Raw genomic sequence first — 130,000 nt, 5'->3', positions numbered from 1 at the left:
AGGTAGGGAGGACAAGAAAAAAGGCAGGCAGATATCCTGGCACGTTATCAGAAGGAGCGTTGCTAAGTGACGGCATTAAAGGAAGTGAAGTGGCGCTCTCACGGTGTGAGAGAAAGAAGCCTGGGAGAAGATTCCACTCCAGAAGCCTCCAGTGACTGCCAGCTGAGCCGGTGACACACACACACACACACACACACACACACGCATACACATTCACCCACACATATACACACCAAGTAGTGCCTCTTACAGTACACACACACACACACACACACACACACACTCACACACGCACACGCACACGCACACAGACACACACACACACAAACTATTATGTTCACAGACCAAGACCGTACAGTGGTGTGCTAACTCACACACAGAAGGATCCATAGAGATTACACAAAGCCCATTTACTAGTGTCTACAGAGCCAGCATCCACAGCCAGATACTATGCAAAGAAAGCTACCATAGAGTGTACAATAATACTCTATCATCAGTCTGCAAAGACATAGGCTGATATACTGTCACATTCTGTCACCATACTGTACATGCTCACAGACCAGCCTTTTGATTTATACCAGGAAAACACACTGGTCTCTTTTAAATATACATTTAATTACAAAACAACACATTGAATTTACAACACAATAACATAGAAAATACACACAATGATGAATCGAAACAAGCCTCTGTGAGCTGGTCTCTAACCAAGGACTTGAAACGAATTAGTGGGACCAAGTGCTCCAACCTCAGTCTACCATGAAGGAGGTAGGAGGAGCTCAGTAGCTAAAAGCAGCTTTTCCTAACCTACAGACGTCCAGTAATCCAGGCCTATGTGTTTACCTACATACAGTATTGAGAGAAGCACATAGCTTTGGAAGTAGTCACCCCGACACATTCTTCAAACTATTTTCCTTCAACCTTTGTAGTGAATCTTACAATTCTAATCTCTCCACAACAAACTCAGTGCTTACTCTCTGACAGTCCATCTAATCCATTTAGTAGGGTAATTAAACAAGTTGTTCCTTTTGTTGTGTGTTTTAACTCACACTCTTCGGTGTGATTGGTTCCACGATTAAGTGTGTGTCTACGAGCTAGGGGCGCTAACTAAGTGATGCTGAACAGTTGCTTCCTCAAGTTTACAGTCCTCTGTGATGTCCCGTTCCGTTCAAGTGTTTTAACTAGTTCTTTGCACCAATACACGAATACCCAAAAGTGAATGTTCCCATTCTCAGATATAAGAATTGACATATCAATATTTATTCAACATCTTATCTCATTTTAAATAAAGATGTTGTACCCAGTACCCATAACAAAGGAAGTAGAGGAAGTATGTGAAAACGTTCCTGTCAGTCAGGCGTCTGAGTCAGACCATAAACCTATTCAGTGTTTCCTCCACAATCTCTCCACCTCCCCTCCTCTCTCCTCTTCAAGGAGAAGCATGGGAATGAATGACTCATGTCACATCTCACCGCCTTTCTGTCCTGTCTGCCCTGTCTGCTTTAGAAATAAATTACCATCTATTTGTGTTGTAACCGGGCGGGGGGGGCAAGTGTACAGGCCTATATCACACAATTCACCAGACGAGAGCAGAGGATAATCGCTGTTATCGTTTTTACAGTCCAGGGGAGACTAGTGGAGGTAGAAATCAGAGGACAGACTCTTTGTAATGCATGGAATGGAATGAGAAATGGTATAAAACATGTGTGTTTAACACCATTCCCTATTTCATTATCCATGCATTACAATAACCCCCTGGGACTGTTACTGGTTTGGATGTGTGGTTTAGGCCTATACTATATTCATTTATCAATGCTGGTATTTCTATGTTCATTTCCACACTGAAGGGGGTTGAAGTTAGTGTGGTGTAGATGACCATGGATTTCTGATTGAATTGTCCATTTGTATGTCTGGCTGACATAGCTTGTGGTCAACCCTGCTCGACAGTACATCTGGTCATCTGTCCATTCAGCCACAGAGCTGGTTGGTCGGTCATCTGCCCAATCACAGCAGCATGGTCAGGAGGGGTGAGTCAGTTTAACAGCAGCCATGTTTGCCCCCTACCTGAGCCCTGTGACTGGATGAATGAGGAACATCTAATGCTGGGATCAGACTACATGAATTCAGCCAGATTTTGACACGATTTTGTTGTCGCAGACACATTTCCAGTGTCAGCCCCGAATATGAACGTCAGGACCGACGAACGGGCGTCTTTACTCCTTGTAGTGTGACATCATCAAGATCAGCAATCTGGCGTCACGATTCGACAAAAGTCTAGCATGTCAGAATTGTTTGTATTTCCTTGCCTAGTTTCACAACTCCTACGATGTGTTCCTTGACGTTGACCAATAGCATGCAGAGTGCTCTCTGGTGCACATAGTGTGAACATGGCGAAGAGAAAGAGGGATGCTGCTGTCAGGTGCAACAGGCGGAACAACGAAACTGAGGAAAGGTTGTTGAGCAGTGGCAACTTTACCTCTGCCTTTTTGACGTTTCCTCGAGGGAGCTAGCTCCATTTATCGAACGTTCTCGACTTAACACATTCGTTTTGTCAAGTTCTCTTTGAAGGACAGACAGCCCGTTCTGCCTTCTTTGTGACACCCAGGATTGAGTCCACAACCTATGACCTTAGATGAACCAAACTGAGGTCCAATGCTCTACACCCCCCCCCCCCCCCCCCCCCCCACTCCCTGACGTGTGCTCTTCTGGCTGGCAGGCACGTCCACCCAGTCAACCTCAGTCAACCACAGAGAACAGCGCTCTTATCGGACATCACAGGAAATCACGCTGTCTCTGTGCCATACTGCAGTTCCAGGGTTGCCAGGGTAACGGCGCGCTTCCGTCGCTCATGGCGAATGTCATGGCTATGGATATTTAGGAGCCAATTCTTTTATTTATTTATTTTTTTACAGAAATGGGACATGCCCTTTCCCTGTCCTATTTCTCCACACTTGAACGGTCATTCATTTAAGGTAATTCTTCTCTTCTTCTTCTATCGGGGGGGTCCATTATCGTAACTGCATCGTATCTGTAATTGTGGAGTATAGTTCAGTGTGGGTGTAAGTACTGTCTGGGTGCCTGCGATTGAGAAGAAAAATACATTTGCCACAACATTTGGCTTGATATAAAAGTCTCGTACATCAAATGAGCCGATTTTTTGTGGAACAGTGCATTACATTCTTTAGCCCTCTTAGGTTGGCCAGGCCTCAGAGGTAAACATCACTGAGTGGGTGCTGGTTTAATAAGAAGAGCTGCTGCTTACATGGAAATCTGTTACATGTGGCCAGACTCTAGGCCCAATGCCTTCCGCTCAACTCTTCACTCTCACCTGAGTTTCCTGGCTGGCCCCCAATTCCCCCCAACTCTCTCTCTCTCTCTCTCTCTCCCTCTCTCTCTCTCTCTCTCTCTCTCTCTCTCTCTCTCTCTCTTTCCCTCGCTCTCTCTCTCTCTCTCTCACACACACACACACACACACTCACACACACCACACACACACACACAAACTCTGAGCTCCTACTCTGTGTGAATCAGCATTACTCTTCCATTCTCAGCATGTGTGCCACGGGCCATGAGATGACATACGCCAGGTCACCTAAGACAGGCTAAATATAAACACACGTATCTCTCTCCCCCAGAGCAAAGGAAGCTCATTGCCATTGTTTTCGCTGATGAGACATTAAAGATACACTCCGGGATATGATGTCATAGCAAAAACGAGCGTCCGACACTGCCAGATACTTTAAAAACCGGAGACTACAGAGTACAGCGTGTTGCTACGGAGCCCAGGCATCAAAAGTTGTGCAGTTGTCAGCATCTCTGGTAGAATTCATATATCTTTGGTTCTCAACCAGGCAGCTGTTTACTTTAGGCTAGTTTTTGGAGTGATTAAATCAAAAAAGAAGAAACTCTAAAAATGTTGCATATTTATGTTTCCAATTTTCAGTGTGGCCAAAGAAGGCAGCAAAACCCAAAACAACACTTCACCTTCAGAACTCTGGAAAAGGTCTCACGTTAATAACACGGAGAGTACTTTTATGACACTTTAAATATGCTATTGAGGAGCAAGCAAGAGACCAACATAGAGAGTATGTCAGGGGAGGCTGGTGGAGGTAGAAACCATTCCTTATTCCGTTCCATGCATTACAAAATGTCTGTCCTCTACTTTCTACCTCCACCAGCCTCCCCTTTATACAGTATACATACAACGCATCTTAGCCAAGTAAAAGACTGAGGAGCATGTAGCCTAACTAAGATGGAGGTACACAGCCTGCCAATTATATTAATTAACCTCACCATATCAGGGCCTCCAAGACAGATGTGTGTAAAAGCCCCTGAGTACACCAACCCCCTCCATTTGCATATATACAAACACACACACACACACATCCTCCTCGTCCTTCGACGTAGCATAGCTAGGCAGCAGGAAGGCTAAAAATATCCCCCAGCGATTGGCTCAAAACAGTTTGGCCCATCTGTTTCCTCAGCCTTTGGAAGGTAGAGAAAGTAAGAGTGTGTGAGTGTGTGTGTGTGTGTGTGTGTGTGTGTGTGTGTGTGTGTGTGTGTGTGTGTGTGTGTGTGTGTGTGTGTGTGTGTGTGTGTGTGTGTGTGTGTGTGTGTCTGTGTAGGAGGTCTCATAAGAACTGCTTTGGCATGAAATTGCATCGAGATGAGACCCACTGTGCAGATGCACCTGCTAACCTGCAGTGTTTATACATGACAAGTTGCCTTGTAAAAGAGGGGAGCTTGACTGTGTTATAGCCAAACCTATAGTTTTCCCCGACCCTCTTAGCCTCTTCCAATCTGTCCATGTGACGGTGAAACAATGTAAGCCTCTTAGGCCTAATCCAGCCCTGGAGGGACGGGAGTGTCACAGGCCCACCCTGGGTCTTCACACCCTGCCAACATGGCTGCCCCTGCTACCCTGCCCAGGGGGACCGGGGGGGGGGGGAAGGCAGTGGGGGGCCCTTCTCCTTTCAACACTTGAATGTATTGTGCAGCTAGGGGATGGACACACGCGCACACACACTACAAACACACACATACATACACACACACACACACATACACAGGGACGTACTCACACACACACACATTGTGGGTGGTCTCACTGCTGTTGATATGGACGTTTATTGGATGGTTGGTTGGTTGGTTGGTTGGTTGTCTGGTTGGTTAGTTGGATGGCTGATGGTTGGTTGGTTGGTTGTCTGGTTGGTTAGTAGGATGGCTGGTTGGTTGGTTAGTTGGATGGCTAGTTGGTTAGTTGGATGGTTGGTTGGTTGGTTGGTGGTTTGGTGGGTTGGTTGGTTTGTTGGTGGGTAGGTTGGTTAGTTGGTTGGTTAGATGGATGGACGGTTGATTGGTCGGTTGGTTGGTTGGTGGTTTGGTGGGTTGGTTGGTTTGTTGGTGGGTAGGTTGGTTAGTTGGTTGGTTAGATGGATGGACGGTTGATTGGTCGGTTGGTTTGTTGGTGAGTTAGTGGGTTAGTCGGATGGTTTGTTGGTTGGTGGGTGGGTGGGTTGGTTGGTTGGATGGTTGCTGTCTATACTGTATATTTGTGCTGTGTTGGCCCACATGCTACCAGCGGTCAGTTCTCCCAGTGAGAAATGAAACCCACCCCTGGCTATTGTCCATGAGTGAGTCTGACTAGAGAGTGTGTGCTTATTGTCACTATCACATCTTGGCAGAAGGGGAAGATTAGAAGAGTAAAAATAGCACTTCTGGTCCGTCAAGGCACGCTGGGTGAGAAAATGGAGGAGGGTCAGAGTGCTTACCATGAGCCCTTCTGATTGAAACACACACACATACACACACACACATGCACACACACACACACACACACACACACACACACACACACACACACACACACACACACACACACACACACTGTAGGGGCATGTTTTGTAGAGAAGTTCTCTGTGTTGTAATAACACAATTCAAAGATACACAATAACCCCAAATACAGCTGATAGATTTACACCAAGAAAGAAACCCCAGAGCAAAAACGTCTAAAACAGCAACAGCATAATGTCACGCTAGCAGATTCTTAAACATCCATAACCTTAGAACCATGCGGGAGGCTGTCAATAACGATTACCAGTATCCATGCGCCAGGAGGCCATTCACACACTGTTCCAGAATATATAACAGTAGCCTTCTCCCTACATGTAGCATAGCTTCTCCCTACATGTAGCATAGTTTCTCTCTACATGAATGAATGAATGAATGAATGAATGGTCTTTATTGTCATTAATATAGTACAGGTACCATACAACGAAATTTGGGAGGGGGGGCTCCCCTGGTGCTAGGAAAAAAATACTAAAAACAAGAAGGGAAAGAGCTGGTTTACATAAATAAAGGCTATATACACTATCCACTATACTATACTATACAAATAAAACACTGTGCTGTACTCTATGCTATGCTATAAATATCCTAACCTTTCCTATCTCTGAACCTTATGTGCACGAGGGTTGTCATATTGCACACACTGTAGTATTATTGCACATTCATTTAAAGTGTCGCAGTTTGCAGCATAGCTTAGCATAGCATGTAGCATAGCTTGTCACTATGTAGGCTTGATCTGCTTAGACTGAAATGTGCTCTCTATCTCTGTTCCAGGTTACCTATGTTCTCCGGACCAGAACATTCATATGATCGACTTCACGCGGTTCAAGATCCGGGACATGGAGACCGGGACGGTGCTGTTCGAGATCACCAAACCCCCAGCACTAGGTCAGCACTGGGCCTCCACTGTACATCAGGGGAGGCTGTTTGAGGTAGACATTGGGAGGTTTTCTACCTCCACCAGCCTCCACCACTGTACATGCACCATAATGTATGAAATAAATAAATGGGAATATAAAAGCCATTCATCAAAATGTACTGTATAACATGTAGTTGCGTATATAAAGTGCACCCTTGCCTGTCCATACGACCTGTATTTGTTGACATGAGCTGACATTTGTATAATGAGTTTTATCTTATTTGTAAGGGTCTTACAGTATGAATGACATTGTTAAGCTGTCACTCATTTAGCTATTTTTTAAATCAAATGTTATCTATTATAAGCATGCATTACAATGAGCCGGTCTTCCGATTTATACCTCCACCAGCCTCGCCTGATGTGATCAATATTGCCACTGCTCGAAACTTTCTTGACCAAACAGCAAAACCATATGTTTTGTGATACTCTCTTTAAAGGGCATTATGATGATTTATGATCAAAAGCTAAGTATCGCTAGTTTGAGGACTTTTTGAGGCATATTTGGAGGTAATCACAGGGTTTTTGAAAATTACAAGGAGCTTCAGGGGGAAGTAGAAACAAAGACCATGATTAACGTCCTGTTGAGTCGAGTTGAAAATCTGTGACATTTTCCTTCAGTGTAATAAGAGGTCAAACAGACCTTTTCTAAAAAGCGGTAAAAAAGCGAAACCTTCTATACCTTTTGTGTTTTTGTGCTTTTGTCTTTTTCTCTGCCCTTTTTTATCCTCCTCATTACCGGGATTATTTTTTATGTGATCCAGTTATTCAATGTTATTCAGTGTCGCCATTCAGACAAATACAAAGAGCTCTTCAAAAGAACAGGCTTGTAACGCGGTCTCTTTTGTGACCCACAGCTGGCAACAAGAAGGACTTTGACACCAATGCTGGCCGCTTTGTCCGTTACCAGTTCACCCCCGCCTTCCTGCAGCTGCGTCAGGTCGGAGCCACGTAAGTTAGAGCCAAAATGGCTGCCATGGTAGTGTGTGTGTGTGTGTGTGTGTGTGTGTGTGTGTGTGTGTGTGTGTGTGTGTGTGTGTGTGTGTGTGTGTGTGTGTGTGTGTGTGTGTGTGTGTGGCTGATGGTGTGCCTTGCTACAATTTAGACTTTGGCCACTTGAATGATTGAATGTTGAATGATCTCCATCCGAATCTCAGACATACATAACACACACACACACACACACACACACACACACACACACACACACACACACAAACACACATCCTTCAGCACTGAGTAAGTGTGTGGGGGCGATGGTGGCCATTCAGGATCCTGCTGTTCTAAAACAGATGGGGAGGGGGTGTGGGGCTATTCTCGGAAAGTAAGGGGTGTGTATGTGCGTGTGTGTGTGTGTGTGTGTGTGTGTGTGTGTGTGAGTGTATGTCTGTGCGTGTGTGTTTGTGCTCACGCAAGGTAACCTACAAGCTAAATGACTATGTACAATACAATCCTTATTACCATACCATATCTCTCTGCCCCTCTCCTTCTATCCCTCTATCCCTCTCCTTCTATCTCTTTATTGCTCTATCCCTCTCCTTCTATCCCTCTCTCCCTCCCCTTCTATCTGTCAATCTCTCTATGCCTCTCCTTCTATCTCTGTATTCCTCTCCTTCTATCTCTCTATTCCTCCCCTTCTATATCTCTATCCTTTCTTCTATCTGTCTATCGCTCCATCCCTCTCCTTCTATCTCTCTATCCCTCTCCTTCTATCTCTCTATCCCTCTCCTTCTATCTCTCTATCCCTCTCCTTCCATATCTCTATCCCTCTATCCCTCTCCTTCTATCTCTCTATCCCTCTCCTTCTATCTCTCTATCCCTCTCCTTCTATCTCTCTATCCCTCTCCTTCTATCTCTCTATCCCTCTCCTTCCATATCTCTATCTCTCTATCCCTCTCCTTCTATCTCTCTATCCCTCTCCTTCTATCTCTCTATCCCTCCTTCTATCTCTCTATCCCTCTCCTTCTATCTCTCTATCCCTCTTCTTCTATCTCTATCCCTCTCCTTCCATATCTCTATCCCTCTATCCCTCTCCTTCCATATCTCTATCTCTCTATCCCTCCTTCTATCTCTCTATCCCTCTGTCCCTCCTTCTATCCCTCTATCCCTCTCCTTCTATCTCTCTATCCCTCCTTCTATCTCTCTATCCCTCTGTCCCTCCTTCTATCCCTCCCTCCCTCTCCTTCTATCTCTCTATCCCTCCTTCTATCTCTCTATCCCTCTGTCCCTCCTTCTATCCCTCCATCCCTCTCCTTCGACATCTCTTTCGGCAGAGTGGAGTTCACAGTGGGAGACACGCCCATCAACAACTTCCGGATGATCGAGAGACACTACTTCCGAGAGCAGCTCCTCAAGAGCTTTGACTTTGAGTTTGGCTTCTGCATGCCCAGCAGCAAGAACACCTGTGAGCACATCTACGAGTTCCCTCCCCTGTCAGAGGACATCAGTGAGTGGATCAACACACGGCTTCTACACACACACACACACACACACACACACACACACACACACACACACACACACACACACACACACACCACACCACACACACACACACACACACACACACACACACACACACACACAGTTACAGCTACTTTTTACTAGGAGATGAGAGGTCACAGGGTGCTCTAACGTGTGTGTGTGTGTGTGTGTGTGTGTGCGTGTGTGTGTGTGTGTGTCCTCTCCTCCCTTAGTGCGGGAGATGATCCTGCGTCCTTACGAGACCCAGTCCGACAGCTTCTACTTTGTGGACAACAAGTTGGTGATGCACAACAAGGCAGACTACTCCTACAGTGGGGGACCATAGGAGTACAGGACACCCCCCGCCCCCCCCAGCCTGAATCTCCAACCACCGTGGGACCGGGGTTAGAAGGACTGACAGACAGCTCACGAGCACAAGGCAGACGCTGGACGGTTCTCACACACTCTCTCCTGCCCCCAGCCACACCCTACTGACATTTTACAGCCAATCACAACTTTCCTCCATGCTCCTCAACCACCAAAATAAATCCATCAACCCCCGCCCCCCTTGCAATCCCCCATCTGTGAGTGTATGGGTGTATGTGGATGCGTGTGTGTGTGTGTGTGTGTGTGTGTGTGTGTGTGTGTGTGTGTACGTGTGTGTCCATCTGTCTGTCTGTCTGTCTGTTAGAGAATGATGTAAACAGTCTCACACGCATAAACACCCACGGACGATGCCAATCCTAACGTAGTAGACACACTGTCAACATGGCCTAATCTAGATTAGATGATATATCTAGAATGTAGTCACCGCACAATCAGTAGGTTACAGTACTGTAAGTAGGAGTCAGTACTAGTGACTAAGAATGAACTGGGCACCAACGTGTCTGTAGTCTTTGTGGAACGAAGGGTTTGGTCTGCTGAAGAGAGAGAGAGTGAGAGAGAGACAAATAAAAGTGACAGAGAGGGGCCTGCTTATCCTCACTCCATCTCATCGACATTTTGATGTTCAAACATGGGAGACAGACAGACAGACAGACCCACCAGCCACTACAGGACCATGTGAGAAATCAAAGAAGTGCACCCGTCGAGCAAAACCAACATATTTCTACTAGGGTTCTACCTACTTTCTTTTTTCTCTTTTTTTTTTTTTTTTTTTTTTTTACTAAAATTCACAAGTTCCTCATTTATTGAATTTCTAATAGGCGTTAGATCTGAATGACATGGCCCTTATAGGTGAGAACCTGGGTGTAGGGGGATGTCGGTTGATCACCAATCCAGTAGAAACCCAGTTGAATGACATTAGGGTACATAGAATGGGTGTAGGTACTCTTTCAATGTAAATGTGTTGTGTTTATATCCACATAATCATAGTTCAATGTTGAAAGTATTTTTTTAAACAGCCACTTTGAAGAGTCAAAAGTAGGCGATAGTCCATAGAAACTCAAAACCAGATACTTGTTTTTATATCCAGAACATACTACTGTTATGTCTCCAGAGATCTACAGCTTTATTTATAATAAATGTAGTAATTGTAAAATAAAATGAAATAAAAAAGATGTAAAGTTTGGACAGTTGAAATGCCACTCCAGAAATAAATATGTGTGATCTTTTTGTCTTGAAGTGTGACTTGTGTTTTTTGTCAATTTACATGAAGAACCAATGAACAATGACACAAACTACAGTCTTGGGGCTTATAAACAATAAACCAAATATTGTTTTAGAAACGACTGAATTAAGTCCATGATCGACCAGAATGAGGCAGAACGGAATTGCATTGACACTGACAATTGTCTACATTACAATATCAATTCACAAAACGCAGATAAATAAAACAGAAACAAAACATGTGCACCATCCACTATATTGGCCATGTATACTATGTTCAACCAAAATGTGTCTGGCAATGTGATTTCCTGCTTGTTTATATAGAAGTTGAAGGATTTGCTTGTGTCTTGATATTGAGTTGTGGCATGAATGGTGATAATCTAGTATGGTTACTCTGCCATTAGTAGGCTACAGCGCATGTCCATCGTTTTGTAACCAAAATGGCAGGACCTTGTTTTTAAAGGTTATTTTTGGATAGGGCATAGTGTACATGGTAGGCCATAGACCACCAGACCACCGCAGGGCGTACGTTTATTGGAAATCTGCCACGTCTGGCCACCACAGGTAAATTTAGTTAGAAATTCCAAACAACAACATCCTCCCTAATGATAATATAACACCCCAGAAACGTACTTGCAGTGTCAGATATTAGCTGTTGTGTTTCTGTATGCACGCACCATTAGAAGAGGCAGCCACCAGAGACAGAAAAGGTCCACTCCCCTAGAACGTGACGTCCCTGGTGGTAACAACATGTTTATGCAAGCCCAAGTTTAGGTAGAACACTCCATTTAAAAAAGAAAATGTCTTTACAGCATTGGTAAACAACATATTTATTTCAAGGGATGCCATTCCCTGTTCTCCACCCATTAACATAGTCATTACACCCATTAGGAAGCTTTTAGAAAGCTACTGGACCTACTGGACCTTTAACAGTAACAATACATCGTTCATTGTTTCATATCTGAAATTAAGACTTAAATCACATCATTATGTTTTAACTGAAGACCAGATGGTCTGAATAATCTCTTGTCACTGGAGTTACTGTATGCAGAATGTTACAGTGGGCTTATCGCTGCAGAGGTCTTATTTAAGAGAGTCTTAGAAGTCCAGTATCTTGAAGATCTAAATGTATTGTACCATACATCGACCAACATATAGCTCTATAGCAGGTATCAAAGCTGTGTGCTAGAAAGGTTATGGGTGGTGGTCCTCATTTTGAATTTCCTGTTTGTTTCCTTTTTCCCATTTCCTTTTGTGGCTTTTGACAGGCCACCATTTCTCACGTAAAATATAGTTTTTGATGATTAATTTATTATTGTGTTAAACCAAAATGATTCTTTGTTATACACAGGGACCCACTATTTATTTCATTTCAATCTGCAACAATGTCACAAAAGCTCTCTGCTGCCACCTAGTGTGGACCCCTAGGATACTACACTCTAAACCACTGTACAGTCCTACAGGGAATATGTAGTTCCACCACTCATCATGCATGCATCTAGTCTTACTGTAACCCAGCCATAGCTGCAAATATGAATCAATACAACAACGTAAAAAAAAAAACTTAACCCCTATTCACATATATATAATCTGATAATTTGATCAGTTGAGCCAATGTTCCCCAGATCTATGACTAAGGCTAAACATGATGCTTCACAGTGAGCTGTGCACTAATGCTCTGTATCACCAGCTAAAGCCATCACATGGAACCTGAGTCCTTATTTTGGGACTGGTACAACCTCCAGTCTCGCTTCTCATGTCCATGGAGCTCCAAGGGGAGGGTCGGGGTTGAGTAAGCCCACGAGAGAGCACCATTACTGGGTTCAGAGCAGAGGTATGGGGGTGCTCCCCATGGAGGTGAGGTATCCAGCTAAGCTGTCTAAACCTGAATAGGCTGTGGGATACAGTCTGTTGATATGGTGCTCTAAAGCTCCTCCTCCTCCCATCTCCTCCTCCTCTTCCTCCTCTCTTTTACCCAGTCTGGTGCTGTAGATGAGGGGGGAGGGCAGGGGAGAGGAGCAGGGGGGGGAGGTAGTGATGACCAGCAGCGAATCAGGGGCCAGGCTGTCCTCTCTCAGCTGCTCCCACAAGTTACCTGAGAGGAAAGAGAGAGAGAGCAGAGAGAGAAAGGGAGAGAGAGAGAGAGAGAGAGAGAGGGAGAGAAAGAGAGAGCAGAGAGAGAGACAGCAGAGAGAGAAAGGGAGAGAGAGAGAGAGAGAGGGAGAGAAAGAGAGAGAGACAGCAGAGAGAGAAGTAGAGAGAGCAGAGAGAGAAAGGGAGAGAGAGAGAGAGGGAGAGAAAGAGAGAGAGACAGCAGAGAGAGAAGGAGAGAGAGCAGAGAGTCAACAGAGTTGCCTCATACAGCTGCTGATGTCTTCTTGTGAAGGGCAGAAGAAAAAAAAACATGTTTGAGAAGTGCTATGACATATCCATGTCTCTCTGTACGTCTCTCTCTCTCTCCTACCCCCCACCTCTCTCTCCTACCCCCCCACCTCTCTCTCCTACCTACCCCCCCTCCTCTCTTTCCCTCTCCCCCTACCCGTGGCTCACCATGGATCTGCAGGTCAGTCAGACTGGGGTTGAGCGTGTCGATGTCGTTATTGCCGTCTCCCTCCAGCAGTAGTTCCTGCATGCTCCTAGGGAAAACACCATACTCTGCCTGCAGGGCGGCGCTATAGGTTGGCAGTGTCTGCCCCACCAGGGGAGAGTCCAGGCTCCCCATGCAGGGAGAGACACCAGAGGAGGGCTGCTGCAGTCCACAAGGGGAGTAGAAGGGGAACGGGTGGGGAGTGGTGTTGGGGGGCAGGTAGTGGGGCTGCTGACTCACTGTCAGGGAGGGAGGAGTTACGTGGGGGTAGAGGGGACGTCGGACGGGGGGGCAGGAGTCTTGGGGTTGGGATGGGGTGACGGAGGATGGGGTGATGGGGTCAAAATGAGGGGTGGCTCTGGCTAACGGGGGTTGGCTATGGTAGGCAGGGAGGGGCTTGAACTTCTCTGTCCGTTCTCCCAGTAAACGATCCAAGTCCTCTGTGGAAATGAACACAGTTGAAGTCTGTCAGACAAATGATCAAATAGAATGTCTACATTATATTAGAATGCTGCCTAGCTCAAAGCTAATTTGCCCCATAATGGCACTAGTTTAGGACATGAGAGTTAACCCTAACCCTAGTTTATACCAACCTTTTCTACCCTATAATAATAGCATGTTTTGGGGGACTTTGGGGATGGGGACTACATCTAAAAAGTATCAATGCCATGTGAGGAGGACAGTTAGCAGTGACATGTAAACAGACCATCAGTCTGTCTGTTACTGTATATGTAGCCCAGGGGTGGCTGGTGGAGGTAGAAATCGTAAATTGTAATGCATGGAATGGTATCAAACACATGCGTTTTCTCATGGATTCCTCATTCCATTCATTACAATGAGATTGTCCTCTGGTTTCTACCTCCACCAACCTCCCCTGGGCTGCATGCCACAGACTGATGGTCTGTTTACATGTGACAGCAGCTGGTAAAAGCGGGAACAAGTCGGCAACCAATCAAAATGTTAAGACTTTTATTCTGAAAAGTGTAAATACATTTCAACTAGGCAGTAGTGGTGATTACTCACAGAATCCATTGCATTGCAATATTTTGCCTTGACTAGCAAGGGTGTCATTGATTTTCAACAACAATTTATTTACATTGTTCAGAATAAAAGTCTGAACATAATGGTCAGTTGCCCACTTGTCCCGACTTTCACCAGGTGCCGTCACATATCACAGCTGACTACTACAGCTTCATATATACTCACACCATTACCTAAATACCTTATTTTATATCTACAATACATTCAAGCATTGAAAATAATTTCAAAGTAACAAACCACACCAGATTAAATATGCACAACTGTAAACATTGGCCATCATCCTTCTACACAACTCTTAGTGGATTCCATTTCATCTCATTCCATTCTGGGCATTACAATGAGCCCCATCCTTCCGATTCCTACCTCCACCAGCTTCCGCTGATGTAAACCACTCGGTCTTCAGTGTTGACCACCCACCTGGTCTGGCCATGCTCTTGCGGACCGTGAGGGGGTCTTTGCGGCGCCACTTGTGCAGCTCCTCCTGCATCTTGTCCACCTTGGCGGGGTTGAGGGCCCACAGACAGCCCTTACGGGAGGAGTTGCCACTCTTGTTCTCCACCTTCTGGAAAGACTTGTTCAGAGATAGGTTGTGACGGACAGAATTCTTCCATCCGTCTGGAGCCGTCTGAGAGAGGGGGAAAAAAGAGAGAGAGGGAGGGGGGAGAGAGAGAGAGAGAGGAGGGAAGAGTTTTGCATCAGGGTGACACTGATCATCGATCAATTCAGGAGAGGCTGGTGGTAGAGGTAGGAGGACTGGCTCATTGTAATTACAGGACAACTTGTTTGATACCAGTCCTCATTCCGTTCCACGCATTACAATGAGCCCCGTCCTCCGATTTCTACCTCCACCAGCTCAGGTAAAATTCATACACAACTCGTGACGTTAGAATTATAAGGTTCTATCTCAATTTTTGGTCAAAATTTAGTTTTTTACATAATCTGATCCATTAGGTGTTTATTAATGCCTGTGTGGTGTTATTTTTTTAAATGTTAAACATTTTTAGTTAGTAATTAATAAAATACAAAGATTCCATCTCATAAAACATAATGGAATGTAAAAACTTTGACGCTCAATATCTCTAAACGGAGATGGAACCTTATAATTCTAAGCTCACCAACTCTGAGTGGATTCCGTTACTGTTTAGCATTAATCACCACCGGAGCTGTGCCAGTGTGGTTGGAGCCATGAGAGGAGCCAGGGTTCATGTGTTAGACAGAGGGCAATCAAGAGAAATAAAAAGAGAAAGAGAGGCAAATCATTTCTGGTAACTATGTATATTCCATGTCCAGCAATGGCAACTGGAGGTCAACATTTGTTGAGCGACCAGAAGTACCTTATGAGCCCGTCCTCCAATTTCTACCTCCATCAGCCTCCCCTGGTAGACAGAATTGAGTAGGGAAAGGGGTTTGGCCAAAGAGAGGAGAGGCCATAGAAATAGAATCATTTTCATGATAGAGCATTCTATTTCTATGGGAGAGGCTACTATGACGTCCAGTACCTTGAAATAGGGGAAGTGTTCCGTCATGAAGCTGTAGATCTCACTGACAGGCAGACGTCCTGCCTTGCTGTTCCTCAGAGCCATGAAGATGAGAATGCTAGATAGGGATGAGAAACACCTGCCATCATCAGTTGTCCAACCATTACTGTAGGTCAGAGGTCACCAACTGGACTGTACCCTGTGCCTGGAGAGGTTGGTACAGTAGTATTTACCTGTAGGAGTAGATAGGTTTGGGGAAGAGGGTCTGCAAACCACTCTCCTGATGTCCTGCACCCGTGATGCACTGGAGAGAGTATTGAGAGCTGTTGGATTGTCCACTTGCAGAGTACACCTCTGGTGAGAACTGCAGGGAACAAACACACACTTCTAATGAATCCACACACAACAGGAAGTAAACTTATAGTCATAAATGCACTATGTTGTAACTGACTGTGCTAGTATCCTGTAGCATGAGAAAGTGAGACACAAACCCTCAGATATTCAATTGAACATTCAAGTACGTGTGTCATCTCCAGGGGGTGTGGACAGGAAATGGCTAACTGTTGGAGCCAGAAAGTTGTACCTCAAACTTGGGCTCCTTTCCATTAAAAGTGGTCCCATCCCTTTCCCTTGATATTTTACACATGAGCCCTACCTGAGCGAAGGGGATGGAGTGGGGGTTAGCCCGAACAACTGTTAGTAAGCTGTTTCAGACCTGGCTAATGCAATGAATTATGGGATACCCCCTTTGTGATGATGGGATGCGTTTTGCTGCATATGGAATTGTATTTATCACTACTTTTGGCTACTTTTGGCTGATGTGATATGTTTGTTTTTGCTAGATCAGTCAACTAGCCAACTTGGTAGCATTCCTCTGCAAATCCAAGACCCTATAAAACAAAGATATTAATTATATAAAATGACATACTACTACTACTACTACTACTATAAACTATTATCCGTGTATTAAGATGGACTCAATTCCACTTACTGAGTGATTTGTTGATGACATTTTTGCATTTTAGATCATTTTAAGACCAAAGGGTCTGAATACTTATGTATATTAAATATTTCTGTATTTACATTTTTTAAATGTAACATTTTAATTTTACTGACATTTCTGAAACTGTGTTTTCACTTTGTCAGTCTGGGGTATTATGTGTGGATTGATGGCAAATTATTTTTTATTTAATCCATGAAATATAATAATGGAGTCAACAACAAAATATGGAAAAAGTGAAGGGGTCTGAATACTTTCCGAAGGCACTGTATGTTCCTACAACCAGGCCACTAAAATCAGTTTTTATCATATTACAACATTTGGCTGTACATTCTGAATAGTCATCACTGCCTATGTAGCTGCCAAACCCTTGCAAGCATCTTGTGGCTTAGCCTGCCTTAGGCAGTTAGTATGTTGTCTCATTAACTTGGTTACCTTCTACCTTGTAAATCAACTACTTTGGCAATGTGCTTGAACATAATAAAAATGCACAGTCACAAATGGTTGGGACTTGCTGATGACGTCTTAATCTAGACTCCTCCCCCTCGGGTTCCAGTCTCGCCCCCATACTCACATGCTGTACAGGAATGTGGGGGCTGTAGGAGGCGTGGCTTTGGGACAGGAAGCTGAGAGGCTCCTCTGTTGCAGCCGGTGGCTCTGGGTAAGTGTGCTGTGAGCCCTGGAACCAATGAACACAAACTAGCATGACACAAGTGAAGACAGTGAAGTGACAAGATTAGCATTATTACTCAGGGATGTAATGTGTGTGTGTGGTTGTGTGTGTGTGTGTGTGTGTGTGTGTGTGTGTGTGTGTGTGTGTGTGTGAGTGTGAGTGTGTGTGTGTGTGTGTGTGTGTGTGTGTGTGTGTGTGTGTGTGTGTGTGTGTGTCTGTGTGTGTGTGTGTGTGTAATAATAATAATAATAATAATAATAATAATAATAATAATAATAATAATAATAATAATAATAATAATAATAATAGTTTTATTGCCATGCAATCAACTTGTCAATCAATTGTTGGAATTTGGTATTCTATGCTCTAGGCAAGGGGTCGGCCGTCTAGGCAAGGGTTCGGCCATAGTTCAGCGCCTTTCTCAAGGACACCTCCACACGTGGCAAACTGGGGTTCGAACCACCGAACTGCTGACCTTGCGATCATTAGGCACCGGCGTTATCTCCTGAACCACTGCCGCCCTGTGTGTGTGTGTATGTGTATGTGTGTGTGTGTGTGTGTGTGTGTGTGTGCCTGTGTGTCATTGTATGATGAGTCGAGCAGCCTAGAAACTCCTATTGTAGGGATCCCATGATGGTGTCGCTACTCCCAGTGTGTGTCGGGTGTGTGTGTGTGTGTGTGTGTGTGTGTGTGTGTGTGTGTGTGTGTGGTGTGTATGTACCATCAATCTAGCAGCCTGGAAGCTGGTGTTGTAGGGGTCCCATGACGTGTGGTCCTCTCGGAGGCAGACATAGGAGCGGGAGCCATGTGGTCGGCAGTCTGTAGCTCCCCTGTCACTGTACTGACGGCTGTCTGTAGCTCCCCTGTCACTGTACTGACGGCTGTAGGGGTGGAAACGATCAGCGTCCCCTGACCCCGGACATGACCTCCCATCCTGCCCCACAGTGGCTTCATCAGCGCTGTGTCTCCTGCAGTTCTCTGCAGCCGCATTTTTAAGCCTGTAGGTGGCGCTCTGCCGCTGGGCGAAGGACACGATGTTGCTCCCCTCACACTGCAGATGGATCAGAACCTTGGTTAGATTATTATTATTTTTATTTTTTTATGAGTGGGGCAGTCCCACTCATATTTTTCATTTTATTGACAGATACAGTAGAGATTTAGACAGGAAGGATGGGTGAGAGAGAGAGGAGGGATGACATGCAGGATACTGCGGTTACATGGTCAACGCAACGCATAATCCGCTACGCCACCTAAGCGCCCCCAGAACCTTGATTTGATTGGACAACTAGATACAATACAACCATTTGAGTTGACAGAGTCTGAAAAGGTTAAATTAGGTCAAATGAAGGTTTTTCATCACCAAAATAAAAATATACTAAAAATGATAGGGCCTTCAGTGGGAGTGCACAACATGAGAACAAAATGAGAACAAAATGAGAACATTTCCTTGGTTATTAAAAGTGGCCGTGATAACTACTGATGGCTACAATACAAGGTGCCACTTATCATGAACAATGTTGGAAGGGCAAGCTTGTCTTATTATGGCCCTTGGTCTTGGAATGACCTACAGACTACTTTTAAATTAGAGGCCCTTATTTCCATAAGTATCTTCAAGCGTAGATTAAAAGATGTGGTCACCGCTCGCTGTACCTGCTTTGGTTAGACTTCTCAATGTTTTAATCACCTTGTAAATACCCCTACCATTGTATGTCTATTGTATTGTTGCCACTGTCTTATGTCCTGTCTTGTTATCTGAACTTTTTTTAAGCTACTATTTTGACCCTGTCTTGGCCAGGTCTCTCTTGTAAAAGAGGTTTTAATGTCAATGTGACTTCCTGGTAAAATAAAGGTAAAAATAAATAAATAATAACTCTAATAATTTCATCTCCCGATTTTTTTCCCTCTCTTTTTTGGGGCGTGGTGGTATATAGGCTTACTCAATCTGATAACAAGACCTGGAGTATTTGCTGTGACATCTCACACCCCCAGAGGCTGTAACTAATTAATCTAAATGAAGGAATTTCATGTGAATTATGACAGAATTAAACATATATCCTCTAGGGCATCTTGTCCTTAAAAAAAGGACTTCTGTGCTGCGATAGTTCACGTCCTCTGAGTCTTATAATAAACCATCTCTCTGCTGCGAAACAGCTGTCGGCTGATTCAAAGAGCAGAAAACCGAGGCTAAAGCAAATACAAGTAGTGCAGGTGCGAGGAGGAGATGGGTAAAGAGTGCTCTGGGCATAGAGAACAGATCTTCTCTTCATTTGTATTTAGCCTAGAGCCCTGCTTTACCCATCTTGATCTCCTCCTCGCACCTGCACTGCTTGTATTTGCTCTATCCCGGGTTTCCGCTCTTTTAATCAACCGACAGCTGTGTTGCAGCAAGAGAGACGGTTAGCAGCTGGAGTCATTTAGGGCGAAATTGTGAATTGTGAATAACAACAGCAGGTGGAGGTGAATTTTGGTACCTGTGATTGCGCCATCAGGGGTTCACAGACGTGTGTGTTTGTCTGATGGGGGGCTGTCGTCGGGACCTTGTTGCTATTCGGGGGAAAGGTGGAGGTCGGGGAGCCTTTGGACATGGCCTGCTGAGGTCGGCACCTGTGATGAAGAGAAGCAGGGTTGAGTTTAGGATGGGATGAAGAGGAACAGGGTTGAGTTTAGGATGGGATGAAGAGGAACAGGGTTGAGTTTAGGATGTGATGAAGAGGAACAGGATTGAGTTTAGGATGGGATGAAGAGAAACAGGGTTGAGTTTAGGATGGGATGAAGTTCTTACGATAAGATAATACGGCGTTACATTATGCATGCACACATTGCAAGCAGTAAACAATGGAATTATGTTACTTTACATTTGCATTTAAGTCATTTAGTAGACGCGAAGCTTCTTACAATAACCACATTTGTCTAAGTAAGTGTATACTAAGTAAGTATACTATCAGTCCCATTTGTTTTGTGTTGGGGGTGGAGAGGTGAAGGAGCACATGTATTAACGAATATAATTGTATTATATATAATGATTCCTACATACAACAATGTGACAATGTCTCCCTTTAATCTGACATCTCACTGAACTCTACAGGTCATGTGATCAATACAGTAATCCTTGTATAACAGGAGAGGCTGGTGGAGGTAGAAATCGGAGGACAGGCAATGGAATGAGGGATTGATAGCACTACAATGAGCCCGTCCTCCGATTTCTTCCCCTGGTGTACAAGAGTGGGAGTGAGATGTGAGATGATTCCAAACTCTATCTCTGTGTTGCCTCTCCAGCACGATGTTGCAATGGTGAGGGTCCACTTCAGTGGCCTCTGTGGAAGGAGCCGCCCCCCCCTCCTCCTCAGTTAACTGAGCTGCTATCTGATCCCACCAGAGGTGTGACACACGTGGCAGTGGTTCCAGTCAGGGTAACCCCATCCCAACCCCTGCAACCCCCCCCCCTCCACACCTCCCCCAAGCTCATTAAAATCACCAACAAACCATGACGATTTGGTCACTAACAGCCAGGTATCGCTGAAGTAGATGGAAGCCACCCCCCCCCCCCCCCCTCCCACCCTCCCAATGTGTGTGTGTGTGTGTGTGTGTGTGTGTGTGTGTGTGTGTGTGTGTGTGTGTGTGTGTGTGTGTGTGTGTGTCTGTGTGTCTGTGTATGTTTCCCCCTTAGAGGAAAATAACTCATGGTGTCAAAGGGAAAACTGAGCTAGCCTTTGCACTGTTGCAGCAACAGATCATTTGACCTGTCTGAGTGTGAGACACAAGCCAACTAACCCACCATTTGCATTTGGCGCTTCACTGACATGGGAAATGAAGGTATGAATGTTGACACTGCAGATATAGAGATGTATTGAACATCAGGGGTTGGCTGGTAGAGAACAGGCTCATAGTAATGCATGGAGCGGAATGAGGAATGGTACCAAACATGTGTGTTTGATACAGTTTTGATGCCATTCCTCATTCCATTCTATCCATTACAATGAGCCAGTCCTCCGATTTCTTCCTCCGCTAGCCTCCCCTGCGGCGTAGTAGCATTATGCACTGTATCTACATACTACTGTATGTACCGTACATTCACCCTACATCATTGACTTTCCATATAGTCATCTTGATTTCTATATGTCTTCATGTTTGTGCTCCTATTGTCCTAAACACAAACTAACACTGACTGATGTTTCTTGTACAGTTTCTTGTACAGTGGAACAACAGACGTGATTGTCTCATTGACAGGTGGGTAAAGGAATACATTCAGTCAAGCCAAGTCTACCATCCCATTGAAAGATAAGATATCACCATGTCCACCATTTGTCCCCAGGGCTCTTCCTGCAACATTGTGAGCCAAAATGTGCATGAATGGTTCCCATTTGTTTAGAAGACAGAAAGATTGATCCCATTTATCTAAGTTGAACCTTTGGCTTGTGTTAGAACAAGTCTCAGCTGTCACAGCCCCAGAGAGAGATCGCCTCGCTCAGCTCTGGCACTGTTTGACTGGCACGTTTAATGGACGATGAACGTCTACTTTTTCACCGTCATCCATCATACAATTATCAGGATTTCTTTCCAAAAGAAAAGGGCCGCATGTCGGCAATTCTCAAGTCGCGCAAATGATCAAAAAGCTTCCTTAAAAAAAAAGGTTTTTCTGTTTTACGCAGAAATATAACAAACAACTTTTTACAAAGTTTTAGGATCAGCATGTTGTGATGTGCTAAACATGCAGTTTAGATGTTCATAGCGATGTGCCTTCTTAACTGCTGGCTACTAGCAGCTGTTTTATGTGTGTTTTGATTCAGAGTGAGTTTCTCCCGTTCTCCATTTGAGGTGTACCAACATTCAAATAAGCATATCTTCTTCAACTATTTTCAGACTTCAATGTCTGACACATCATTTGAAATCTTACAATCTGCACTTTCATAAAATGCCATACTTGAGGATTTTTCCACCAGACCCAGTCACATTGTATTTCACATCTTCTTCAATATTTTGCTTTCCCTATCATCCCAGAAACAGAGAGTGTGTTCTTTAATTAGCAAATGTTCACAGTTAGCCACATGACTTCTACAAGCACACGTCTTGAAAATAAAATAAAAAATATTTAAGCTACAGATAGCTGTATTTACTGTATGCTATGGAGGTTTCTATACAAGCTTGCTACAGTATATTTGTCTCTGCTTGATATTTTCGCTGTCATGCTATACTTTGATTTGTGGCCAACTGAAATTCATCCAAGACGCTACCAAACTCTGTGTTCTGCTGGCTGATTCACATATTTATTCCCTACACAATCAATCAAACTTTGTTTACATAGCATAAGTCATGCATTCAATGCAAAACAGTACGCAGAACCAATTCAGAAGCAGTTGATCTGGTTCCAGTTGTCTCTCAGATTTATTGATATTAATATTTTTAGAAGGGGGTAGGGGATAGTGAGTATGATAGGAGGTAATGAGTATGGTAGAGGGTAGTGAGTATGGTAGGGGGTAGTGAGTATGGTAGGAGGTAGTGAGTATGGTAGAGGGTAGTTAGTATGGTAGAGGGTAGTGAGTATGGTAGAGGGTAGTGAGTATGGTAGAGGGTAGTTAGTATGGTAGAGGGTAGTGAGTATGGTAGAGGGTAGTGAGTATGGTAGGAGGTAGTGAGTATGGTAGAGGGTAGTGAGTATGGTCGATGGTACATCTTAACCAATCTTGAACCAACCCTTTAATATTAGAAGTAATGAAACTTTACTAGCTACATTTGAGAAAAAGTAAACTTTTTTACGAAAAAGTAGTTCACTACATCTACTACTGTCATCCAACCCAGGATAGTCAGTAACTGACAGATGACTGACAGATGACTGACAGATGACTGACAGATGACTACTGTCCGTATGACAGAAAGGATGGATCGAAACGATTACGTTTAAGGTCTGAAATACTACTTAAAATCATATTTCTTTACATTTAGGAACATTTTAATAAAAATTTAAAAAAGGTCACTACATGGCATAAAAATAAACTACTGAAAACATTACTAGGATTTGAATTCAGTTGTAATTCCCTAACCCTAACCTTAACCTTAAGCCTAACCCTAGCCCACCATACAACTGCAAAATGTGGTTCAGCTAAAAGTTCAACTACATCAACTACTACTAACTTTTAAACTTAAACTTAAGGGGTGGCTTAAACTAAACCAAATTTGTGATCATGAGTAATCATACTCATATTTCAGGCACTCCTCGTAAACACTGTTTTTAATTATATTCGTCACTTTGTCATGTATCTGTGTATTATCTCTTTTTGTACTGTATTGCAATGTAATGCATTTTGCTGTGCCTGCTTATCTTGTATTGTCTTGCTTTGTCTTGTATTGTCATGTAGTGTATTGCCTGTTGTGTCGCTTTGTTGTGTTGCTGATGTTTTTAATGACACTACATACACCATTCATTTTGTAATAGCCTGCTCAGGGACTACAGATGGAAATTAGCTCATGAGCTAACTCTGGCACATTTACATTGATGTGGAAACTGATTTGTTGATTAATGTGCACTGTCCCTGGTAAATAAATAAATGGAGTGGAACTGCTCCCAAACACTGGTGACAATAACTGACACTGTATGGTATTAGTGCTGAAGGGCTGGTTCTACTTTTGATAGCATTTCCCTCCCTCTCTCTCTGTCTCTCTCTCTCTGCCTGTCTCTCTCTCTCTCTCTCTCTCTCTCTCTCTCTCTCTCTCTCTCTCTCTCTATCTCTCCCTCTCTCCTTCTCTCTCTCTATCTCTCCCTCTCTCCTTCTCTCTCTAACTCTCCTCTCTCTGTCTCTCTCTCTCTCTCTCTATCTATCTCTCCCTCTCTCCTTCTCTCTCTATCTCTCCCTCTCTCCTTCTCTCTCTAACTCTCCTCTCTCTCTATCTCTCCCTCTCTCCATCTCTCCTCTCTCTCTATCTCTCCTCCCTCTCTCCTTCTCTCCCTCTCTCCTTCTCTCTCTCTCTCCTTCTCTCCCTCTCTCCTTCTCTCTCTCTCTCTCTGGCATTCAGCCAGGCCACGGCAGCTGAGTACAGAGCAATAAGAGACACAGAAGGAGGCCTGCTGCAACAGGTTACAATAGCCTTACAGCTTAAGTCACCAGCAGCTGGGAGCTCCCCCCCCCCCCCCCGCCCACTCTCTTTACCTGACTCTGAAAGGCTACTGTAGGCACAAACATTGGCAGAGAGGGGGGGAGCTCATCCAGGGGCAAGGGGACCTACACACTAGTATGAGGTTCCACCTGCAAATCATCCACATCATAGGCATCACTTGTGTCATGTGTGAACCCACGGGGGGCTGCCCTAACCCTAATCCACAGCAATCAGCAAAAACAAAAGACCATTGGCTAAAAAAACAATGAAAGTGCAGGTAAGACGTACCCAGGTGTGTCACGATGCGATGGCAGGTCAGTCAAGATGCTGAGCTGAGTTGGGGGGCAGGAAGTCAAAGCAGAGTCAGGTGGGGTTCCATGCCAAGGTGTTTGAAAAAGAGGAAAAGATGGGGAGGAGCTGGGTCGAAGGTTCCAAGCTTCAACCTCTTACTCTCAAGGTATGATACTCGAAGCCCTCCTCCAATCTTTTATAGTGACGGATAGACAGGACAGAAGAGAGAGAGGGAGAGAGGGAGAGGGAGAGAGAGAAAAGGGGTGGAAAAAAGGCAGATTCTTATCCTACCCTCCCAGTGAACCAGGAAAGTAGCAGTATTTCTCAGCGACCTCATTCATACATAGCATGTCCTCACCGAGAGGGCGAGGCCAACAGATAGATAGACAGGCGGATGAATTACAGATTGAATAAACTCTTGTGTTACACTGAGATGTCTCTACAGAATGCAACAGTCGCTGGGGGCTCTCTCTGACATGAGACAGGGGTTTCTGAAGGATGGAATGTGGGAAAATGTATTGAGGGGCACTTTAATGAAATGACACCGAGCCTCTCAACCTTACGGGAATTAGGTCCCCAAGCCCTGTCCTCATTTGCCGTATCATGTGTTACTTGTGAATGTTGTCTTTTGTGGGCATGCACATATTTTAATAATCCCTATGTGATTACTGGAATGAAGTCAAATCAAACGTTCAGGTTTTTTCAGGGAGTGTTTTACAGTTGAGTGTACTTAGTATACACTATAGTAATTGTAACACCCTAACGTTGGACATATCCCATTTGGCCCGAATCTTCTGTTTTCTCTGCAGTCTGTCGGCAACTCATTATGTCAAATAACAACTCGTTATGATAACAAACTGACATCTTCTACCATAGGCAGTGTGCAACTATGTGGGTTGACTGCTCATGTTGTTTGATAGGAATATAAGAGGTTATTATTCAGTTAGATGAGAAACAGACAGACAGACAACGTCTTAACCCGTTCAGTTAGAAGGAAAGAAAATCCAGTTACTGTATGTCCTCAAACATTTGATTTACGAGCTCCCTTTGAAAACTCTGGGGAGAAAAACTCCCAGGGGGCACCTAGATACCTATAACTGCGCTAGTGATTCACGTCTGGCTCGGAGTGAGGTTATATAAATTATATAAATGAGATCTCTGCCCTTCCCAGTGATTCCAGAATATTAAGCAGCAGCTGTCTCCATAAAAACATATTAGTAGCATATTAAGCATGTTATCTTAGCTCCGCTCTTTGAAAAGGCTGACATGAAAAACACCCTCTTAAAGGGAGATGGCATGTTCACCGTCTTTGGAAAAACGGGTGATCGATGGCAACAGGGAGTGACACCAAAAACATCAATGATGTTTGTTTATATGACAATTACACCTGTAATGTCTGACATCATGGGAAGATGAGCATATTGAGAAGAAGATACTTTAAAGACAAGAGGAGGCTGGTGGAGGGGCTCATTGTAACGCATTGCGGAATGGTACTAAACCTCATTCCATTCCATGCCTTACAATGTACCACCAATGGACCACCAACTCCCCTACTTGAGACGATGTAAGGCAAGAGAAATACCTCATCAGGTCTGAGAAGTATTCCATTCATAACGTTGTCATACCTTCATCAATAAGCGTCACAGGACAACATAGAAATCATAACAGTCCAGTTATAAAACGATGCTAATTAATACTACTAAATGAAATCTGACAACATCGAGTGACAACTACAAACCTCCTTCCAGCGACACAACCCTAACATGTAGCAACCGGCAGCTACATGGTGGCCAGATTATACCCAAATGTCACTGCCCACCCTGATGACCCTCTAGGTCATGTTGGGGGTCATCCGGAAGTCAACACCTCCAATCATGGCCTCCCACCCTCATTGACCCTTCATTGAACTTGATTTTAGCGGGATTCCTTTTATTCATTTCCCCTTTTTACCTTTAATCATTTCAAATGTTTCCACTCTACTGCCTTGAAGGGGTTTTGCCCTCTGTTCCCATTGGCTCTGTCCAAACCAATCGGGGTCCCTGTGGTCTTAATCCTTAATGGATGGCGGAATAGGATTTGTATCTACCAATCCCCACAGGAAGTGGACATAGACATAGAACGAACACATGTGTAACCCTGTACCTGTACAGCAGGGGAGGCTGGTGGAGGTAGAAATCAGAGGACGGGCTCATTGTAATGCATGGAATGGAATGAGGAATGGTATCAAATACTCATTACATTACATTACAATGAGCCTGTCCTCCACCAGCCTCCCCTGCTGTACATGTCATGTACAACTACAACCTGTAATGGAACATTAAGTCTGCTGTAAACAATTTGACTAGGTATCTATTTAATATTTAAAATAATATTTCGATTTCGATTGAGTGTGTGTGTGTGTGTGTTTTATTTGAATGTACAGTAATTATTACAGTACAAATGATGGGTAAACACTGTGGAAACAATAAGAAAATAAAACACATTGTAAGAAATAGCATTTGTATTCCAATCCACATTGCCTTCACCTTAAATAAACGCTTGTTTGCTTTTTTTTACATCAGATCATATAATCAGTGGAAAATATTTGATATAATTGACTCCCCATAACCTCTATGTATTTCCAAACATGCACTCCACTCTATCTCCCCCCCTTGTGTCTTCTCCATGCTTAATTGCAGATTTGCCGATCCGAAAAAGGATCAAATAAGACCTGCCCAGTTTAATGTACAAAAACTGATTAATCTAAATTAATTTAATTCAAATCAATCAAAACATTGACTGAGGAGTCAACAAAGCAGGCTACAGCCTGTTTCCCTAGAGAGTGTCCTTGAATAGTCCCAAAGATGTTTACTGCTGGAATGGACAAAGATGTTGGAGCTGGATATGAGACTGTCAGACTGACAGGACAGGCTGTGGTGTTTGATGGGTGGTGTAGTTTTAGCGTCTGAAGGGCGTGTTGTACTGTAGCATGGAACACCCTACATTGTCCATCATCCCAGTGTTCACAGCCTGATCCAGATAGACGCATGTGCTGCATATCACTGCCTTCCCCCGGCTCCTTCCTTCCCTCTCTAGCCTCCCCCTCCTCTTCTCTCCCCCAGTTTAGGGGACAGGTGTGGGGGAGGTCTGGGTGATGTTGGCCCAGTCGGGGAACGTGTCCAGCTGGAACATGGCGTTGCCCCAAGTGTTCACGGCCAGGTTGATGGTCAGGACCCCCAGCAAGTTCAGAACGAAGCCAGCTTTCGCCTGTTGTCAGTTGGGGTGAGAGAGGGAAGAAACATGGGTCATTGTTAGGTACGGTTGTCTCACACAACATTGTATTCTACTCTCTACACAAGGGAGGAACGTTTGACACATTAGGTGACAGCTGTAGAACTGCGGTCATCCAGGCTTGGAGACTCTTAAGGCTTGTAGATACAGTCACAATGTCACAATTCATGTTTGATACCATTTCTCATTCCATGGCAATGAAGCCTGTCCTCCGATTTCTACCTCCACCGGTCTCCACCGTTACACAGACTCTGAATGGGGCTTGATGGAGAGGGGAAGTGAGGGGGGCGTACCATGTCCATGACTTTGAGGTTTCCGTAGGAGAAGGCGATGGCGTTGGGGGGCGTGGCCACAGGGAGCATGAAGGCCAGGGAGGCACAGATGGTGCAGGGGAGCATGACGTAGAGCGGGTGCAGCTTAATGGCGACGGCCTGAGAATGGACAGGGTCACACTGGGGTCAATATGCATAGGGTGTGTTTTCGGGGTACACACATAAGGAATTTCAAAATCTTAACAGAAATCTTATCTGAGACAGACCCCACACATGAAGAAACAAAATCTTGGATTGAACAGCCTTGATCGTGTTGTGTGTGGTGTGCGCCAATTTCCCCATTTCAGCACCCCACAGACATAAAGATGTTCGTTACGACAGACTCCAAACTCTCTAGTCTCGTTCCCCAAGCCATGTCAATAAGAGAAAATAAACCACAAACAAAATCATATCCATAAAGGCAATATTAAAAACGATGGGTTCACGCGAGATTTCTCTCTAAAACCGCTAATTTCACCAAACAATCTGGCAACCCTATGGTTTCTGGTCGGAAGTATTGAACCCATTTCACATTTACGATTGCCGGCCACGCCCATTTTCCGAGCAGGTTGTCGGGAGAGTTGATTGCACAATTGAAGAGAAGTGACTCTTAACACACCTCACATCACAGGATTCTGTTATAGGAAAATGTTAAGATCCATCTGATAACCGGGCGTTTTCTGTCGTTTTCAGACATCCGAAAATCGGGCCAAAACCGGCCAAAAAATCCTTATGTGTGTACCCCGCATAGATAGTGTGTGTGTGTGTGTGTGTGTGTGTGTGTGTGTGTGTGTGTGTGTGTGTGTGTGTGTGTGTGTGTGTGTGTGTGCGTGCGTGCGTGGGTGCGTGCGTGCGTGCGTGCGTGTGTGTGTGTGTCGACTCTTACCATAGAGCCCAGAATGGGCAGGAAGAGTGTTGTGGTGGCCGTGTTGCTGGAGCATTCAGTGAAGGTAGCGATGAGAAGGCATAGCAGGAAGGAGATGGCCCAGGGTGGGATGCTCTGCAGGGGGGCGAGAGTCCCTCCTAACCACGTAGACAGCCCAGACTCCTGCCCACCACACAGACAGACAAAACATAGTTAGCATTACATGCACACACAGACACACACACACATACGCACGCACACATGCATGCAAGCACACACACACACACACACACACACACACACACACACAGAAAGTAATGTATTTTGTGCATCCGAGAGATGTACACGTCACAGAAGCATACAAAGATGCTTGATGTCCAGCTGGCTGGATAAAGTAGTTGTGGTATTAAGATACAATATGTCATCAGGGGAGGCTGGTGGAGGTGGAAATCAGAGGAGGGGCTCATTGTAACGCATGGAACAGAATGAAGAACAAAGTGAATTTTGACCTCTGTCAGCCTCCCCTGGTGTGTATACAAAGTGCCGTACCTCACTGGCCTTGGCCAGAGCGTAGCCCCCCCCCAGTAGCAGGATGATGTTCCAGGGCATCTTCTCGTGAACCACATCCCATTGCAGCAGGGGCGGGGGCGCCTTATAAGGCTTCCCTATGGAAACACAGGAAATAAAAGGAGGATGACTTTAAGGTTATAAATTCATCATACATTTTTAACCATTGAGACCATAAACTCTAGTGTCTTCAGCTTTACACGTTTTTATTGTCTAAAGATAAGACTATATTGACTCTTCATAAGCATGCCTGTAAACTGTTTAATAGCAAAGCAGTTCAGTTCATTCACGTATGATTTGTTGATGTGAAATCTACTGTAGGTCTTAAATACTATCATGACCGCAAAACACACCCTGTGTCAAGAGCAGGGGAGGCTGGTGGAGGTAGAAATCGGAGGACGGTCTCATTGTAACAAGTGTGTTTGATACAATTCCTTATTCTCTTCCATGCGTTACATTGAGCCCGTCCTCCGATTTCTACCTCCTCCGGTCAAGGAGGGGAAATGGACCCTAACCCACGGCACCTTAAAGTCTGCCTTGTACTCCAAGCTCAAAGTCCTTACTAAGTGCGTTTAATCATTGTGACACTCCTCTGTTTACAAAACATGTTGAGGCTGCCTCGGTTTGAGAAATAGCTTTGACCTCTTTTGCTATATAAGGAGTAGAAACACACATACAACTACACTGGGCATAGGTTACCCCCAAAAAACGCTTTAAAACATATCAGTTTTGTGAAAGGTACAGAAAGTGCTGTACCGCTGTGAAAGGTTGACCTTGGGGCAGGGAGGGAAAGAGGGAGGGAGGGAGGGAGGGAGGGATGGAGGGAAAGAGGGAGGGAGGGAGGGATGGAGGGAGGGAGGGAGGGAGGGTGATAATGAGGAAGATAACAAACCACTGCGTCAGCAGGCCAGGCTTGGATGTCACATGGTAGTGGACGTATGACTCCATTTAATAGACACACACAAGCTCCATCTCATGCTCACTCTAATAGACAAGTACTGTACGCACATAGTATATTGTGATGCACACACACACACACACACACACACACACACACACACACACATAAACGCACACACACACACACACACACACACACACACACACACACACACACACGCGCGCACTTGCACACGCACACATACACATACACACACACACACACACACACACACACACACACATCCACACACACACACACACACATCCACACACACTACATACCATCCTCGTTAGTGCCCCATTTTGGTAGGCGGGAGGGGATGATAAAGAACAGCGTTGACATGAAAATGGCCACCGTGCCGTCTGTTACAAACCTACACACAGGGGAGAAGAGAAGTCATAGAATCATTGTATGTCTATAAGCGTGTGCGCGAGTGTGCATGTGTGTGAGAAATGGCAGAGGGATAGAAAACACAGGTAGGTGTGTTTTCCAATCAGGGGAGGCTTCGGAAAAAAAAGTGATTCGGCATGATGCAAGGACAGCTATCTGAGGTCAAACCTTAGCTCGCTATAGGTTCTCAAAGTGAAACCAATAAACTTCGAAAAGGAAAACAAACTCGAGAACACTGGCTTTCTTGCTACCTCACATTTCTGAGGAAAGATACCAACGTTTTGTCAACAGACCTTCATGGTGTATCTGATATAACTTTATAAATCTATCTGGCCATTTCAAAGCTGATCCCCCCTTAAAAAAAAAGGAATCGAGAGAGATAGCAAGACAGAAGCATATATTGTGTCTAGGCAGAGATAGAGAGAGAATTGAAGGTCATATTTTTCACTCACGGCCTTTTCTGGTTGAAGAGTACGGTGGCCCAGCCCGGCATGAAGCCAGGTTCCCTGGTGAACCACAGGAGGACCAGCAGCACAAAGATCACCATCACAGCGGCCTCAGCGAAGTTCATACTGCCCAGCTTCTTATACTCGTCCTTCATGACCTGAAGGGCCTCCTTGTCACCCTTGTTGTCCCCGCCGCAGCCAAACGACTTCTTCATGCTGTAGGAGGAACAGCCAAAGTACTGTATTACTGTAGATGATATGGATACATCACAGGTATCTTTTTAGTTATCACCATGGCAACAACTTGTTCAGAAAAAACTAATGATAAACAATACAATAGTTGCACCTACAGGAATATAACAGAGTCCACTTTGCTCATGTTGTATTCTCGAATTGAAAATTGAAAGTAAGATTATTTTGCTTTCGTCTGTCTATGACCTCATATTCTATTGTGTTGATGTCTGATAAATATTACGGAATATTGACTATCCTTTTGTTTTATTGAAACAAGTACTCCCACTCAATAGATACTAAATAGATACAATGCAGATTGAATCACAGTATTTGAATGTTTCCACATAACATCTTAGTAAATACAGTGAAAAGGAACCTGAAAAGGAACCTAAAAAGGATATGTGACTCACTTGAAGCCCAAGAACATAAACTGCAGCCACAGCCAGGACAACACCAGCATAAGAACCATGTTGGGGAAGGAGAAACCAAACCAGCTAGCAAAGTTGATGAGGCCTCCATTTTCAGGGAACATCCTGCAGAAATACAATACCAAATATCTTTAGGAGTCATCTGTTACCTGTTACAACAGACATTCTACCTCTGCTCTCATAGACGAACACACAAACGCACGCACACACACAAGAGATTAATTACATTTTTATTCATACCCTGAATTTACTGAATCAAACACAACCCCTTACATCCTCTCCTCAAAAAGCATTGGAGGTGAAGATCTAAGGGGAGGAGCCTAGATATTTTTCTCCAATTAGTCTTCAGTAGGACACGAGTGGAGGACAGAGGAGAGGACACGAAGAGTCATGTTCCTAACAATTTAGAAAAGGCTATAGAGCCAGGGATGTGAGACAGCGTCTAAAGGTAATCTACAGGCTTATAATACAGCTGCTGTAGGCACCTAAAACCCTGGCCGCCCCCAAACTATCAGAAAGAAACTGATGAAAATGTATACGTATGAAATTACTATCCAATTTGATCTGTGGAATTCCCACGTGACTTTTGAAACACCCGAGCAACTGAACAATGCAGCCTTGTTTCTAATTGGCTGAACGGACAGATTGTAGAAAGTCTCTAAAAGAAACTGTGGATCTGGACAGTCATCTTTGTCAATCCTCGTCATCTCTGTTGACCATCAAAGGAGTGGTGTGGTTGGGGCCTGAGGCACCTGATTCTACTTAACAACCCACCTCTTTCCCACAGCCAGAAAGGAACAACGGTAGTCTTGTCTGTTGTAAATAAGTTACTTGGAGAAAATAACAAGCATGCACAGTGCCGTTTGAGTTACAACTTGGACATTGGATTACGGTGAATCACTATCCTACATGAGCTGCTAGATGGACTACTACTACTACTACTACTACAGTATGTCACCCATGTCAAACACTGGTGGAGGTAAAAATCGGAGGACAGGCTCACAGAATCAGAGTACAGGCTCACCAGCCTCCACTGATGTCAATGGTCAGAGAACTTCAGCTCTGCAGTCCAAACGGACTACAAAACATACTCACAGGACTCTCCCAAGAAGTATAGCCTGGTTGATTTCACATTCACAAAGAGATCGTACGACTGTGTGGATTGTCAATAAATATGACTTTTGATTTGATTCTTATGAAACATTTTGAAGTAAAATGTCCCTTCAAGAAGGGGGGGTCTTACTCGTTGAGCTGGCCCTGGAGGATGAGGTTGGGGGTGGTGCCAGTGAGAGTGGCGGTCCCTCCAATGCTGGCAGCATAACACACACTCAGACTCATGCCCTTGGTCAGGTTGAGGTACTTCTTCTCTCTCTTCAGCCTTCTGTCCTCCATCTCGGGGCTCTCCTCCACTCTCCCCTCAAGGCTCTCCTCCACTGTTTGGGCAGAGAGAACCAGGGCTCAGCCAATGGGAAAGAGAGAACCAAGACTCAGCCAATAGAAAGAGAGGACCAGGGCTCAGCCAACCAGGGACATCCTCCCACAACTTCCAGGGGATCAATGTACTACTAAGCGTACACACCAGGGGCCTCGTGAATAAACGTTGCGTACACAACTTTGACGCACATTTTGGGATCTATAAAAAACAAAACAACGTGAAACGTGAAAATGTGAGGTCCTCACTGGGACCCATGGGTACGCATAGAAACTGGAGAAATGACCAACTGCAGAATTTCACTGGGTGAAAGTTCTTTTTTTCGCCTCTAATTGGGATTTGCCGTCATTGTCATCATGCAGTCAGTAGATTAATATTAATTTGGGGTGTTTCACTGACCATTCAACACACACACACACACACACACACACACACACACACACACACAACGGCAACTATGGCCATTAAAATGGTGGGACAAGACGCTCGTTCACATGTGCAAAATGTTTTGTTGATTGTGATTTAAAAAGGGAAATAGGCGCGGGACGTGCGTGTGCACTGTGTTCTGAATCAGAATCTTCGTGTGCATAAACGTTCTTGCTTGTCTACGTACGGAAGCTTGTAACGCCAGTTCTACGCAAAGCTTTATACATATATATTTTTACGCATTACAACGAGCTCATCCTCCAAATCACTGCCGAGGCTGGTGGATTTTTAACTCCACACCAGCATCCCCTGTTGTGTCCCCTGTCACACTCACACTCATGTTAAAGTGAGACTAGATTTGGAGAGAGAATTGATTCGCTTAAATGAACGCTTACCCAAATTCTTCTTAACTGTCGTTGCGTCTTTGGCATCTCCCCCTTCAACTGCTATGAAAGATATGAAGTCCTTACTAACAAAATCTTAAGAAAAACACTTACAGACTGCTGTCCTCAAGTTACCACTCCCCTTTAGGACTAGAGATCATAATAATTATACATTATTGAGTGTCTGTTGAGGGGATCCACAGGTGTGCTCACACACACACACACCCTCTATCTAAAGACTTTATGACATATCAGCACTGAGGATAGCTCGATGTCAAGATTTGATGATGAAGTGAGACTAGATTTGGACCAAGGTTAGAGAGAATTGAGTCCCTTGTTGTTCTACTTACCCAAAGTAACACCGTTTTCCTTGGGCTTGACTTCCTTTGTGCCTTTGGCATCTCCGTTATCATCTGCAACGGTATTATTAACTTGTTACTAACCAAATCTACATTTGGTGTGTGTAAGGAGGAGCCAAAGCACGTTTAGGCTGCACACAAACACACACACACATCCACCCACACACCCACCTACACACACACACACATACACACACACACACACACCCACCAACACACACACACACATACACACACACACACACACACGCACACACACACACCCATGTGGATGCTGCTGTCGGTGCTGTCGCTGTCCTTATCGAAGGCCTGGTTGTCCTGGCCCCCACCCCCAGCCTTGCCCATCTGCAGGCCCATCTCCACTCCCTCGGACCGGGCTTCGGTGTCACACAGCGTCTGCAGCACAGCCTGGGCGATGGGCAGCATCATGGCTGTGGAGGCTGTGTTACTGATCCACATGGACAGGAAGGCTGTGGTGAACATGAAGCCCATCATCAGGCTGGATACAAGGGAGAAGAGGGAAGGAATATCGCACTTTTAATAACCAGTAATTGTGTGTGTGTATGTGTGTGTGTGTGTGTGTGTGTGTACAGTGTCTGGGATGGTGGAGGGCCTCTTACAGAGCTGGCTTCACCCCCACCAGCAGCAGTACTCTGAGTGCTATCCTCTTGTGCAGGTTCCAATACTCCACAGCAATCGCCACCAACAGCCCACCGATGAACAGCATGTTAGAATCCTTTAGGTACTGAACACACACCTGGATGACCGTGGATAGAAGAAATTCTGTATCAGGGGAGGCTGGTGGAGGAGGTTAGAAATCTGAGGCTCATTGTAATGCATGAAACAGAACGGGGAACATACATGTTTGATAATAATTAATGATTATCTAATTCCGTTCCATGCATTACGATGAGCCCGTCCTCCGATTTCTACCTCCACTAGCCTCCCCTGTTCTGTTCTGCAGGATGCACAGGCAAACAGGTAGACAGCCTCTCTTTAGAATGTGATTGATCTTCGAAAAACAGGGGAGTGGCTGGAAGGAGAGGAGAGGGATGTGGTTTGGGAGGAGAGGAGAGGAGAGGAGAGTGACTGGGAGAAGAGGAGATCGGTGTGGGAGTAGAGGAGAGGAGAGGAGAGCAGAGGTGGGGGAGTGGTGTTGTGTGGGAGGAGAGGAGAAGAGAGGAGAGGAGAGTGACTGGGAGGAGAGGAGATGAGAGTGGCTGGGAGGAGAGGAGAGGAGAGTGGCTGGGAGGAGAGGAGAGGAGGATCGGTGTGGGAGGAGTGGAGGAGAGAGGAGAGGAGAGTGACTGGGAGGAGAGGAGAGGAGGATTGGTGTGCGTACGTCGGATGACTCCATGATGCCCATCATGGGGAAGAGGATGACAGGGAGCAGGGCGGTGACGGCCAGGGGGATGCACTCTGTACACCAGTACAACGCCATCAGGATGATCGCATAGCCACAGCTAGCCTCCTGACATACACACACACACACACACACACACAGATGGATTATGAGAGGACACAGACACACAGAGAGGACACAGGAAGACAGACAGACAGACAGACAGACAGACAGACAGACAGACAGACAGACAGATAGACAGACAGGCAGGCAGGCAGGCAGGCAGGCAGGCAGGCAGGCAGGCAGGCAGGGAGGCAGGCAGGCAAGACAGACAGGCAGGCAGGCAGGCAAGACAGACAGACAAGGCAGAGAGACAGGCAGACAGACAGACAGACAGACAGACAGGCAGAGAGACAAGGCAGAGAGACAGGCAGACAGACAGACAGACAGACAGACAGAGAGACAAGGCAGAGAGACAGGCAGACAGACAGACAGACAGGCAAGACAGACACACAGACAGAGTGCATCTTCTCATGACAGTCAGTGTGATTTTTTTCAACATGATTTGAAGCTGTACATTAATGGTTTACAAAGCCTCCTATGACAAGAACATAAACAATTGAGTCACAGGTAAAACAGTTGTTCTGATGTCTTTGAGGTATTTATTAGTCATATTCTTCCAAATGGCTATATTTCATTATTCACTAGCAAACTTCAAAGAAAAAGTAATGAGTAAACCCATCAGAAATAATCAACTAAACAACCTTGTTATTTCAGAGGGAGACAATAAAGATTACGATACTATATGGTAAGCCATTGATGGTAAAAATAAGGGACTGTAAAAAGCTTGCAATCTTCCAATGTTTATGACTGAGGTTGTAAAGTTGTATTGCCTTGCGATTCCGAACCTGCAATGTGGCTGCTGCAGGTTGTTATCTAAAACACAAAGGTTTCCATTCATATTTCGGACAGACGTCATTCCAAAAAACGTTATAAATGCAATATTAATGCAACGGAGTCATTGAACAATATTAACCTGAAGTCTGTATGTGTTAGATCTCAAACAACACGTAGTCTGTGAATCTCATCGTTACATGTGTACATCCAGGTCATGTGAAGTTAGATGTTTGTTCATTCATTTATCTTTGCTGAAGGAAAATTATTTCCAGGAGAGAGAACTTTAAAAAAGCTTCTGCATAGTTAAAACACACACATACATACACACACATACACACATACACACACACACACACACACACACACACACACACACACACACACACACACACACACACATACACACACACCAATACACACACTGAAACACAAAAAAAGACTTACCGGCCCTTGGATGACTAGGGGCAGGGGCAGAAACACTATGGGCGTGAGGAATATTAGCAGGTAATTCCGATACCTCCATATTCCTTTGAGACACCCTGCCATGACCATCCAGGTCTCAGATAGAATCTGTCCAGGTATTGAAGAAGAGAACGAGTGGGATATCGAGGAGAAAATCTAATTGAAAGAGGAGGAAAGGTTTTTTACGAGATAATTGGGGACACTACAGCACTGTTTAAAGAGAGAGCAGGAGATAAAGTCGCAGTATATATATCACTCTCAGGCAGAATTAAACATTAACTTTGGAGTGAGGTTACTGGGGAGGATGCATGTTTTACAGCAGTAATGAGTGTGTAGTCAGAGAAGCTTATTGGAGAAGAGAGAGAAGAGAGAGAGACAATGAGTCAAGGTTTCCCTCAGTAGCAAGTTTAGGTTTGGAAACCTAACATTTTGAAATATCCAGTAGTAACATAATAACTTCATATACTTCTTCGTAGTATATGTTTTACAACAGTTAGTTATATACTGTATGCTCAAGTCCCTTCTGGTGTATGCCCCTCCCTATTCAGTCCCTCTATGCTCCCTCCCAAGTTAGTAACTTCGTTGATGGTTCGTTGGGAGTCTTGTCAGGTGGTCATCGAATTCACCTGAAGATGCCTCTCCTTGTTTCAAAACATCCGAACCCTTTGTGAAGAGATAAGGAATGATATTCCTTAGATTCCCAAAGAAATGTCAAGCCAAATGAAAACATTAACCCTGAACTGCACCTATTAACTATAAAGAAAGCCAATTTAATAGGCCTTATGAGTCACCTAAACAGGCATAGACATAGACAGAATGGAATAAAGAATGGTGTCAAATACACGTGTGTGTGTGTGTGTGTGTGTGTGTGTGTGTGTGTGTGTATATAGACAGTTGGAGGATTAACTGATTTCACCTGCCTGTTGCCATCTTCCTTTTGATTGATGGGAACCACCCTGCCAGACTAGCCATTGATCTGACATGTCAAAGATTGTCTAGTTTCTATAGATCTTCTTGAGTTCCACAGTGGGGTGACAGGCAGGCCAAATCCCTTCATCCTCCAACTGTGTACAAACAAACACACACACACACACACACACACACACACACACACACACACACACACATGTTTGATACCTTTGCCTATTCTATTCCGTGCATTAAAGTGTAATTTAGATTTTTTGATTAGATTACATTCAACTTTATTGTCATTGCAGAGTACAAGTACTAGGCAACGAAATGCAGTTTAGCATCTAACCAGAAGTGCAAATAGTGATATAAGAACATGATATTTATTTTATTTAGTTAAAAATCAAAATATAAAAAACATGATATAAAAACATGGCAATGATAGTGACAGGTACAGTATGGCATGTACGGTAGTTTAGAGTGTATACAATTATGAGCTATGTACAGTTAAAGTATCTTGTGTACAGTTTGTAATGTACAGATGTATAAAAGAGGCTACATCAAAGAGGTATGTGCAATGTGAAATAATACGGTATGTGCAACGGTATTATTGTAAACAGCAGTAGTGCAAAGGCTGAAGGTGATCACATTGACCAGGGGTGTGCAACCAGCAGTAGTGCAAAGGCTATTGTTCACAGTGTCCGGTGGGGGGGGGGGGGGGATACTGAGAGTCATTGTATCCAAGGGTCGGGGATGGGGAGGATACTGAGAGTCATTGTTAACGTACCCCATATGGGGGGGGGGGGGGGGGTTCAGTGGAGTATGTGGAGTGGGAGATTGTTTATCAGAGTGACAGCTCTGTGAAAGACGCTGTTCTGTAGCCTGCTGGTACGGGACCTGAGGATCCTGTACTTCCTGAGTCTCTTAGGTGGTGGGGGATCAAACAGACCGTGGTTGGGGTGCGAGGTATCCTTGACAATGCTTGCTGCCCTCTGCCGACACTGGGCTGCCTGGAGGGACTCGATGGTAGGGAGTTTGGTGCCTATGATACGCTGGGCGGTTTTCACCACCCGTTGCAGGGCCTTCTGGTTGGACACAGTGAGGTTGCCATGCCACACTGTGATGCAGTTGGTTAGGATGCTCTCAATGGTGCAGCGGTAGAAGTTGGTCAGGATCCTGGGAGACAGCTGGTCTTTCCTCAACCTGCTCAGGATGTACAGACGCCGCTGCACCTTATTGACCAAGGAAGAGGAGTTGAGGGTCCAAGAGAGGTCCTGGGAGATGTGGACACCTAGAAACTTGAAGCTGGGAACACGCTCCGCCTCCACCCCCATCTCATTGATTTAGATGGGGGAGTGTATGCAGACCCCAGTTTTCCTGAAGTCCACAATGATCTCCTAGGTCTTACTGGTGTTGAGGGCCAGGTTGTTAACATTTCTACCTGCACCAGCCTCCCCTGGAGTATACTGTTATTACACGTAAACTTAGCAGATCATTTGAGGACACAGGAAAACATGCAAATACTGTACAACATAACAACATTAATGTGTATAAAATACACGTTTGTGTCTGTGTCCTGGCTGTCTACTGTTCTAGACTTCTTAAATCTAATTTACAGTCGAATTAATTCTTAAAAGGGATTATGTTTATGTCAGTTGTACAGTAGGATATTACTGACAGTGGAAACCCAAGGCGCTAAGGTTTCAGCATAAAGTCTAATCAAATCTATCACATCTATATCATCAATCTGGTGGATCATAACTTCGGACGATTATGCAGGCTTAGTGCAAATGTCATCCAATGTCAATCCATTGTGACATCGTCTCAGAGCAAAGTACACACACCACTGTCAGTGAGAAGGATCTGATTGACCAGATTGTGTATGTGTGTGTGTGTGTGTGTGTGTGTGTGTGTGTGTGTGTGCGTGTGCGTGTGCATGCATGTGTTCTGTGCTTTTCCATGTTGAGACAATGTTATACTACTGGCCGTTTATTGCCTGAGACAACCTTGAATTGTTAAAGCACAAAGTCCTAGTGAAGAGTTGTTTGCACTTCGCTTAACAATGCGCTCAAATTGCTGACAATATGTCCCAAAGGTCCATTTCAGCTCATCATAAAAGTGCAGATCATTGAGTTATGAAAATAATTTATAAATTAAATGAGATTTTTAGGTGGGAGCCTTTGAAGAAACCAATGAACTGGTAAATCCTTAATCCAAGACCATTTCACATTTTAACAGTAACTATGATATGACTCTATAACTTTTTTAAATACAGGACATGATATAGTAGCACGCACATCATCATGAAGTCCTTTGAGAGGCTGGTCAATGCCCACATCAACTCCATATTACCTGAAACACTGGACCCATTCCAATTTGCGTAACAGCCCAAACAGATCCACGATGCAATCGGCATTACTGTACTAAAATCTAAATACAGTACCTATATCAACAGCAATACTGTGTCTCCCAATATAAAAATAGTTGAATTTCACCAAGAGCAAAATGTCAGTTGGGTTCAGTTTGTTCATGCTCACTGAGTTGAGCTAAATACTGTGTAGTTCTGTTAGGGAGGATCGTGGCACTGGCAGCCACTGGAACCTGACCCAATGTACTACTGGCCCTTGATTGGTGTGACCACAGGGAGAGGGCACAATCAATTGGTTGAACTAATGAAATTTCAACACATACTCATTAAATAATAATCTTGAGGGGGGGGGGGGGGGGGGTGGGGGGTGTCATTTTAGATCAATAAAAAAAAGAGAGAGAATATATTATTTGGAAACAGATAATAATTATAATACCAATTAATATTAGATTATAATACCAATAATAATAGTACGGTAATGTCTTACGATGTTATTAATAAGGACATTATTGATATTATTATTGTTCATATTATTATTATTATTATTATTATTATGAGGATAAACCTTTATAAACCGTTATACAAATCATGCATTATATCTGTTAATCTCTATGTTTGATGTATCAAATCGACGCTAATTCATGGTTACCTAACCTCCTAATGTTAAGAACAGAATAGAAGGTAAACATATTTTTACACAATCATGCGAACGGAACACGCACGGGAACGGACGCACGGGACGCAGTTCAGAGCTTTGACCACCATAACATCCAGATCACGTGCACGAGACAAAGTACACTCTAGGATTCCTGCAGGTTTTTACTTCTGAGTTTGAAGTCATTTTAAACATGTTTTTGTGTATAACAACGGGATTATATATCGGGATTCATCAGCGGAAGAATTAGAAAATAACATTGCAAATTAGCGGCAATAAAAAAGACAAAACTCAAAAAGTCAAACGTGTTTTGGTCTACTGTTTACAAACTAACTCCATAAACTCGTCATGGACGATTCGGACAGCAAAGCAATCCTTCCCGAGGATTTCCTATCATCAAACGATGAAAGATCGAATAATGACTCGTTTGGTCAGAGCGGGGCGATTGAACAGGCGAACATTAACATTCGCTCTAGACGGCCGCCGTTCGTTTGTCCGCTTTCGATTTCAGTAGAACCCGTGTTGTTCTTGTCCATGTTTTCCTTGGCTCTGCAGGCGCCTCTGTCCACGCAGTACTTGTGGGACCGTATCAGCGAGGATCTCGGCTACAATGGATCAAAAGCAGGGGTGTGTGCCAATGCATCCGGGGCTCCTGATCCCCTTGAAAAGGTATAACATGAGCCATTCATTTTTTTATGTAACCTTTATTTATACAGGTAAAAACACATTAAGTGTGACCTGTTCACAGGCATACAACAACAACATCCACCACAAACAAATACAATACAAAACCTGGCCTACATAGTCTAAAACTAAACTAAAACGACATAGTCTAAAACTAAAACTAGTCTAAAACAGTCTAAGATAGTCTAAAACTAAACTAAAACTACAAAACCTAAAACTAGACAGCGAAAGAGCTAGGGACAGGGAGGGGTCAGCAATGGGCAAAAGGGAGGGTCAACTCAATTGCAAGAACAAATCATACTTCTGAAGGCGTCAGTTATCGAATTCATGCCAGGCATACTTGGGATTAAATGATGACATTCAGTGGTGTGGTGTGTGAACGTTTGTGTGTCAGGCCACGACTGATAACACCTGATTCAGTTCATTAACCGTGATGACTGTTGGCTCAGGGGGTGTTGCTAGGCTGGTACCAAAGTATGATCTCTCCGTGTGGTCCCCGAGTAGGGAAATACATGATAATTAGCCTGCAGTATTACAGAACAAAAAAAGTTATTGCTCCCTGAGTAGTAAATTGCCATATACAGTTTTAAAACCCCCCCACTATGGGCCGGTTTCACAGACATGGCTTAAGCCTAGTCCTGTGGACTAAATCACACTTTCAACGTGAAATACAGGTGCTTTTTATTCGAGGATTAGGCTTAAGCCTTGTCTGTGAAACCGGCCCAATATTGTTTTAGTTTAACTTCTACAGTTTCCCCACAAATATCTAAGGTAGGCTACTCAGCGATTTGTTGTTGCTAACATGTATTCCCTCCTATCAGGAGGTGGAGACCCTGACAGCCCACTGGAACCTGTACATCAGCCTGGCAGGCTTCTCCGTGGGTCTGCTGGTGGTCACTCTCCTGGGCTCTTGGAGCGATCAGGGGGGCCGCCGGACGGTCCTCATCCTGCCCAGCCTGGGCCTGGCCCTGCAGGCAGCGGTGTACCTGGTGGTGATGTACCTGAAGCTGCCCGTGGCCTGGTTCCTCCTTGGCAGGCTTCTCAGCGGCCTCTCGGGGGACTTCAACACCATCCTGGCAGGCTGCTTCGCCTACGCGGCGGACACCAGCGACAGGGCCTCGCGGACCTTCAGGGTGGCCGTGTTGGAGGCGTGTGTAGGCCTGGCCGGCATGCTGGCCAGCATCATCGGAGGCCAGTGGCGTCGAGCACAAGGGTGCGAGTCTGAGATGGTTGTCTGCGTGTCTATTGTGTATTTAAAAAATCAATAATAATAAAAAAAAATGTACATGTTTTTAGGGCATTTCTGCTTTATTGAGTACACATACTGTACACATCCACGTTCAGTGGGTCCAGACCTTGGTAGCAGACAGTGTATCGAAAATATGCAATACTGAAAATCATATTGATTATCTTTTTTTACTGAATGCAATATACAGTATGCATGCAACCCTATGCATGCTATTACTAAGTTATTAAACATAAAGTTTAGATACATTCTGAAATAACATCGATTTGTTTACCTTTTCTCATCCGTCTCTCCTTAGGTACATTAACCCTTTCTGGCTGGTCCTGGCCACCAACCTAGCTGCAGCCCTCTACGCCTACCTGTTTGTGCCAGAGTCCGTCACCCCAGACCCCAGCGCCAAACTCCTCAGCACCCGCCATCACCGCGCTGTGTACCGCCTCTACACCACAGGGGGCGATGATACCACCAGCGAAGGCGGCGGGAAATGTCGGCGCTACAAGCTATGGCTCTACACCCTGTGCTTCTTCCTGGTGGTCACGGTGCACTTCGGCTGCCGGGAGCTCTACGTCCTGTATGAGCTGAGCGCCCCTCTGTGCTGGGGGTCGGAGCTGATAGGGTACGGGTCTGCCGCACAACACCTGGCCTACCTGAGCAGCCTGCTGGGACTGAAGGGCATGCAGCGCTGCCTGGAGGACTCCTGGATAGCCCTGGTGGGACTGGTCTCCAACATGGTCGGCTTGGTCGTCATCTCAGTAGCTAATACTACAGCGCTCATGTTCACAGGTGAGATATTTAGTGTGTTGTAATGTTCATTGTGATGTAATGCATTTTTTTTTTTTTTTTTTTTTTTACCTTTATTTATACAGGTAAAAAACACAAGGGCTCATTTTCAAGTGTGACCTGTTCACAGGCATACAACAACAACATCCACCACAAACAAATACAATACAAAACCTGGCCTACATAGTCTAAAACTAAACTAAACTAAAACTACAAAACCTAAAACTAGTGATTTTGATTGAGGCATGTTACGATAAGTTGCCCCCCTATACCTGTGTACATGTACCTCTGGAATAAATGTAGTAGCAACATTGTATTAACATGCTGTTAGACAGTACGTAGTTAATGCCTTGTAATTGCAATGAGCTTGTCCTCCGATTTCTGCCTCCACCAGGGTCTAGTTGAGAGGTTTGTGTCATCGGCTTCATTACAGTTCAAAACTAAATGATCTAAAACAGTACAATATGGACTGTTTTTATCTCCCCCCTTTATGATTCTAAATGAATCATTACTATTAGGTTAGGGTTAGGGTTAAGGTTAAGGTTAAGGCGAACATGTGCTCTTGCTTCAGCAGTAAGTCAATGGGTTAATCAAACCAAACGTCATGTTATCTGGTGGACCGTGTTATCTTGAGTACGGTGCAGAGGGGACCTGTGTCAGTGAGTGCTGAGTGCCGAGTGCAGCTCAACATGGACCTTCCAATTCAAACAGTGCCCTCTAGTGACTGTAATACATATACATTAAATGGCCATCATTTTACAGGTCAAAAGCTTTACATTTCTTTACATTTGGGTCTCGTCAATCAAAAATATTTTCTTGAGATCCACCGCGATATTTGAAAATAGCAACAGTGTCCGTTTCAATACCGTCATTTAAAAAATCTGCTGCACAATATGCATATAATAAACGCATTAAGAGTGTTTGTCCAGCCCCACTGTCTGTGTGGTTGAAGATGCTATGAAAGTGATGAGTACAGAACTTTTTTGTAAACAAATCATAAGGATACGCAATTCACTCCTCTGCGCTTTGTACTTGGGTGAGCAGTGTTTTCCATACATAGTCTAATTTACCCTCCATAGTCTCATTACGAAGCAAAAGTATTTTTACAAAACAAAAATACACTTTTTTTTTCCTTTTTCTTTTCTTTTGCTAATTTTCCAGCGCTGCTCGCGGAAAGCGTTTGAGCAGGTTTGCAGAAAGGCCCGAAATAGGATTTTGGTCCACCTTTCACCAGCCACTGTTCAAATTCATCATTTGAAATTGGCGGCTCCCTAAAAGCCCTACAATCTGATTTCTAATCCAGCGGTAATACTGTATATATACCCCAGGTAATACCGTATATATACCCCAGGTAATACTGTATATATACCCCAGGTAATACCGTATATATACCCCAGGTAATACCGTATATATACCCCAGGTAATACCGTATATATACCCCAGGTAATACCGTATATATACCCCAGGTAATACCGTATATATACCCCAGGTAATACCGTATACCCCAGGTAATACCGTATATATACCCCAGGTAATACCGTATATATACCCTAGGTAATACCGTATATATTCCGCAGTTACATTTGGGAACGGTTTAACAGGACACAAAAATTAGATACCGCCCAACCCTACTATACACACACACACACACACACACCTGTGTGTTTGATCCCATTCCTCATTCCATTCCATGCATGAGAATGAGCCTGTCCTTGCGTGTGTCTTCTCACCAGGCTATGGGCTGTCTTTCCTCTTCATGGCCGCCACGCCAGTCCTCAGGTCCAAGCTGTCCAAGCTGGTGGAACCCTCAGAGCAAGGTGAGTAACCCATGACCCTGCTGAGTCAGCCAGGCATTACCTTACGTGGTTGCCAAGGTGAGTATGGATGGTGGTGTTACATTTAGCATGTCAACCAGTGGAGGCTGGTGGTGGAGGTAGAAGTCGGAGGTCATTGTAATGCATTGAACGGAATCAGGATATGGTATGAAACATGTGTATTTGATACCATTCCTCATTCTGTTGCATGCATTACAATAAACCCCGTCCTCCGATTTCTACCTCCACCAGCCTCCCCTGATATCAACGTAAGTTGAAAGCTAATTTAATTGTTAGTCGATGCTTCCTTGCGACCCAGTGGAACCACCAGTGGTTTATATAGCTGTGTCTCTCCCCTGTGGGTGCCCAGGTGCTCTGTTTGCCTCTGTGGCCTGTGTGGAGGGTCTGTGTTCCCTGGTGTCCAGCGGGGTGTTTAACTCCATCTACCCAGCCACCCTGCACCTCATGAAGGGCTTCCCCTTCCTCTTCGCTGCCATCCTCCTCCTCATCCCTGCGGTGATCATCGGGTAAGGCCCCCCACCCTTCAACACGCTAGTCCAGTTGATAACGTCTTACAGGGCTCTTCTGCAACAGACTCTGTTCTCTGGTAAAAGATCTCCCCCGTATAAATAAAGGAGAAATAAACCACTGTTAATATCCCCAAGACCTGTCACCCACTCTATGCCATACAGTCCAAATTGTGAGGAGTGGGAGCAGCCTCTTATGTTCAAGTGCTTTGCACTGGTGTGTAAACAGTGAATATACGTTGTGAATGATCCGTGTCCTCTGGTTAGGGTCGTGGAGGGACAGGATCGGAGGACGGAGAGCAGGGAGGCCTCTACATGCTGATACTGCCACGCCACACCATGCCTGGACACATGTGCTCTAGATATCACAGATCTGCTGCCCCGTCAACACACCGAAGCCATAGAGGGGGTCATTTATAAATGACCACGCCACTTTGAAGCAAATTTTGGGATTTATAAAAACCAAACTTGGTGTGAAAATGTGCGGTCCTCCACGCACATTCGGACCCATGCGTACGTACATAAACTGTGGAAATGATGTGGCCTGCGGTGGTCCAGTGGTCTAGCACAGTGGTCTACAGTGCACACATATGCCCATGTTGGCATGGGTTCTAATCCAGCCCATACCCTACTGATATGCCCTCTTCTCCTTACTTTCCTGTCTATCTTCACTATTTCTATCCAATAAAATAAAAAATATGAGTAAAAATAACCTTTAAAAAACTAAAATAAACTGGAGAAATTAGCAACTGTGACTCCAATGGCAGAAGGATGAAACTCAAGAAACGCCATTGTGTAAAATATATTTAAAATATTAAGAGTTCCATGGAGTGCACATAAGTAATATATATATACACACTGCACATATCTTAACTGTACATATCTTCTTTACTGTACATATCACACTGTACATATCTCTTTACTGTACATATCATATTGATATTCTTGCACACACTGACTATATTAATTTACTTATACTACTGTCCCACCATGCACTGCCCATACATTCATGGCTTTTGCACTATTTACTATTTGCAGTGGTTAGATGCTGAACTTGTCTTAGTACTTGTACTTTGTCAACGGCAATAATGTTGAATCTAATCTGAAAAATTAACATGATTTAGGATAATAAATACATACATACAGAGATATTTTTGTGCAAAACAACCCCTCAAATATGTTGTACAATTTAATCAGGAATCATATTTAATTGGATCTGTAATTATTAAACAATACTTGCATGTTATGAAATGTATTCTCATAAATAATAAGGTGAACAGTAGGACAAATTATGTTTAAACTGATTCCTTTTTCGAGTGCAGAGTTTAATTGTTATCACATATTCGCTACGCAATACTGTTGCGCAGAATTTCTGCTCGCTCACGCCTGCAAAATGTAGAGTTGATTGTGATTTATAAAGGGAACAAGGCATGGGACGTGGATGCATATTATGTTATAAATCAGAATATTTCTGTACGTGTAAACGTCCTTGCTTTCGTACGTACGCAACTTTTTTACGCACGTTTTATAAATGACCCCCCAGGGGAGGCTGGTGGAGGTAGAAAACGGCTCATTGTAATGCGCAGAATGGAATGAGGAATGGTATCAATCATTCAAATATGGTATTCAAATATGTTTGAACGTGTTTGATACCATTCCTCATTCCATTTCATGCATTACAATCAGCCTGTCCTCCGATTTCTACCTGCAGCAGCCTCTCCTGATCTCTATGGCTCTATTGCACTACACCTTCTCACCAAAGCCCACAGGAGAGACTGCTGACTTCGTTACGTGGTGGTTTACACACACACACACACACACACACACACACACACACACACACACCAAAAGACCAAGATCAAACGCCTGGAACCAACCAACCCCATGACAGACAACAAGTACAACCATGTCATGTTAGACAAGTAGAGACAACCTCCGAGGACTGACATATTCCGTATTACATAATTCAGTAAATTATATTGACATTTTCAAAGCTGTGTCAGATTCAACAACATAATTAGCTGGGAGAATAGGCAGGGATCTTCTGAACATCAGAATATGTTCATTTAAAGGGAACATATCAATCACAGTAACCCAATTCTGCCTCACTGTGAGTCACTCCAATGAGTCAGATAATTCTCCTAAACGGGTCTGTTTCCAAGGGGAAGCAGCAAGAAAAAGCTTAGTCTGAAAAATACCAAATCCAAGAGAATACCAAATCCACCATCTTGATATCAGCTGATAGATGAGCTTTTGCCAAACGTGTCCAGACTCGGCCCTTGGGAACAGTGGCAGGAACGAGATCCCATCCGCTTTCAGCTGCAGTCAGGGATTATTGAGTTACACTGTTACTGAGTTACACTTCTCACACCACTGGCACCTTCTTCATCCAGCAGAGAGTCTAAACTCCCTGAAGTGCCTTCACACAACCACAACACAGGATAGCCCCAGAGCACAGGGCCACAGCAAACACACACACAGGGTCAACTCTTAGCAGCTCAGGGAGGGAACCAGATCTCCCACAACTGATTTAAAAGGTTCCAAAGGGGAGGGGCCAGGGTCAGGGTGGAAGCAATGCTGTCACTCAGGATTTGAAGACAATTCAACTTTATTACTGTAGAGGAGAGGAAACTCAACCATACTGGCTTCCTGTTAGCCCCAATTCTGACCAATGGTCAAGAAACAATGTGAACCATGATGAAATGATATGAATGTCTGCAGCTTGTTACTGCTTTTGTATATATGTTGCTTCATGTTTTTTTTTTGTATTTAAAGAAGGGAACGGATCATGCGAATGACATTTTGTTTAATTGAAAAAAAAATAAAATAATATATACTCAAGATTGGTTGTTTCGATTGAGTCTCTCACTGTATATAGTAGAACAACACTGCCTAAAATGTTGAATAAATGAAACAAAACAATATCTTGTTCATGTTCACAGTATTTATTCAACATACTTGTATTGGGAGCAACATACGTACAGTTAAGGCAACAAGTCCAGCAGAGGATAGAGTCGTCAAGACAGTGACAGAGACAGTACTGCTGAAAACAATACTGTAACTTTTGAGTGAGTTGACCGTTTCTATTTGCGTGTCACTACATGTTAGTACCGGTACACAGTTAATGGGTAAGGATGTTCCTTACATACACAGTATAACGCTGCAAAACAAATACGTCATTGAGGCTAATTCATTCATTTTATTGAACAATGAATGACATAGCATGACACTTCTGGTAATTTATCTACCCACAGATATAGTGACATCAGGGGAGGCTGGTACAGGTACAAATGGGAAGACAGGCTCAGTGTAATGCATTACAATGTGCCCGCGGCCCGCCCTCTGATTTCTACCTCCGCCAGCCTCCACTGAGTGGGACTGCATGTGATTTACAAAAGGTTAAAGCTACTGTTCTCCTAAGGTGAACATCAGCACAGCCTCTGTATCACGAAGCCAGGGAACCTAAGGCAGGGATTCAACTGTCAAGCAGCCAAGCAATACCACAATCTCTCAACATTTCGAGCAAACACATGTCAATACAGGGGTTTACCCGAACAATGCACTGCAACTTGTTATGACTATGCTACAAGACATTCTGACAGACAGACGGAAACTTAGAGGTATCTTGGATGTAGAATATAGATTTTTTTGGGAAGATTTTATAGCCTGATTGTATCTACTTTTTCTTTTTTTTTTTTTTTTACATAGAGCGTCTATCCGTTTCCTCATCAGAAAGACGCTTTGATACAGGTATTTTTCATTGCCTTAAGCTTGTTTAAGTGTACTCTGTGAACCTCCCAATGTTATTAAGCAGATGGGTGCAAGTCTATATTGAATATAGCTGATGTAGTCATCTCTCTGTTGGATTAGGCCCAGCGCCCAGGGTCAAAGGTCATCCTGGAGGGACATGTCTGATCAGCACAACAGTCGAACCTTGCGACCCTCCATCTTAGGAATTAACCAATGAGCATGCACAATTCAATTTAAGCACAATGAGGGAAAAAAAGAGACATACAGTTTTAGTATACACAAAGTACTTTGCACAGGTACATGAGAAAAACAAACTGACCTATTTTTTTCCTCTTCCTAAAATAGTATGAGGCTATTGTAAATAATAGGACATAATTAGTAACTAATGGATGCAACACTCATGGATGCAATGTTATGCAGAGTGGCTGGGTGCCACTTCATTTCCTGAGAGAAAGAAAGACAGAAAAACTATGAGGACACTACAATTACACTGTAGTGGTGGAGGCTGGTGGAGGTAGAAATCGGAGGACAGGCTTATTATAATGCATGGAATGGAATGAGGAATGTTTAATACCCTTCCTCATTCCGTTCCATGCATTACAATGAGCTTGTCCTCCGATTTCTACCTCCACCAGCATAGTTGTACAGGCTCCCCTGTACTATATAGGGTATACATGGTATTTACAAGAGCTAAAACCCTACTCCTAGAACTATTATTACCATTTTACTCAACGGTTTTATTTACATTAGGTTTGTGGTTGAGAGTAATTGGGACTCATAAGCATACGTTCTAAATACAGCCCGTCAAACCTGTCTTCACATGCGCAGAGGCGGAGGGAGGTTACAGGATGACCAATAAGGAGGCGCAGGTGTGCTGTGTTTGGTGTTTCTGACAGTCATTCATTAGAGACCTGAGGGAATAACTCTAGGCCTCCCTCTTATTTCTGCTCAGGCCCTGCCTCGGGCCCCTTGGGACTCTCCGAGCAGTCCGACTGGTCCTGGCTGTGCTGGCCCTTGAGAAAGCGCAGGATCTTCTCAATGGTGGCTTCCTGATACTCATGGGACCACCTGTATTAAGAGAGAAAGTAAGGGGGGGGGGGTGGGGGTGCAGTATGACATCCTGGTCTTTACTAGTTTACTTTATTTAGTTACTTTATTACTGGGCGGTGGGCAGATTAAAACTCATTAAAACAACACAACAACTTGTTTTGTTCCTGTCTCTAGGACAGTGACTGCCGATGGCGCTTGTTCTTATCTGAGATTTTACTTACGATGACTGATCGTATAGTATAGTTTATAGTGCCGATGGCACTTTTTCTTGTGGGACTGCATGTGATTTACAAAGGCTAAAGCCTACTAAAGCTACTGCTCTCATAAAATGAATATCAGAACAGCCTCTCTATCATGAAGCCAGGGAACCTACGGCAAGGATTCAACTGTCAAGCAGCCAAGCAATACCGCAATCTCTCAACATTTAGAGCGAAACACATGTCAATACAGGGGTTTACCCGAACTATGCACCGCAATGGCAGTATGGGTGCAGTATGACATGCTGGTCTTTCAAGGCTACAGAGGAGTGGGCAGACTAAAACTCACTAAACCAACACAACAACTTGTTTTGTTCCTGTCTCTAGCACTGCCGCTTGTTCTTATCTGAGATTTTACTTACGATGACAGATCGTATAGTATAGTTTATTTCGTTTTCTTTGTTTAAATGACTTAAATGTCGATGTTAAACTATACCTAAATAATAGTAAGTAAAGTATGTGATTTCAAACACAGCCCCTCTCTCTCTCTCTCTGTGACTCACTTGATGCCGTTGAAGTTGAGGATGGTCCTCATGTCCTCAGGTAGAGAGTTGGGGTCTGGCCACATGAAGTTGTCGGTGACTGGTACTATGTTCTTCTTCTCAGCTAGGGCTGTGACTATCTCCTGCAGGATTTGAAATCATTCCATTAAAGGTCCAGTACATTCAGTCTTTCTTAAAGCTTCCTAATGGTTGTAATGACTATGTTTAATTGGTAGCTATCAGGGAATGAGATCATTTGAAAGAAATATTTCATTTACAAACCCTGTTTTGGTGCCGCGAAAGTGCTCCCTAAAATTGGGAGTGTCCTACCCAATACTCGGTTTGTATTCAAACATGCTGTTAGTGGCCAGGGGTGTTCTAGGGGAGTGGACTCACTGATTTTCACCTTTGACTGCGTTCGTAAATTCGCTCAGGAAATCTGATCATCACTCATGGAATGCCTCTTGTCCAATTAAATTACTTGGTCCCTTCATGACGTTGAACCCAGTGTGCGCTCCCAGAGCAAATTTACGAACGCAGGCCATGTGTGCATTTTGGGGGTTTTATTGTTATTAAGGATGATGTGGTTTGGAACTTCAAACAGAATTTTGCAGCGGTGGCCAGAACTGGCAGATTTCCAGAAATGTACGCCCTGCTCCTTAAAAACACCATCAAAAACATGGAATGTCTCTACAGACATGCAGTGTCCAGGCATGTTGGGGCAGGGGTAGTCTCGCGTAGCCACACCTCCACATCACGTTGGAGAAATTGTTACTAGGCGATTCGGTTTGAATGGAGCGAGGCCTGTAAGCGGTCTCATTTTGATTGGCTTTGAGCAGAAGTGATTTTTAAAACAATGTTTGTAAACAACATCTCCCTCTCCTTTTTCACCACTCTTGAAAAGAGAAAATTAGTCAGTGTTAACCAGTCAACCTAGCTAACATTGCTAGCAAGCTATATTTTCAAGAATCAAATTTCCCCAGGATTTCCGAACTAGGGAATGCCTAGTCTCGGCTAGGTTAGGGCAGAGGTGACAGGATAATAAAGGAATAATGGCATTCCTACTGGACTAGAATTGTTAGAATGTTCTGATATCTCTAAACCTGTACTGTAATTGAATGTTGAATACACAGATATATTATAGATAGATACAGTATATAGATAATATATAGCTGTCCCCCCTCCCCCAGGGGAGGCTGGTGGAGGTACACATCGGAGGACAAAGTCATTGTAATGCATTACAATACAAGAAATAAGAGTCAACTCTTATTGCCATCCACTCGTACATCCTTGTCAATTTAGTCTTCACGTCCGAGGAGCCAAAGTATTTAATCAACTCCCTTCTCATTTCTTTAACCTTTCACCCTAGCCTGTCAAACAACACCTACGGTATTTCTTGATCACGATTGATTTACTTAATTTGTTTCTCTCATGTAAAGTTTACTATGTAAACTTATCTTTACTTTAACTCCTCAAATGTTTCTCCCGTTCTCTTGTTTGTTTGTTTGTTTTGGTTTTTGTTTTGTTCTATATTTTGTTCTATAATTGTAATACTTTTCTTTGACTTATTCGACATTAACTGTAATCACGTTCTATGACCAAGGGAGACACTCAGGGTCTATGATGTATTATGGTTATTGTGTGTATGAAGTATTTTTTGTGCTAAACGTGCTAAATAAAAAGGGGAAAAAATGGAATGAGGAACAGTACCGTACCATTATTCCTCATTCCATTCCATGCATTACAATGAGCCCGTCCTCCTATTTCTACCTCCAATAGCCTCGCTTGATGGGATTTCTAGACATGTAGGGGCAGGTTGACAGGATTACTGAGGGTAATAATGGGACCTCTCTAAACTGTAATGTTGTTCATATGTGGGACTGTAATGTTGTAATGTTGTAATGTTGTTCCTTGCCTCTGCTACCTCTCTGTGGGTTTAAGATCAGGCTGTGAGTGCACTTCAGGACACACTAGGGGTGGGCATCAATGATCGACGATCGATAATTGATCGATAAGGATCTTGGTCGATCACAAAATATTTTAATCGATAATCATTAATAAATCATTAATAAATTGACTTAAGGACACTAACGTTTTCAGTCATCCTCCTATTTGTGAGTAACTGTTTTTTTACTGCTCCTATGGTGAGTTACTTATTTTCTATATTTTTATTTATAACGTAAAATGTGTTTTTAAGTTAAACAATTTAGGCTACTCACTGCCTTGTTTAAGAGGATTGTTATCTGACTGTAGTGTCTAGTTTGAATGTGAATGAATGAATGTGTGCAACGTTTTTTCCCCCAAGGAAAACATGCTTGTTATTTCTGCCCTATTTAAAAAATATATTTTATTTTTATTTATTTTTTTAATGAAAAAAAAGCTTATCGATTAATCGATAATTGATCGTTAATTCTTGCGATTATCGAAAAATATTTTTTTATCGTTTGCCCAGCCCTAGGACACACTGAAGTGCACTTACCAACCCCACGCACACTACAAAAATTAACATAATATATTATTATAACTACTTGCACACCAATGGATTACTTGTTAACTATTTGACAACTTAACTACTGTACTACATTATATAGCATTTCATCCCATTGTACTTTGCACAGCATTGCACATCAAAGCCACTGTAGCACTTTATTACTGTAGTATTACTTACCGGTATTTTACTTATGAGTTTATGAGTACTTATACTTTTGAGGTGCCAAAGCCAAAGAATGTTACTCTTGTGTACTTGTACATTGAGATGTAATAAAAGCGATTCTGATTCTGATTCTGATTCTGATTCTGATTCTGATTCTGATGTTCAATGGAATTGCTCCTATACCTGTTCATTAACTTTTCCTATGGTAATGTTATTGTACATTAATAATTAAATTCTTATTGGATTGTTATGGAGTTGAGCCGTTTATGTAATTACACAAGTGGAATAAGGACTGTTCTTATCATTGTTGTTACCTAATTATGAACTATGTAAAAGCATGTTAGGACATTGTAATTTGTTGTTACTACAGTAATTACAGTGTTACTACACAGGCATAGGGGCAACTTACTCCAGCGTTAAAGGTGCAGTCTGTAATTCAAACAACAACAAAGTGTCACACACATTTACTTTCATGACATTCGAAATACGGACCTTGTGTACCCAGTCCTTCATGCCTGTGTCGCCCATGCATTTGTCGAGTGCGCTGGCAGACAGCACCAGGATGAAGTTGCGCGCGCGCTGCACACTCTGAATCAGCTTGTCCTCGAACTTGCCCGCCTCCAGCTTCTCCACGTCGATGAAGACGCTGTAGCCTCGCACCTGCAGGTGCACCTTTAGTAGGCTGAGGGGGTGGGGGCAGATACAGTAGAGAGTTAGACAGGAAGGATGGGTGAGAGAGAGAGAGGAGGGATGACATGCAGGACATGTCCGCGGCCGGAATCGAACCGGGAACCCTGCGGTTACGTGGACGACGCATAACCCCTTACGCCACCTAAGCGCCCCAAGGAGGGCACCATATTACCCCCCCACAACCCCTAACCCCTCCCCCCTCTGTCCTAACCTGGCGAGTTGAGAGCCGGTGGTCCTGCGGTAGCTGATGAACACGTCGGGCCCTGGGGGCTGGGCGTCCGTGAGGCAGGGCTGGATGGGGCGGCGCGTGGCCGCCAGGATCTTGGTGCGGTGGACGCCGTTCTCTATGCGACAGTCCGACTGCAGCTGCTGGTCCGTGAGGCTCAGGAGGTTCTTGCGGTCGACGCCTGACTGGACCAGGCCGTAGGTGTACTGGCGGAAGCGCGGGTCCACCTCGCCCAGCCAGTCGGCCATGTTGTTGGGGTCACAGGTGGAGTAGTTGGCGTAGGTCTTCAGCACACGGAGGTCGCGGAGGAACCTGGGGTTTGGAGGACAAAGTGATAGGAGAGCATTCAATGGAAACACAAGATGAGGTGGTGTGTGTGTGTGCGTGCGCATGCGTATGAGGATTCACTATAAGCTTTCCAGGTTTGGGGTTAGGGTTAGGGTTACTAAATAGGCACTGTCATCAAGAGCAACAAGCTTTCAGTGTGTCACAAATGCCCTTGACATCCCATATGAATTTGGCCGTTCACAGAGTTTATAGAAAGGATTTCTCCCATCACTATGTCTCTTCACCCCATATTTGATTCTAACAATGACCTCTTGCGAGTGAGTCCTGCAGTTATGCCCAGGTCACTGAACAAGTCCTGGTCTGTGATGTTCAGCAGAAGATCTCCATCCACCTCGAGCTCCTTGATGATAGAGAAGAAAAGAAGGGAGAGCGATTAAAAGAAAATGTGTTTTCTATCCTAATTTAACAATGATATAAATCTAATGTTGACCTATACGTTACCAGACTTCTATCAGGTCTATCTGTCCATAGTCAGTTGTGTGTAATGTGCATACTCATGTGCACACAAACAAACACACACACACACACACACACACACACACACACACACACACCTGGAAACGCTCACTGTAGGCACTAAAGCCTATCTGCTGCAGCCAGGTATGAACCTCTCCACTCTTCCAGTTGGGTACGGACGGTAGGATACGCCTTGGCACCTCTTCGCCCATCATAGCCAATGCCCGCTTGGCAAGGGAACAGGTCGTCACGTTGCTGGAGTACATGACTATCTTCTTCAGGCTCTGCACCGCACCGATCTCCTGGAATATCTAAAGATAGCAGAGGGATGGAGGAGCAGCTGTGTAGCCTCTGGTGGAGGTTAGGAAGCGGAGGACAAGGCTCATTATAATACATAGAACCGAATGAGGCATCAAACGATACCATTCCTCATCCACTCCATTCATTATAATGACCAAATCTGATTTCTACTTCCACAAGCCAGTCTGAACAGGCCCCAACCAACCCTGGTCTTAGAGAGAGATAATCAACTCATGTCACTGTGTTCATGCTTGGGCCTTGGCTGTAAAAGAAAAAGCCTGCTCACCATGTAGCTAGCCAGGGTCAGGCGTTGCTCTATCATAAATATGTTCCAAATAAGGACTGACCTTGGTGTTGCGCTGGCGGGACTTGATGCTGGTTTCCACGCACAAATAGAAGGCAGCGATGCACTTCCCCTCCAGCCTAGTGCCATCAAGCAGGGGCATGAGCTGCTGGAGGTCGGCGGCCGTGCGTCCCTGCATGCTGTCTGCACTGTCCAACAGGTTACGGGCGAACTCGTCCGGGTCCAGCGACGCGATAAACGGCTCTACCAGCTCCAGCGTTCCCGACTTCACCACCTCTTTCTCAATCTCCCGGTTTGCAGCCAACACCGCTACAGCCAGGCAGGCGTGGAAGCGAATCTGCTCGTCTTCTTTGGAGAAGGCTAGCGGGAAGAGCCACTCAGCGGCCTGCTTTTCGATCATTAACCGCTGGCAGCCGTGTCCGCCGTACATGGCGCAGTTGGCCAGGGCCACGGCGCAGTGGCGGAGCACCGTGGGGTCAGTGCCTCGGCACCAGAAGAGAAGAGTGTCCAGCGCCCCGTTGGCGATGAGCTGGGCCGACGTCTCCTCTGTGTGTTTGAACATGTGCTCCAGGATGCCCGAGACGCTGCGCGCCAGTTGGGCGTCCTCCTGTTCCCGCGTCAGGTTGAGGATCACTCCGAGCCCCATGCGCGCCACGTAGTCTCTGGTAGGATAGGGATAAAGTCGGTAAAGATAGAGTAAGAAAACTAGTAAAACAACAACAACTTAAATCTTGTAGGCCTATCTATTGGTAGAGAGGAATTAACCAACTGATACTTGTTTAGACTATGCCTATTAGGCCTACCCACAAGGTTTGTGATTTGAAAAGTGTAGCTATAGGGCCTACTTGGCCGACTACTTTACACACCTGTTCTCTGAGACTAATATCTGCTCCAGGAGCTTGGCCGACTCGTAGGTGATCTCCACAGCAGGGGTCAGAAGGAGCTGCAAGAGCAGTTCGAGCCCCCCGTCCAGCCGTATTCTGTTGCATATCTCCTCGGCGACCTTACGGCCAACTCCGGGTAAGACCCAGGCCTCCTCCACTAACTGGAATGTCTCTGCGATGGCCCTGCGGGTCTCTTCCAAATCATTTGTATCTTTGGCTGATTTTAATGTCTTGATAGCGGAGCGCAGCGCAGGAAGTGAGGTGTCCAAAACCACCTGGACGTCGGCGTGAACACCGGGCGAGACCGGCGGCTTTGGCTCGGAGGAAGAACCGGTCCTCCGGGTCTGGAGACGGCTGACATACTCCGGGACCGTGAGTCTCTCGGAGCTGAACATGGACAAATATCGATAGAGCCTCCAGAGGAAAACTGTTAGAGATAAGAGCATCTACCGGCTAAATGTGACAGGGAGCAAGAGGGGCTTGTCGCAGGCCCCTGATCAATAAATCACAAATATCCAAGGGGATTAATAACGTGTACATGCAAACTCACTGGATGAAATATTCTTCTTAAAATTAAATATTTTTATAATATATTTTTTATATATTTTTTATAATATAACACCCACGGGTGTTGTCTTTCCTCTTGGTACAGTCACTATTGGCTATTGTGCTTTAGAAGCTAGAGCCTAAATGAAAAGTGACAGCTTTCACCAAATTGTATCATCTCCCACTGATGTCATCTTTAAAAAGATAAAGACTTACATACGGCTCATAACCAAGCCGTCACACTATGCTTGCGTCTGTGTTCTCGACACGTATATTCTCTCCTCATGCGTTTCTCTTCAATTCTCCGCACAAGGGTTATTTGATTGAAATGATGACCACTACTTCGAATAACCTGTCACCCGATACTAAACAATTCTTCATGCGTCCAGCGTGAGATGATGTATCGCCTCTGCGGATGTCGGAGACAGAAAAAAAACAAAAAAACTGTCGTCTCAGGCCATTACACACAGAATGTGGTTATCCGGAGGAGCGGAGGAATATAAACAGCTGAATTGTTGTCTGTCTCTCTCGCTTGCATTAATGAGGTTATCCAAGACAAAGAGGCCTTGTTTATCAACATGCACTTCCCGAAATATCTCTTCCTTCTCTTTTTCACAAGTTGACACTATTATAAAGTATTACTATGCTGTATCCGTGTAAACACATTTATTTGCGTATTCTTTAAATAAATAACTCTCCTCCTCATCAACCCGTTCGAAGCGTCCTCAAGCATCTTTAGTTAGGACCGTTAGGACCGCCCATTGGCCACCGAGATGGGTTCTTCAGCGCTGCCCAGATTATGTCCTCCTCAGCAACAAAGCGGCAATAGGTGCGTTCGCTCTGTCTCCTCTAGTGGATAGATGCAGAACTACAATCCATAATTATCTTATCTTTCTCACCGAGAAAGTGATGGATTGTATAGAGGTGATGAAATGAATACCACACAGACCTTTCAAGTGAGTTGGGTTAGGGTTGCTTAATAATATGATATACTTAATGAAAACCTCACATGAAGAACAATATTTACTTGCATGGATATACCCGCATATATTCTAAATTGGTATCATTGTTATCTTTTAAAAAAAAAAAATATATATAATATTTTATTCAATTTGCACAACATAACAATCAGACAGCACAGGTATTGTCAAGTTACAAAACAAAAACAATGGTTAGCATACATGGGTTGCATTAGTACACTGGACATATATGACATATCAAACACAACATAATCACATCAAAGGTAAAGTCTACAAAAGCAAAACAAATGACTATGATTTATTTGTGAAAACTAATTGCGGGCGCCCTTTCTGCAGTAGATCAACTAAATCATCAGGAAGATAATCAAGAAAGGGCTGCCAAATACCATAGAAAAAGTTGTCATTCCCCCTTAATGTAGCACTGAGGCGTTCCATAAGAAAGACCTTAAAAGTTTCTCTGTACCACTGTGTGACTGTGGGGGGTTTCTCCTCGATCCACTGGAATAGAATGCATCGCCTCGCCAGAAGTAGAAGTTTACTCATTAAAGTCATCCGTCCAGTGGAGAGAGGGAGTTGCCCTGTAGGTATCATTGTTATCTTATTCAGCTAAAACAACATTAATACAGACTCATGCAGTCCTGTACTTTACTTGGAAACATATCTAAACTGTGGACTCTTTGTCTATCAGTAGTTATGTCGATAATGGGGCCACGGTTGAGAAGGAATCAAATGCATGCAGCAGTGTTTGTTTTCTCTGTAACCCAACTAAAGCTTCTGCAAAGTGGTCTGAAGAGTGGTCTGTCATCAGCAACACATGATCTCACGTCACTGTCCACCATAGTTGACTTGCACTTATTAGCTGAATCACAAATGAGAACTCAGTTACTTTACAATAGTCTTTTCCTGTTGCAATGAAAATAATGTGGCCTACCACAGTAATGTCAGTAATGCCAGTAATGGTGTGTGTGTGTGTGTGTGTGTGTGTGTGTGTGTGTGTGTGTGTGTGTGTGAGAGAGAGAGAGAGAGAGAGAGAGAGAGAGAGAGAATGTGTGATTGCACAATGATTGCTTTAGCAAAAACAAGGTTTGAGTAAACATGAAGCGGGGGTGAATGACACGGGTAGCCAGTGATTAGAAGCACAAGACTCACCAGCGCCATTAGTGCATACTAGCACTCTCAACCCCAGGCAGACAGCATGAGAACAGGGCTGCTCCTGCTGCTAGCCGTGCTAGCTGCCGCTTGGGCTGCGGAGGGTAAGGATAATCATTTAATAGGCTGTTTTAGTGGTTGATTTTAATAGTTGTTTAGTGGTTGACTGTTAAACTTGGGCCATAACTCTAGGGTTGATTGTTATGAACGTAAAGGAAGAGGAATGGGGCATGAAGCAATAACAGTTTGAGTAAAGGATTGGTGCTGGAATACAAGAACATACATTTTAATGGAGGGGAAAGACCTGCATTCTCCACTTGACAGCCATGAATTCCTTCCAAACGATAATGTGTGATGTGTGTTGTTGTGTTGGGTTGAAAACCGTGAAATCTGAATAGAAAATAATTTAAATTTGAAGTGGTTTCCCTCTCAATGGAACCTGCATACATTAAGGGTAAATCAATTATGTAGATACAAGATACTAAATAAATACTCAGTGATTCAGGTCCACCAGCCCTGATGTGTGTCCTGCTGTCTGTCTGTCTCAGAGTCCTGCCTTGGCCGCTGTGAGAATGGCTTTGACTCTGTGAAGAAGTGTCAGTGTGACTCCATGTGTAGATACTACAAGAGCTGCTGCTCCGACTACGAGACCATCTGTCGCATGACAAGTAAGAACCGAGGTAGAAAGAGAATTGTAATGCATGAAACGGAATGAGGAATGATATCAAAAACACGTGTTTGATATCATTCCTCATTTCGTTCCATGCATTATAATAAGCCTCTTATCTCTATCCCCTCAGGCGTAATACACATAATTCTCTCTGTGTGTTCCAATAATGTGACTCCAATAATGGGTTACGTACTTCTCACTTATCGCACCATTGATCCGATGTCACTCCTCCTTTCCCCAGCACGCGGGGACACGTTTGTCTTTGCGGAGGATGATGACGAGCTGTTTGACAGCACTGCCACTCCACGCGCATCCCCCTTCAGACCCGGTGCCTCCACCCCAGGCCTCCAACGTAGGCCCGTGCGCCCCAGAACCCCTTCCTCCACACAGACCCCTGCACCACAGAAAGCCTTAGATCCGGATCCCTCAGATCCGGAGGCTATTCCCATTCAAGTACCAGAGAAACAGGCAGTTCCTAAAGTAAATGCAACCAGAATCCCAATAACAGAGACAGTCCCCATCACAGAGGCAGCGTCAGACCTGAAGACTGAAGACGTCCAGAGGAAAGTATCAGAGGAACAGGCAGTTGTAAATGCAACTAAAATCCCGGTCACACAGACCCTAACCCCTAACCCTAACCCAAAGGTAACCAAATCCCCAGTTCCAAAGGAAGTCCCGGTAACAACGACAGCGCCGGTCACAACAGCAGTCCCGGTCACAACAAGTGCCTACACGGAGGAGGTGGTGACGGCCACCCCAGCCCCGGACCCTGACGCGGAGGTCTGCAGTGGCAGTCCCTTTGACTCCTTCATGCAGCTCAAAAATGGCTCCACCTACGCCTTCAGAGGTGAGCAGGGGGTGGGTGAGTGGGTGGGTGGGTGGATGGGTCGGTGGCTGGCTAAGACCAGGAGAGGCCGCTTATAAGGTAGAAAGACACCATATGTGTGTTCATCTATGCTTCGATTAGAAACCTTTCACTTGTTTCCCTTAGAAGTGTCAATGAAGGGAGATGTCAGTGTGTTGTATCATTAGACCTGTACAACCGGAAACTACTAATAGGAGGTGTTCTTAGCTTGCGGGCCTAAATGAGGCATCACTGTGGTTCTGAAATTGCATTCGTTATGGGGATTTATGGCAGTTGTTTTAATGTTAGTGCAGTGGGGACCTACAGTATTAAAACACCCCCGGGCTTAGAGTTGTCTGTGGTCTCTTAGGGGAGTACTTCTTTGAAATGGACGAGAAGTCGGTTCTACCGGGCTACCCCAAACTCATCCAGGACATCTGGGGCATCAAAGGGCCCATCGACGCCGCCTTCACACGCATCAACTGCCAAGGCAAGTCCTACATCTTCAAGGTGAACCACATTATCTACAGTAACAGAGAGTTTACTCATGAATGACTGATGATGATGATGATGATGATGATGATGATGATGATGATGATGGTGGTGGTGGTGGTGGTGGTGGTGGTGGTCGTTGTCGTCAACATCATCATAATCATATTTGTAAAAAGCTGTTCATGCCATCCACTTCTTAGCCCATTGACTACTTTCAGGGTAGGGAACCATCTGACAATAAAAAGTGAACTCTCCTCCTTGAAGGGGATATAATACAATCAACCAACTAACAGATGTGTTCATTGGAACTCCCTCCCCAGCGAAACAAGTACTGGAGGTATGAGGACGGCGTCTTGGAGGAGGACTACCCTAGGGACATCACGGTGGGCTTTGAGAAGGTTCCGGACAACCTGGATGGAGCCTTCGCCACTCCTGCCCACAGCCACCATGGCAAAGAGCATGTGTACTTCTTCAAAGGTTCTGGCTATATCTGAAATTAACAATATTACTTTAAATGAAAGTCACTACAAACCCAAGCACCAAGCAGTTGCTTGGTTGTGTCTGATGATCACACAATGATCAGACACATTGTGATTGATTGGATTTATATCACAGTACAGAATTGCATACACAGCAGGGGAGGCTGGAGGTGGAGATCGGAAGGACGGGCTCATTGTAATGCATGGAACGGAATCAGGAATGGTACCAAACAGACGTTTGATAGCATTCACAGGTGTTTGATACCATTCCTTATTCCATTCCATGCATTACTACCTCCACCAGCCTGTTACACAGCCAGAACATACAGTACAGTACAGTACATTGATAAGTAAGATACACCCAATAAAGTTATTCATATATATCTACAATAAGATACAGTTTATAGTGCATGTATTGTTCCTTCAAGTGACCACTACTACCAATATGAGTATTGTCCCTTCAGGTGACCAGTACTACCTATACGAGTTCAAGCACCAGCCTTCCCATGAGGAGTGTATTGGCATGTCAGAGCGGTCCCCCTCCACCCTCTTCAAGCGCTACACTGACATGTACTACAACAACTATGAGGAGCTCTTCAGCAAGCTCTACGGAAGTGGTAAGACTCCCTGACACATTATTGTGTGTGTGTGTGTGTGTGTGTGTGTGTCTGTGTGTCTGTGTGTCGAGGGTTGACTTTCAAGTTTGTATTTTACTATCAGTCATCGTTCTATCATCATGTTTACTGTGCCAGTGGGTGTGCCCATGTCATAAATCATCAAGTCATTAACACCAGCCCGTTCACTTCGCTCTTCCACCTCTGCTGGCCGACTGGCTCCACCGCCTCTATGGGGATGCGGCGGTCACGCTACCCGGTCACGATACTGGCACCCCGCTGGTGGAACGAGCTTCCCACTGCTGTCAGGGCTGCAGAATCACTCCCTATCTTCCGCCATAGACTGAAGACCCATCGCTTCAGGCTACACCTTAATTGTCCCTTCTGAGACACCTACTTAGATTAGTTTAGATTAGATTAGATTAGATTAGATCAACTTTATTGTCATTGCAGAGTACAAGTACTATGAAATGCACTTTGGCATCTAACCAGAAGTGCAAATAGTGATATAAAAACATGACAATGATAGTGAGAGGTACCGTATGGCAAGTACGGTAGTTTAGAGGTATATACAGTTATGAGCTATGTACATTTAAGGTAGCTTATGTACAGTATGTAATGTACAGTCGTCAAAGGGTAAAGAGTGTTTGCATTGACCAGGGGTGTGCAGAGTCATTGTACTGGGGGCCGGGGGATACTGAGAGTCATGTACTACATGTGGGGGGGGGGGTCTGTTCAGTGGAGTATGTGGAGTGGGAGATTGTTTATCAGAGTGACAGCTCTGTGAAAGACGCTGTTCTGTAGCCTGCTGGTACGGGACCTGAGGATCCTGTACTTCCTGAGTCTCTTAGGTGGTGGGGGATCAAACAGACCGTGGTTGGGGTGCGAGGTATCGTTGATAATGCTTGCTGCCCTCTGCCGACACTGGGCTGCCTGGAGGGACTCGATGGTAGGGAGTTTGGTGCCTATGATACGCTGGGCGGTTTTCACCACCTGTTGCAGGGCCTTCTGGTTGGACACAGTGAGGTTGCCGTGCCACACTGTGATGCAGTTGGTTAGGATGCTCTCAATGGTGCAGCGGCAGAAGTTGGTCAGGATCCTAGGAGACAGCTGGGCTTACTCTCTACGCCCCTGTACAGTTTCTCCAGTGTAATAATAACAGAAAATAAATCTTCCTTCTTATAGCACGACGACTGCCAATGGCCCCAGGCCCTTGCATAGATTACTTTCCTGCTATGACTGGTAGATAGATGATAGATGATTAATTTACTTGATATTAGTGTGAATGTATTTGTTGTAAGTCGCTTTGGATAAAGGCGTCTGCTAAATGCCAATGTTAAATGTAATGTAAATCAAATGACATTTACTAATGCATGGTAAATGAAAGGTCAAATGTTATAATAGTTTTTAAAAAGGATGTGTGAGCATGTGTGTGTGTGTGTGTGTGTGTGTGTGTGTGTGTGTGTGTGTGTGTGTATGTGTGTGCAAACAGAATATGCAATGTAAGTCGCTTTGGATAAAAGCGTCAGCTAAATAGAATATATTATATTATTATTGTGCGAGCGCAAGTGTGTGTGTGTGTGCGTGTGCATGTGTGTGTGTGTGTGTGTGTGTGCATGCATATGTGTGTGTGTGTGTGTGTGTGTGTGTGTGAGCATGTGCGTATATTAAAGTGTTTGGTCCGACCCTCTGAATGTCTTTGTTGTCCTCTCCCTCCCTCAGCCCCCAATCATGACCCCAAGCACCATTTCATCAACAAGGACTGGGTGGGCATCAAGTCTCCTGTGGACGCTGTCATGGCTGGCAGACTCTACATCGGCCCCCGCAATCCCACACCAGGTGTCCCCCCACCCCCACCCCAGGGATGGGGTCAACAATGGGGACAGTATGGTCAACAGTATGGCCAACATTATGGACAACAGTATGGATATCAGTATGGTGGTCAACAGTATGGACATCAGTATGGACAACCGTATGGGCAACCGTATGGGCAACCGTATGGGCAACCGTATGGGCAACCATTGGACCCACAACAGGGGCACCGCAGACAAAAACGTTCTCCACAATGGGAGTCCATGATGGAGCGGGGGATGGGGATGGGCCGGGGGTACGCTGAGAGAGGGATGGCCACGAGGAGGGAGATGGAGGAGAGACAGAGGGAGACGGAGGAGAGAAGGAGGACAGAGGAGAGGAGGATGGAGACGGAGAAGAGGGAGAGGGAGGAGAGAAGGAGGGAGATGGAGGAGAGGATGGGCATGAGCTGGGGGCACGGGCAGTATCAGGATAGGGGTCAGGGCAGAGGGAGGGACCAGGGCAGAGAGGACCAGCGCAGACAGTACGACGGTATCAACCACGACCCCAGATCCAACCCTGCAGACAGAGACTACTGGGAGATGGTCAACAAGGGCCAGCCTGTGCAGAGTGTGTACTTCTTCAAGGGAGGTAAGCACCATGTTGAAGCATAAATCACTCCCACAGAGTATGATTAGCTCACGGTTCAAGGGCCGGTTCACACCGCGGACGTGAAGCTCAGTAGCCTGTGTGCGTTTCATTTCCGCGCCCATGTTAACGGGTTAGAGCGGCTATACAACGTGCGTGAGGCACTCGTCTCAAGCGAATCTAGAGATTCGGACTCTCGCTATTTTTTGCACGCAAAGGCAAAACTCTATGTACAAAGATAGCAGATAGAGCGGCAGCAGAAATGCTGCCAGTATGGAAGGCGCAAGCGTGAGAGGCGCAGCAGTCCCGCCACACACACACACACACACACACGCAGGGTGCGAAATAAGGGGGAGCTCGGGGAGCTATAGCTCCCCTAGTGGTGACATGAGCCCCCCTGGAAACATGGTTTGTGAAATTTTGGGGGAGCTCTAAAATATTCCAAATTGCGATGGATTTATTCCAAGTTGTGACGGATTTTACCTGGTGTAATATGATTTGTAGAGGCATACAATCTATTTTGATGTTGGTATTAGGTATATAAATGATATATAATAGCCTATATAGCCTACATATAGGCCTTTATTGGCTACAACTATGCGACAGTAACTTGCAGCGGGGTGCACTGACGCTGAACGCCTCATAGTGATGTAGTGATCTAGTCAAGTAGGTGGACAATGCGTGGTGCTGAAATAGCCGACATGCGGTGTGTGGTTTGAAAAAAGTAACGCCAGCTCAGTAAATAATTCAAACTTAATGTTTACTTATAGGCTATGTGAATGTGACTGCACCACACATGTGAACAGTCACAAAGCAAATGCAGTTTAATTTTATGAAAAACATTTAAAAAAACAAAAAAAAACTGAATCCGCTTAGCCTATATGCTCCTGAAAAACATTTAATGACAGAGCAAACACGCTACATTACTAGGGATAATAATTACAATGAGCCATTCATTAAAAATAGAAAAAATAATATTAGGCTATTAAATCTCACTTAATGAGAAAACTGGCATCTCCCATCGGTCACTATTTGTTGGCTATCTGGTGATATGGACGTCTTTGAGTGTCTAGAAAAGCGCTATAAGTCTAATGTATTATTATTATTTATTATTATTATGGACGTCACTTTAATCCGGCAGTTCTCAAGGTTTTTATGCACCAATCGATTCCTCTAGTCCGTCTTTATCACATTCATTGACGAAAGGACAACTCGCATGTATAGAAAGGGAACATTCATTGTGAGCACGGAAAATGCGAGTCTCACACAACGGCTTTGCATTGATGAAACCAGGTAGGATGAACGTATAGTTCACTGTCCATTCCTCTTTAAATGCCCTGTTTTCACCGTCAACTTTCCTCTTTAGACCTTTGGAGAGTGACATGATGTTTCTCTTGCTAGCTGGCAGGTTCAATGTTTAGCTAACTTCACCCGGCACGCAAACAACCAATCCAATAATAATGTGACCTTGTAAGTCTGGGAGGAGGGGGGAATCATTATCATAATAAAACTATGTTAAATAATTATTAGAATAAGTTAGGCTGCGATACATCGTCAGTCCACACATTTATTATTCAAAACTATGGAAAAGGGTGAAACTACGTTGTTGAGAATCACAACACAAACTCGCTAGTCAAGCCAAAATACTGCAGCGAAATGGATTGGACTGCTACCTAGTTAACTAGAACACTACTTTACATTGTTACCTAGTTAACTAGAACACTACTTTACATTGTTACCTAGTTAACTAGAACACTACTTTACATTGTTACCTAGTTAACTAGAACACTACTTTACATTGTTACCTAGTTAACTAGAACACTACTTTACATTGTTAGCAGGCTCACAAAACTAGCGATTTGTCATTGATTTTCAACAACGCGGAAATGTATTCACATTTTTCGAAAGAAAAGTCAAAGGATTAGAACTTAGAACGGAAAATCGCACGCGCGCTTTGCGCACGGAAAGCCACCGGCCCCGATTTGGCCAGAATTTTTTTTGCCGTCAGGAGATTTCGTTTTTTTTTGCTTTAATCCTTGGGCTCCCCCGCACACCGTGATTTAATTCGCACACTGCACACACACACACACGCTGCTGAGGTACAGCTTTCCGGTGTGAACCAAGTGTCAGCTGACGTTGTTGTAAATGACATGGTATTGTTCCAGTTTAGCAACGGGAAAGAGCATGTATGACCCTGCTACTCTTTACATTCTCTGTTTGGCAGATAAATACTATCGAGTGGATTTGAAGACCAAGACAGTTGACTATGCAAATCCTCCCTATCCAAGATCCATCGGCAGGTACTGGCTCGGCTGCCCTGAGACGTCACGAGTAGAGAAGAAGTAGTTCGGTCGTTGTCCTAGAGTGAGACACCGATGTTATGTTAGAGTAAATTCACATCAAATGAAAACGTTAACATCAAAGACTCACTTGTCATTGGCGGAGACTTTAAATGTTGTTCTACAAATATGATGATGATGATGATGATGATGATTGATATAGTGTTACAATCACAAATGTTCTGTTTGCACATGTACTGTATATACAGTAGCAGTCAAAAGTTTGGACACACCTTCCCATTCAATTGAATGGGGAAATATGTCCAAACATTTGACTGGTACTGTACATATTATACTTTTGCAGTTAAACAAACTGCAACTCAACCGCCAATGGGAAATAAAAATGAGGCCTTTGACTCCCTGAGGTACACAGCAGCAGAGTTCTTCAACCTTAACAACCTTACCTAACCTTATTAATAAAGGCCCAGCTCACTGACGTGTTTGATACCATTCCTCATTCCATTCCATATATTACAATGAGCTCGTCCTCCGATTTCTACCTCCACCAGCCTCCACTGCTATGTCTATGCATACTCTGTGAACTGTATCAATGCAATACCTCCACTTTGTTAGTTGACCCAGTTGTCTAGAGAATATTACAGCATTTCAACATCAGCAGCATTACTAGCTCAGGAGTCTCTGTTAGCAGGTGTGTATCAGCCACCATAAGACACAGACTATGTGAGTCAAAGCTCAGACACCGTTGTGATAGACTAAGATGATTGTTGTAGCTGCTATTGTTGTCTGTTCAGATAACTGATAGCTGACTTTTTAATTTTATTACATTGTTATGTACGCCTGGAAGAATGAATTATTACAATTACAATTATTATTATTATTATTATAATTACCTTATTATAAATAAAATAATGCTGACTACCCAAACGAGGTGAAAGGACATGTCAACTTTGCCATAAGACCCCTGTCAAAGAGCTTTGATTGATTGATTGAAAACTTTATTAGAAGATTTGCAGAAGTAGGTACATGAAAGTACATATTACATACAAGGTCAACTAACAGGATAAAAACCCAAGAAAGCCACTGGCTTATTTCAATTGGGGTCCTTGATTCTCAATTCATCGTGCACATCCCTGATGACACACTGATTGTAATTAAGTAATAACTTAATTTCACCTATTTGTCTTTCATCTTGTTATGAACAACACTGTCATGCTGTTTGGCAGATAAATACTATACAATAAATCCTCCCTAACAAAGATCCATAGACACACACACAAGCACAGGCATGCACACACACTCGCCACACACTGATGCACGCGTGCACTCACACACACTCTCTCTCTCTCTCACTCTCTCTTTCGCTCTCTCTGTCTCTTTCTCTCTCTCTCTCTCTAAATCCAAACTAAGAGAGTAAATCAACTGAACTGGACTGGATGCTCTTGGAGATCTAGCCAGCACCTGTATGTGAGGTAGCCACATAGTTCCACTACTGAGGGGGATCTATGCCTGTGTGGCTACAGCTTGGTGCAGTGACACAGCCTCTTGGTTAGTTGAGGTGACTGCAGCTTCTCTGGTTCAGTGTGGTATCAACAGTGCTTTGGAGTATGTTGTTGTTGTTGTTGTTGTTGTTGTTGTTGTTGTTGTTGTTGTTGTTGAATGCCTGACAGGGATGGATTCCATATTGAACAAAGGGCATAAATCAAACAATTCAGTTCTATCTTTAATCTTCATATTCATCAGTTGTTTAAGGCAACTACATTATCGATAGTGACTTGGTATCACAGTTTAGGTATAACCCCATAGTATGCTGTGTTATACTTTTTGTGTGGTAATACTTGTACGTACAAAACCATGATATACATACATTATGATAAATCTTTCATAACAATATCAAAATATGAAAAACTCATTCTCAATAGAAAAAGTAATGTTGGTAAAATCAAATCGTAAATGTTCCATTTAAAATAGCTGAAATACAAAAATACAGGAGTATTTTTACATCACAAACCCTAATGTCTAAATTGTATGGTATTGTATGGTAGAGATGTTGCTGTGCTGGCTGTTCAAGCCTTCACCTGAGTCTAAAATTAATTGTTAGTATGTTGTCAATGATTAATCAGGACGTTCTCATAGTTGGGCTCATCGTCCGTGCCGGCCACCACACCTTCGTTAGCGATGACCTCGCTAAGGCTAACAGCGTCTGTCACTGGCCCGACCGTTAGATAGCCCCCCTCAGTCTGCGTCGTCCTGGGACCACCATCTTCCCTCCTCACCCACTCACCCCTAACCCCTGACCCTGTGACCTCCGGCACGCTCTTCAAGATGGACAGTGGCCTCTTGGGTGTGCTGCCCTCTGCTGGAGGATTGTCAGAGGAGCCTAGGGCGCCCGGTGAGCTGAGAGGAGTGTGTTTCAGCCTACTGGGCTTCCTCATGCACACTTCCCCTCCCCCTCCCTCGCCTCCGCTCCCGTCCCCACCACCGCCACCTGCACCCCCCCCTCCCTCCCACGCACTGGCCCGCGCCCCCAGCTTCCTCCTGGGGGGCTTGGTGATCCCCTCGGCCCCCTTCCCCTTGGGCCGGCCGCCCTCCTGGTCCTTCTGTCTCTGGAGGCTGCCCAGCCTGCGTAGCATGGCCTGGACGGGGCCCTCCGAGCTGGGCTCCAGCAGTTTAGACGTCGGCCTGCCAGCCTTACCCACCGTCACGTAAACCGTAGTGAGCTTATCCACGGCCGCCTCTGCCAGCTGGGTGTCGGAGGCAGACGTCTGCGTCTGGGTCCTGGAGGCAGTGTTGGACATGGTGCGCTTTCGCCCCCCTCCTGACCCAGGGACCTGCAGGGTGGCACGGGACGGGGTGGAGGTGTACCTGTCTGGGTCTGGGTCCCCTGTCTCCATGCTAGACTCCTGGTGATCCTCCGTCCCACCTCCGTCCTCCCCTACCTCCCCTCCGTCCCCGTCTCCCTCCCCGGCCTTCCCCCCACCTCCCTGGGCCTGGAGGGCGGACAGCATCAGGACCCCCCAGGGGGATTTGGGCTTGGTGCGGGGGGCTCCAGGGGCCAGGTCCTGGGCCGAGCCGCGGGGTTCCTTGGGGCTGAAGCGGGTGCCCTCTGCGAAGGAGACGGAGGGCCGCTTAGACTTGGCGATGCTGGAGGTGCGGGGGATGCCGAAGCAGAGAGACATGTCGTCGCTGCTGAAGCCAGACGGGTCGAGGAACATGTTACACTTGGAACTCATTTCCTGGAACTCACCGCCCGCCACCGCTGGGATGTCTGTTAGAGATGGAGGGAGGGAGGGAGGGAGGGAGGGAGGGAGTGAGGGACAGGGACAAGAGGGTTAAGAAAGGGTCCAGTGTGTAGCTTTAAAACAATATTTTTTAACTGTTGTCAGGTAGGACACTGGCTTTTACGTGCCTATTTCAAGTTTTGTTTACAAGGATATGCACATGTTTGGCGCTATCAGAAAGTGTAGCATATGCATGTTTTCAATTTCCAGTGTGGCCAGTGAGGACAGCAACACGCAAAACTACAGCTAGACCTTTAAGAGATAATACAGTAGCCTGAAGGAAGCCCAGAACCTGAAGTAAGTGTTATGTATTTATGTGGTTATGCATGCATTGATGATAACAGATAGACAACATCTGACATTTACATTTGACAACAACATTCAAATACATTCCTACACAATTGTTAGAACTGATATAAGCCACAGTACTCATTCGGTTCCAGTGTTGCTGTGTTGCAAATGTGCAGGGGGCAAATCACTGAGATTAAAGCCCTGACAACTACCAACAGGGGGCAGTGAAGTACAAGCAAAGGGAGGCACCCTCGAGAATAGATATCCCTCAAGTATACCCTAATAGTCTATTGTTTCTGAATCAGGGGAGGCTGGTGGAGGTAGAAATCGGAGGAAGGGCTCATTATAATGCATGGAATGGAAAGAGGAAAGGTGTCAAACATTCCATGCATTACAATTAGACCCCGTCCTCCGATTTCCTACCTCCACCAACCCTCCCCTGGATCAGACACACTCCAGTATGATGTCCCTCCCTAGCCCTTACCTTCCCTGGGGGGGACACAGTAGAGAGCCTCTCCCTCCTCTTCATCACTGTCGAAAGAGGAGCCGTCGGTGACCCAACCGGACGACGGAGGCTCGATGAAGCTGTGGTTGAAGGTCAGCTCAGGGTCGTGGTGAGACACTGGAGGCACCAGAGAACACGGAGGGTTTCAAATGGTAAACGGACTGCACTTATATAGCGCCTTATTCCAAAGCGCTTTACGATGGCCTCTCATTCACCCATTCACACACACATTCACACACCGACGGCGGCAAGCTACCATGCAAGGCGCCAGCCCGGCCCGCTCATTGGGAGCAATTTGAGGTTCAGTGTCTTGCCCAAGGACACCTCGGCACGTGGCCAGCAGGGGGATCGAACCGCCGAACCGCCGACCTTGCGATCGTTAGACGCTGGCTCTACCTCCTGAGCCACAGCCGTCCCAAACACACGTCTTGTGATTAGCATGATCAGAGTAGAGGATATCTGTTAAAGAAGTTGCTCTCTAGAATAGATGCTCTAGGAATGCGGTAGGCTTAATCTGTGTCAGATTCAGATTCAGATTCAGATAACGTTTATTGCCATTATGCATACACATTTTTTCACGTGTATACGTGAACAAAAACAAATGCAAAAAACAGGACAACACAGGACAGACAACAGTGCATTGGATAGTGCTACATATATAAAGTATACAGAGTTTTTACAGTGAGTCCAGTGCATATTCAGTCCTGGGCAGACTGAGAAACTGACCGTCAGCGGAGGCTGGTGGAGGTAGATATCGGAGGACAGGCTCCTTGTAAATGCATCAAATGGAATGAGGAACGGTATCCAACACATAGACCCCAAACACATACTGTATACCATTCCTCATTACATCCTCATGAGCCCGTCCTCCAGATGTCTACCTCCACCAGCCTCTCCTGTTAGAGATGTGTGTGTGTGCGTCTCACCTGTGACTCGGGGCAGGCCTGAGGACCAGACAGAGAAACAGGGGACAGCTGAGCTGACGTTGGCCAGGACGTTATAGACGTGGTGTTTCATACGGGCAGACATGCCCCCGTCCCCTACCGGCACCCTGGGGGACAAGAGAGAAGAGCCAGGTCGGACATGGTCCTGCCCCACCTAACACACACACACTCACTCACGCTCGCACACACACACACACACACACACACACACACACGATGTGGGAGTGCAGTGGGGGTGAATGGAGCTGGATGGAGACCTGTCTTTGCCGTCAGTGGGGCCTCCTCCACAGCAGCAGCAGCAGCAGACCAGAGCCAGCAGCAACAACAGCAGAGGAACCAAGAGCCCAGCAATCAGAGCCCCCCGGCCATCTGTCACACACACACACACACACACACACACACACACACACACTTACAAATAGTGACAAACATAGTGACACACATAGTGACACACATAGTGACACACTGAAAATCATAGATGCACACATAAATATGAGGAGAGAAATAGGAAGCGTGTGTGCGTACTGTTGGGACAGGCCCCGGTGGCTGGGTGACAGGTGACGTCCTCTCCACAGTCACACACGGAGGAACAGTTGAAGCCATACCGGTGGTCTGGACATGTGCTGTTACAACTGGCACAACACAGACACCAGGACACAAAAAGAACGGTTTACCCCAAAACACAAATGTTTTGATCGTTGATATGAGGCATTTTTGTGTGCCTATCAAATATTACCAAAATTCATTGTTTAATCTTAAACATACTTTAAACTTCCCACTCTCAGTCACCAAGGAGTGAACAAGACACCTTTAGGAGCAGGCACATACCATATCAAGTAACAGTGAGACCAGTTTAACTCTAGTCTAGGATATAGGAGACTTGCCTAGTGGTCAGCAGGGCAGAGCAACATGGACACAGGATAGAGCCATGTATGTATGGGAACCAATGTCAATTGTAAGTTACGATGAACAGATGTAAAGCTATTCTCTCTCTGTGAACAAGTATATAAGCTGTAACTTCCATCAGTACATCACTCGTCCGCTATCAATATATTCGGGAGAAAAAAAGTATTATCAACTATACAAGACATCTTTAGACTATAAAGTTGTCAAGAACAATTTAGTTTTCTAGTGAATGTTTTCCTTACAGTGTTAGTTTCAGAACTATTCTAGACATCTCTGTTGTGTCCCAGCAGCACTTTCTCACCTTTCCCCCTCATACCCAGGCTGGCAGACACATCTTCCTGTCACATGATGACAGTCACCATGGAAACAGGGGCTGCACAGGAAATGACAGGCGTCCCCGTATGTCCTGTTAGCACAGGGTTGGTCGCACCTGCAGACAAGATGACATGAAATACACACTCCTTCACACACACACAGTATTGATGACACACACACATGCACACACATACACACACGCACACACATGCACACACACCCAGACACACACACACTCGCTAAACACACACACACACCTGGGTCCAGTCCAGCCCGGGTCACATCGTAAACACTTCCCTGTCCTGGGGTCACAGGGTTCACCATTCCTGCAACGTGGGCACTCAGCCTGGCAGAGGTCTCCATGGTAACCATACGGGCATAGTTGGTCACACCGTATGCCATTCCATCCAGGCTGGCAGACGGCACACGCCCCGTCTATAGAAGAGCATGATAGGCTACCGTTACAGTGACCACACCTGCAGACAGCAGAGAGAGAGAGAGAGAGTATAAGATACTATATAATACACGTATATACACACACACACACACACACACACACTCACACACTCACTCACTCACTCACTCACATACATACACACACACACACACACCCACACCCACACACTCACACTCACACTCACACTCACACTCACACTCACACTCACACTCACACTCACACTCACACTCACACACACCCACACCCACACCCACACCCACCCACCCACTCACCTCAGTGTACACCCGCTGCCGTACTCCCCAGCTTCACACGGCTCGTTGCAGAAGGCCCCCTTGTACCCGGGCTGGCACACACACGCCCCGCTGAGCGGGTCACACTCGCTGTGCTCCAGGTCACAGTTACAGCGCCGGTCGCACGTGGGACCCCACCACCCCCCCTGGCACTCGCAGTCCCCCGAGCCCTGTCGGCACGGCGACACGTAGCAGTTACAACGCAGGCTGCACCTCTGGCCCCAGTAGCCCTGGGCACACTGGCACCGGCCCGTCAGCGGGTCGCAGGTGGACGTGCCGGGGAAGCACTGGCACGCCTTGGCACAGCGGGGCGTCCACCAGCCCTCGTCACAGGTGCAGTTGCCATGGACCGGGTGGCAGTGCCCGTGGCCCGAACACTTACAGGGGTTCTGGCAGAGAGGGCCCCAGCGGTTGGGGAGACACGTGCACTCGCCCGTGACGGGGTGGCAGCGCCCGTGAGGGTGGCACTGGCACAGCTCACGACAGTCCGGAGCCCAGAACTCTGGTGGGCAGCCTGGAAGCAAGGTGAGCGAGCGGGTTTGTCTAAATGCTTAAATCAACAACAACAACTTCAGCCCACAATGTCTGTGTCTCAATTAAAACACAGCGTCATAGATTTGCAGGACTCCTGTGGTCTATAGTCTTGACTTGTAATAATGTTGTTATAATAATAATAATAATAATAATAATAATAATAATAATAATAATAATAGATAGTTATAATGACTCACGTGTCTTGCAGTGGGCTCCATAGTAGCCTGGTGGACAACGACACACCCCTGGGTACACACAGATCTCATCCTGCTGACAGGACTGCTCGCCTTCACACAAAGCTACACACACACACGGGTGCACACGCACACACACACACACACACACACACACACAATAAATCTTATAACGCCAGCATCGATGTTCATAACACAATGTGAAGTGAAATAATCCTCATCTGTGTCCTTTAGACAAGCTGCTTTGGAAGCCCCCTTTCCATACGAGGCCACTGCTACTCACTAGGGGAGGCTGGTGGAGGCAGAACGTCAGAGGACAGGCTCATTGTAATGCATGGAATGGAATGAGAAACAGTATCAAACACATCCTTCACTGCTACTCACGTATGACACACTCTCCTGCCTGCTGTCCCCATCCAGCACAGCAGACCAGGGTGGAGGGGTCCCTGTTGGTGTAGAAGGGAAAAGGTCTCAACAAAGATAGATATGATAGTACTGAGAATATGTTCAAAACGGTAAATGTCAAATCTAATGGTCAATAATCTTAGATATGACGTGAGCTTAGAATTATAAGGTTCTATCTCCGTTTCGGGTAGTTCAGAGATATTGAGCGTCAAAGTTTTTACATTCCATTATGTTTTGTGAGATGGAACCTTTGTATTTTATGAATTACTAACTAAAAAATGTAAACATTTTAAAAATAACACAACACAGGCATTAATAAACACCTAATGGATCAGATTATGTAAAAAGAAATTGGACAAAAATGGAGATAGAACCTTATAATTCTAACGTCACGATGAGTGATTATGATAATAATCCATGGAGGAAGATAGAGTGAGAGAGATCTTGAGTGAAAGTAGCGGCGTACCGGAGATCCTGGCAGACGTTCTTCCCTGAGGGCTGGAGTTTCTCTGAGGTGGAGAGAGAACAGCAGAGCAGGAGTCCAAGACCAGTCAGAAGAAGAAGGCCCATCTCCACTCCAAAACCAGGCCTGAACCGGGTCCGCAACAGGTCTCAGACCAGTCCGACTCACACCCGTGCCGCTGTCCAAAACCAGGTAAAAGATCCTATCCTATCTCTCCCCCTCTGTGTCCCACTGTTCGACGCCCAAGACCAAGTGAAGACCATGTAAGGCGGTGTCTCGGCCTCCTTCCCCCTCTCTCTGTCTCCCCTAGCCCTGGTCTGTGGTGGGTCTTCCAGGCCCACAGTGTCGTCTGAGAGGTCCAAACCCCTGCGTTTCCTCTCCTAGTTTCCTGGGGAAGTGAAGGCTACTTCCTCCTATTCAATCAGGCTCAGGGCTTTCTACAGACTTAGCCACATACTGCAGAATTCTGGGAAAAGCATATTTAGAGGTGTGTGTGTGTGTGTGTGAGTGCGCTTGTGTGGGTGAGTGTGTAGTTTTTATTCTCTGTATGACTGCTAGAAACAACAACTAACCACAACCATCCTCAACCAAAACTGTTACGTTATCATCGTCCTGATGATTATTATTCTACGCATTAGGCAGAAGCAAACGTTACAGTTGAAACTCTGAATGCTCTCTGGCTGATGTGGTTATGTTGTGGTTTCTATAAAACAAAATATCTATTAGATGACAAAATATTGTTGAGCCACAATTGTTTCAAACATATATACTGTACACAAGTAATATGTAGTACCAATACACAAGAACACACAATTTCACTTAGGATCTTTATTTGTTTATTTGAAAGGCATCTCATTGAATAACTCGTGTTTTACAAAAATAAAATGTACATAATGTAGAGTATTGCCGGAAAATACGGTCGGAGGGGTCAGCAACATGTAACCAGCAGCAATGCTTTCAATGTCAGAAAACGCATATCAGGATCTGAGATGTCTTAGTACCGAAAGGTATGGTTGGAGGAGGGTCAGAGATAGTCATTGTGGGGTGTGTGTCAGTGTGTTTACATGATTGAAGAGTGAGAGAACACAAACCATCTCCTATCTCCCCCCAAGGAAGCATGCACTTCCTCTTTAAGTGACCAACCAAGAGGGCCTAATGCCACACACACAGACACATATATAGTATATAAACATACGGACGCGCGAGCGCACACACACACACACGCACGCACGCACGCACACACACACACACACACACACACACACACACACACACTCACACACACACTCACACACACACACACACACACACACACACACACACACACACACACACACACACTTGTCAATTACAATGCCCAATCCATACTGCATGGGGCTAGGTGATTGAGAAGGAGAGCTCTTAAGGGTATAAGTACATTCAAATGACAGTTAAAAACAGATCATCAAGAAAATGAAATATAATCAATACATATATTGATTGTTATATTCTGTGGCCATACATTCAGGGTCAGGAGTACAATGCAGTGTACTCATATACTGGGCACCATACTGACAATATACTGCAAACCTCTCCATGAAACTGACACCGTATTCTTACTGACAGGAAGACTCACAGCAACCCTAAGGCGTGCTAAGAAATACCCACTATAAGGTAAAAACAAATCATACAAGTTAAATGCCCGGGTGTTACTGTTATTGTCTCTGGTTGTTAATGGTTAGAATGTATCAATGCCTCTTGTGGCACAAAAGTGTTACTGCGGTATTCAATGTTTTCTGTTGTCAAAATACATCTTTGTAATTAATATCTTTGGTTTAAAAAAAGTTGTTAAAAATATCGATATAAACTGTATGGTCACTATAATGTTGAGTACAAATTGTTATAACCAATTATTAATATATACATATTGCTCTGTCTATTTAAAAATAATCCCTCTTAATATTGTCCTGCACTCTTATTATCAATGCAAAGTGTACAGTTGGCTATTCATATTTTATGAACCATTCCTGAGAGAGAGAGAGAGAGAGAGAGAGAGAGAGAGAGAGAGAGAGAGAGAGAGAGAGAGAGAGAAGAACAAAAGAAAGAGAGGTATAAAAAGAGAAAGAGAAAGTATGAGAGCATAATCTCTCTTCCCTTATGAAGACCAAAACGGTATGGTTTTCAGAAAACACTAAAATAATAATAACAGGTCGTTAACTTGTTGTCATGGGGATCGCCCGGGCTCAGTCTCTGTGATGGGGATGTCCTCCACATCAGGGATGTCCTCAGGGACGAGGATTTCCCAGGTGGAGGCGGAGTTAGTTTTACTGGGACTGCGGCCGCTGCTCGAACGTGTCAGGAAACCAAAGCTACAAACATAGAGGGAGATAAAGCAGGTCTCAGGTCAGATTCACTATCAGAAGCCCGAGCTAAATACACTGACATGGGAGGAGCTAAAGCAGGTCTCAGGTCAGATTCACTGTCAGAAGCCGGTGCTAAATACACTGACATGGGAGGAGCTAAAGCAGGTCTCAGGTCAGATTCACTGTCAGAAGCCGGTGCTAAATACACTGACAAGGGGAGGAGATAAAGCAGGTCTCAGGTCAGATTCACTGCCAGAAGCCGGTGCTAAATACACTGACATGGGAGGAGATAAAGCAGGTCTCAGGTCAGATTCACTGTCAGAAGCCTGAGCTAAATACACTGACAAGGGGAGGAGATAAAGCAGGTCTCATCAGATTCACTGTCAGGCAGTTCAAGTTACTCTCTTTCCTCCACAGTTTACTGTATGTGTGTAATACTCTGGTAACTGTGTTAATAGTATGTGATACTCTGGTAACTGTGTTAATAGTATGTGATACTATAATTGTGTTGTGAGTGTTTGGAGACCAAAGAAATCATTGTGAGTCAAGATAATGGCACTTTAAGTGTGCATTGTTTTTCTGTCAAACTGTCGACCAAAATTATTTAGAGATGTAAGTAAACTTGAACATGTTGATCAAACTACAGAAATGGCGATTAGTCCTGAAATAAAAACAAAAAAACATCACCACAAAGGGAGCAGTCTAACACAACACTGTGCTGGCTCAGATCTACCCACAGCCTAACGGGTCAGATCTACCCACAGCCTAACGGGTCAGATCTACCCACAGCCTAACGGGTCAGATCTACTCACAGCCTAACGGGTCAGATGCATCGACAACAAGCTTGACTTGTTGAAGACAGGGGCTCAGGCCAGTCACATCTTTAGACCCGTCTTCTTGCCTCTAGTTTTTGTTTGCAGATCTGTGAGAATAGGATAGGTCTAAGCAATATGGCAGAGGACAACGAGAAGGCTTTCGTTAACACCTATCCAATTCCCTCAGATGTGAAACAACAGAGAACGTGGGGGGCTAGGGGGTTGTCTCTGGACCAGGCCAAAGGATATTGTATATTGAATCCAGCTTGTTTTTTTTTTTTATAGCATATTTTTCTTTTACCATACTTAACTTCCTTTCTTTCTGACCCGTAATGCTGCAGCCAAGAAGGTACTTAAGTCAACTTGGATTCGCTTAATCATTACAGAGCACTGAGTTAAACATTTTTATTGGCAATCATTTACAGGCTTGCCAAGACAGCCCTAGTCGAACAAATTGCACTGAACAAAGCAGGCAGAGTGTGAGCTCGTATGGCTGCCCAGTGGTAGTTTAAGTTAAAGACTGACAGCTATATCATCACTTCCAGGGGAGGCTGGTAAAAAAAAAGAGGCAGAAATCGGAGGACAGGCTCATTGTAATGCATGGAACGGAATGAGGAATGGTATCAACCACATGTGTTTGATATCATTCCTCATTCCATTCTATACATCATTTAAATGAGCCTGTCCTCCGATTTCTACCTCCCCCAGCCTCCCCTGATACATCCGTACCCTTGGTGTGAGTGAACACAGGGCAGCGGTACTTACAGGCTCCTGATGCGAGACTCACGGGGCTTGTCCTCAACACCGTCCGTCTCTGTTTCATTGTCCGTCTCTGTACTCTCATACAGAGGACCCCTCCCATCCACCTCATCACTGTGGGAGGAAAACACACCCACAACCTTAGAAGTGTGTGTGTGTGTGTGTGTCTGTGTCTGTGTATGTGTCTGTGTGTGTCTGTGTCTGTGTATGTGTGTGTGTGTATGTGTGTGTGTCTGTGTATGTGTGTGTGTCTGTGTATGTGTGTGTGTCTGTGTGTGTGTGTGTGTGTGTGTGTGTGTGTGTGTGTGTGTGTGTGTGTGTGTGTTTCTCACTCGCTGCATTGGTCCACTGGCATGCCCAGCATTTTGGCTTTAATCACAGTTTTCTGTTTCTTTATTGCAGATCGCACCGCCTCCAGCAGGAAGCCTGGGCACCTCTCATCATTCAGGATCTCCCTGCAAGAACAACACATAGCACACATGTATGTATGTACACACACACACACACACACACACACACACACACACACACACGCTATTGGCTGTCAGATTGTCATAGATCCTTTGATGCTCAACAGCCACACAGCCGTTCTCTGACATACACACACAGACACAGACACACAGACACAGACACACACACACACACACACACACACACACACACACACACACACACAGACACACATACCCACATACACACACACCTCTGGTAGTAAGCGAGTTCCTCCTGAACCAGGAAGAGGTTGGCCTTGAGTTCGTTCCTCTCAAACAGAATGTCCCTGACTTCCTGCTTGGTAAAACAAGGCCTGTTGGGGTCCTTGAGGTCGATGATCATCTTGTCTGTCAGATCCAGCTGTGTCATGGATGGGCTTGTCTGTGGGGTTTCAAATAACACAATGTTTACCGTCAGCTTGTCATACACACAATACCTACAGATAGAGCTACAGTAGTTGGCAGGTCATTAAAGAAAAAACTACGTTGTCTTCCTTTCTCTATCACTTTCACTTACTTTAGACAAACGGACTCATTGGAAGTCGCTTTGGATAAGAGTGACTACTAAGTGACATCGTAAGCTGACATCAGATCATGTGACTGTTTTATGCCAGGTACTTTTCATTCAACCATTATTTAAACTCAAAAGGTCCACTGAGGTTCCCCTCATTTACAGAGACGACGAGTGACAAGATAAAATAACATAGTAGGTAAAACAAAGTAAAACATAATCACATGCACAGGATAAAATGTTATTACACCACTACTATGACACCCTTGGCCAGTGATGGTAGAAAAGGAGGTGTGTTAACACTGGACACTGGAGACAATGAACAATGTAAACGCTAAAATGTGTTACAATTCGCAAAAGGACACAACATCACTGACCCTGACCCGTAGGCCAGTCTTGTGTTGAAGGGTTCAACTAAAGTGTTACTCTGCTTTCAAAAACAAGGCTCAGCACCGTCTCACACGTGTATGGTTAAATAGCGGAACCTGTCAGACGCCGTCCCTCAGCTGTCATGTGCAGGGGAGGCTGGTGGAGGTAGAAATCAGAGGACGGGCTCATTGGAATGCATGGCTTCAGTGTGTTTGATCCTGTTCCTCATTCCAACCCATGCATAACAATGAGCCCGTCCTCCGATGTCTACCTCCACCAGCCTCCCCTGGTTTATTGGTGTATAATCCATTTGATGGATTTCACAGTCTATGCCATTATCTAACCATTCAACAAAGCAAAGAGAAAACCACCAAACATGATACGGTTACAGGCCACTTCTATTACTTAACATGGTTAAGTAAAGACACAATAGGAAACAGGAATAAAGGAAATGGTTAAGTAAAGACAAGGAGCGAGACCAAGCCTGTATTACAGTCACATGTTGAAACTTCTTGTCCCAAGAAATCCCCTTTGTATAAGTAGTCACAAACTTTATGACGCATTTCTTATCTTGGTCATAACAAACATTCCAGAACGGCAGGAGATTGCATGGGCAACAATGTCAGGGGTGGGAAACAATATGGAGGACAAGTTTAAAACTGGGCACAGGCAAATGTTGTAAGACAGCTACAGACAGTAGACATATGTGGGAAAGTGAGGGACACGCAGAGAAATGTCAGTGGGGCGTTAGGAACAAGCCAGTAGAACACTGAGTCAGGAAGGCATCATGTTGCATGACTCGTCTTTATATAGTAATGGATGTAAACTATGAAGGTCCAAGTTCAATTGCTACAGCAGCTCCTTCTACTGTACCATTACACTGACTAAACACTCTCTCTCTCTCTCTCACACTTCTTTTCGGATCACACACACACTCTTTCTGTTTCCTCACACTTCTTTTCTAATCACACACACACACACACACACACACACACCACACACACCACACACACACCACACACACCACACACACCACACACACCACACCACACACACACACACACACACACACACACACCACACCACACCACACCACACCACACCACACACACACACTCTCTCTCTCTGTGCTTCTACTTACGGCTCCAGCAGCAGTGAGGTTGTTGGCCCTCTCCAGCTGGAAGGTGAGGCGTTCGATCTCCTTCAGTTTCTCCCTGAGGTCTGCCTCCATGTCGGCCTTCCGCTCCACGGCACTCTTCACCTGGGTCTGCACGACGGTCTGCTTGTGTCTCAACTCTCCGTTCATCTTCATGAAGCGCTCCAACTGCTCCTGGAGCTGTGTACAAGGAAGGAACAAAATATAGACATAAAATGAACATAAAAACATAAAACGTTAAAAGCGCTATCACAGTTCAAGTGCACTGCAGCCAGCCATCTTGTGGTGGGAAACTGTATCGCAGTGACTACATTCATTATTTGAAATTGGCGGCTCCCTCAAAGCCCTACGTGATTTTGAATCCCACAGTAATACCGTATACCATGTCATGGCAAAAACCCTGATCGGAGAGCACAAGACCAAAGAGGATTCTGGGGGCGGGTTAACAGTGTCAAAAATTGGATACTGTCCAACCCTACAAGGAACATTGTTCAAGCAGAAGGTAAAAGGGCCAGAGGCATAAACACACATAAGCACACACAGTACTAGCTGTTTAAAACCATTACATGACGACAACAACAGCTCAGAACGACAGAGAGGAGCAGCAGCCCAGACATGTCTCTTCTCCTGGGCGTGGCTCGGCTGGAACATCATAAACAGACATGATGTCAGGGCCTTTCCCTGACTCGCTACTGGGAGACTAATGTCATTGGCTGACCTTGAGGGTGTTCTCTGCCTGACACAACTTCCAAAGACATGGAGCCCTGCCCAGGTTTGTGTGTGTGTGTGTGTGTGTGTGTGTGTGTGTGTGTGTGTGTGTGTGTCAACTCTAGCACATACTGTACTACATGATTTAGGATGTCCCCTAAGTATGTTGTCCCCTAAATTCCCCTTGGCTATCACTCAAATCCAATGGAAGAATCTTATATAAAAGAAGCTAACCTGTTACGTGACTGTATACACTCACCGGCCACTTTATTAGGTACAACTTTTCAACTGCACGTTCAATGGAAATATCTAAATCAGCCAATCATGTGGCAGCAACTCAATGTATTTAGGCATGCAGACATGGTACACCATTGGCACAAATCTTGGCACAAATCTTCAGCAACTGTGTGATGTTATAATGTCAATATGGATCAAAATCTCTGAGGAATGTTTCCAGCACCTTGTTGAATATAATGCCACGAAGAATTAAGGCAGTTCTGAAGGCAAAAGAGGATTCGGTGAGTGTATGTTACTATTGTCAGTCCTCAAGCAAGCATAGACCAGTGTTTCCTCTATATGCATTGATTCGTGGCGAGGATTGGCCACACCGCCACTAATGTGAAATTTCCTGGAGGAAACCCTGATAGACAATAGACAGAGATGGGAACACGTCTCAATAAATACCATACTAACATTCTTTCAATTCATTTACTGACAGACAAACGTTCTGTCTGTGGTCCTGTCACTGTCTAGAAAGCTGTTTAGGACCACTCATACTCACATGTGGACACAGTGTGTTCTCTGCCTGACACAACCTCCAGAGAGATGGATTCCAGCCTAGGTGTGTGTGTGTGTGTGTGTGTGTGTACTGTATGGATGGGTGGGTTGGTGTACTGTGTGTATGTGTACTTGTGCGTACTGTGTGTGTGTGTGTACTTGTGCGTACTGTGTGTGTGTGTGTGTGTGTGTGTGTGTGTGTGTGTGTACTTGTGCGTACTGTGTGTGTGTGTACTTGTCCTTACCGCCTCCACCTCTTTGGAGATGGTGGCTATCTCCTGTACTTTAGCCCTCAGCTCGTCTCTCTGCTTGTCCACCACCTCCTTCAGCCTCAGCATCACCTCCCGCTCCTGGCGCTGGACGCGGTCTGCAGGACAGGAAGACAACCACACAAGCTCATCTGTAATGTGGTTCATCTGCGGTCATAACCAATGTGTTTCATCTACAACCACACACTGACACACAGAGCCGTCAATCATGTGGTTAATCTACGGTCACACAGGGCCATCCGTAATGTGGTTAATCTACGATCATAACCAATGTGGTTAATCTACAAACCACACACTGACACGCCGTCAATCATGTGGTTAATCTACAGTTAATCTACAGTTACTGGCATGCAGAGACGTCAGTCATGTGGTTCATCTACGGTCATGCATGCAACATTTAATCATAACCATTTCAAATCAGATCAAGTTTTATGACCTGGTGGCCTTTTCAACTCTTCTGGCCAGACGTCTCATTTTACTGCGATGGAAGTCACCCACTCCTCCATCTCACTCTATGTGGCTGAGGGATATTTTGCATTTTCTTAAGATGGAGAAAATAAGGTGTGTCATAAGGGGTTCAACAGCGAGATTTTATAAAAACATGGGGTCGTTTCTTTACCTATGTTGGGGAACAGTGTTCAATTGACACCCATAAGCAATAATGACTTTTATCCTAGTATCATCTGGTTGGGATAATCTATGTATGGTGAAGTGTAACCCAATGTTTGGTTTTTATTTTTTTTATTTCTTTATTTCTACTGTATAATCCTTGTCCTAATTATACAATCTATGTGTTTTCAATTGGCCATGTGTCCTAGCTATTTATTTTCTTTTTTTGTGTGTGTGTGTGTGATTTATTTACTGTAGTCTACCTTCAACAGACTTCTATTTTTACTACATATACAGTATGTAGGTATGTGCAATATGTCTAGCATATATATGTACAGTTTGACCTACTGCAGATGTTGTACTGTCATGAAAACTTCAATAAACAAAGTTGTGAAAAAAGTTTTATTTGTATAGCGCATTTCTCACAAGATGCGACTCAATGCGCTTTACATAATGACAGAGCCGCAAGCAGGCAAAAGTAAAAAACCTGTACACTGTGTAGCCAGGAAAATTCCCTTGCAGCCCTTTACTCATAGAGCGACTACTACCAGTTTGCCTACCAGCACCCAGCAGCGGACCCCAAACCCCCTCCCGGGGAGCCCCCGCTGCCCCACACACCCGACCCGCTCCACCACCAGCACACCCGGCCCAGCCAAGCAAGCACAGACCATAAAAGCCCCGCACCAGGCTAGCCATTTGTATGGGGAACAACATGACCATAACCAATACGGTTTATCAATAGTAAGGGGAGCCCCAGAACCATCAACGATGTGGTTCATCAACAGTGGAGTCAACATTAATAGCATTAGCATCATCAACCGTTAACAGTCAGCTTAGCTATGGTACTCAGCCCAACGGTTAAAGCCCAGCCCAACGGCTATGGTACAAAGGCCAACGGTTAAAGCCTCCGCCATGTGGGAATGTTTAAATCCTCTGGCTTACATTTGTTGATTCCAAATACTACCCTGGGTACAGGGGAGGCTGGTGAAGGTAGAAATTAAAGATAGACCTAGACGTCACAATCCGATTTCTACCTCCACCAGCCTCCCCTGTCTGGGTCTCTAATCACTGATGTCTAAGACCATACTATTGTCTGAGGTGGACTTTTATAGACACAGTAGTGCATCAAAACAAGCATTTTAGAGCTACTGCTTCAAAGCGTAATGACATTGAAATGTTGAGCTTGTAGTATGGAACCCCTATCATCTAATAACGAAAGGAATTCAATGAAATTATAAATTATTTAACACGATTCGATTATCGCTGTAAGTTCTGAGGGTTTTAGCGGCAAGAGTCAATCTAGTTATTTCATAGTGTCTTGACAAGTATAGTCCTCTTCCCCTTCAAAGACATGTCTGCAGATCTCCCACTGCAACAGACCCTGCCTTGACCACTCCAGTACTGAACCACATGATATGTCTTACGATGTCAACTAATTACGGTAAGTATATAAATTCCCCTTGGCTAGAACACCAAGCCGATGAAAGAATATTATATAGGCTAATATTAGTTAACCTGTTACGTGACCGTACAAGTTGCTGCCCCGATATAGTCGGTTGTACCACACACCTCAAGCGTAGACAATAGGCAAAGATGAGAACACACATCAGTGTTTCCTCTATATGCATTGATTCGTGGCGGGCCGCCACGAATACATTTTCTCCGCCACTAATTGATTCAGTCCACAGAAGAAAAAACAGATTGGAGCTAGATCTAGGCCGCTTTCAGACCTACATTTCGTTCCGATTTAGGGAGTACCGGTAGTAAGTTACAATATGTTACAATGTTGCAATGTTGTTTGTGTTTGCACTGCAATCGAGACTGAATCGCTCTCAACACGCGCGAGGCGACGCGCTTGCAGAACAGTTTTGTGACTGGGCTGAATTTAACGGGACATTTGGATTTCAGGAAATCACTCTCCTTTCCCTCTCTCCATCACTTTAGCAATGACACAGTATTGGCAGGCGAAAAGAAGGGGAGTCGAATTTGTATTGACAACGATTTACATGCTGGAAAAACATGCAGCAAAAATGCAGGGAACATTTGGACAATAAGAGACACACGGTGTGGTCGCGTGGTCTAACTACAGGGCAATATGCGCGGGGCAAAAATAATCTATTGCCTCTAAAATCACCACGAACAGAACGGCGGAGGTACGGGTAAACAGGGCTCATGTCGGTGTCATCAAAGGTAAGAGTTGGTTTTCTTTAACTCAGCTGATGCATTACCTTGCTGTTGGTTGTTTACCGAATGCTCCATCTGACTGTCACACTGTGATTTTACTTGTGTAAACAGTTAATGAGCACTTAATAACGTTAGCCGGTTTTGTGCGTGTACTCTCATGTAGGCCTACTTCATATTCAATGAGCTGATTATCTTTCACTGTGTGTGTGTGTGTGTGTGTGTGTGTGTGTGTGTGTGTGTGTGTGTGTGTGTGTGTGTGTGTGTGTGTGTGTGTGTGTCAGTGTCAGTGTCTTGGGCGTATCTGTCAGTCACATGTATATTATACGGTAACCTATGTTCAGTGCGTTCTGCATGTTCTGCTGCAGCTGTAGCCTCAGGATATCTTGGACTTGGTATTTGATCACCTGCTATATAAAATCACCTGCTCGGCTTTAATGGCTTACTCTCTATTTATTTTATTTTTTAATGTTGACACCCTCTAGTTTTTGGTGAAATTATGTCTTTGTTTTGAGCGCTAGTGCGTGTTTCATGCTCGTGCATGCGGGGGAAAAAAATGAACACCCCGCCACTAATGTGAAAAATCCTGGAGGAAACACTGCACATTCTCAATAAATACTATACTAATCGTCTTTCATTTCAAATCCATTGAGTAGGATGATACTATTGAATTGTCACTGAATTTTTTCTTTACAATGTGACGTGTGTCACGTTTGCGCTCAGAATGCCAGTTCCCAAACCAACAAACAAAGACATTTGTGGGTCAGCAAATGTTCTATCCTGTGACTCTCATGGTGAAGACGCATAATGTGATTCAGCACAAACTCAATCCTTGTGACTTCCATTATTTCTACAGCCTTTATTTAACCTAAAAGACACAATGATACCACGGTCTCTTTTGCAGGTGTGTTTACAACACAGAGTGTTGCTAAGTGTAGCTAAGAGTGTTTTTTCCCCAATTCTGTAGACACCCGTGGGACTTCACAAAGTAGCAAGCTCTGAGAGCGTGTGTGATCACCACTAGGTCACAACAACGTGAGGTAAAATGGGAGTTGTAAAAGAACTTCTTCATATATAAATCCAATCCAATGATAAGCCCTTCTCGAGGGGAAAGCATCCCAACCGACAGACTGACACAAAAGACAACGGTGGGTGCGGGAATCAAAAGCAAACAAGTCAATCCTTGTGACTCCTCTTACTACAGGGGACTTTCCTCTTGTGGGTAACAGAATCACAACAGTTTGAGAGAGGGAAAGTTCCCGTAGTTTTAATGAGAGGGTGTAAGTGACACGTCACCACTCTGTTTGACTCTGTGTGTGTCATTAGTCACCACTCCCTGTGTGTGTGTGTGTGTGTGTGTGTGTGTGTATTCTGACCTTCCTGGGCATGGTTGCCCCTCAGGTGACTCTGGAGGCCCTGGTTGTCCCCCTGTAGCTGCTGCACCTGGGCCTGCAGCCCCTCACACCTCCTCCTCCACTCCTCCTCCTTCTTCTGCATCTCCTGCTAGGGGACACAACGCTATCAGTCACCTCCTTTGGGTTAGGAGAGGAGGTGGTGAAGAGGAGGCACAACCAGGGGAGGCTGGTGGAGGTAGAAATCGGAGGATTCCATTTGACGTATTACAATGAGCTCATTCTCCAAGTTCTACCTCCACAACATACTGTACCCACCATTGACATCTACAGGAATCAGTGCCCACCAGGGTATACAGGTGTGCATTCCAAATAAAGAGTGTACCCTGATGGATGGTGCTTAGTGTAGAAGGTGAAGGGTCAAAACTGTGAAAACTTGTTTTATTGTTGTTCTTCAGGAATTATGGATAGTATACCTTCCGGAGTGTGACAGTCATTGACTTAGGCTAAAGTATGTGTGCCATATAGACCAGGAAAAACAGGAAAGACCAATTACAGAGGAGTGTAGGCAACATGCGACCGAAAGAGAGTTTCTCTAAGACTAGAGAAAGTGATTGGGTCAAAGACAAAACCATTGACAGTCTATATGGCAACACGGAAGTAACACTGCATGCTTCATATCACCAGATTGCTGAGATCAGATAAGTGTGCTGCTTTCCCCCAACGTGTCTACCTACCTACCTACCTTTCACAGGCAACTGCGACTAACCCGCCCACCTGCCAATCAAATACACGATCAGTGGCTAGAACTGCCTTTTTCGTCTGCGATTTATTAAAGCAATTCAACAAATACAACACAGCCTACTACTACATTCCAAAATAAAATGTTTAGCCAAAAAATAAATTATTATTAAACTGAACTTAATAACATGTGTCATTATCCTGAGTCGATCGTTTATTATTTTCTTTATTTTCAAATGTACAAACAAAACAATTGTACACGCTGCGTTGTCGCACCTCCAAATGATCCTGATGGCGTAGATCCATTCGTGACGTTAGAATTATAAGGTTCTATCTCAATTTTTGTCAAAATTGAGTTTTTTTTACATAATCTGATCCATTAGGTGTTTATTAATGCCTGTGTGGTGTTATTTTTAAAATGTTGTCTTTTTTTGTTAGAAATTAATAAAACACAAAGGTTCCACCTCACAGAACATAATGGAATGTAAAAACTTTGACGCTCAATATCTCTGAACTACCCTAAACGGAGATAGAACCTTATCATTCTAAGCTCACGCATTGTAACCTGTACTGTCCTAGGCTGAGTGTGGACTGTCTGCACTGTCGATGTGACATATTTCGAGGGGATTAGTTGGCACCCATGTTTATAAAACACGACTCACCCGTGCGTCGTTCTTGTAGCTGTTGTCATGATCGCGTTGTTCTTGATCTTTCACAGTTCGTTTCTTCTGTTGTTGTTGCTGTTGTACCTGCAATGTCTCGAAGGCTTTGAACAGTTCGTCCTCCTTTGATCTGACAGCATGGTTCCTCTGTGCGAAGCTCTCCAACAGCTCCAGAACTTGGACTATTTTGGGCACGAGCCCCACGGCGCTGTCTTTGCCGTAACCGTCGATAAGTTTCTCCACTTCAGAGCCGATCGATTTGGCAATTTCATACACATCATCTACAGTCAGGTTCGAACACGTCCTCTCCGAGCATCCTTCTGTCTTTTTGGGGTCTGTTTTTTGTTCGTTATTCTCGCAAATAATTTCCATTTCAGCGCTTGAAGAAGATCCGCCGTGCGTGGAAACGTCAAACGAAACTATTCCAGTATGAAGGAAGCAGCGTTGTACACCGTATGCCAGTTCTCCCGTCAAACGAGACGAAATAAAACAGAAACTGGTTATGTTATAACCGGATGTTTGCATATAAAACCGCGAATTCCACTGAATAATTGCAAACATTAATAATTTGACCCCAACAAACCTCCAGTAGGCTACAGCCTGTGCTGCACGCCCGAACTTGAACCTCCTTCTTCTACCATACGTCACACTCTCTGCCTGTCCTGGAACATGTAAATAGTGGCCGAAATAAAGAAAAGAACATCGAGTGCTACTAGCCTGGAAGAATAAGCAGCGATGTTCTGTGGCGCAGACTGGACAACAGTGTTTCAGCCCCCCTCACGCTTGTTTTTCCTGACAGAACCCTCCTCCTTCCTCGGCCAATGTAACGCCAGTGAGCTGCAGCACGTAGGCTGGCATGGCTCTGGTCTGCAGTCAGCACATCTCGGTTGACAGGTCGACCGTAGGGTAATGCATGAGACAGAGCATGCCATGCACATCGAATTTCATGAATCGAATGGCATGTCGAAAAGTAAAACGATGAGGTTCGTATTACTGTTCGACTGTAGGTAACGATCAAATATGAAACACAAAAAGGGAGAGGTTTTCTACAAAAGTAAGAAAAGGAGCAAATGCAATCAAATGTTCCACAGGAATTCACTTGCAAAAGCAGAGAACATTCAGCAGGGAAATCGCATGCTTCGATTGCATCCATGTGTATTGGAAAGCAAAAGAACCAACAGGAAACACATTGATTTTGAATACCCATACTAGAACTTGATGTACTGCCAAGAGAAATGACAAACCATGATTGTGACAAATAAGTGCATTACAAACAGACATAAATATTTATAAAAGTGTTGATCTTTATTTCAACCACAACTACAGTGCACACAATGAATGCACAACATAGCTAGTTGGTATAGACAGCTACCGTAAAAAAAAAAAGAAACATGACAATATCCATTTTCAATTACAATTCAGTTTCTAGGGGGAGCCATTTGATTTAGAGACTTTTGGACTTCTTTTTGTAAAGAGACTCCACAGTCAAATCTTACAACAAACTACTACAGATGTGAGGACTGCCAAACAGTTCCAGGTACACATATACCAGTACTGATATACCAGTACACATGCAGCAAGGAAAGTCACAGGAAAGTCATATAAATCAAAAACAAAAATCACATTTTCATGCCGAAGACTTATTGGAAACCGGGTAAGGGAGAGAGAAGACATGGGACCCAAACGAAATAAAACGCATAGAAAACTTCCCAAAATGGTGACCTTGAGTCCTAGAAATCTGCTCCTAAGGGTCTGTACAATTTCTCAACTTCATTAGATGACCTTGATAGAAATGTCACATTTCAACGCCTGTGTACTAGACCCCGTTCAAGGAGGTCCGTGTAAGAATATGTACAATAGAGAAGGTTGTCATCACAGCGGGCTTCTCCCCCCCCCCTCAGGCGTACATATCCTCACGGTCGGCGTTGTAGACCTCACCCTCCTGCAAGGAGGCAAAGTTGAGGAAGTGCGACGGCCGGTGGACCTCGTGGTAGAACTCCTTGGGGTTGGACAGCTGCAGGTCGTACTTCATGTTGGGGTCGTGGCGAACACCTAGAGAGGGGCGGGAGGAAGGTAGCACGTGTTAGCACTTTCATTTTTGTGAACACACACTCGTACGTAGTTTATAAGGGTTTTCTTTCTACCCAGTCCCTTGAGACCCCCCTCCTCCACACACACACACACACACACACACACACACACACACACACACACACACACACACACACAACAATGTTATTAGAGGCAAGGTTGGCTAGTCAGTAACCCCAAGGTCCCTAGTTCAACCCCCAGATTGGAGAGATGCTGTAATCACATCTAACTGGCCAGCTTCTACATGAGAAGAAGTAAACACTGAATAAATGGCGAGTAATACCCCAAAATTGCCCAATTAGCTACTTCTTAGCCACAAATCAGTGCCTTATAAGTGTTCCTCATACCACACACGGTAACCTAATTTGCTTGAGACATACATTTTCCTCATGAATCCTGTGGTGTTGTAAAACCAAAGATTACCATCGGCTGAATTTCACGGTTTTAAACACACAGAGATTTCAAAAACACTGATAACGTTGAGGTTAGCCATGACACAATTTGCCCCACTGAATACAATGTTTATAGTGATGGGGCTTTTCAGTAGTTTTCCACTGCGCATAATGAGGGTATGACTCTCATAGCCAGTGGCATCACTCTGTTTAATCACGATAGTGTTGCACGACCAGCAGCTCTAGCATCGTCCCTGAACATTACAATAGTATAGTAATAGAGTATTTGTTGCAAATGTGTGTGTTATGTCCTGTAACATTGATTTAACCTTTATTTAAATCAGGGAGTCAGTTACATTGAGACCACGGTCTCTTACAAGGAAACCCTGTGAATGACCGGTTAATCTGGTTAGAAAGAGTTAAAAACAATTAAAATAAAATAAAAACAATTAAACATAAATGACGAGTCTGTCGTCTGTGCTCACCCATGAAGTTGTAGTTCCAGGAGACCTGTCCTGGCACCATGAAGAAGCCCAGGAAACGATCCGACAGGAGCATCTGCACCCTCTCGTAGTGCGAGGGCAGGTAGCCTTTCGGGTTGTTGCCCTTGTCTGTGTTCTGTCTGCCCCACTCGTATCCGCTGGGCGTCAGCTTGTAGGCCGTCAGGGTGCAAGACCCCGGGGTGAAGCTGCGAATCAAGTTGTTGACACGCTAGTGAGCACGGACGGACAGGACACTTGAACGCTATGCTAACACGGTAGTTAGAAATTGCAGAGTGATGTGGGTGTGGGTGTGTGTGTGTGTGTGTGTGTGGCAATGGAAATGTGGTGGCATTCGTAAATGTAAACAAACGTATCTCATTGGGATATCTCAGCCAGCCCGACAGGCGAGGACCTACTTTTATCTTGCGGAAAGTACTTTTTATGAAAGAACTTTGTATGAAAAGTGCTACTAAATCATTTGTTATCAGATCTGTACCTGCAGGTGATGATGATGGTCTTCTCGCCATCCCATGCGGGGTTGTCGGCCATGATCTTGGCGTGGGAGGTGACGTCCTGGGGGGAGAGCTGGGGGGACTCGTTGGGCTGAGTGTGGATCCACCCCAGAGGCTCCATCTCCTACGGGGGGAGGGGAGAGAAGGTGAGACACGAGGGAACAGAGAGTAGCAGTGACCCGTCCTTCACCATGGCTACAGCAAGCTCTGTAAGCCCCTAACAACAACACAAGGACAATCTAGAGAACTAAGCCATGGTGGACGGTAGAAATCGGAGGATGGGCTCATTGTAATATATGTGGTTGATACATTACAATGAGCCCATCTTCCAATTTCTACCTCCACTGCTAGAGAACTGAGCAATGGTGGATGGTTGCTCTCTTGTAAAGCCGTAAAGCTCCATATGAGACTTGAACTGTGTGTGTGTGTGTCATGCCTACGTGTCTCTCACCTTGAGGTACTCGTGTCCAGGCAGCTGGTTGGGCAGGTGGACAGTCTGGTGCGTCCCCCACTGGGGAACCATGACGATGCAGCGGATCTCCTTCACCTGGGGGTTGTCGGGGGGGCTGGTGCCGTACAGGTACCCTGCAATCTGGACACAAGGCGTTCAACACACGGTTACACACACATGATAATAATTGTAATGCTAGACGACTGCTGAGAGAGTTATAACTGTGTTATAACAGGCCATAGGGCAGCACACTGACCTGGGCACGCAGGTCGGAGATGCAGATGAATTTCTTGAGGACGTTCTTGGGCAGGATGTAGGTGTAGCCCGTCTCCTTGATGTCATCAGAGGACACGTAGATGTGATTGGTCCTCAGGTGCAGGTTGGCAGCAGAGATGGCCCTGGAGGGGAAGGAGCAATGACATGACGTAGATGAACAAGGAGATCAAAAGGGACGGTTGTAATTCAGTTACTCATTGTCAACGATTATAGTTCTCTATTCTATTCATACCCTCTGAAACAATGGCCCTTAACTTTCAGTCTGTTAGCAATAATCCTAAACCGTGTTTGAACTGAGTTATATTACAGTTTCTATGACAGAATGACTATATTCTATGACTATACATTTTTCTTTTATTATTGTCTGATTGCCACTATACAAAATGATAGGCATCATATTTTTGCTGTCATATCGTATGACAGAGTTGGGGTAAAGACTTTCATAAACACAATAAAGCAGAAGTGGGGTAAGGAATTTTTAACGGCTTGATGAGCAATAAAACTAAATAGTTTCCCCTTACCGGACCCTCCATTCGGTCTTGGAGGAGAAGGTCTGAGTCTCGTAGTTGGAGGTGGTGGAGGTGATGATCTCATCTCCATGCTTGTTGACGGTGCGCGTCTGCGTGGCCGTCAGCTGAGACTGCTCCTTGGTCTGCTTCTCGATCTCGGCGATCTGCTGCCGCTGTTGAGACGGCGCCGAGATCTCCATGCCCAGGATGATGTCACGGATCTCAGACTGGGTCAGAGACGCCACGTTCACGCTAGGGAGGGCAGAGGGCAGAGGTCAGACATGGGGAAAGCGAAGTGGGATGCTGGCCTGGTTGAGGGTTTGTTTCTTGTCATGATGTTGTTTTCAACGCCACTGTGTCAAGCCGACATTATGAAGGATGAGGTAGTGCGGTGTTCAGTGATGCCCCTACCCAAGTTCCATAAAGTTTGATTCAGTGGAACATTCCACTCCCCGTAACTCACTAATTGCCTCCTAGAGTGCCAAAGTGTTTTGTGGTATTTACCCTGATTGGCTATAAAACGAAGCATCATAATTTATGCATTTTTTTGGTGAACAAAGTCACCCTCTGAAGTTCTAGAATGTTGACAGCTTTATTTCACCCGTGGGATTAGTTAAACTAGACCCCAGAGGACGATCCCACTCACTTGTTCTTCTTTCCGTAGTCAGCCAGGATGAGGTCCTTGAGCTGCACCTCCACCTTGATCCACTCCTCGTCTGTCAGGGTGGGCCAGATGTGGTGGGGCTCCGTGATGGTGGTCTTGTCAGGCTTCAGGATCACCTTGGCCCGGTCGTTGTTCACGTGGAGGGCCCTCAGGATCAGGATGAGACGGGAGAATGCCTAGAGACAACACACACACACACACACACACGTCAAAAAGGAGTACAACAACAAATGCTCCATGGATGAAAACCGATCCCAGCAATATTGCCCTATGAAACGGTTTGAATAACAGTGTGGTCACATAAGTGTCACATAAATCTAGGCTGGGGCACTCCAGTAATCATTGGGCTCCCCCTTAAGACTGTTGAGGGCCATGTTGATGGCCAGTAGGACTGAGGGCAGTGTGTAGTCAGTGCCCTGGCCCAAGGTGGAGGGAGTAAGGAAGGAGTAAGGTGAACTCACGGTGTAGGAGGAGATGGTCTTGAGCCAGTCGTCGTACAGGTTGAAGAGGACCATCTGGGGCTCAGTGGCCTTGAGGATCAGGTCTCCAAACTTCTCCACCTTCAGACAGGCCTGGAAGGGCAGCTGCAGCTCCGAACCCTTGATCACGATGTTGGGGAAGTCCAGCAAGTGGACCTGGGAAAGGAGGAGGCACAGACAGAGTCAGGGATGGATTTATATACAGCTACCATTGCTGCTTAAAACAGGAAGTTCACCATACACTTTTGAATGCGTCAATTCTTGTCTAATGAAAACAAATCCACTGGATTACAAGGTAACATTCAGCATTTAACCATCCAATCCTTTCAGATGTACTATCTAGGAGGTTGTTCTCTGGACAGGGCCATAGTAGTGTTAGTGTGTGGAGTCTCACCTCGAGGGGGTCCAACATGCCCTTCCTGGTGACGATGATCTGTTTGGGCTGCTCCTCCACGGGCAGGGAGCGAATCAGGGCGGCCACCTCCTCAGCTGTCTTCCACTTGGCCAGCTACAGGGAGAAACGGAGCGGTGAGGATGTTGATCATACCCATCTTATTCCAATATTAGATTAAAGCGAATTCTTCACTGCTTTTAAGTCACGTGACAACTGAAATTCTTCAATATCTCAACTACAGGCCTGGTTAAAACAACTGAACATTTCAGGAGAGGCTGGTGGAGGCAGAAATCAGAGGACGGGCTCATTGCAATACATGCAACGGAATGAGGAATGGTAGGAAACATTCCTCATTCCATGCATTAGAATGAGCCCATCATCTGATTTCTGCCTCCACCAGCCTCCCCTGGAATCGTTCTGCTTCGCAGATCACCAGCAGGGTTAAATGAGATGTGTGTCACTATGTCACTTGGGAAGTGTCACTATGTCACTTGGGGAAGGCATGTTTTTGATCGTCTTTCCAAAGCAGTGGAGACAGACCTGGCCCAGACGTTTCTGTCCGGCCCACACGGAGGTGTGGATGATCTTGAGGAAGAGCTGGCCGGTCCTGGGGTTGAAGATGAAGATGGCCCCGTTGATGGGCTTGGTGGTCAAGTTACCCTCAAAGGTCTGGAGGTAGAGAGGGGGGGGTATGTTATGAATTTATAGCATTAGGAGGTTATAGTATTCATATGACAGAACAGAAAGCCTTGTGAAGACCATTGAGATGTGACCTCTGAACATGCAATGGGTAGAACAAACCCCTCTATGCGTTTTAATATGTTCTATAGTATGTAGAGTGTGTTGGGAGACATTGGTAAAAAGAAAACGCACCATAAGCATGAAACTAGTCAAAATAAAACGCAAAATCATCTCACCTTGTGAATGGTGACGCGGTAGACGTTGGTGTCGTCCACGAACCAGATGATCTGATTGGAGAACAGCTCTCCGTAGTTCTGGGAGGAGAGGTAGGGCTCAGTGGGCTCGGAGGAGTACAGCTGCAGGCCCTTGCGGATGCGTTCCCTCAGGACGTACAGCGCAGGGTTGGCCTTCATGATCTTAGCCATGGCCTGCTGGATCAGGGGCTTGCCTCCGGGGAACCAGTTACCGTAGCCGCTGGAGAGACATGGGGGGGGGGGGGGACGTTTCACTTCACAGAGAATCGGATCTAAGCCCCTTTCAACATGTCTTCTGCTCACAACACATTTATATAAGTCTAGCTACATAAGGGCATCTGTTCAAAGGAGTTAAAATGCATGGAAGGTAATGAGGAATGGTATCAAACATGTGTGATTGACACAATTTCTAATTCCGTTCCATGCATTACAATGAGCCTGTCCTCAAATGTCTGCCTCCACTCTTGTAAGCAAGAGCAAACAAGTAACTGTTAAATGACCCTGTATGTCTTCACATGTGAGAGACGTGTCGACCCAACAAGACAACGCTAACACATTACAAACTTTCACCATCCGTTGTCATGTAGACGTTAGCTAGGCATGCTAGCCAGGCTAACTACTAACCTGTGGAGGTTGTAGGCCAGGTCGATGGCGATGAGCACCCCGGTGGGGGAGGGGTAGATACTCATGTTGTCGGTGGTGTAGTCCAGGAACTTGGCACGGGCGTAGCGCTCGATGTCGTGGGAGTCGTAGTCTCCCCAGCGGAGCTGGATGTCGATCCAGTACTTCTGGGTGGTGGTGCTGTCCATCACATCCCTGAGGAGAGAGAAAGAAAGAAAGAAAAGAAAGAGACAGCGAGGTTAGTCTTTGGTGCACAACATTCTTGTTTTCATCTCAGTCGTTGACTGATAACATCTCTAAACATGCGTTTTGAGATCGTTTAACGCCTCACAATATCATTCCATTCTGATTTTTTTTTATTCTGAACAACTCTGGCCCAGGTAAAGAGTGTGTGTAAGACTCTGTGTCTTACTTGGAGTCAGCAAGCAGAGAGGGGCGCGAGACGTTCCACTTGTAGGAGGCGAAGAGGAGGATGTCAGCGCAGGAGGAGTTCATCTTGTAGGACTTCCTGGGATGGATGGTCTCCTTCTGGACCGTCTCAATCTCCAGAGCATCCAGCTCCTGGTCAAACACCTGAACACACACACAGAGGAAAGTCATTAGGGAGTGTGTGGGCGGGCTTGTGAGAGAGAGAGTGTGTGTGTGTGTTATTATCATCATCATCAAATACCAAAGCATACTGTAAATCACTGACTGATCACTAGTTCATAGAATGAAACCATTGGAGGCTGGTGGAGGTAGAAATCAGAGGACAGGCTTATTGTAATGCTTGGAATGGAACGAGAAACTGTATCACACATGTTTGATACCACTCCTCATTCCATTCCATGCATTACAATGAGCCCGTCCTCCGATTTCTACCTCCGCCAGCCTCTAAAGCATTTCATGCCACAGCTAGAGGAGGCCATCTTGTCTAGTCGTCTACCTGACAGAGATCCATGACGATGCTCTCGTGGATCTTCTGCCACAAGTGAGCCCTGAAGATCTGGATCAGAGAGATCTTCAGCGTGGGGATCTTGCCGTGCATGAAGATGCCCGTCAGATCCAGCTGCACCTGGAAACCCACGTAAACCTGCACAGGACCAATCACAGAGAGGGTGTGTGTGTGAGTGTATGTCCATAAAAGAAGTCAAGCAAAAATGTCACTCGCCATCTTAGGTCTAGTCTACATTTCAATATACACACACTAGCAGACCATTTATAATTCATGGCACTGACTGTGCTTCATTTTAAGTGGCACCAAAAGGTGTGGCCATTGGAACATAGTCCATCGGCCTAGTGTACTCACGTTGGCCCTGTTGATGGTGGGGGACCACCAGAGGGTGAAGCGACGGTTGGGGATCTGGTTCAGACCGGATCTCTGGGCGTTGGTCAGTTTCTTCCACTTCATGGACTCCTCAAACCCGCTGGCTTTCTCCCTGTGGTGACGGAGGACACAGAGGTGCTATGGGGTTAACGGTTGGCAGAAGAACCTCTCAGAACAGTTTACATTACATTAACACAAGTGACCCAGAAACAGTCCCTCTGGCTAAGTCCATACATAGAGCTAAGTCCATACATAGAGCTAAGTCCACACATAGAGCTAAGTCCTAAGCAGTGGAAGCTGGTGAAGGGAGAAATCCGAAGCCGGGCTTGCTGTAATCGCATGGAATGAAATGAAGAACGGTATTATGCGTTTGATACTATTCCTCATTCCGCACATCATAATGAGCCCTCCTCTGACTTCTACCTCCACAAGCCTGGCCCTAACGCCCCACCACAGTTCCATCACATAGCACCACCAACAACCCAAAGCTAAGAAAAGGTAGCATTTTGGGAGTTTTGTAAGACTTTAAGAGGCCAGGCCAGAGGGGTGCAGTCTGGGACGTGTAGTTTTATGCGCTATGTATCCTCACCAGAAGAGACCCTCCCAGGTGGGGAAGTATGTCCCCTTGAAGAGCGTGTGCTCCAGGATGCCCTCCACGCCTCCCAGGGCCTGGATCATGTCGGTCCTGTAGTTGTTCAGGTTCCACAGCTTCCCGTCGTGCCTCTGGTGGGTCCACCAGAACGGGTTCTGCTTCAGCACCTACAGAGGAACACACAGGACGGTACTGAACACATTCATAACTGCATCTTTTTTTTGGTGTGTGTGTACTTTGACAATTTGGAGATGACTGTACAATATACAAATGTCCCTTATTCCGTAGCAGCATCATATGACAGACACATGAAGCTAGGTGAGTCAGAATAAGGAGATTTTGTGCCACGCCTAGGAAAGGAGACTGTCACTGTCAACACAGCTCCCATGTTAACGTGGATTAACGTATCTATAGAAAGCAAAAGCATAAAGAATTATGAAATAGGCAACGCATTGCAGAACAAGTGTATGGTCATAAGTGTGTTAGTGTTACCTGGTACTGTTTGAAGTCTGTCCTGACCCTCCAACCCTTGTCGTAGGCCAAGGTGTGTCTGTCCTTCTGGAAGAGGGTGTTGATGCGGGGGATACCTCTGTCCCATGAGTCCTCCAAGTCCTCCAGGGTCAGACGTCTGTGTAAAACATCTATCAACTCTTGTACCAACAAACTGGAAATCCAGACAGAGAGAGAGACACAGACACAGTTTTTCATGAGGCTTGGGTTACTGTACCTGTTCTGAGCGATGGCCTCCTGCCTCTTGAGGGCGTACTCAGCCCAGACTCTCTGGGAGTCGATGAACTCACTCTCCCAGGGCTGGATGTAGCGGTAGAGATTAGGGATCAGCTGGTCCTCCTCGTGACTCATGCCAGAGCGGAAGTGGGTAATGCCCACGTCAGTCTGCTTGGACCACCTGAGGGGGAGAGTGGCAGGACATAGGGGTCAGGGGTCAGAGGTCAAACCCTGATGAAGGTCTATGGACCCCAACATTGTTGGTTTTAAAAGGAGACTAAATTGATTGCGGAGAAATTATGAAAGCAAGCGAGTTTTTCAGGGCCACATTTTCTTCTCAAGAGTCTAGGCCAGCCGTTTCTAAACTTGTGTGGGGTTCCCTGAGAAAATACAAACTAACCTCTATGATTTGACAGGACAAAAAAAAAAAAATCGTATGAAGATGAACTGTGCCTGTGCCTGTAGCCTATATAGCAGTGTTTGGGGGTTCAAATGCAACAAATAACCAATTAGAGCATATTTTAAGTGATTAGAATACACTTGGATGTCATTGTTATGTGTTAGCATAGCCTGCAAATCAAGTCGACTGGCGTCACAGGAAAAATTATGTCAATTTGCGGCCACAAGACAAAAAACAGGAACCCCTGGTCCAGGGAGTAGGGGCTACTAGTAGGGGTTGTCTCAGGACAGGGCCAGTAGATCAGTCTCTTACCGGAGGTCCGACTGGGGGATGAGGACGTGGCCCATGGAGAGCATGCCCAGCCCTCCCAGCTCCTTGGGGGTGTAGAAGACCACGGGGGGGAAGCGACTGGGCATCTTGGAGTTCAGGCCGATCTTGATACGGGTCTGGATCTTGTTCTCACACTTCACCAGCAGGTCCAGCAGCTCCTGGGTGTTGACCACAGCCTCGCGGAAGTACGTCATCAGGCCGATCAGAGCTGTGTTCCACTTGTTCACGATCTACAGGAGAGGAGGAGATGGTTAATGAAGAGAAACTATACGTTTCATTCAATTCATGTGTTTGAATACTATCACGGTTTCTTTCTCCTAGGGAATGCTTCCTTGCCACTGTGCCTTGTTGAAAAGCACTGAAAGAATTGTCTTTGTCAAATGTTCAAATAAAATGTGAATATTGCTTGTTTTACACGCTCTACTCTCATTGGCCGGAGGTACCTTGGTGAAGGTGGTGGAGCCGGAGGCCATGAGGATCTGTCGGACTCTGTTGTGGAACCGCTGCATGGACTCATCATCCACACGCAGGAAACACTGGGCGGTCCTCTCTTTGGTCACCTACACACACGCACACACACGCACACACACACACACACACACACACACACATTAGACAGTGTTCTGGACTGATCAAGTCTCTCTGAGGTAGACTTAAGTAAAATAACTTAAACCCCCACCCCCCCTCCCTCTGTCTTTGGTTGGCCGTCTCTCACCTCGTTCTGCAGGTTCCACACCCCGTCCTTGTGGGTAAACTCCTCGTAGCTGGTGCGGCACTTGGGCAGGATGCGGCACTCGAAGCCACACATGTTGAAGAGCAGGTTGGGGTTGTCCTTGCTGTAGACGGACACAAAGCTGTTCTCCCACTGGACCGTGGTCACCGAGCGAGGCAGGCGGTTCTTGATGTCCCAGAACACAGCGCGACCGCTGGAGGGTTAGAGACAGAGAGAAAAAGAGACAGAGAGAACTATTATTTCACAAAATAAGGGTGCTGTTCAAATCTAGTATCTAGAGAAAAAGAAAGCTATTGTACTGAAATTTCACTGAGGAAATACTGTATACTGCATCCGAATGAAGTTGAGAGAATCAACTATCATCTCAAGGCCCCAGGGAGACCAGGAGGGTAGGAGAGCAGGAGGGTAGGAGAGCAGGAGGGTAGGAGAGCAGGAGGGTAGGAGAGCAGGAGGGGAGGACAGCAGTGAGACCAGGTGGGTAGGAGAGCAGGAGGGGAGGAGAGTAGTGAGACCAGGTGGGTAGGAGAGCAGTGAGACCAGGCGGGTAGGAGTCACACTCACAGGTTGACGTCGTGTTTCATCAGTCTCATCCTGGCGTCGCGGGGCCAGCACTTCTTGTTGTTGTAGCCGACGATGTTCTCGTTGTTGGGATCCGGGTGTTCCGTTAGATACCTCTGGATCAGGTCTCTGGCCTCGTCAGCTGTAAACCTGGAGCATGGAAAATGACATGCGTTCATTGACATTTCATTAAACCAGGTAGTCATTTCAATTCAATATAACTTTATTCATCCCCTTGGTGAAAACAGTTTTAGGGACTTGAGCAGAGAGTGTATACAACACAGAGACAGTATAACCTAAACCATAAAAGGCGAGTTGTGTATTTGTTGCTACCGACCTGAAGAAGATGTGGATGCGGTCGATGTAGCGGCAGTAGAGGCGGATGGGGTGGGCGCTCTCGGTCACCGTGTCCTGGAAGCTGAGGAAGTCGTTGGGCATCTGGGGGGGCCCGGCCATCTCGCTGGCCCGGTGCAAGCCCAGTACCAGCAGGTCCATGACCAGGCCGTAGTACTGGACGATGAAGGAGGCGAACTGAAGCCCTCGGATGATGCCGTATGAGTTGGTGTGGTTCATGTCCTGGGAGAAGCAAAACAATGTTTTTTTTTTTTTTTTAAATGTCGTGTACAAAACAGGATGGAGTGAAATGTACCTGGGGGGTATTCCATCAGTCGCTAAAGGAAAATCCAGGCTTATTTTGATATGTTTCACGAGACTCATCTAAAATAAGACTGGATTTTACTTAAGCAACGTTGACGGAATACCCCCCCAAAAAGCTATAAAAACCTATAGTTCCCAAAATAACAAACAATAGGTTCCGTTCAAATGCTATGAATAAAATGGTCCATGCATGGCGGTGGCCATGTACAGGATATACGCCTCACCTTGTAGTTGATGACCACGTTGTTCTTGGCGGTCATGTAGTCAGCAATGTTGTGGTCCACGATGAGGCGCAGCAGTCTGTTGAGCAGCGTCAAGTCGATCTTCTCGTACATCTTCTCGTAGCGAGACTCCAGCATCACGTTGCACTCACCCTCGCTAGTCTCCCACACGTCCTGCAGGTTGTTGATGCCTGGAACACACATGGAACACACATGGAACACGTGGAACATACATGGAACACATTCGATTGGAACATGGAACACAATGTTACAGGAAACATTCCACCAGTAGTTCCCCTAGCATTGATGAGACATCTATGAACTATATGGAATTAGCTGTGCAATAAAAACAGTGGATTATCACCGATTTTTTTCTCTTCTATTTATTCCCCGAGTGTATCTACATGTCCATGTCCATGTCAATACCCTGTCCTAACGTGGGAATTTACAGGGACATCCAGGTGCAACTGAAAGGCCAACATCACCCTGTTCTCACCTTGGCACCACTTGTAGACGAGCAGTGGAGGGGGCTCTGTGTCGGCGGGCTTGATCCAGGGGGGAAAGAGGCGGCGCTTGTCGGCCTCGTACCACAGGTACTGGTCCAGGTAGGCGTCCGTGATCTTCTCCAGCGGCTCCACGTCGTACACGGGCACCAGGTGGCTGTACAGGTCCATGAACTCAATCCCCACCTAGACGGAGAGGAGGCACGGACACAGTGGAGGCTGCTTCAGACGGGTGGGAGTGGAATAGGTGAGTGCCGTGTTCAAAATGGCTACTTTTCAGAGATTTTGGACACGTGTTTTGACTTCAAATACAATTCTTGTCTGTCGACAAATGGTTGTTTGAGAGCCCAGTGAGACAGGTTTTAACTGTAGAGTGAATGGAATGTCGAGAGCAGCTTTCATTTAGACGGGACGGCATTTCGCAACACCGATCGTCCCAAGTGTGGCTAACAAAATAAGTTGCTCATCGTGTAAGATAAACGGGTCAAAGAAAGAGAAAACTATGAAAATGTACACAAGCAAGTCAAGAGTAGTGGGTGAGATGTTACTGAGTATAGGGTTGGGACGTGGCCTGACCTCTTTGAAGGCTCTCTGGGTGAGGAGGTGACGTTTGATCCTGGACAAGGCCTCGTGAGGGTTGTCGTAGGCCTGCTCGATTAGGCCCAACTCCTCTCTCTGGGACTGGTTCAGCCTGGACTTCACACTGAGGGAGGAACACAACCAGTCAGACAACCACTACCTCAACTGACCACTGCAGGGCGAGCCAAGCTGCTCTGTTCTGTTCTGAACCGGTTGTAGCTTCGTAGGATTTGTTTTAGTAGTGCCTGACCAGACCACCGGGCTGTAATCTAATTGTGATAATACCCCTAGTATTATGTCTGCAGGATATGTTGGTCAGATGTGGTGTTAGAAAAGAAAAACATCTCTTACTACAGATATGTTTCTCCCCATCTTTTGCACAAGTGAATCTATGTTTTGACCATGTTAGTTTACAGTCTAAAGTTACACCAAGAAGCTTTGTTTCCTGTACTTGCTCAATAGCAACATTGTTCATTACCAGATTCAGCTGTGGTTTATAGCTTAATGAGCGTTTTGTTCCAAATACAATGCTATTAGTCTTAGATACATTCAAGTTTGTTTTCCGTGATCCAGTTAAATACTATCTGCAACTCTTTGTTGAGGGCTGAGGTGATTTCCTTAACTGTTGGAGCAGACATGTAGAGTGTTGGATCATCTGCATACATAGATATACATTTTTTTTTTTTTTTACAAGCAAGTGGGAGATCATTTGTAAAAATGGAGTTTGCACTTATCCTGTGTGCACTTATCAGGAGTCGACTGTATAGTACAAGATACAAATGTGCCCTGTTCCAATTCAGCATCATATGACAGACACATGAGGCTAGGTGAGTCAGAATAAGGAGATTTTGTGCCACGCCTAGGAAAGGAGACTGTCACTGTCAACACAGCTCCCATGTTAACGTGGACTAGCTATTTTAATCCTCACTACGCATTATGAACACTAACAGATCATAATCTAACCCTAACCCAAACAAGTCTTCTGGGGAGTGAGAGAGTGAGTGTCAGCTCACCCCCAGCAGACAGGGGGCAGTAGTGAGCTGTGTTACCTGTAGGCCTCCTTGAGCCTCTCCAGGGCCAGGATGAGCAGCTTGGTGTCGTGTTTGTAGGACAGCGGGGGGAAGGGGATGGGGGAGAAGCGTCTGCTCTCCAGCCAGTGGACCGTGGTGGTGTAGATGGCCACGGCCTCCTCAGCTGTGATGTAAGGACCGTCCTGGAGGCAAACCAATCAATCACATGTCACGTCTCAGCACTTCTCAAATAGACGTTAATTAGAGATGCTCCGATCAGGGTTTTTGGTGCCGATCACCGATCACCGATCACTGGAATCAGTGATCTGCCGATCCGATATCACCGATCACCGATCACAGCGGCGAAAATGGCAATTGAAGCATTCTATTTATTGTGTAGCATTATTTATGTTTTTAATTATTCTTAACACCATTGACATTGTATATTAAGTATTTAAATGAAATTAGGAGATGAGAAAGTATCATGAATTGACGACCATCTGTTTTATTGAATTTACAACCACCTGTAGCTTACTTCAGGAAAAACAAATAAAATGTGAAAATAAAAATCATAATAAATAAAATGTACACTGTCACATCAAATGTGCAACATTCCACTCGAATGAGAGGAACTAGGGGCTCTTAGAGAACTTGGAGCTTATACTGTATACTGTAGCTTTCCTGAGGAACAATAAACATACCCAAACTAAACTGCAACATAAACAGGCTATAGCCAAATATAAAATACTGTTTCAAGTCAGTCAGTTTCAAGTCATATTTAGGAGGAGATAAGACAGCAAGTCAGCAATAATCAATAAAACAAAAAAACTAAACATTGCACCTAAGGAGATTTCAGACTCAAACCTTACTTCTGATTAAGCAGCATCACTGACAGATTAGCCTTGAGAAATACAAGCATCTCAGCGTTTTTGGCACTCAGCCTGTTCCTCTTATCATCTAAAATATGTCCTGCTGCTGAAAAGTCGCTCGCTATCTACACTTGTGCAAGGTGCACAGAGGAAGACCTAAAACTCACGCGCTAATAGTTGTTGCTATGGGCCAAGTGACTTCCTGCTCGCGGGGTCACATGACGTCGCTGCACACTACCTACACTACGCTCGTGAAGTCGCGCTGGAACTCTGACCAGCACTCGTGGAACGCCTCTCGTCAAATCAAAGCACTCGGTCCCTTTATGACGTCGAGCCCAGTGTGCACTTCGGCGCTCTCTGAGCGAATCGACGAACGCAGCAAATGCCGTATGATATTCGTGGTATTGAAAGACCTTGCGTGCGTTCCTCCGCGAGGTATTTCTTTTGACAGGGATTAAAGCAAAAAAAAATCTCCTGACTGAAAATGTGTTCAAGCCAAGTCATATTCTCATTTTAACCTCCACTATATGTTTGTATTTTATAACGTTAGCGTTTTAAGGGAAGAAGATTCTTTTGAACAGCTTTTCTATTGCCAGTTTGCTTTTATGTGATATCAATGCTGTTTTCAATTCATGAAATAAAATTGATACTTATTGCAAGGGTTGACTCTGACATACAAATAATCAGATAATGGGTGTGGCTTAGACAATTAGGGGGAGTGGCTTGTATGAAAGTGGGTGTGGCCTGTCGGTGGGGCCGAGCCGATTCGTAAAATATCTGAACCGTGTCTGTGGCACTTGTGGTTGCTGAGCTAAAGTCCTTTAACCTTCCTTTAACCACTAGGCCGGAAAAGCCTTCATTAAAGTGGGTGGCTGCTGCTGGCGTACGTTTGGGCCCAGGGAACGGGCATGGAAAGAGTCACAGTCACCAAACTCTACACACTCCTTGATTGTATCCCTACATTGTACCAAATCAACTTTCAGAGTCCTAGGCCATTCCTGGGAGGCCTTGCACGCGAGCTAGCGGGAACCTGTAGGGAGCTCTAATAATTGATGTGAAGTGCCTAGTGTAAAAAGACATGTTCTCACACGTACAGGGGTACAGGGAGTACAACATGTTGCATGTTCATGCCATTAGGGTTAGGGCTTCCTAGGGTTTCCTAGGGTTAGAGATGCATTTGGACTTCTGGAGTACCTCCACTACTTTCAATGGGTTCTGAAGGTCTGAGAGCAAAGGGCTTTCTACCAGGGGTAACTAACCCTGGGTAGAACCGTGGGTTCAAATCTGGAGTGTGTGGGACCAAATGTGTAGATGTGGTGAGCTAATGAAGCTCTTTGAGATTGAGATGAGAAAAGGGCGCTTGTCTCTTTAAGGCCAGGAGGGAGTTAGCGATTAGCGATGTTAGCTTAGCGCCAGTTTAACAGAAGTAACTTCACTTATAACATGACTTCCCGTGGTCATAGCGGGCTGGTTGACGGCTTAAAATGACCGTGGAGACCTGTAGACCTTATCCAGCCATAGTCTTGTGTTTCTACCCCGGGGCATAGCCGGTGTTATTCACGGACAAACACTCCGTAGTAGAGTGGTTCTAGTACACTGGACATATGTAGCCAATTGACGGAAATCCGTTGCGACTTGGAAAAAATTTACGGAAATCCGTCGTAGCGACGGAGAACTTTAATCCCTGTCTTTTGAGCAGACATTACAAACGGCATATTTGTTGTCTCTTTCCGACACTGTGTAATATTTCCAGACTGGCGACGCCATTTTGTAAACTGATCGGTCGTGTTTGATCGGCCGTTTTGAGAACTCCGATCAAAACCGATCAAGGCCATATCGGCCGATACCGATCGGCGCCGATCAGATCGGAGCATCACTACGTTATATTGATTTCTTTAAAGTCATATGGCTGTTATTATTCCTCTAACTGTTAGTGACTATTTTTGTGTTTATCTGTTGGTTTGTTATTGTTCTCGTTTATGTAATTAATATAACAGTTATTCTTCATGCTTTTTATGCAATTTGTACAAATGAAAAGCAACTGACAAATAAAACGTATTCGTATTATTAAGACATGGGGAGGCTGACGGCTCATTGTTATACATGGAATAGAATAAGGAACTGAAAACCACTCCATGTATTCCAATGCGCCCGTCCTCTGATTTTTCTACCTGCGCCAGCCTCCACAGATGAAGACAGTGGTGGTGTGTGTGTGTGTGTACCTTCAGGTAGTTGTGCTGCCTCTCCTGCTCAGCCTTCAGGTACAGACGGGTCAGCCTTCCCAGGTTCTTCTTGCACACGGTCTTGTCCACGGTGGCGCCGCGCCTGATTCGCTCCCTGTTGTAGTGGGCAGTGTTGGTCCACCAATCGGCTTTGGCCTTCACGTAGCGCAGAATCATGTTCTCGATGGGGGTGGGCAGGCCTGGGACCTTGAGAGACAAGCAAAAGGTTGTCAACAACGTTGTAATATTCACTAATAAGAAAAAATCTGATGACTTTAAAGCAGACTGCCTTTTCAAACAACATTATTAAATGTTGAACAACTCGTCAACTTGTTTCACTGCCCTCTGACATAAGATGGCAGAGGGCATTAATGGACCCTTAATGTCCATTTATAAATCTATGCCAAAAACATAAGATATATTTTCACTTCATGTAGTCGCACCCTAATAAATGCACTAGCTTGGGACAGCCTGAATGCAACAGTAAACTGAATTGCAACTGGTTAAGTGTACGTTTAAATGGAGTTTGCACTTATCCTATGTGCACTTATCAGGAGTCGACTGTATAGTACAATATACAAATGTCCCCTGTTCCGATTCAGCATCATATGACAGACACATGAGGCTAGGTGAGTCAGAATAAGGAGATTTTTTTTACCACGCCTAGGAAAGGAGACTGTCACTGTCAACACAGCTCCCATGTTAACGTGGACTAGCTATCTGGTTTTCCTATGCATCTAAGCAGATCATGTAAGCAAAGGTGTAAAAAAACACATTCTATTTTCCAGTCTGTTGCATCTTCCTTTTCGAAAGTATCTGGCAGTGTCGCTCCACTAATTTGACTATGACATCATATCCCAGGATCTACCTTTCAGATAACCAACGCCTGTAACTGGCAGCAGTGAATACACTGAACAAAGCGTCATCTTCAGGCAGAAGAGAGAAGCCATTTGAGGGATGTCGGGTCCTCACCTTCCAGGGGATGTTGGCCTTCCAGCACCTCCAGGACTCACTGAGGTGCTGCAGGATGGTCCTGGCCTTGTTCTGCTTGATGCCCTCGGGCATCATGTCCAGGATGTCGTGCATCACCGCGGCACGGAGCTCCAGGTCGAAGTGGGACTCCACGCGCTGCTTGGTCACCGTCTTGGCCACGCCCTTGGAGTGACGGCCTGTTCAGGGGGAGCGCCAGGACAGCGTGTCATCATACCGTCAGTCAGGACAACAAACACATCGCCTTAGCTCTTAGAGCTTCTGGCAGGTTTAGCATTTAAATGCTAGTGAAATGACTAGAATTCTAAACGAATGTCATTTGGGTGACTGTACTGTAACTGTTCCTCTAACGTGTTGGATAATGATGTCTCCGTATTCTTCATACTTCTCAGTTATGCGGCAAAGATACCATATAGGTGAAGTGAAGTAATTGATTAACTCTGAGAACTGAGAGCATGCTACGGTATGCTAACATTTCTCAAACTAGAGATGTGGGGGGGGGGGGGGTGGCGTTTACCTTCGAACTGCCGGGCCAGCAGGTTGCCCAGCCATCTCTCCAGCAGGGGGGTGATGCCCCGCATGAAGAACAGCCACACCCTCCATCCTGGAGCCCAGAAGCCACAGCCTGGACCCTTCCCCACCGGCCCCTGTGAAACACACACAGACACATCTTTAACCACAGTGGTCAAAATAAGAATCCTGATCCTAGTTTTAAAAAGAACAACAACTGCCATCCAGGAAGTATAAGGCATGTTGCTGCCAGGTTTTATATATACAAAAAAGTGTTGAATAAGACCATGTTTTCGTTACACTTTGAATGATTAGAGATTGCCTTTATCTTGATACAGTACACTGAAATCAGCGGGTCGTGTGAGGTGGTGTGCAGGTTTCTCCAAAGAATGTAATGTGCATTTTGACACGAAGAAACGATGCAATCCAGCGCCACACTGTTAAGAAATCCTGGGGAGAACCCTAATGTGTGTACTCACGGTGTTGAAGCGGTAGTAGATGAGGTGCTTCAGGTCCTTGCACATGCGGATCTGTCTCATCAGCTTGTACTTGTAGCGGTACATGCCTGTCAGCTGGCCCACGTGGGCGAAGATGTACTGCAGCCCATCGGACAGCTACCGCGCAGGGAGGAAGAGATGGGGGGGGGGACAATCAATCTAATGCATGTGTATAGCATTTTATACAAAGACAATCGTCTCAAAGTGCTTTACAACAATAAATACAATATGACTCGGAAACAGAACTCTCAAAAAAATTCTGAAAAAAAATCATTTTTTTTTACTAATAATACAAAATTAAAGCAGTGAATACCACTATTACCAGAGAGCTGGACAAATGGCTAAGAGCTAAGAGCCATTTGTGTGTGTGTCTCTCACCTGGAAGGCGTCAACGTTGCCCAGCCTGTACTGTACGTGGCTGTCCACCACCAGCTTACTGAGGCGCAGCACCTCTCTGCACAGATGGAAGGCGTTCCCGAACCGGGACTTCTTACGCTCCTGAGGGGGACAGACACAGATGCTGGTAAACAAAGAACGGGCCTGAAAGGTTTGCACACCACAGCTTGCTCCAGGTCGTCAGAGTGAAACAAGTCAACTTGGAAAAGGAAGGAAGTTTGCTACTTGTTTACCTATGGTGGTGAGGGTCTAGACCCCCTTCACACTGACTGGTGTTGTTTACCTTGGTGGTATACAGCTTCTACCCTAGGGCCATTCAGGCCCTGAACACAGCAAAGACCTAGGTTCTAGGCCCTGGACAATCTAGACAATTTGATGGCAGCTACTAGATTGTGAACATAAGTGCAATATTGAAATACAACTGTGAACATTTCAAACCTGCAAACTGCGACACTTTAAATGAATGTGCAAAAATACAAACTGCGACACTTTAAATGAATGTGCAAAAATACTATGTGCAATATGACAACCCTTGTGTACATAAGGTTCAGATATAGGAAATGTTAGGATATTTATAGCATAGCATAGAGTACAGCACAGTGTTTTATTGTATAGTATAGTGGATAGTGTACATAGCCTTTATTTATGTAAACCAGCTCTTTTCCCTTGTTTTTAGTATTTTTTTCCAAGCACCAGGGGAGCCCCCCCTCCTAAATTTCGTTGTATGGTACCTGTACTGTATTAATGACAATAAAGACCATTCATTCATTCATGGTGAGGGTCTAGACCCCCTTCACACTGACTGGTGGTGTTTACCTTGGTGGTGAGGGTCTAGATCCCCTTCACACTGACTGGTGGTGTTTACCTTGGCGTGATCCACATTAGCACAAAGATTTTTGTTCTTTTTATAATATTTATAAATTTCTCTTTTCAAAGATGTTTGAATGCAGAGGGACCAACTGCAGATGCAGCCAGTAATACAACTCTTCATTCAGTACAATGTTCCTCCGGTTCTTACGCACTTGCAAGCAAACCAATGCAAGTGCGCCTTTGTGGGAGGGTAAGTTAGTAGGGTGAAAGGGACTGCTACAGTGGTGGTGAGGGTCTAGACCCCCTTCACACTGACTGGTGGTGTTTACCTTGGTGGTGAGGGTCTAGACCCCCTTCACACTGACTGGTGGTGTTTACCTTGGTGGTGAGGGTCTTGACGGGCTTCAGGTTGAAGTTGTAGTCCAGATGCAGGTAGTTGAGGTTCTTACGGTGGATGAGCAGGTTCAGCATGTTGTAGCCCTGTCGGCACACCTGCAGGCCCACCTCGACCCAGTCCAGCTTGGTCGACTGGAAGAACTTGGTGGCTTTGAAGGAGCGGAACAGGTACCTGTAGAGGTGGGGACGGTTCTGAACTTAGGCAAGAATATGGCATAGGTCTGGAATCACAGACATCTTTTCCACAGTATGTCAATATTTATTTTTTGCTTTTCAATACCTCGCGAGATTTATCAAAATAAGTCTGGATTTGTCCTTTAGTGACGTTGATGGAATACCCGCTAGGTTTGGAAATCTGTTTGCAGTCATGTCGACAGAGAGCCTGGAGCTCATGTTGATGCTGCTGCTACTCACCTCTTCTTCTGGGCCTTGGGCGGTCTGTGTTTCAGCGCGTTGAGTACGTAGTACTTGAGCAGCTTCTGGTAGGACACACGCACCTTCACAGGCTGGCCGGCCGGGCAGTGCTCACGATACCTGCAGAGTGGAGCTCACTGGTTACATCTGGGATGCATCTCTTATCAGGGTTACAATACCAGCGCATAGACAAGACAGTGTCCATAGATAACACACACAAAGGTGTAGTTCAAGTCTCTGGTGTTTTTTTTTCTTTTTTCTAAGAGAGCGAGAGAGCGAGAGAGAGAGAGAGAGAGCGAGAGAGAGAGCGTGTGTGTGTCTGTGTTTTTTTTATCACACCAATGCACAGACTGTACTTAAAGTTGTCCATTAAATGAATAGCAGGTAAGTACATGGACACACTACATGGCCATAGGCACTGCACCAGAGGGAGGGAGGGATGGAGGGGAAGAGAGAAAAGAGGACAAAGAGGGGGGAGGGAAAGCGAGAACAGGATGAGAGCACTCTGCACTGTGTTCTGTGACAGGAGTTGTGTTGTGCTAGAAGTCCTTAGACAACAGGAGGCGAGGACAAGTGGGGGAGAACCATTAAACTTGTGACACACACCTCTCTCACTCACCTAAAGTACATGTACACACAGAGTGAACGCAGTCCGTCTACCTGCTAGAATGTTCTCGTCTGAAGGTTTATCAGTTTGTCAGTGTCATCTTTGATTACATTTTTTTATTAATGTAGCTGTTCTGTGGGAGTTCTCTCAACCTCCACTCTCTTCAGAGGGAGCGAGAACCCCCCCCAGACATTTCTCTGCCTCCCTACCCAAGCAGACACAGCACTCCTCTGCTGGCCTGTCCCGAAGGGAGGACTCTGGTGTTTTTATGAGATTTCATCATGGGGTAAACCAAAATCTCCAGTTATATCAATATTCAAGGAACAGCATGCTAGCAGCATCTCCTCACCAGTTCTTGATGAGGGGGATGTCGATGGCACGCCTGGTCCTCCCAGAGCGCAGGTTGAAGGGCCGTGGTGCCCACAGCAGAGCGATGCCATTGGCTGTGTTGTCCGTGTAGAGAGGCGTGTCCTTCAGGAAGGGCTCCACGTACTCCGGCAGCTCAAACTCCTCATCATCATCAGGTAGCGGCTCCTGGCTCTGTGTGTGTGAGTGAGACAGTGGGTGAGGTTGGAAAAGAAGTGCGAGAGGGCAGACACAACAAGAGCAGAATACACCAACACCTACACCAGACTACACCAACTGCGTGATCCACATGTTGTTCTTTTTATAATATGTATTTGTCCAGTTCTAATTTCTCTTTTCAAAGATGTTTGAATGCAGAGGGACCAACTGCAGCCAGTGCAGCCAGTAATACAACTCTTCATTCAGTACAATGTTCCTCCGGTTCTTACGCACTTGCAAGCAAACCAATGCAAGTGCGCCTTTGTGGGAGGGTAAGTTAGTAGGGTGAAAGGGACTGCTACAGTATCCCTACAATTATTAGTCTAAAGGTCGTCTCCTTGCCACCACCTCTTCCCCTCCACTGACCTGACGGAGCCTGGTCGGACCTGGACAGGTGAAAGCAAAACCCCTGACGGTTGAAGACTATGTGGTAGCCTATCATGTATTGTTAGGTCAGTGCCAATAAGGGAGAGGAGACGAGGAGACGCCACGAGAGACCCTCTACAACAGGGCTTTAACACGGCCCTGGGCCAGGCTTACCTTGACTGAGTGTCTGTGGGAGATGGGGTTGATCAGAGGATCAAAGTAGAACGCTGGCAGATCAGGATCCTCTGTCTTAATGAACACCACGTTGGGGGTGTGGTACCTGCAGGGAACCAGTCAGGGAATGTTCAGTAAGCAAAGCCATGATCAACACCAGCAGGCTTTCATTCCTTTTAGGAAATGTATTTGTCCAGTTCTAATTGCTCCGTTCAAAGATGTGTTTGAATGCAGAGGGACCAACTGCAAGTGCAGCCAGTAATACAACTCTTCATTCAGTTCAATGTACCTCCGGTTCTTACGCACTTGCAAGCAAACCAATGCAAGTGCGCCTTTGTGGGAGGGTAAGTTAGGTTGACAGACAGCGCTCTCAATCGTCTAGTTACTTAAGTCACATTAGGATTAGTCACATCTCCAAACCAAATTGGCCTTTGGTTTTTGTGCCCCGAATACCTGGAATAACATTCAAAATGTACTCAAACTAGATTCAAGACTATCGTCGGTTTAAGACCTTGATAAAGGATCTGTCATTTGAGCAGTGTTGTACGTGTGTTGATTACATTGCTTAAATGATGTGTCATTGTTTTACGGCAGGCTAATGTATTATAATGTATTGTTTGTAGTAGGCTAAAGTAATGCAATATCATTTTAATGTAATGTATTTGAATGTAAACAAGGCTCCCCTGGAAAAAGAGACCCTGGTCTCAGTGGGACACTGCTGTATGAATAACAGTTTATAAATAACACTGTAGAAGGACTCACCAGGTGAGGTGGACGTGGTGTGGCAGGTTGTTGTACAGGTAGGGGAAGGCGATCTTGTACTCCGTCCTGATTGGCTGTCTGATGATGATTTTGTTGATGTCATTGAACTCGTTCCAGTCTTCGTCCCTGTGGAGGGTTCGAGGGGGGTTCGTTAGCGAAGACAGTGGGTGACGATTTATATGAAGATGTCCAAATAATAGTATACCAACACTGTAATTACTCTAGTAGCACTGCATCAACACGCATAGTAACACAATACATTGGGTGAGTACTCACTATACCACTTCCGTATTAACTAGACAAACTAATCAAGTCCAACAATGACCAGTGTATATGTTACGGTACATGTGGGAATACGGTACATGTGGGAAAACTAGGGTTAGGGTTAGGTGCTACGTCGACTTGGTACATGCTGGCATGTCTAACCCTAACCCTAACACCCTAGCACCTAACCCTAACCCTAGTTTTCCCACATGTACCGTAACATATACACTGCACTGTTGCAAGATAGCTCGTAACCAGCATTTCATCGTACTTTTACAGCTGTATCCTGTGCACACGACAAATACACACGTTGATTTGATTTCAATACAAAGTTGTTAAGACAAAGTCATACAGAAGTTCCACAGTGACGGGGGGGGGGTGCTCTTACTGGAGGTTGATGTCCCTGACGAGAGGCTCAAACTTGGGGCCTCCAGGGATGGCCATGTTGAGGGCCTTGGAGGTGAAGAAAGCCTTGAGGTCAAACAGGTAGAAGTAGTTGTAGTCCACCAGGTCGGTGAGCAGCTGGTTGGCCAGGCGGTACAGCGTGGACATCATGGGCAGGGTGAACTGCCAGCGCCGGTACGTGGTTCCGTTCACATATCTGAAAGGCAGAGAAACAGGATTACACTGGAGCAGGAAATGGATAGGCCTTCCTGTCTAGTCTTCGAGCTCTTGGTCTAATGGACTCAGACCCTGCTCCATGTTAATAGAGGCATCAACACAGGCTCTTTCTAGAGAGAATCCGGTTAACGTTCAGTAAGCAAAGCCATGATCAACACCAGCAGGCTTTCATTCCTTTTATGAAATATATTTGTCCAGTTCTAATTGCTCCGTTCAAAGATGTGTTTGAATGCAGAGGGACCAACTGCAGGTGCAGCCAGTAATACAACTCTTCATTCAGTTCAATGTACCTCCGGTTCTTACGCACTTGCAAGCAAACCAATGCAAGTGCGCCTTTGTGGGAGGGTAAGTTAGGTTGACAGACAGCGCTCTCTATCGTCTTAAGTTACTTAAGTTCCTCTCCTTGCTGCTTCCTCTTACCCTACCCTGAGCTGAGCTGAGAGAAATTAGGTGAAAAACTTCCAGAAAGAAATCTGGCTCACGTTTAGTATGCAAAAAAACAATGAAGGGCAACGTCTTTGAAGCAGGGGAGGCGCTACATCAACTTGTCCAATGAGTCTGCTGGCTTTATCTGCTACCCGGCCCCATTACGCTGGTCGCGCTTGACTTACTTGGTGTTGTCCTTGAGGGGCTGGTGCTCGTAGAGCCAGTCGGCCACAGGAGAGTCCTCCTCAGCGTCCAGCTCCATCTGGATGGCCTCCAAGGGCTCCACGTCCAGGATGTTGTCGGCGTAGTCCAGTGGCGGCTCCTCGTCGTCGAAGGGCGGGAAGCGCATGCGTTTGAAGTGCCGCCGGTCTCTCTTTTCGCGACGCATCATAATCCACATAGCACTGCGGGGGGGGGGGGGGGCAGGGGAGAGAGGAGGAGAAGGACATTAGCTAGTGAGACGAACAGGATTTTGGCATTGGATAGATTTACCAAGAGTAGGTTCTTGCGCTTCCTTCGGTGTAAAGGGGCTTCGCTAACATCATCATTACAGTGCGGTAGCTACAGGGAACGACCACTAGAAAGGCCGGGCTTTCTCACCCCCACTGGGCGATGTAGACAGGCTCTATGACCCAGGGGATCTCATTGACGAAGGAGATGGCCCCTGTGATGTGGTAGAGCACGGGCACGTCTCTGATCTGCTCCCAGGGCATAGGCATGTTCTCCAACAGCTTCAGCACCGCATGAGGCATATACTTCAGGGCACTGTATATCACACACAGGGGGAAGGGGAGAAGAGGCAGAGTGAGCATAGTTAGTATTGGCCTTTTTTCTAAAATGGAGGGAAACATCACACAACACTGTCTCCAAGAGTGCTGCAACGCCCAATCAAATACTGGCATTATAAACCAACAAAATCGGAAAATGATATACATATCAGTTTTTAAGTCTTCTCTGCAATCAAATGATATAACATAAGACACGCGTAAGACGTAATATAACGTAAGACACACGTACGCCGTAATATAACGTAAGAAACGCGCTTGCTTACCCGAGGTACACTCTCTTGTCGTGGCGAAACTTCCTGTTGGTCATGTCACCGTGGTCCCGAATGATTTTACGGACATGTTCCGGCGGCATGTCCTCCTTCTGGGCATCGACAAACCCAAACTTTCTCTTCTCTGAGTAGCGCTTCGCCTGCAACTGCTGCCATTTTCTAGCTGCAGGGGGATAGGAGAGAAAAATGTGTGTTTGAAGGACACGCTCATATAAACTCAATTGAGCCAACGTATATCGTTATGCATTTAATTTCTTCAATTAAAAGTTTCTGTCAAGTTAAAACCCACCTTTCTCTTGCAGTTTTTCCTCGGACATGTAGTCTGGAACCTGGGATGGAGGGGGGATACCTGGTGGCATTCCACCGGGTACCCCTCTATACTGGAAGACACCCGCCATGGTGGCTTACAACTGTAAAATACAAGAACATGTATAATGAGGATTGGGGTTCTTGTAATAGGCTCTATACATGCCTGTAATGTACAATGCAAATGCAAGTTCAATCCACTACTATGTGGTAATTTTAATAAAATAATTTTGCCATTTAGCAGACGCTTTTAATCCAAAGCTATTTACAATTACGAATTACAGGGACATTCCCCCTGGAGTGCCTTACTTACTCATGTGGTCCACCTGGGGTGTGTGTTTGTTTGCTGAAACAAATATGCAGTTGGAGCTATAGACTTATTATATCTATTACACTACTTCAATTTGCACAAACTGGGCACTAGTCTAGAGGAGTGTAGACTGGAAAGTTCTGTTTCAACAAGAATTGAATTTGCACGCGCAGTCTGCCGTTTTACACAAACCGCCTAAAAAGTTTATACATTTATATATTTTTACAGTATTATTATAGTATTATTATAACGCCACTGACCTCATGTCTTTTTAACTTGTTTTATAGCATTTTCGCTTTTTAATTTGTCTACCGAATGAATGCTGACCTGTATGAACTGCTGTTTGCGTGCATATTGCATGCCTAGCCAACGGTGTTTTAGAGTATGCTGTGGATGTTGCATGCTTTTGTCGTTTTGTGCACAGGAGCATACAAACTCCAGTCCACTTGCATACATCAAATATGCTTTTACCGACTTACTTTGATCACCTCATTCACATGAAGTTGATGTGGTGTAAAACGTTTACTTGCTAACCTGCTTTCACGAGGAAGGCCCCGTCACGAAAGTCAGTGTAGCTAATGTGTCCATGCTAGCGTGTTAGCTACCGGGCTCCATTTCCAAACAGGAATAAGAACACTATTACAGCCGTCTGGCCAAGCTTACCTCCTCCACTTCCACGGCGACCGCTTCGCGTTGAAATAAGCCGAGGTTTGCCCGGGATTAGACCAACATTTCTCTACAAAAAACAGTCGTGTAACTTTCCCTGCTTTTCACGTTTTGTCTTTTCGTCTGGCCAAACCACGCACTCTGAACGACACCGCACGCTGCGCGCAGTAACTGGTAATCTCGAACGCTACCTACGTACGGTATGGATTTGGCTTGGCACATACATACAAAGAGACACACGCTAGAAGATACGCCAACGTAAAGAAATCGCGCACAAAAGAGTCATGACACCGGAAGTGATATTGCCACGTACCGGATATTTGGTTCCAGCAAAAGGCTTGCGTTCTGATTCGTTCTGAACCTTATCATGGATTTTAAAATAATGGAATAGTGTAATCATAGGTTTAAAACGTATAAGTGTATATTATCTATGGCGTATATGAATATGCGTATATGTGGAAACTTGCTCCAGCCATGCCATTCATCAGAGCAACGCATCCGGGTACTTTCCCCTCCCGTCATGTCCACGCCCCTTTTTGGGGTGATAGAAGAGTAGAAGTTTGACTGGCGGTCAATGGGAATGTCTGGTCTTTGCAACTTTAATCCGATAAAATAAGAAAGCCGTAGTGCTTTTTAGATATTAGATGCCCAAATCCGATGGCCAGTTAGGCAAACTATTATATAGTGTCGTTGCCGATCAATGATCGACGTCGTTATATGGAGAAAATTAATGAAATAGGCAACGTGTGTCCTTTCAGTCTGCCTCCATCCATGTGGATGAACGATTTACGATTTTCTTTACTTCCCCAAAAAGAAAAGGACAGTAAAAGAAGAGATCTGTGGCTTCAGGCCATCCGCAGAGAGGATGAAGGTGGTCAGCAGTGGGACCCTTCCAGTCAACACGTGTATGTCTGTGGCAAACACTTCATCACAGGTTAGTTAATGATGTTAAATGAAGTCAACAACATGTTATAATGTTAAAAGTCAAAGTAGTGAATGTTGATGCTGCATTGAAAGGGAAATATATAACATATATATATATATATATATATATATATATATATATAGGGAATATAAAACAAACTGAAAAGCCAAGGAAATCCCAATTTAATGTTAAAGCTTGTAGCTTGGTTTACAATGGCCTATCATTCACACATAAATGGCGGCAAGCTACCCATGCAAGGCACCTGCCCGCTCATTGGGAGCAATTTGGGGTTTAGTGTCTTGCCCAAGGACACCTCGACATGTGGCCATGTAGGGTTCAAATCGCCGATCTGCTGACCTTGCGATCAGATGCCGGCTCTACCAATGTCATGGTAAAGGGCGGGTGTGATGCAGGAGGTAGAGAACCCCACATGGCCACATTAATGTCATGATAATAAAACTATAGGGAATCGAATCGTCATGGATTAAATTAACCCATACATGTAATTGTTCATTTTGCAGCAATACACATCATTTACTTGTGAAATGTGATTACGGTAATTGTAGTCCAGAATTAGAATTGGTGACTATTGAGTGAAGTATCAGCTGGCATACTTAATGACTACATTTGATGAGTGCATTTAATCAAAGCTGTATAAAGTTCTTTTGAATGAGTATCTGCTTTGGCTTACACTTACTCTACTGGTTTCAGGATTCCATGTGAATGATTGTAGTCATCCGGATTATGTCCCATCTATTTTTTTTCCGGCAGGAATTGACACAAGGCAGAGTTAAATCACGGCGCTACAAAAATGCCAGGAAGAGAGAGGCTGGTGATGATGGGAAGGTCCTTCAGCCAAAAGAAAACAAAGGTCACCTTCAGAAGAAGAACCTCTCACTGAGCCCACTGAAGAACCTCTCACTGAATCACACAATAAACCATCAATCACACTTTCAAAATATACAATTATCTATCTCGTAAAAAGTGGGGGAAAAAATAAAATAATAATTTCCCTGAGTGAGACAGTCCCACTCATATTTTTCATTGTATTGGACAGATATAGTGAAGACAAACAGGAAAGTGAGGAGAAGGGAGAGAGGGCATGTCAGCAGGGCATGGGCTGGATTCGAACCCATGCCGACATGGGCATATGTGTGCACTGTAGACCGCGGTGCTAGACCACTGGACCACCCCAGGCCACGGGAAAAAGACACTTGACGGAACCGTCGTTCGGGATGTCGTTTCCGCCTGTGAGACATTTTTGACGCACGTATTACCTAAACCAGCCTGTAAACCTGCTCGCTACCAGGTTTGTTCAGAAGGATAGCAACCAAGCAGCAAATTATTTGAGCCACATTGATGGAACGGAACACAAGCTGAAATTAGCACCAGGATCTGATTTAAACCGGGATCAGATTTAATCACGGTACGTGGAATAGCCCCCAGGTCTTTGTTGTTCATTCCCAGCTTCAGCACAACCTTAGTGTGGGGTTTGGGTTTAGACCTGGCTTGGACCACACTTCCCATCCTCCCACACGGCACAACACCAGAGCGACAAAATATAAAATGACCTGCAGTAAAGAAAAGTGCATGTGATCATTTGTAATGTTATGTATATCATGACTTGTCTGAGGCTCAAAACTTTAGCACTTGTACTAAGAGGTAAAATAAAGTAAAGGAGATCCTTTATCAGCGATCAGCAAGATGAAGGGACTGACGCTGTGGATCCCTCAAAGAGAATGAATAACACCTATAACTTGTTGAATAGTATCAGATTCTCTTGTTTACCATTTTACTTTCTTTTAAGAGAAAGAGACAAGATGCAGTTCAGTAGACTATGATGGCAGTCTTATTATCTTTTAAGTCATTGGACCTTTGACAGATGCATTGCCATCAATAATGCCTGTTGACAACATGTACTGAACTTTATTGTCGACAGATGTTGTCAACAATAGTTTAACAGACATTGTATGCAAAGACATAGAATAACTGTATATTTTAGGTTTGATAAGGTAAGACAGCAGAACTGAAGTCATTATGCAATTGTTTTATTAGACAAATATAAATATCAGGAATTGAAATGATTATTGAACAGCATTATCTGAAGTCCCAGTTGGTGCCTTGAATATATAATCCATTTACCAGGAAGCACTCAAAAGCATTTTAAGTTCAACACATTTTAATGAAAGGGACAATTGCAAGTAGACGTCATCCCTCTTCTTCGTCAACTCGTCTTTCTTCTCTAACTCTCTGCAATAAATAACAAAAAAGGGACACATTTAAATAATATATTTAGGGGTACTTCAGGTTGTCATGTTCAAGCATCTGGTTTAATGAGTTTATGTTTGTTGTACTAGGGTGGACATATATCTATATGGTGAAAATATAAAACATTGAAACAACGCTGAGAACCTTTACTTAAGTAATTGCTTAATTTCAAATCTAAACTTTTGGAGTATGGCACTAAGACAAAAATCTGTCCTCTTTCCATAAACTTATGGAGAGCACTGTATCTGGCTCAACAAGTTAATGTTACCTGCAAGACTGCCAAATACTTCCACTTCACACAGAGTAAGGTATCCTGTCTTGTCAGGGATGATCACACTGACAAAGCGACCCTCCATGTTGTTACACAGGAAGGTCTGTGTGTGTTCTGCTGGGATGGGGGAGATGACAGTGCATCTGAGAGAGACAGAGGAGAAAGATCAATATGTCAGTTCAACAATGTACAAATCCATGAACAATACACTGCCATGGATAAGACCAAACGATGTATTCAAATAGTTGAATTAAATGAAAGTGTGAAGTCTTCTGCACTTGGTAGGGAAATGCTGCATGCTTCACCTGGGATTGTCGTTGCCGTTGTTCTCCAGTGAGTTACCAATACGAATCTCAGCACCTTCAAGCCTCTCAGCACAGCAGTCTCCTCTATTGGTGATGGACACAGCACTGACTCTGTACACATCCAGCAGGTCCACTCTCCACCAGGGGTTGGTCTCAGACCGAGTGTGGGTGCAGGAGGATCCTCTGTGGAAGTGTGGGTCTGTGTTCCCATCAACGGCCCTGAGAGCAGGAGCGCTAAAAGCCGTTGATGACTGAACAGCCACTCTTCCAAACGCCACGTTTACTGGAGTGAAAGACAGAAGAGAGATCATGAATTGTGCACCGAGAGTCCACGTTAAGTCCTAGAGGGGCTCTAGCTTCATATCACAACATGTAGATAAGACATACTGTATTCCCACTGTAGCAAAGATCTTTGGTTTAATAAACGCTGCTCTTTCTTATAATTATAATAACACATTAGACTTGTATAGCGCTTTTCTAGACACTCAAAGACGCTTTACAAACTGAAAAGATCGAGTAGTAATAATAAAAAGAAACAAAAAAAGGTAAATAGAAGAAAGTATAGGGGCCTAATTAAGGTAGTGCTGTGGACACATGGGAAGGGGGAGAGGGTTGACTGGTGAATACAAGTACATGTACTAACATTTAGTGCCAAATACTTCCACTTCACACAGAGTAAGGAACTCTGTCTTGTCGGGGATGACCACACTGACATAGCGCCCCTCCATGCCATTACACTGGAAGGTGTAGACGCTTTCTCCTGTGATATCGGGTATGACCGCGCATCTGAGAGACAGGATGAATATCAATAACAGTTCAACAATCCTTTAAAAGAAAAAAATGTACTGGTATGGATAAGAACAAAAGATGTATTCTAATAGTTGAAGTCTTCTGCACTTAGCAGGAGGAAATGCTGCATGTCACCTGGGATTGTTGTTGTCCAGTGAGTTACCAATACGAATCTCAGCCCCTTTAAGCCTGTCAGCACAGCAGTCTTCTCTATTGGTGATGGTCAGAGTATCAACGTTGTACACATCCAGCAGGTCCAATCTCCACCAGGGGTTGGCCTCCTTCCGTGTGTGGGTGCAGGACTTTTGACGATAGTCTGTGTTTCTGTTCCCATCAATGGCCCTGAGAGGAGAACCACCATGACTCTGTGATGACTGAACAGCCACTCCTTTCAAAGCCACGTTCACTGGAGTGAAAAACAGAAGAGAAATCATGAATTGTGAACCTTATGTGCACTACATGGTAAATGGACTGCACTTATACAGCACCTTTATCCAAAGCACTTTACAACAGCCTCTCATTCACACACCAATGTCGGCAAGCTACCATGCAAGGCACCGGCCCGCTCACTGGGAGCAATTTGGGGTTCAATGTCTTGCCCAAGGACACTTCGACATGTGGCCGGCCGGGACTCTAACCGCCGATCTACCAACCTTGCGATCATTAGAAGGCGGCTCTACCTCCTGCGCCACAGCCTCCCTTGAGCTGTGCACTGAGTCCACATTAAGTCCTAGAGGGACTCTAGCATGATATTCACAACATGCTTGAAACGATTGGCAGATAAGAGAAATACATTCCCATTGTTCTGAAAATATTTGGTTTTAAAAAGCGCTTTGTATGAGGACCGTAGAAATAATTGCTGCTCTTTCTTTTGTAAGTAGAGTATGGCTTAACATCTAGTTAATGTTACCTGGAGGACGAATTTCCAAAGTGCCAAATACTTCCACTTCACACAGAGTAAGGAATTCGGTCCTGTCAGGGATGACCACACTGACATAGCGACCAAACAGATTGCCACAGTTGAAGGTGTAGGTGTTTTCTGCTGTGATGTCCTGGATGTGAGCACATCTGAGAGAGACCGAGAGGATAAAGGTCAATGTCAGTTCAACAACGTAACAAACCCATAAAAATGCACTGGCATGGATAAGAACAAAAGATGTCTTCAGATAGGTGAAGTCTTCTGCATTTAGCCGGAGGAAATGCTGCATGACTCACCTGGGATTCTTGTTGTTGACCAGTAGGGATGCTCCGATTTATCGGCCACCGATTTAAATCGGCCGATTTCACTCCAAATGACTCGATCGGTGATCGGCAAAAATGGCCGATCGCAAAAACCGATTTTTTTTTAATATATTTTTTATTTATTTTTTCCCTGGGGAAGACAGATAACTGAACAGAAAACATAGGAGGACGTAACAGTATGTAAACCATGAAGGCCACGTTTATGATGTCTTTTATACAGCCATATCGACTGACTTGGGCTTCAGGCCCTAACTGGGTGATAGGCCAGACTTACTATGCCATAAAAATGGGTCTGCGTTTGCTTGGTGCCTAATGGATCAAAACTTTTGTCTAAAAAGCAAAAAATATGTAGGCTATCCAGTCAGTAGGCCTACAGTTATGTTTTTTTTTTTTTAAATCGGTATCGGTATCGGTATCGGTTGATCTTGAGGAAAAAAATCGGTGATCGGTATCGGCCCCAAAAATCCAGATCGGAGCATCCCTATTGACCAGTGAGGTACCAATACGAATCTCAGCACCTTTAAGCCTGTCAGCACAGCAGTCTCCTCTATTGGTGATGGTCACAGTAGCGACGTTGTACACATCCAGCAGGTCCACTCTCCACCAGGGGTTGGCCTCCTCCAGAGAGTGGGTGCAGGATCCTTTGTGAAAGTCTTTGTTTTTGTTCCCATCAATGGCCTTGACAGCAGCACCATTATGACGAGATGATGACTGAACAGCCAATCCTTTCAAAGCTACGTTTTCTGGAGTGAAACACAGAAGAGAAGTCATGAATTGTGATCCCTATGTGCACATTAAGTCCTAGAGGGGCTCTAGCATGATATCATTCACAATGTTCTTGAGTCAGTTGACAATTTTAAAAAAAAGACACATCTCAGAAGGTTACAATAGTCATAGACATGCTTTATGTAATGTAAAATCTAACTGAACATGCCAGTAACAGTCTTTAATGTTGTATTCTTACCCAGTTCCAGTGGGAGGCCTTGTGGCAGCACAACTCCTGTGGAAATGTCCATATCATGATGCTTTACAAGATGTTTGTCACTCCAGTTATACAAGTACAGCCGTGAGAGTTACTTTCACACAGGGGGGGTCTCCATTTAGGGTGCGTATAAGACAGAATATAATATCAAAATATAAGAGGCAAAATAACACTTTTGAATGAACAAATTACACATTTAAGGCAATTATACATCCAGCAGAGTTTGCAGAGGCAGGGAAAGCATATAGAACATAACCAAGGTGGTGGGGGACTGACTCGTGCAGCAATAGTGGTGGAGGGGCGATAGATGGAAGACATGAGGTACAGCAACATTTTATTAGGATCAAATGCAGTTACTAGACACTTACCTGCTAAAGTGTAGAGAAGTAGACCCCATTGCATGGCTTGTTGTGGCATCATTGAATCACCGGTTCTCAATCTCCTCTGTAAAAATGAGATAATAAGTTCAACAACGCTGCCTCCCATGCGCTTCAAACACACATTTGCTAAAACTATTGGATAAATGTCAATTTGACATCACATCCAAGAGTCATGGATAGCCACAGTAGTTTAGAGATTGCTACATGTGGATTCTTTTTGGTTCCATGTGGAAGCCTTTCCACAGAAGTTTCTTCATGTAGCCCATTTTGGAAGAGTGTAGGTCAACGACAGCTCACTACTACAGAAGTAGCAAGAAATAAACAATCCTCAGTACTCACAACTCTAGTAGACCTTATTGTGCTCCTGGTTATTCAGTGTTGCTCTTCTCAACATACAGCAAACAGACTCCTTCAAGTGGCAAGATAATACCCCTCTCTACTCAGCTGCTCCTTATATACAATCATTTCTAGTCACATGACCAGGAATTGAGGGAACTGAGATTGATTTGGGTACTGTGTCTGATAATAGGTTGTGTTTTCAGGCTAATGCAGATGCCATTTCTATTTTATGAGTTATTGAATTCTGAATTATTTTAATGTGTGCACCAAAATGCTGACTCTGTTCTATTGGCCAATAAGAATAGGCTTGGTCGGCTTGTCAGAGTGGCCTTTCTTTGTTTTATTATTTTGAAACTGTAAAAATCAAAAAATCAAATATCTAGCTGTAAAAGGTTACAAATAAAAATGAATCTTGCTTTAAAAAAGACTTGAATATTATTTAAAATCTGTGGAGAGATCTCAAACATGGCTTCGTACCTTCATCCACAGTCTCCGGGGGGCTCTATACTACTACCTTATCGGATTTACACAAGGCGGAGTTGAATACATCGATAAATTGTATTGTAATCCAAAGTGTCTGATATTAGTTCTCTTTTCAAAAGCCAAAAGTGTCATGATGGGGGGTGATATGAATTTGATTTGACATGTAATCTTTGTAGAACTTACCAGTATTTATCGTCCACGACTCCTTGAAGCACTAAACTGGGCCATCCTTTCCTATTAGCGAAGTCTCTGTAGGCATCGCTGGGGGGCAACACGGGGACAGAGGTACAGTCGTTGGTGTACAGGGAGTAGAGCAGGGGGGAGAGCACACAGCCCTGAGGAGCACCGGTGTTAACTGTGCGGGGCTGAGACAGGTGAGGGCCCATCCTGACATCCTGCCTTCTGTTGGTGAGGAAGTCAGTGATCCACTGACAGATGAAGGGGTGGATATTCAGCTGTATTATGTACACTATTTCATTTTTCTAACAAACATATTCATTAAATATCATCTGTTCGATAAATTAACATAATTAATGACCAATATTTTTAAAAAACATATATGTTCCAATCATATCACTATATTATGTACAAAAAGGTAGAAAGTATAAATACAACTTTAACATCTTAAACTCTAACAACTTTAACATCTTAAACAACTTTAACAACTTGAACAACTTTAACATCTTAAACATCTTAAACAACTTTAACATCTTTAACATCTTAAACAACTTTAACATCTTCAACAACTTTAACATCTTAAACAAATTTTACTTCTTTAACAACTTTAAGTAAAATCTAAAGTTCCGGCCCTTCCCTCTTTTTAGGACACTTGTGTTTCTTTAGAGTTTGTGACTGGCTGAAGCTCCTCCCACACTGGGAGCAGTGAAAAGGCTTCTCTCCAGTGTGAGTGCGCTGGTGTCTCTTTAGAGCACTTGGGTCACTGAAGCTCCTCCCACACTGGGAGCAGAGAAAAGGCTTCTCTCCAGTGTGAGTGCGCTGGTGTAGAGACAGGGAGTATGACCGGCTGAAGCTCTTACCACACTGGGAGCAGAGAAAAGGCTTCTCTCCAGTGTGAGTGCGCTTGTGTGTCTTTAGAGCACTTGGGTCACTGAAGCTCCTCCCACACTGGGAGCAGAGAAGAGGCTTCTCTCCAGTGTGAGTGCGCTGGTGTAGAGACAGGTTGTGTGACCGGCTGAAGCTCCTCCCACACTGGGAGCAGAGAAAAGGCTTCTCTCCGGTGTGAGTGCGCTGGTGTTGAGACAGGTGGTGTGACCGGCTGAAGCTCTGCCCACACTGGGAGCAGAGAAAAGGCTTCTCTCCAGTGTGAATGCGCTGGTGTCTGATGAGATGACTCTTTGTAGTGAAGCCCCTCCCACACAGATCACAGTGGTGAGGTCCAGGTTTGTCTGTGTGTCTCTGTTTGCGGTTGGGGGGCAGGGGGGTGTCTGAGGTGGTGGGGGACGGTTGTGGGTCTCTGGAAGGAGGGAGGGGGGTGTCTGAGGTGGTGGGGGACGGTTGTGGGCCTCTGGAAGACGTCTCTGGTCTGATTTCTCCTGTCCTCGGCAGTCTGACGTACTCCTCATGGTGGCATCTCTTCACATGCTTGTGGAGGAACGTCTGGGAGGTGTAGGAGAACGGACACAGAGAGCAGGAGAACACCTGGGACTCCCCGCTCACCTCTGAGAGAGAGAGAGAGAGACAGAGAGAGAGAGAAAGAAAAAGAGAGAAAGAGAGAGAGAAAGAGAGAGAGAGAGAGAGAGAGAGATAACATGGAGATCAGATCATAACATGCCGTCTCAGAGAAACATCAGTTTATCATCTCAAAGTAAAAAAGAGTAATCAACCATGTTGAAACCAGACACATTATATAGCATCATAGTGATAGAGAAGTTTATTATAGAGGCATGGAGAGAGGTACGTTTGGAGGAGCTCTTCACGTCCCACAGGAGGTCGAAGGAGATCCCCAGCTCTCTGGCGTACTCTTCTCCATACCAGACCAGCAGCTCCTCCCCAGCAGCCACGGGCTGACAGCAGCGGTACATGATGGTTCCCCTATACTGGAACGCCACCAAGTTCTGCTCCTGCTCTGTACGGGCACAGTTCACATACCTGAGGGAGAGAGAAGAGAGGGAGGGAGAGAGAAGAGAGGGAGAGAGAGAAGAGAGGGAGGGAAGGGGAGAGAGAGAGCATGAGAAGGAGCGAGAGAGAAGAGAGGGAGAGAGAGAAGAGAGGGAGAGAGAGTGAAGAGAGGGAGGGAGAGAAGAGAGGGAGAGAGAGAGAAGAGAGGGAGGGAAGGGGAGAGAGAGAGCGTGAGAAGGAGCGAGAGAGAAGAGAGGGAGAGAGAGAGACGAGAGGGAGAGAGAGAGAAGAGAGGGAGGGAAGGGGAGAGAGAGGGGGAGA

At 45.1% G+C, this 130,000-nt stretch overlaps 9 protein-coding genes across 9 annotated transcripts in view; 3 read left to right on the top strand and 6 right to left on the bottom strand.

The window, feature by feature from the left end:
• The window catches only part of unc119a1 (unc-119 lipid binding chaperone a1), a gene marked incomplete at its 3' end in the record, with an annotated part of 22,023 nt that extends 12,451 nt beyond the window's left edge, over positions 1-9,572 (top strand). Inside the window, exons 2-5 of the mRNA XM_080533059.1 lie at positions 6,622-6,735; positions 7,621-7,714; positions 9,037-9,209; positions 9,460-9,572. Of these exons, the coding sequence (XP_080389185.1) occupies positions 6,622-6,735; positions 7,621-7,714; positions 9,037-9,209; positions 9,460-9,572 (494 nt within the window). The remainder of the gene's footprint in view (positions 1-6,621; positions 6,736-7,620; positions 7,715-9,036; positions 9,210-9,459) is intronic.
• Positions 9,573-12,657: 3,085 nt separating this feature from the next.
• Positions 12,658-20,198, bottom strand: foxn1 (forkhead box N1; the record flags this gene model as incomplete). The annotated part of the gene is made up of 8 exons (XM_080528468.1): positions 12,658-12,929; positions 13,385-13,861; positions 14,880-15,087; positions 15,962-16,058; positions 16,174-16,304; positions 17,515-17,619; positions 18,335-18,664; positions 20,085-20,198. The coding sequence occupies 8 exons, from the start codon at positions 20,196-20,198 to the stop codon at positions 12,658-12,660; spliced, it is 1,734 nt and encodes a 577-aa protein (XP_080384594.1).
• Positions 20,199-28,095: 7,897 nt separating this feature from the next.
• On the bottom strand, positions 28,096-37,832 carry LOC308158284 (solute carrier family 13 member 2-like; the record flags this gene model as incomplete). The annotated part of the gene is made up of 13 exons (XM_080531877.1): positions 28,096-28,239; positions 28,557-28,694; positions 29,461-29,622; positions 29,989-30,104; positions 31,231-31,322; positions 31,792-32,001; positions 32,430-32,552; positions 33,691-33,880; positions 35,039-35,101; positions 35,311-35,546; positions 35,668-35,804; positions 36,390-36,518; positions 37,731-37,832. 13 exons carry the CDS (start codon positions 37,830-37,832, stop codon positions 28,096-28,098), a joined length of 1,842 nt encoding a protein of 613 aa, XP_080388003.1.
• A 4,049-nt stretch (positions 37,833-41,881) lies between these two features.
• On the top strand, positions 41,882-48,072 carry slc46a1 (solute carrier family 46 member 1). Its single transcript, XM_080547087.1, has 6 exons — positions 41,882-42,349; positions 43,186-43,577; positions 43,909-44,393; positions 46,124-46,207; positions 46,575-46,731; positions 46,999-48,072. The coding sequence occupies exons 1-6, from the start codon at positions 42,029-42,031 to the stop codon at positions 47,051-47,053; spliced, it is 1,494 nt and encodes a 497-aa protein (XP_080403213.1). The 5' UTR covers positions 41,882-42,028; the 3' UTR covers positions 47,054-48,072.
• A 3,347-nt stretch (positions 48,073-51,419) lies between these two features.
• sarm1 (sterile alpha and TIR motif containing 1) lies at positions 51,420-58,577 on the bottom strand (the record flags this gene model as incomplete). The annotated part of the gene is made up of 8 exons (XM_080528456.1): positions 51,420-51,549; positions 52,292-52,413; positions 55,416-55,605; positions 55,825-56,151; positions 56,436-56,527; positions 56,742-56,954; positions 57,291-57,909; positions 58,114-58,577. 8 exons carry the CDS (start codon positions 58,575-58,577, stop codon positions 51,420-51,422), a joined length of 2,157 nt encoding a protein of 718 aa, XP_080384582.1.
• Positions 58,578-60,780: 2,203 nt separating this feature from the next.
• On the top strand, positions 60,781-69,490 carry vtna (vitronectin a). The gene is made up of 8 exons (XM_080543699.1): positions 60,781-60,910; positions 61,355-61,474; positions 61,718-62,323; positions 62,691-62,830; positions 63,133-63,289; positions 63,756-63,908; positions 65,628-66,347; positions 68,569-69,490. Exons 1-8 carry the CDS (start codon positions 60,853-60,855, stop codon positions 68,688-68,690), a joined length of 2,076 nt encoding a protein of 691 aa, XP_080399825.1. The 5' UTR covers positions 60,781-60,852; the 3' UTR covers positions 68,691-69,490.
• Positions 69,491-70,457: 967 nt separating this feature from the next.
• On the bottom strand, positions 70,458-77,333 carry scarf1 (scavenger receptor class F, member 1; the record flags this gene model as incomplete). The annotated part of the gene is made up of 11 exons (XM_080550472.1): positions 70,458-71,909; positions 72,698-72,835; positions 73,645-73,769; positions 73,920-74,031; positions 74,188-74,294; positions 74,870-74,998; positions 75,141-75,359; positions 75,613-76,144; positions 76,362-76,463; positions 76,743-76,804; positions 77,230-77,333. The coding sequence occupies 11 exons, from the start codon at positions 77,331-77,333 to the stop codon at positions 70,750-70,752; spliced, it is 2,790 nt and encodes a 929-aa protein (XP_080406598.1). The 3' UTR covers positions 70,458-70,749.
• Positions 77,334-79,212: 1,879 nt separating this feature from the next.
• rilp (Rab interacting lysosomal protein) lies at positions 79,213-91,506 on the bottom strand. The gene is made up of 8 exons (XM_080547137.1): positions 90,969-91,506; positions 89,590-89,716; positions 85,400-85,521; positions 83,655-83,849; positions 81,846-82,015; positions 81,475-81,597; positions 81,149-81,256; positions 79,213-79,574 (listed from the first exon to the last, which is right to left on the bottom strand). Exons 1-8 carry the CDS (start codon positions 91,491-91,493, stop codon positions 79,430-79,432), a joined length of 1,515 nt encoding a protein of 504 aa, XP_080403263.1. The 5' UTR covers positions 91,494-91,506; the 3' UTR covers positions 79,213-79,429.
• Positions 91,507-92,278: 772 nt separating this feature from the next.
• Positions 92,279-119,712, bottom strand: prpf8 (pre-mRNA processing factor 8). The gene is made up of 43 exons (XM_080529178.1): positions 119,614-119,712; positions 118,624-118,744; positions 118,329-118,497; positions 117,878-118,042; positions 117,463-117,681; positions 116,619-116,831; positions 115,967-116,092; positions 115,205-115,310; positions 114,450-114,640; positions 113,494-113,613; positions 113,062-113,251; positions 111,856-111,975; positions 111,460-111,594; positions 110,988-111,117; positions 110,453-110,649; positions 109,481-109,687; positions 106,429-106,592; positions 105,377-105,503; positions 104,794-104,986; positions 104,301-104,488; positions 103,757-103,995; positions 103,423-103,569; positions 102,844-103,054; positions 102,572-102,688; positions 102,111-102,358; positions 101,400-101,579; positions 101,165-101,300; positions 100,670-100,839; positions 100,063-100,192; positions 99,700-99,846; positions 99,187-99,347; positions 98,778-98,969; positions 98,136-98,373; positions 97,759-97,887; positions 97,219-97,332; positions 96,807-96,980; positions 96,328-96,521; positions 95,694-95,933; positions 95,153-95,294; positions 94,897-95,037; positions 94,430-94,569; positions 93,937-94,139; positions 92,279-93,020 (listed from the first exon to the last, which is right to left on the bottom strand). Exons 2-43 carry the CDS (start codon positions 118,730-118,732, stop codon positions 92,866-92,868), a joined length of 7,017 nt encoding a protein of 2,338 aa, XP_080385304.1. The 5' UTR covers positions 118,733-118,744; positions 119,614-119,712; the 3' UTR covers positions 92,279-92,865.
• Positions 119,713-130,000: the final 10,288 nt, after the last annotated feature.

The sequence above is a fragment of the Nansenia antarctica genome, assembly GCF_963989245.1.
Source record: "Nansenia antarctica genome assembly, chromosome: 1".
NCBI lineage: Eukaryota > Metazoa > Chordata > Actinopteri > Argentiniformes > Microstomatidae > Nansenia > Nansenia antarctica.
This window is presented reverse-complemented; position numbering and strand designations above follow the sequence as displayed.

Excerpts from the sequence above, each read along its gene's own strand:
- slc46a1 (XM_080547087.1), top strand. The coding sequence starts at position 42,029 with ATGGACGATTCGGACAGCAAAGCAATCCTTCCCGAGGATTTCCTATCA. Across the intron at positions 42,350-43,185 it reads CTCCTGATCCCCTTGAAAAG|GAGGTGGAGACCCTGACAGC; the intron begins GTATAACATGAG and ends CCCTCCTATCAG. Across the intron at positions 44,394-46,123 it reads TACAGCGCTCATGTTCACAG|GCTATGGGCTGTCTTTCCTC; the intron begins GTGAGATATTTA and ends TCTTCTCACCAG.
- vtna (XM_080543699.1), top strand. The coding sequence starts at position 60,853 with ATGAGAACAGGGCTGCTCCTGCTGCTAGCCGTGCTAGCTGCCGCTTGG. Across the intron at positions 61,475-61,717 it reads GACCATCTGTCGCATGACAA|CACGCGGGGACACGTTTGTC; the intron begins GTAAGAACCGAG and ends TCCTTTCCCCAG. Across the intron at positions 63,290-63,755 it reads GCATGTGTACTTCTTCAAAG|GTGACCAGTACTACCTATAC; the intron begins GTTCTGGCTATA and ends TTGTCCCTTCAG.
- rilp (XM_080547137.1), bottom strand. The coding sequence starts at position 91,493 with ATGCAAACATCCGGTTATAACATAACCAGTTTCTGTTTTATTTCGTCT. Across the intron at positions 85,522-89,589 it reads GGGCAACCATGCCCAGGAAG|ACCGCGTCCAGCGCCAGGAG; the intron begins GTCAGAATACAC and ends CCTGTCCTGCAG. Across the intron at positions 82,016-83,654 it reads ACCTCACTGCTGCTGGAGCC|ACAAGCCCATCCATGACACA; the intron begins GTAAGTAGAAGC and ends GAAACCCCACAG.
- prpf8 (XM_080529178.1), bottom strand. The coding sequence starts at position 118,732 with ATGGCGGGTGTCTTCCAGTATAGAGGGGTACCCGGTGGAATGCCACCA. Across the intron at positions 96,981-97,218 it reads GCATGTTGGACCCCCTCGAG|GTCCACTTGCTGGACTTCCC; the intron begins GTGAGACTCCAC and ends CTCCTTTCCCAG. Across the intron at positions 93,021-93,936 it reads CTGGAACTACAACTTCATGG|GTGTTCGCCACGACCCCAAC; the intron begins GTGAGCACAGAC and ends GCCCCTCTCTAG.